This window comes from Andrographis paniculata, unplaced genomic scaffold (assembly GCF_009805555.1).
Source record: "Andrographis paniculata isolate CXL003 unplaced genomic scaffold, ASM980555v1 Contig61END, whole genome shotgun sequence".
Taxonomy (NCBI): domain Eukaryota; kingdom Viridiplantae; phylum Streptophyta; class Magnoliopsida; order Lamiales; family Acanthaceae; genus Andrographis; species Andrographis paniculata.
The window spans coordinates 684,300-828,478 of record NW_026137597.1 but is presented as its reverse complement, the minus strand read 5'-3'; the positions used below and the strand labels follow the sequence as shown (position 1 = coordinate 828,478).

At 34.0% G+C, this 144,179-nt stretch overlaps 13 protein-coding genes, 1 long non-coding RNA gene and 1 other non-coding gene across 23 annotated transcripts in view; 6 read left to right on the top strand and 9 right to left on the bottom strand.

Moving 5' to 3' along the window:
• Positions 1-15,929: 15,929 nt before the first annotated feature.
• LOC127260279 (prohibitin-3, mitochondrial-like) lies at positions 15,930-18,193 on the top strand. The gene is made up of 3 exons (XM_051287992.1): positions 15,930-16,275; positions 16,677-17,267; positions 17,914-18,193. The coding sequence occupies exons 1-2, from the start codon at positions 16,020-16,022 to the stop codon at positions 17,258-17,260; spliced, it is 840 nt and encodes a 279-aa protein (XP_051143949.1). The 5' UTR covers positions 15,930-16,019; the 3' UTR covers positions 17,261-17,267; positions 17,914-18,193.
• A 176-nt stretch (positions 18,194-18,369) lies between these two features.
• On the bottom strand, positions 18,370-21,930 carry LOC127260278 (glucose-6-phosphate 1-dehydrogenase, cytoplasmic isoform). The gene is made up of 16 exons (XM_051287991.1): positions 21,698-21,930; positions 21,176-21,382; positions 20,989-21,074; positions 20,826-20,883; positions 20,550-20,736; positions 20,295-20,452; positions 20,150-20,218; positions 19,994-20,052; positions 19,874-19,910; positions 19,674-19,745; positions 19,458-19,605; positions 19,282-19,377; positions 19,125-19,195; positions 18,934-19,049; positions 18,797-18,842; positions 18,370-18,716 (listed from the first exon to the last, which is right to left on the bottom strand). Exons 2-16 carry the CDS (start codon positions 21,344-21,346, stop codon positions 18,546-18,548), a joined length of 1,545 nt encoding a protein of 514 aa, XP_051143948.1. The 5' UTR covers positions 21,347-21,382; positions 21,698-21,930; the 3' UTR covers positions 18,370-18,545.
• A 23,031-nt stretch (positions 21,931-44,961) lies between these two features.
• LOC127260284 (serine/threonine protein phosphatase 2A 57 kDa regulatory subunit B' theta isoform-like) lies at positions 44,962-48,928 on the top strand. The gene is made up of 3 exons (XM_051287997.1): positions 44,962-45,548; positions 45,794-47,190; positions 47,905-48,928. The coding sequence occupies exons 2-3, from the start codon at positions 45,991-45,993 to the stop codon at positions 48,265-48,267; spliced, it is 1,563 nt and encodes a 520-aa protein (XP_051143954.1). The 5' UTR covers positions 44,962-45,548; positions 45,794-45,990; the 3' UTR covers positions 48,268-48,928.
• A 2,249-nt stretch (positions 48,929-51,177) lies between these two features.
• On the bottom strand, positions 51,178-52,021 carry LOC127260285 (uncharacterized). The gene has a single exon (XM_051287998.1). The coding sequence runs from the start codon at positions 51,937-51,939 to the stop codon at positions 51,325-51,327; it is 615 nt and encodes a 204-aa protein (XP_051143955.1). The 5' UTR covers positions 51,940-52,021; the 3' UTR covers positions 51,178-51,324.
• A 10,112-nt stretch (positions 52,022-62,133) lies between these two features.
• On the bottom strand, positions 62,134-65,293 carry LOC127260243 (uncharacterized). Of its 3 annotated transcripts, none has more exons than XM_051287943.1 (6): positions 64,668-65,293; positions 64,450-64,599; positions 64,200-64,355; positions 63,757-63,966; positions 63,064-63,656; positions 62,134-62,985 (listed from the first exon to the last, which is right to left on the bottom strand). In XM_051287943.1, exons 1-6 carry the CDS (start codon positions 65,227-65,229, stop codon positions 62,374-62,376), a joined length of 2,283 nt encoding a protein of 760 aa, XP_051143900.1. In that variant the 5' UTR covers positions 65,230-65,293; the 3' UTR covers positions 62,134-62,373. The 3 variants fall into 3 exon arrangements, with proteins under 3 accessions (XP_051143900.1, XP_051143901.1, XP_051143902.1); XM_051287944.1 differs by having other exon boundaries at positions 63,757-63,963; XM_051287945.1 differs by having other exon boundaries at positions 64,450-64,584.
• Positions 65,294-80,529: 15,236 nt separating this feature from the next.
• LOC127260282 (succinate dehydrogenase [ubiquinone] iron-sulfur subunit 2, mitochondrial-like) lies at positions 80,530-82,728 on the bottom strand. Its single transcript, XM_051287994.1, has 2 exons — positions 81,943-82,728; positions 80,530-80,973 (listed from the first exon to the last, which is right to left on the bottom strand). Exons 1-2 carry the CDS (start codon positions 82,605-82,607, stop codon positions 80,790-80,792), a joined length of 849 nt encoding a protein of 282 aa, XP_051143951.1. The 5' UTR covers positions 82,608-82,728; the 3' UTR covers positions 80,530-80,789.
• Positions 82,729-82,795: 67 nt separating this feature from the next.
• LOC127260283 (protein NOI4-like) lies at positions 82,796-83,811 on the top strand. Of its 2 annotated transcripts, none has more exons than XM_051287996.1 (3): positions 82,796-83,253; positions 83,337-83,543; positions 83,639-83,811. In XM_051287996.1, the coding sequence occupies exons 1-3, from the start codon at positions 83,245-83,247 to the stop codon at positions 83,660-83,662; spliced, it is 240 nt and encodes a 79-aa protein (XP_051143953.1). In that variant the 5' UTR covers positions 82,796-83,244; the 3' UTR covers positions 83,663-83,811. The 2 variants fall into 2 exon arrangements, with proteins under 2 accessions (XP_051143953.1, XP_051143952.1); XM_051287995.1 differs by having other exon boundaries at positions 82,992-83,253; positions 83,331-83,543.
• A 12-nt stretch (positions 83,812-83,823) lies between these two features.
• Positions 83,824-87,723, bottom strand: LOC127260280 (uncharacterized membrane protein At3g27390-like). The gene is made up of 10 exons (XM_051287993.1): positions 87,222-87,723; positions 86,627-86,735; positions 86,338-86,530; positions 86,121-86,248; positions 85,500-85,788; positions 85,268-85,374; positions 85,009-85,144; positions 84,657-84,855; positions 84,329-84,572; positions 83,824-84,229 (listed from the first exon to the last, which is right to left on the bottom strand). The coding sequence occupies exons 1-10, from the start codon at positions 87,313-87,315 to the stop codon at positions 84,013-84,015; spliced, it is 1,716 nt and encodes a 571-aa protein (XP_051143950.1). The 5' UTR covers positions 87,316-87,723; the 3' UTR covers positions 83,824-84,012.
• Positions 87,724-88,875: 1,152 nt separating this feature from the next.
• Positions 88,876-92,065, top strand: LOC127260241 (uncharacterized). Of its 6 annotated transcripts, none has more exons than XR_007840667.1 (5): positions 88,876-89,532; positions 89,750-90,040; positions 90,202-90,644; positions 91,013-91,162; positions 91,694-92,065. It is a non-coding gene; the product is annotated as an uncharacterized LOC127260241 (long non-coding RNA). The 6 variants fall into 6 exon arrangements; XR_007840668.1 differs by having other exon boundaries at positions 88,876-89,820; positions 89,975-90,040; XR_007840666.1 differs by having other exon boundaries at positions 88,876-90,040; positions 90,202-90,481; positions 90,569-90,644.
• Positions 92,066-93,757: 1,692 nt separating this feature from the next.
• LOC127260263 (classical arabinogalactan protein 4-like) lies at positions 93,758-94,201 on the bottom strand. Its single transcript, XM_051287973.1, has one exon. It carries the CDS (start codon positions 94,199-94,201, stop codon positions 93,758-93,760), a length of 444 nt encoding a protein of 147 aa, XP_051143930.1.
• Positions 94,202-109,188: 14,987 nt separating this feature from the next.
• Positions 109,189-112,379, top strand: LOC127260365 (uncharacterized). Its single transcript, XM_051288090.1, has 7 exons — positions 109,189-109,402; positions 109,527-109,601; positions 110,222-110,279; positions 110,533-110,588; positions 110,827-110,889; positions 110,985-111,065; positions 111,929-112,379. The coding sequence occupies exons 1-7, from the start codon at positions 109,343-109,345 to the stop codon at positions 112,181-112,183; spliced, it is 648 nt and encodes a 215-aa protein (XP_051144047.1). The 5' UTR covers positions 109,189-109,342; the 3' UTR covers positions 112,184-112,379.
• A 7,972-nt stretch (positions 112,380-120,351) lies between these two features.
• On the bottom strand, positions 120,352-120,963 carry LOC127260262 (secreted RxLR effector protein 161-like). Its single transcript, XM_051287972.1, has one exon. The coding sequence runs from the start codon at positions 120,961-120,963 to the stop codon at positions 120,352-120,354; it is 612 nt and encodes a 203-aa protein (XP_051143929.1).
• Positions 120,964-131,693: 10,730 nt separating this feature from the next.
• Positions 131,694-131,765, bottom strand: TRNAT-UGU (transfer RNA threonine (anticodon UGU)). Its single transcript has one exon. It is a non-coding gene; the product is annotated as a tRNA-Thr (tRNA).
• Positions 131,766-131,887: 122 nt separating this feature from the next.
• Positions 131,888-139,401, bottom strand: LOC127260363 (pentatricopeptide repeat-containing protein At4g35850, mitochondrial). Its single transcript, XM_051288089.1, has 13 exons — positions 139,224-139,401; positions 139,002-139,137; positions 138,624-138,786; positions 135,196-135,261; positions 135,004-135,101; positions 134,750-134,867; positions 134,343-134,552; positions 133,948-134,024; positions 132,905-132,998; positions 132,639-132,704; positions 132,444-132,521; positions 132,258-132,359; positions 131,888-132,142 (listed from the first exon to the last, which is right to left on the bottom strand). Exons 1-13 carry the CDS (start codon positions 139,243-139,245, stop codon positions 132,047-132,049), a joined length of 1,326 nt encoding a protein of 441 aa, XP_051144046.1. The 5' UTR covers positions 139,246-139,401; the 3' UTR covers positions 131,888-132,046.
• Positions 139,402-143,396: 3,995 nt separating this feature from the next.
• The window catches only part of LOC127260289 (GDSL esterase/lipase At5g14450-like), a 1,486-nt gene continuing 703 nt past the window's right edge, over positions 143,397-144,179 (top strand). Inside the window, exons 1-3 of the mRNA XM_051288009.1 lie at positions 143,397-143,631; positions 143,712-143,921; positions 143,995-144,158. Coding sequence (XP_051143966.1) covers positions 143,397-143,631; positions 143,712-143,921; positions 143,995-144,158 — 609 coding nt within the window. The remainder of the gene's footprint in view (positions 143,632-143,711; positions 143,922-143,994; positions 144,159-144,179) is intronic.

Genomic DNA, 144,179 nt, shown 5'->3' with positions numbered 1-144,179 from the left:
CTCGAAAAAAAAATGAACAAATGAAAGGGTTGAGGATTTGAATGTTAATCAAAATCCTCAAGAAACAGGTGATAAGATGGATCAGATTCATGAAGAAATTGATCCTGATAAACTTGCTGAGGAAGTTAATCCTTATAGAATTTCTCCTGAAGAGAATGAAATTATTGAAAATTCAATGAATTATGTTGCTATTGGAAAGCATTGAAACTGAAATGATACAATTATGGATAATATTTTTGCATATAATGTAGCACATTATACAATGGAAAATGATGAGGATCCAGAACTTAGATCAGTTGAATAATGTCGGAAAGAAGATTGGTCAAAATGTAAAGATGCGATCTAGTCTGAATTGAATTCACTGGCAAAATGAAAGTTTTCAAACCCATTGTACAAACACCTAAAGATGTTAAGCTTGTTAGATATAAATAGGTATTTGTTAGAAAACGAAATGAAAATAATGAAATTGTCAGATACAAAGCGAGGCTTGTTGCCCAAGGTTCTTCACAAAGACCTAGAATTGATTTTAATAAAACATATTCTCCAGTAATAGATGGAATAATATTTCGATATCTTGTCAGCTTGGAAGTACATAAAATTTGTATGAAATTATTTTTCATTTCAGCAATACATGGAAAAATCACTCGGGAACAAACTTATGATTTTGCCAACTCCAAGAAAGGACCTCATGATAGTCAATATGGGAGAACTTAGATATGCGTCTAATGAACGTCGTATTTGTCTTACATGGCTTATTAGATACTGATATCTATATGAGAATCCCTGAAGGATTTAGTAGGCCTGAAACATACATATCAAATCCAAAAATAATGTTATTCTATTAAATTGCAAAAGTCTTTGTATGGGCTCAAGTAATCTGGTCGCATGTAGTATAATCGTGTCAGCGAATCATTATTGAAATAAGGATATGCCAATTATTTTGTTTGCCTATATGTTTTTATAAAGAAAAATGAGAGAAAATTTGTGATAATAGTTGTTTATGTGGATAACTTGAATTTAATTGGAACTCCCAAAGAGCTCCAAGAAACTATTGAATACTTAAAAGAAATTTGAAATAAAAAATTTCGGAAAAAAAAAATTTGTCTTGGTCTACAAATTGAACATTTGAAAATGGAATTTTAATACAACAATCTGCATATACCTAGAAGGTATTGCAACGATTTGCAATTGATGGAACACATTCATTAAGTAATCCAATAATCGTTAGAACTCTTAATCCTATCAAGGATCCTTTTAGACCAAAAGAGGAAAGTGAGGAAGCACTTGGTCATGAAGTATCATATTTAAATGCTATTGGCGCACTAATGTATCTGGCTAACAGTACAAGACCAGATATAGCATTTGTTGTATATTTATTAGTAAGATTTTGACGCAGCCTAAGTAACTAAACTATACTAACCGAAACTTAAAACTAAATTCAAATAAAAACCTAAGTAAAAAAAAAAAAAAAAAAGATATTACCGGTGTCTGATTCATCAATCGATCGGATGTGAACCCAAGCGTTGCCTAGACCCAACACCTCTAAACCAATGGAGACTCGAATGATTTGGCTAGAAACTCCGGTCGGTTTCGGAAGCCACGAACCCAAGGACCCGATTTGAGAATAATACGCGTATGCAAGGGTAACCCTCGCTCACACACTAATTTCATATAATGGAATAGAGAGAAAAACTTTAATTGATATAAGTTTCAAGGTGTTTAACAAGTGAAGCCAAGTGCCTTATTTATAGGGGAGGCTAGCTTGGCAAAAGATTTTACAACCAATGTGGGACAAAAATATATATTATTTATATCCCACTAATTAAGTAAATAAGAGATGTCCAATTAATTAGATTGAAGGGGCCCACCTTATTAAATAAAATAAAACACCTCTTATCCTACATGGGTAATGATGTGAGTAGAAACTCTCATGGGTGTTATAAATTGTGGTTTTCAATGGTGGATGCACTCCAATGTTGACAACGCTCTTCCCATTGGCCTCCATGCTTCAACTTTATGCATGTTCTTCTTTTCCAAGTGTAGAACTAATGCCATAATATTAGTTTGAAACTTCTTGGCACGGTTTTGAGTAATCGGACCTGGTGGTAGTGCAGGTTCATCGTCGCTTTTTACGACCTCGTCATCCCTCCCTTCTTGAAAAATTGAGTCCCCCATTTTCATAACCTGTTCATCTTCTACATCAAAAGAACTTAAGTCAGCAACATTGAATGTGCTATGAACTTGGTACTCACCATGTAGCTCAATACGATAGGCATTGTCATTGATGCATTCCACAACTTGGAATGGCCTGTCTCCTCTTGGGCTCAGCTTAGACTTCTGTTTCTCAAGAATCTACTTTTTCTCAAGTGCAACCACACCCAATCGTCTGGTTGAAACACTACATGCTTACGACCTTTGTTAGCACTTTTAGCATACTGAGTGTTTGACTTTGCAATGTTATCCCGAACCTTTGAATGCATCTCCTTCATAAATTCAGCCCGTTTCCTACCATCACTATTAAAATACTCATTGCTAGGCAATGGTAACATATCCAAAGGTGTTAGAGAATTAAAGCCATAAACAACCTCAAAATGAGACATATGTGTCGATGAATGCAATGTACGATTATATGCAAATTCAGCATGCGGTAAACATTCTTTCCAACTTTTGCAATTTTTTTTTATCAAGACACGAAGTAGGTTCCCTAAGGTTCTATTTACTGTTTCAGTTTGATCATCCGTTTGGGGATGATGAGATGTAGAAAATAGCAACTTAATTCCCAATTTAGCCCAAAGTGTCTTCCAAAAGTAACTAAGAAACTTTGTATCCCTGTCCAACACAATTGTCTTAGGGACACCATGCAATTTCAAAACATTATGAAAGAATAGATCTGAAACATGAGATGCATCATTGGTTTTCTTACATGCAATGAAGTATGCCATTTTTTAAAATCTATCAACCACGACAAAAATCAAATCATTTCCTCTCCTACACCTAGGCAATCCCATAACAAAATCCATTGAAATATCAGTCCATGGTGCTTTTGGAATAGGTAAGGGTGTGTATAGACCGTGTGGTTGTATATGTGACTTTGCAATCTTACAAACAACACATTTATTCACATAAAATTCCACATCATGCTTCATTTTAGGCCAATAATAGTGTTCATGCAATGCACCCAATGTCTTATCACGCCCAAAATGACCCATTAAACCTCCCTCATGTGCCTCAACCACCAACACATCATGAAGTGAACACTTAGGTACACACAAACGATTCACACGAAACAAATATCCATCGTGCAAATAATAATCACCAAAGTCATGCGTAGCACATTTTGCAATGATATCAGAAAAATCAACATCATTCACATATATATCTTTTATGAATGCACATCTCATAAGCTTAGATTCTAACAAGGTTAGCAACTCGTACCTCCTTGATAGCGCATCAGCTACAATATTTTCCTTTCCTTTCTTATACTGAATCGAGTAAGGAAATGTGTCCACGAATGCTACCCATCTTGCATGCCGCTTGCTAAGCTTTTGTTGACTCTTTAAATGCTTTAATGATTCATGGTCAGTGTGAACAATGAATTCTTGTGATCGCAAATAGTGCTGCCATGTTTGAAGTGCACGAACCAACGAGTACAATTCTCGGTCATACGTCGAATAGTTGAGGGCAGCCCCACTCAACTTCTCACTGAAGTACGCAATCGGCTTCTTTTCTTGCATCAAAACAGCTCCAATCCTAATTCCTGATGCATCACATTCCAATTTAAATGGCTTAGTAAAATCCGGTAAAGCTAAAACATGAGCATTAGTAAGTTTTCTCTTAAGAAAATTGAAAGATGCTTGTTTAGAAACTCCCCAATCAAAGTGTTTATCTTTCTATATAAGCTCAGTTAGTGGTGCTGCAATGGAGCTAAAATCTCGCACAAAGGGGCGGTAAAAGCTTGCAAAGTCCAAGGAAACTACGAACTTCCTTGATCGTTTTAGGTGTTGGCCAATCCCAAATAGCTTGTGTTTTAGCTTCATCCACACTTATCCCTTCAGCACCTACAACAAAACCAAGAAAAATACATTTGCCGACACAAAAGTCGCACTTCTTCAGGTTAGCATAAAGCTTTTCAGCTCTTAACACTTCCAAAACACTACGAATATGCTCTACATGTTTTTCCATTGATTTACTATAAATGAGAATATCATTAAAGTAAACCACAACAAACTTCCTATGAAAGTACGTAATACATGATTCATTAACTGCATAAACGTACTTCGAGCATTCGTAAGACCAAAAGGAATGACTAACCACTCATATAAGCCGAATGTAGTTTTAAATGTAGTTTTCCATTCGTCACCTCCCCTCATTCTAATCTGATGATATCCACTTTTTAAATCAATTTTAAAAAAGTATTTTGACCTGTGCAGTTCATCTAGCATATCATCTAAATGAGGGATAGGGTGTCGATACTTTACCATTATGGCATTTACGGCTCGACAATCGATGCACATCCTTCATCCACCATCCTTCTTTAGGACAAGAAGAACCGGTACAGCAAAAGGGCTTAGGTTTTCGCGAATCCAGCCTTTGTCAAGCAACTTATCCACTTGCTTACGTATTTCCTTGACTTCCTTTGAACTTGCCTTGTAAGCTGGACGATTTGGAATTGATGCACTCGAAATAAGATCCATTTGGTGCTCAATGCCCCGAATAGGTGGTAATCCTCCGATTACTTCATCAGGAAACACATCTTGATATTCTTGCAAAAGAGAAACAACATTGGAAGAGAGTTCTATTAGCTCTTGCTTAGACAAATAAACAGGTTTAATCAAAAGTAAATAATAACTTCCTTCGTAAACTTCCAAAAAATTTTCCTCTCTCAAGCTCACAAGTATTTTTCTTTCAAGCTCACTCTTGCGTTGTTCACTCACTTGCTCTATTGTTTCACTCTTATTTTTTTTGCTCTCACTTTTCTCACTCCCATGCTCACTTTTTTCACTCTTTTTCCTTTCTCTCGTTTCTTTGGCTTCTTCCAAAAATTGAATATGCATGTAGAGTTGGCCCTCATGGACATCCATTGGAGACAACGGCTTCAAACATATCTTTCTACCCCCAAAATCAAATGAGTATCTATTCAAATATCCATCATGATGAGCCTTTCTATCAAAATTCCATGGTCTCCCAAGTAATACATGACAAGCTTGCATTGGTAGCACATCACAGACGACTTCATCCTCATAATTTTTTATCTTGATAGGAACCGTCACCTGTTTGTTCACATTCAACTATTCGCAATTGCTAACCCACTGCAATTTGAATGGTTTGGGGTGGGGTGTTGTTATCAAATTCAATTGTCGAACAACAAGTTCACTTACAATATTTGTGCAACTCCCACTATCAATAATGAGGCTACACACTTTGCCTCCAATTATGCAACGAGTTTAAAAGAGATTTTCTCGTTGTTCCTCATCAAAGGTCCTTGACATAGTGCTTAAGGCTCGTAAGGTAACAAAACTCAAACCAACACCAGAATCAGAGTCATCATCCGTGTTATTTTCCTCATGTACTCTTTGATCAACCCCCTCCTTATTTTCAAATTCCGTCTCGTATTCCCCAAACTTATTGAGGATCATCGTTTTCTTGTTTGGGCATTGACTTGCAATGTGGCCTCGACCTTGACACTTGAAGCAAATGATATCTCGATTCCTCGGCTTATCCGGATCAGCTCCAATATGTTTATTCCGTGGCGTGTCATCCTTGATAACACCTTTTCCTTTACCGAACCCTTAGGCCACTTGGGATTTGTCATTTTTCTTGGTATAATTTGGTGTGAAGGGCATCGTACCAAATATTTTCTGTTTGCCCTTATGCTTCAATTGCTTCTCAATTATAATAGCATGTTCCACCAATTCATCAATATCATCAAAACGATACAATCTCACTTTGTCAGCAATGTCTCGATTCAGCCCAGTCAAGATCCTCGCTACCGTGGCTTGTTGACTCTCTCGAACATCAGTCTGCATTAAAGTCACCTCCAAATCCTTGTAGAACTCATCGACTGTCCTATTTCCTTGCTTCATCGATTGCAGCCGGACATGCAATTCTTGCGTATACGAACTCGTCACAAATTTAGCTCGCATGACACGTGTCAACTCCTCCCATGTTTGAACCATCGGTGCTTCACCTCACCTTCGATTGAGGCAAATATTGTTCCACCAACGAATGGCATAATCTTTGAACTCGGAGACCGCAACTCGGACTTTTGTGGACCATCCAAATCTTGACAATCGAAGATCAGCTCAATCTTCCACTCCCAATCAAGATATGTTCTTAATCATATTTCCCGTAGAAAGTTGGGATTTGGAATTTCATAGAGCGAATTGGATCATTGTCATCTCTTCTATGTGCCCCTCGTCGTGCTCGAAGGGGAACATTGCCCTCTACTTCTCCATCACACTCAATCATGTCACGATCATCTTCTAGAAGATCACGAACTCGTTCATGCCTTGGAGCATTCCCGGGATGTCATCGTCCTAAAGGTGGAATGCCATTGTGCGGACGTGAAGGGGCTGCACTCCCTTCTACCCTCGATGTTTCCAATTTATTTATTCGGGCATGAAGTCCTTCAACCTCGTGTCGAAGTACCCTTTGTACTTCCACCATCATATCCTTCACGAACATTTTGGAGTCAAAGCTTGATGCGGATTCCATATCATGTTCCTCGTCACTTTTCTCACCTGCCATAGAAAAATATAGTGGAAATATATATATATATATATATGGTTAGATAAATGATTTCATCACCCTCTCGTGTATACCCATGTAATGTACCTCTCCATCTTACACACGCGCTCAAATTTCACGGTCCTTGGTAAGCCCCTTGAGTTATAGCCAACTAAACTTCACGGAATATATAGCCAATATAAATTGACGAGTGTACCCCAAGAAGCCAAACTCGATAATAGCAATGAACCAACAATAAAAGCACAACCACAAGAAAACCGATATCCATAAATAAACAAGTGGATACAATACTCAAAATCACAATATATTCGAAAGAGGGATTTTTTTTTTTGCAGTATTTTTTTTTATTTTCTGCAGTATTGTTTTTCTTTTTAAAATTTTCTGCAGTATTTTTTTTTTTTTTTTTTTTGCCCAACAATGATAATGCTACCACAAAAATTTAAAAGATTTTAACATAATTTAACAATATGAAATAAAGACTACTAATACTACCGGAATAAGAATTCCGATAAAAACTTGGCTCTGATACCAAATTCATGACGCAACCCAAGTAACTAAATTATACTAACCGAAACTTAAAACTAAATTCAAATAAAAAACTAAGTAAAAAAAAAGATATTACCGGTGTCTAATTCGTCAATCGATCGGATGTGAACTCAAGCGTTGCCTAGACCCAACACTTCTAAACCAGTGAAGACTCGAACGATTTGGCTAGAAACTCCGGTCGGTTTCGGAAGCCACGAACCCAAGGAATCAACCCAAGGACCCGATTTGAGAATGATACGCATAGGCAAGTGTAACCCTCGCTCACACACTAATTCCAATATAATGGAATAAAGAGAAAAACTTTAATTGATATAAGTTTCAAGGTGTTTAACAAGTGAAGCCAAGTGCCTTATTTATAGGGAAGGCTAGCTTGGCAAAAGACTCTACAACCAATGTGGGACAAAAATATATATTATTTATATCACACTAATTAAGTAAATAAGAGATGTCCAATTAATTAGATTGAAGACGTCTACCTTATTAAATAAAATAAAAACACCTTTTATCCCACATGGATAATGATGTGAGTAGAAACTCCCATGGGTGTTATAAATTGTGGTCTTCAAGGGTGGATGCACTCCGATGTTGACAACGTTCTTCCCATTGGCCTCCATACTTCAACTTTATGCATGTTCTCCTCTTCTAAGTGTAGAACTAATGTCACAATATTAGTTTGAAACTTTTTGGCACGGTTTCAAGTAAACGGACCCGGTGGTAGTGCAAGTTCATCGTCGCTTTTGACAACCTCGTCAGATTTAGTGAAATGCCAACAAGACGTCATTGGAAAGGCATTAAACATATTTTTCGTTGTCTCCAAGGAACAATTGATCTTGGTTTATTATATTCAAAGAATTCTCGACATGAATTGATTGGATATACTTGGTATCTCTTTGACCCACATAGAGCCAAGTCTAGACTGGCTATATATTTACATGTGGCGATACAGTAATATATTGAAGATCCACTAAACAAACATTAACTGCAACATCTTCGAATCATGCTGAAATAATAGCAATTCATTATGCTAGTTGAGAATGTGTTTAGTTGAGATCAATGACTCACCACATTTTAAAGAATTGTGATTTGAGATTTGAAAATGATAATCCTCCTATTATTTTATATGAAGATAATGCAACTTGTATAGCGCAACTGAAAAGAAGATATATCAACGGAGATAGAACGAATCATATTTCACAAAAAAAAAAAATTTACACATGATCTTTAGAAAAATGGTGAAATTGATGTGTTGCAGATTCAATCTAATAATAATTTAACAGATTTAGTGACCAAGGCTTTACCGACTGCAATGTTCGAGAAATTGATAAAGAACATTGGGATGTATTCGTTGCGAAATTTCATGTGATGTCCACATCAGGAGAGCGAGATTTCAAGCGATGTCACATCATGGAGAGTATTTTTAATGCAGGAATATCGTACTCTTTTTCTTTCACTAGAATTTTTGTCCCAATGAATTTTTTCATAATAAAATTTTAACGAAGCGTATTCATTTCAATTAATGACACATAAGAAGGAGTGTTATGACTTATATATTTGTATGTGTCATTTAGCTATGTTGTCAACTCATCAATTATGATGACTAATATGAATATAAATTGGCTATATCTATCTATGCCATGAGAAATGAGAGGTTCTACTCCCACCAACTTATATACTCTTTCACTCTCTCTATATAATATTATATATTATATAACATTTTGTTATATTTTGTTATATTACATATTTTATAACATTAAGACGATTTTTAAATTTTCTGTATCTTTCGTTTGTAATAAATATTTCTTCCGTTCCTTTACAATTTATTTATTTTTTTATTTTCGTCCGTTCCATAATAAAGTATCTATTTCTTTTTTTATTAATTATACTATCTACTTAACATTACAAATACCCTTTCAATTTACAATATATTACACAAATACCATTGACTTTATATCATACAATACTAATAAGGGTACTTTAGTATTTTTATATTTTTTTCTACTACATTCCAATATAATACTAATATTTTAAAAACTCCGTGCAAACAAATAAATTGATAGACAGATGTGGGACCGGAGGAAATATATTTTGATTGATTTTTTCAATACAATTTTAAATTTTTTAGATAATTCAGTGATCCGATCCAAAAATTCTAATATTCAAAACAACAATGTGTCTCTTGAGAATTTTCGGATGAGATATGGATTGAATTGTTTATTATTTGAAATCTTTGTATATTAGAAAAATCGCATATGACCTGATAGTATATATCCGAATGAACAACATCATTAACAATGCTAGATAATTTAAATTATCTCTTTCATATTACAATGTTATTGCTAATTAGATCATTTTTATATTTAAATTAAAAAATAAAAGTTAATTACATGTTTGCAAAATTGGACCAGATGCGGTCAACATATTTTGAATTTGGACGAATTCGATTATGGATTCAAATGTAATGAAAGATTGGATCCGGATCCGGATCCGGATCCGGAACTTCACAATCCAGACCAGATCCGACCCGTTGGCATTCCTATACCCGTCTAGTGTGCTGTCTACTGATTTATTTTTATTTTTTATTTCTATTTTATATTTTATTTTATTTTTATATTTTTGTGCTGTCTGCTCCAGAGAAAAAGAATGATTGAGCGGATCCTGGACCAATAGCCAGTAGCCACAGGATGTACGAATATATGACTGACTGCTGTATTGACTGTGACTCTATGAGTGGGTGAAGTAAAATATTACTCGTTTTAAATTAAATATTAGGGTTTTTTTTTAAAAAAAAAAAAAAAAAAAATTGGGTTTAGGTTTGGTTTTTATTTGAATTTTTAAGTTAGTTTGAATTTATATGCTTGTTTTGTGTTTAGGTTTGAAATGTATTGATTTGATTGTAATGAATATAATAATATAAATGTGTATTAATTTATATAATTCGATTATAAATTTATTATATCAACATATATATTTCTAAATTTTTATTTATTTGTATTATAAAAATAAATTATTCTTTACCAAATGATATATATTGTATATATTTTATTAAATTATAATTATAATAAATTTTTTATAAATTTATAATTTTAAAAAACTAAAATAAAAACAATAATTAAAAAAAAAAAAGAAAAAAAGACAGAACTCGGTTAGGCCATGTCTCCCCAAACCAAATATGGAGTAGAGAATTCAATTGAAATATTGTTATTTTTTATTTTCATCCTAAAACAAGATTATTATTTCTTAGTAATTGTATTATCTATTTAATATAATAAATATTTTTTCAATATACACTACATTACACAAACTACCTTGTAACCCGTGCACGAATTATTTTTATACCAGAATATATAATAATTTAATTTTTTAATAAATAATAGTTAGAGTTTTCTTACATATATATATATATATGAAATATATTACTCGAATTAAATCACTCTAAAAAAAATATACATAATAAGTTTTTTTAAAAAATAATTTGTATAAAAATAAAAATAACAAAATAGATAATTAATAAAATTTTATACATTCCAAATTCGATTTTAAATATAATTTATTTTGAAAAGAAGTAAAGAATAATACAAATATTGGAAAAAAAAAACGAGAGAAAGAAAAATATGAGTTCTAAATTCAATTTTAAATTTAAGATGATAAAAAATCATATTATACAAAATTGGATTAAAAAAAAAAGAAAAAAAAAAAAGAAGAAGAAGAAAGAAATATGGGAGAAATAAGAAAAAAAAATAATAAAATTCAATGTTTCCCAAAAAAAAAATATGCAAAATAGTAGTATTAGTGTATTTTATATGTGATTAAAACTAAAAATAAATTTTATTTATAAATTCGAAAAAAAAATTATATATTAATTTCCTACGTGGGACAATCAATGTATAATAAATTTATCTTTAAAATATTAAAAATATATATAAATAAAATCGAATTGAAAAGGTGGTTGGTTATAAAATATTATCCATAAAAATTTCAAATATTTTTAAATTTATAAATTTTAAAATTAAAAAGATATATTTTTATAAAAAAAAATATATGTATCCATAATTAAATAGCATTTTTTTAATCCTTAAAATTAGTTGTGGGACAAAGTGAAAAAAAAAAATATGAATTTTAAATTCAATTTCAAATTTAAGATGATAAAAAATATTTTAATATTAAAAAACTGAAAATTAAAAGAAAAAAATAATCATTATTTTTATATTAAATAATACTAATAAAAATATGTTGGTTTTTTTTATTAGAATCCCATATAAATCTTAATATTTAAAAAAATTTATTACTATTATCATTAAAAAAAGGGAAATTGGAATAATTTTATTACGAGTCAGTCCCTTTATAAAAAATCTTAAACTGCAATCCCTACTTTTTGCTAAATGTTTGGAACCAACTCTTGTCACTCTTATTTGTCTTTTTTTCCCTTTTCTCATCCTCATCATTGTCTTTGGTATTTCAATTAATTTCAGCAGTTTATTTCCAACGTATTTCAAATGCATCTCTCTATCATCGGCGAGATATCATTCTGGTGGAGGCCAAAGAGTTTTTTTTTCTATTCTCTTTTTATTTCCTAGCAGTCATCTTCTTCATATCTTTCATGTAGAAATTTTTTTTTTTCCTTTCCTCCCTGCTTCAACCTTTAGGTAAGAACGGTTTCTTGAATGAAGTATGAGAATATTTTGTATGTAATTGATTTCACTTTATCTTTAAGTAGTTTATTTGATTTCGAATTCACACTTCTTTTTCTTTTTTCCTATGCGCTTCATATGTTCGATAAAATGTCTCGCAACTTTAGATGGATTGAATCTGTCTATTTTCACCAATACGAAGTTAAGTTAAGCATGAATTACTTTGCCGCAATTGTGCTACAATCCTATTAGAATTTATTTATTCTTTTAACTTTTTATAGTCAATTCTAATGATTTTGTTTGATTTTCAAATGATCAGACATTTTTATTTTTATTTTTATATAAATCTGAGTATAGATATGGCACAGAAATTTAAGGATTAAGCTAAGTCATTAGATATTTTGAGAATGTTGGAGAACACAGGTGCATGGTCTGCAGTTGTGTATAGTTGCTCCTACCAACATAATTGCTAATTTGGATTTATCTTCAAGCTCGAAGGTTGATTGGGGACTAACAAACCTTGTTGACATCCAAAGAACCTCCAATAGCCAAAGCATTCCCGACTCCTTTCAATCCATGCTCGAATATATTTGTGCATAGGGAATATGAACATAAGTCTAGTCAATATGATGATTATAATTTTAAGTTCTTTAACATCAAGTTTGCAATTATCTTATTATTTTTATTACATGATTAATTTGATGCTAAATTCTTCTAAACTGTTTGAATTTGGAGATGTTACAAAGAATAATATAATTACAAGGAGTTGACGATGTCTGTCACAATAAAACAACTGTATTCATATACACGTCTTTATTTCTATGGCTTGAGCGAGAGATGTATGTATTGATATACACAATAAATATTATTTTAAGGCTATTTAAGTGATTTTTGTACTCTGTACTAATAATTTTTTTATCATAATATGAACATCTAAGTTTAATGTGTATATGTATAGTATTTTGTGGCATAAGGTATTGACACCCAAATTATGTATAGTATTATGTGGCATAAAGTATATGTATAGTATTCTGTGGCACAATATGTTATGGTTTAATACTTTAATTAGTTTATGAATATGATACAATATATTTCGATAGTTTTTTAAGAATACATGAGTACAAGACATACATAATCTTAATGCAATGAATATATCATACGGACAACTATTTTGTTCTATTGCTGGATATGCATTCCTTTTTTGGAACATATGATACTACAACATGAGTTTATTGCATATTAATTAAGGTATTTACTAAAATTAATAGAGTATGCATCATGTATATAAAAGTATATATTATCAATACCCGGGTATATAAGAATGCAATAGGCCTTATCCTCAAAATATGCAAAATTATTTGGTTTCAACGGCATTCCAATTGGTATATTAACATATAATGTTAATGAAACAAATTTGTTACTATAAAAATTAGACAGAGACAAAAAACCAAATAATTCATACTAAATGAAAATACTAAAAGAACTATGACATTGCAACAATATTATAAAAAAAAATTATAATTTAAATATATAACTATTGAATTGATGATGCAACTTATGCATACTTGTGAAAAAATGTGTGCAAAAGGATTCACCTTCAATTCATCTATGGTTGCCTTTCCATTCAGTTCAAAGAATTTTCATGCCATTTTTCCATAAAGCAGTTTGTAATTACTTTTGGCGTGCTTCATATAATATAATATTGTAGGTAAATATACAATAGTAAGTCTCATTTTGTATATGATAATTCAATGACACAAGTATCAAAAAACGTAACAGAGGCACACAAATTATCTTATGGGGGTATTTAGTTGATTTCTCGAAGCACAATGGCGTGGTATGGTATTACTGTCTTATCAAGGTCAGTGAAGTCTCAAAAAATAATAATCGAAATGGTTAGACCTAAATGCAGTTGAGTGTAATTGGTACACTAAGGCAAACGAGAGAATATACTGACATATATAGACACGAACAACATCTATGCGATAATGCTCATTTACATAAAAAAAAAAAAAAAAAAAAATCGCAGTAGATATACAACTAGTAGAATTTCGTACATGAAGCCAAGTTGAGGGTATAACAAAACCGTTTTGGAGTACTCACCTGGTTAGCTGAGTCAGACCCTATGCTTAGATTTCTCTAACCGAAAGTTGTGTACACTACGGTGTGGATTAATATATAATAGGTCTAAAAATTTTTAATTTGTGGCAGCAATCATGTACACTAACAACCAACCTACTTAGTCACTTATGACCTTTTTAGACATTTACAAGTGGAGATTGGACTATAATAGTATATATATCATACAATTTATATAAGTCATTCCTGACTAGTTTAACCATCCATAACAAATATGTGTTATTTACCTTTTTCTGACAATTCGGAGTGTCACAAGAAGACTACCAAGATAAACGCGCATCCCTGTTTACTGTCAACAAGTGAATATTTTGAATCGAAAACGGTCGTTCTCCAACCACAGGTTATTAGAGCATATATACTATTTACGGAAGCATATGATATCATTATTATAGGTAGTTAAAATCTACCCCAGGGTATGTGGATATTTTTTGCAGTATGTAGAATGTGATCTGGGTACAAACATCGAAATACGGAGGTATAAATAATAGTTTCATAGGTATTATTTGTGTATTACCAGGTATCCTCGAATGTAGTTTATTTTAGTCTTTCCCGCACAGAGAGGTCAATTTGCGTACTCGGTGAGAGCACTTCCTCTCATAGGCTTGATGGACTAAATATTATTGTATGTGTTACAATGTGGATTACTATGTAATATGTGTAAAAAACAATCGATTCGTGGGATGAGTAATGTATAAGTAACAACCGACAAACTTAACCACATCATTTCTAACTTGTTTAGTCATCCATAGTAAAACTTGTGTTTTTTTTTACTTACAATTCAGGAAGTCACGAGAACACAATAATGATGAATTTATCTATCGTAACAAAGATCAATTGAATATTTTGAACCAAACACAACCACTTTTAAACCATAGATTATCAGGATATAGATATATTAGGATATAGATACGCGTTAGTGGAAAATATGACTTCATATTGCAAGTACGCAAAAACTACACTAGGGTATGTCTTTAATGCACGTATGTAGCAATATAATCAGGGTACAACACCGAAAGTCAATGTATGATTGGAGTTACTTAAATATTATATGTATAGTTGCAAGTATTCTTTAAGTGATTGATATCAATTAAGACTGGAAAGACTACCTCTATCAGTGAGAGTATGTTTGAATAAATTTATTTTTTGTCTTTATTTTAGGTATGACATTATAATTAAAATTACTAAATAGTAAAAGAATTTGATTGTATTATTTTAGGTATGACATTATATATGTACATTGCAATGTTTTCTTCATTTCGTCGGTAATTGAGAAAAATGACAAGATATATAATTTTTTCTAAGATATGAGAAATGTATAGTAGTTTTATACCTTACCCTACAATAAAATTTGACTATAATTATTATTTTTATTTGAAAATATACAAATTAAAGTACATAGAAAGTATATAGGGGTATATAGTTGAACAATTTAGATATAGTGGGACGTTATATAGATATAGCTAAATGTGTGGTAAGTATATAAAAAAGGATTAAAAATATTTAAATATATTTTAGGATTATATCATATTTATATTATACTATTTAATAAAAAATTAAGAAATACAAATTAAAATTAAATTAATATTAAAAAAGAGGGAGTGCATAAAAACTTTTTAGTAACAGACACTGAATTTAAATTTAACATTACTTAGTAGTGCAGCTCAATTCTCCCTTAAAAAAATTATCCATATTTTTATTAATTTTATATTCCAAACCCCAAAACAAACCCGAACAAGGCCCATTTGTAGGGTTTATATTAGGGTTTTTATAATCAAGAAATATGACCAACCTCCACCTGACACCTATACACACACTCTCTCTCTCTCTAAAGCACATATATATATACATATATATTTCTTGTACAAAAATCCACCCTACGCTACGATACGCCCCTTCTTGTAGTTTCTTCTTCTTCCTCTTCCGCTCTCTCTCTCTCTCTCTCGCCAGCCACTCTTAGCCATGGGAAGCAACCAAGCCGCTGTATCATTTCTCACTAACATCGCCAGAGCCGCTTTTGGCCTTGGCCTCGGCGCCTCTATCCTCAACGCCTCTCTCTACACCGTCGATGGCGGCGAGCGCGCCGTTCTCTTCGACCGTTTCCGCGGCGTAATCGATCAGACCGTCGGTGAAGGCACTCACTTCTTAGTCCCATGGCTTCAGAAACCCTTCGTCTTCGACATCCGTACGCGCCCTCACACTTTCTCCTCTATATCAGGTATGCTTCCTATACACATTGCGTTTGCATCACGGCAACGGATCATCCTCTGTCTGCAACCCTTTCGCCTTTTAACGCCCGAAACTACGATGGAATTAGCATATAAGAGGCTTAATTTTCGAAATTATCAGTAGATTGTGCTAGTCGTTTCGATTTCGTGGAGCTAATGACTATATAGACGCGAACCTTTTATTCTAAAGTGAAGGAATTGAATTTGATATTTCGAGGTGCTTTGTGCTTTGTTGGATACACAGATGTTGTTCCTCTGTTAGAAAAATGTATTTGGAATTATCACATTCGTGTTATGTTTTTCGTGCAATACTGCAATTCGTAACTGCTGCGTCTCATCGAGCTTGTTTTACTGGAGAAGTAAAAATGTCTAACTTCGTTTATTGAATCAGGCACAAAGGATCTGCAGATGGTTAATCTCACCCTCCGTGTGCTCTCACGCCCTGACGTCGGTCGCTTGCCAGACATCTTCAAAACCCTTGGCCTTGAATATGATGAAAAGGTCCTCCCGTCAATTGGAAATGAAGTTCTCAAAGCCGTTGTAGCGCAATTCAATGCGGATCAATTGCTAACTGAACGCCCTCATGTTTCTGCCCTCGTGCGAGAGAGTTTGATAAGGAGGGCTAAGGATTTTAACATTGAGCTGGACGATGTGGCAATCACTCATTTGTCTTATGGTGCTGAGTTCTCGAGGGCTGTGGAGCAGAAGCAGGTGGCCCAGCAGGAAGCTGAGCGGTCTAGATTTGTGGTTATGAAGGCAGATCAGGAGAGGAGGGCTGCCATTGTCAGGGCTGAAGGAGAAAGTGAATCTGCCAAGCTGATTTCTGAGGCTACTGCAGCAGCAGGAATGGGTTTGATTGAGCTGAGGAAGATTGAAGCTGCCAAGGATAACGTAGGGACCATGTCCAAGAACGGGAGTTTGATCTATTTGCCCAACAATAACAACATGCTTCTTGGTCTCAACCCTGGCCGTTGATTATGAGGTAAGGTTAATAACTGTAGATTTTATCAGAGTAGTAGATCGAGAGATTGCCTCCAATAAACTTTCTCTGCTTAACACCTACTTGATATTTTCTGCTGTGATCTGTGATCTATAGTATAGTGTGCCAAATCTTAAAGTAACTGTCTTGAATTACAGTTCAATTTGCATTAGGGTATGCCAGATCTATGGTAGATAAAAGTTTTTTTTATTAATGTTGCTAAAGTTAATCTGAAGTATAGAAATGTGGTCATCGTGGTAATACGGTTTTATTTTTGATTGATTGAATTTGCTGAGTGGATCATTTATCATTTTGTGTATAGAGAAAATCACATTTTGTTGAGAAAGAAGTAAGTAGTGATTCTTGGATATACCAATTTTAGGCAGGGCATATGTTTATACAGTTGCACGATGATTCATGATTGGGAATGAAAATTTGGTAGTTTGTTCGTGGCATTAGAGTGGTTTTGAGATCTTCAAGCCTACTAATTATGTAGTTGTAGCTCTCATTAAATTATGATTACATTATACTCAGACTCTAAATGAGCTTCTATGTCGTAACAAATTGTTTGCACTTTCACCAGTCAACATTGTAGTTGTGGTTTGTTCAATTCTTGTGAATGAGAAATCTGTGCTTTGCAATATTACAGGACAGGGGAGGCGACGGCATTGCAGGCAGGTTTCCTGTGGATGTCTTGGCGTCGACTATTCTTTATCAAGATAGGGAGGGGACTTGCATATATCCTAGACTACCTACCATCTATATACTCTTCTTTGTAGGACACGATGAATGAGGTCTGTACGTCTTACCTGTGACCCCCACCCCACCCCACCCCACCCTTTATATGATGGTTTGGTCTCGAAGGCTCTAAACTTACCTTTACTATAATAATTCCTAAGCTTCCTCTTCCCCCTTCCCCTCTCCTACAATCTTAGCAGTTTTCTCCACTGATTTAGTTTATACAGCTTTAACATGGTGATCTTTCTTTCTTATATGTGATGGTGAATCAATTTGGTAGTGTGATGGTGAATATAGAATCACAGAACATCCCAAGAAATAGTTTTCTGAATATATACTAAATTTGAATACTTTGTGTTACCAAATATAAGCAACTTCTTTTTATTTAAACAAGAAAAAGGAAAAAAGATACACTCGGTTCAGTCAAACAAAAGCTTTCTTCACTTTCCTGTTTCCAAACATAACTTATTATTGCTGAAATCAAATACGGGTTTTTTAAGAGTATGCAAAACCGTGATTTGTCGATTATCACGAGTTCTTCCTTCATGATAAGGTTGGAGGTATCCATATGTAACCATGTGTCTGCACATAGCCAGCATGCTCCAGCAGTTGATCGGCTTCTTCGGGGCCTCTGCTGCCGGGCTTGTAAGGAACCGACTTCAGCTCTCCATCGTCTATACGGTGCAGGAGCGGCGTGAATATCTCCCACGCAGCCTAAACAAGAAAGGGATCAAAAGTCACCGTAAGAACATGTAAGATCCGCAGTACATATTCCATTTGGTTCATCGTAATACCTTCAGCTCGTCTCTGCGCACAAAATGCTGCTGATCCCCTTTGATCCTGTTCACAAATCATATATAATGCATCCTGATTATTACAGTTTAGCTGTTTGTAAAGGCAGGCGTAAAAGAATTTTGCCATCAGTCCGTACGTGTCGAGAATTAGGCGTTCGTAAGCCTCAGGAATGACGACCCCCTGATATCGCTGCCTATAGGACAGGTCCAGTTCGCTCTGCGCAGTTGACATTTCCAACCCCGGCTGCTTGACCTGTATCGAAGAGATGAAAAAATATGTACAAATGGGAGTCATCGTAATCGTAAATAACACTAGAGTTGCACGAACCGTTAGCTTCATGTATATAGCCTCCGAGGGTTGCAGGCGAATGACGAGCTCGTTCCTTCCTTGCTTTTGGCCTACACATCATAAAAAAACCAACTTAAACTAATTTGCTACGACGAATTATCGAAACACAGATTTGATCGTAAAAAATTGTACTTACATTTAAAGATGTCGCCGGGAACATCCTTGAATTGAACTCGTATCTCTGCTTTTCGGGAGTTCAAAGCTTTCCCGGCCTTTAGTATAAAGGGAACACCTGCAGCAGCAAGCAATTGATGATAGTTTTAGAATCCCATCGACCGGATCGGCTATATTTTATTTCTAAATCTTGGCTACCTTCCCATCTTTCGTTGTGTATACGTAAAATAACAGTTGCAAAAGTAGGCGTGTTCGAGTTGTCAGGAACAGTTGGATCATCTCTGTAGCCATCGTACTGTCCGAGCACTACCTCTTCTTCATTAATTGGAACAACTGATTGGAGAACCTGAGTTCCATCGTTTAATTAGTACGAAACATTTGCCAACCGAGAAACATTCGATAGACTCTACTTGCCTTGACTTTCTCGTCTCGAATATGCTCAGGCTTCAGAGATATAGGCTTCTCCATTGCAACAAGGCAAAAGACCTGCAAGTTTTGAGATCATATGAATGATATTGATGATCCAAATGTAGCAAAAATAAGCAGCATGCTCTGCAGATGAGCAAGAAGAAAACATGTTTCGATTAGGAACTGGTGATCGGTAATCGACTCACCTGCAACAGGTGATTCTGGATGATGTCACGAACAATTCTGCAAAATGACCGAAATGAAAGTTATCATTCTGCAAGTCGAAGATCATCATCACAACCGAAATGCTATGCAGCAAACTATACCCGTATTGATCAAAATATCCTCCACGTCCCTCGGTTCCAAAATCCTCTCTAAACACAATCTGTCGCGACAAGGCCAAATAAACATCATCACCGAACATGAATCCAATGCGAACGAACGTCGCCATAATTTTTCTTGAAATAAGGATGACAACCAACCTGTACATTAGCAATGTGGTCGCGGTTCCAAAGTGGCAAAAAGAAGCGATTTGCAAATCGAAGTATCAGCTGCAAATTTTTACAAGAGCTAAATACGTCTATCCAAACCATTCCAAGTATCAACATTCCAAGTTTCGATACCTACCAAGTTCTGCACCAATTCCTTTCCCAAATAGTGATCTATTCGATATATCTGTGGCTCCTCAAATAATTCACCTATCTGCGAGCTTAGTTCCTCAGCTGAAGCCAAATCCTTACCAAAAGGCTTCTCAACAACGATACGAGTCCATCCTCCAAGATCCGCTGAAACATATCACACTAACAAGTCAACAAATCTCTTAACATTTAGAAAGTCGGGATCGCCTATAGGATAAAATGACTTGTGAAATTCGAAATGTACATTTATTGAGACAGTGAAACTTGATCATTTTGCAGACTTGTGGATAAACTGACGGTGGAAGCGCAAGGTAGAAAAGCCGGCGGGACGATCCTTCCATACTGTTTTTTGATATTTCATGCTCGTATATTGCCTTATCTAATGCTTGGAATCCCTCCGGAGCATCATACAAGCCACTTATATATTTAATCTACATTATCAAATAGATAGCCGAAAACTTGTAGACTTGCAAATACAAACAACCTTTTATAACGACAAAAACGAGCAGCAATGACTAACCAACTGCAGAAACTCGGTAACCTCTTCGGCGCCGCCCTCTTTCGACTGCGGAAGATACCTAAAACAATTCAATTCAATAAAAGGTTAGTGAAGCAATAAAAGTACCAATTAATCTTCAGATTGATAGAATCGAATCAAATGGACAAAAGTGAAGAATCTGTACCCTCTGATCTGATCTCTCAACTTCTCATCAGAAATCTTGCTCCTTGCATACCCAAAAATGTGAACCTCGTTTGACTGCAAGAATCCCTGGACAAGATAAACCACAGGAGATCAGATTAGTACCTTAAATTTTTGAATTGTGTCTGAAAACGATATGCAGAAGTTCTTGGCAAGTACTGAAATGAAACCTGTCGGTAGAGGTTGAACAGTGCAGGGAAAGTCTTTTTCTTTGCAAGATCGCCGGAGGCGCCGAGAACAATTATAGAGAGGCAGCCAGTTTCCGGCACGTTCTCATCGTCTTTTACGAAGGACTCGTTCTTCGAGTAGCTTCTCTTTTCACAACGCCACTCCGCAGCCATTATCGAAGATCGAGGGAACTGAAATCAATGCTTGATCTGCAAAGCAAATAGTGAATTCAAGAACTAAACAAAGCCCTAAATCGAAAGCAATTGCCAGAGAGAGATTCCTTCGTGGTCATCCCTCCAACGATCCGATCCAAAATTCAATGAAATAAATCTCTTACTTATTAGTTTGGTAGAAGAAAAAATCAATCAGTAACTCCAAAATTGAAACACACAAACAGCTTGTCTAATCCCAGAAAAAAGCAACAGATCCGAGAAAGGATTATCGATCGAGAACTCAGAAACATGCAATTGCAGTTACGGATGGAGAAGTAGACGATGATGATGAGTCGAAAAGCAGCAACCCACCTTAGGAATAAGAGCAGCTGTAGCTGTGTAGATGTATCTTCTTCTTCTTCTTGTTCTGGCAATAAGCAAATTAAGGAAAGCGAATGAGCAACTTTTGTGTATTGATGCGATATTTTGGCAGATTTCACACGCGAGGAAGAGATCCTCCCTTCCCCGTTGGCCTATGGTTGGTTGGTTTGTATTGCTATTGACTTTGCCCAAGTTTCTAGTATCAGTCAAGCCACGCTGGTCGATGCGCGAAACAGTTTTGACTCGACTTTCGTTATTGACATTTTTTTATAGCAATTTTCCATGAATGTTTGTATTTTTCCGGAAAATATGTCGAATCTTGTATTAGGCGAAACGTGCACCCGGCAGACAAAATTTGACCTATTTGAAATTTGAATATATGATCTTACAATTAGAGTCGGCCAAAATTTAATTTGATCAAATAATTCGACCTGAAACGAGTTTGAGATTTTTTTTGGCAAAATTAATAATCGAGTCAAAACCATTTAATTCAAGTTTAGGTTTAGATAAAACTCGGTTAATCTGTTTAATTAATATTAATTTAAATTTAAATATATTATTTAAATTTTACTAATACTCAAATATTTTAGACAGTTTAAGTTAAAATTCTACAAAATTAAGATTAAAAAAAAAAAGTTACACACTCAAAATTAATTGGACTGGCCAATATAGCCCAAATCCTCGAGGTTCGCAGTCTAACAAAAGGTCCTGGTCAACGAGCGAGTGAGCCTGCGGACCTAATTAGCCCAAGGACCCAGCCGGTATAGTGCATTTGAAGCAGTCAACAATAACGGATGAAAGAAGGTAGAAGTGAAGGTAGTTGGAGTTATCGAGAATATTTAGGGATAATCCAAATATGATTCAAAATAAACAAATAAATAGAGCATATCAGAATAGAAAACGGATGCCAGAAGCCATTCACCATGTGCTCTTCTTTTTTCTTTATTATTTTCTTTACAATTTTTCCATCCTTGCAATTTTTTCAAATTTTTACAGTTTTTTTCAATTAATTTCAATTTAATTTTTAGCTTTTGTTCCTGTTTTACCTTCTTATTTCTTCGTCAATTTTTTCGGTTATCGCGAGATAGCTCAGATCCTTTCTTGAGAAGGCCGAGGAACCCTACGATTAAATCAATTCCGACAGGCTTTTCCGATTAAGCCGTCGGTGGCGATTTTTTTACGACAACAGATTGGCACGTCCAGTGAGACACCGATGTCTCGCGACTTTTACATGCAACTTCGGAAGAAAATTGATGCCCTGCGCAACATGCAGAGATGTTTAAAAACAAACAAATCGTCGGCGATTCGTCATCGTGCCCTTCGCAACATGCTGCCCCACGTGACGAGGCTTCCACGATTGCTGGAAGGCCGGACCAGATCATTAATCTTCTAGCCAACGTCTTTCAGGAGCAAATTTGTGAGAAAATTCGGTCATCCATTCACGGATCCACCCTGGATCTATCTCGGTACATTACCGATGTTTTGAAACACGCCATTCAAAACGAGTTTGCGATGTTTTTGGAGAAAGAAACTCAAAAAAGCAAGACCTGGAAGGCCAATTTCAGCCAGCCAGAGATTTGGCCTCCCGCAGGCCTTACAACCAGCTTCGCAGCAGATCCGACCTCCCAGACACTTAAATATGGACATGTTACTTTGTTAGGTAGGGGTTCCGGATCTGGAGTACCTACGATCACCATCCAGAAGTTCGGAGAATCTCATGCGTTGGCCGGGCAAGTCTCCTTTGGGCCACCTTCAACCGACGGATTTGGGATGACCTTCGGGACAGTCCCATCAACACCACATGGAAAAAATAATTCCCTATTTGCTGGAACTACTTTCAGCACCCTAATCCCTACTCTAGGCCGTCAAAGAAACCCAATGGCCGGACAAGAGACTTCCAATGCATGAGGCCAAGGCGGACAACGATTCCAACACCTTCCTTGGTCCCAAACCCTTCTGGAATGACTTGGGAACCAGGGGGACCAGTCCCAACACCATCCCGATACACTAGGGGCAGAGAGCTGCTGGAGAAGGTTGATTTGCTACTGGTTACGGGGTATAACATCATTACGAATTTTCTGCCCAAACTGACCTCGCAAATCCACTACTCCAGCAGGTTGCAGTCTTCAGAGAGGCTGCGGAAGGCTCCCAAGTTTGTTTCCCACAACGGGGACCTGTTTATCAAGCCTTCTCGCAGCCTACAGTGCGCAATCTGCCGCCCGTTCAGGCATCTCCCGAATAGCCTGGGGGGCAGGCAGAAGTTCTGCCACCGCCTCCAATTATAAATCCTCAAGCGATCGATGAGGCAATTCGGTGAATTTATGGTGATCTCATCCGCTTACCGGTAAAGCCACACTACCAAAGACCTTTTCCAGAGTATATTCCCTTGGATCATCTGTTGCCCCGTAACGCTAGGATGCCCAAATTCATGCTATTTTCAGGGGAAGATTCCCGCTCCACCATCGATCATGTCAGTTGATTTATGGCTCAATGTGGAGTAGAGTACGGAAACAATAATTGGTATAAATTGCAGCTTTTTTCATTATCTTCGACAGGTTTAGCTTTTTCGTGGTACACTTCGCTACCTCCAAATTCCGTCCACACGTGGGCAGACATGGAGAGGGTCTTTCACGAAAGCTTTTACAATCCTCTTTCAGAGGTGACCGTCTCAGATTTGACCAATTTACGTCAACGCAATGACGAATCTGTGGAGCAATTCTTGGAACGCTTCAGGAGGTCGGAAAGTAGGTGCGAAGATCGTATACTAGAGAACCAAGTGGTGAACATAGCAATTGACAACATGACACATCAGTTGCGTGAGAAATTGTCCCTCCAAAAGTACCATCACTTTCGGAAGCTAACGTCCAAAGCTGCGAAAGCCGAACAGCTCATAAAAGAGGCACAAGCAGCCCGAAATCATAATTTTTAGAGCGAGAACCACTCTGCTCATTCCCAATAAGAAGCTTCCGAAGCCAAGGATAAACTGAATGAGACTTTTCTGGCTGAATCCCAGAGGGAAATCATCAAGGAAGGCCACCACCGGCTGGCTGAGAAGGCTAAAATGAAGATTGATACTGAACTATTTCCCGCAGCAATAAACACCATCGGAATACGTCCAACAGGGCCTGGAAGGTCAGAATCAGGATCTGGAAAAAATAATAGAATGACGGAACCTCGAAAACCATTGTTTGAAAGGCTCGGAAGGTCGATCAAACCTCTGAGAAAGAGTTCGGTGTGGAATAAAATTTCCCTCACTAATACGGTTTCTGAAGTGAGTTTCGAAAAGGGTGGCAAGGTTTGGCGAGTAACCTTTGTGGATCAGGTGATGATTACACCACATCAGACCCACCTTCCCGAGAAGACTCCCGACAATGGAAGCTGGACCAAAAACCAAAAAGAGCAAGTGGTGCAACCTCCTACTAAGATCCAAAAGAGGAGAATGCAACGACAACGCTTGGCCGCTCACCTTTCCCATGAGGATCAGGCTGAGGGGCAGCAGTCTTACGACCACGAAGGTCAGACTGAGGGGCAGCAGACCAAGGATCAGGAAGAAGCTGCTGAAAGGTCGAAATTAAATAGGGAGGACTTGCGCCATCAGCTTTGGGCCCGGAAAGAGTGGAGGCTGAAGCCTATTTTAATTAACGATTATTGTCTTGTTAATTCGCAGGGTCAGACTGGGGGGCATCATGTCGAGACTCAAGAAAGAGTTGTCGCTATAATGTCGAAGTTAAAAAAGATGGACTTGCGCCACCAACTTCGGGCCCGGAAAGAGTGGAGGCCAAAGTGTGTTTTAACTAACAATGATTGTATTGTTAATTTTCAGGGCCGCACAGTACTTGGATGAACGAAACCCTAGGGGGATGAGCCGATGATCAAAGCACTCGATTGCGATGAGCTATCGGAACCCACTTTAGACGTAATTGCCACCGATCAAGACCTAGAACGAGCTTTACATTTCGAAGGCGACCTCAAGGTCAAGGTGATTAGATTTTGTCTCAAAACCGAGGCCGACATACGCCCGTAAACTCATTCATTCGTCATGAATGACGACCTGATCTTGCATGATGTGAAGGCAAGAGTAGGCAAATCCGGATTCCCATTCTTACAAGCCGAAAATCATGCCGCTTACCTTCCTGGAAGGCAGGCAGGGCTCCTTCCCAGCCGCCTCTTTTGGATCAAGGCGAAGGTGAAATTTACTATTCGATCCGAGGAGCTGCTCCATCTTTCAAAATGCAAGATCCATTGGAGGAGGTCAACTTAGGGGACGAAATAGCCCCTCGGATGACGCGGATCAGCGCCCTGCTGGATGTTAAGGAAAAGAAGCATGCCTTGCCCCAAGAGCTTGATGCCCTGCCCGAAGAGAGGTTGCAAGCCCTCGAATTCATTCGATATCAAAAGAGGAAAACTAAATCAACCTTTCGGAAACATGTACGGCCTCAGACCTTCCAAGAAGGTGACATGGTATAGAAGGCCGTCCTCCCGGAAGGTTCCAAAGATCCGAAGCTCTGGAAAAAATCCCTTACATAGAAAGGACCATTTATCGTATCGGCTAAGTCATCTAGTGGCGCATATAGGTTGATGGAGCCCGATTAAGAAGAGTTGAAGACATTTATCAATAGAAAACATCTTAAAAGGGTCTATCATTCTCTTTGGGAGCTGGAAGGAGGACAAGATCGGGCTATAGTTAACGATGACCTTCCAAAAGTAGAAAAAAATGGTCAGGCCGAGGAAACATGGAAACATTAAGATATTAGAAAAAATCATCAGGACCACGAGTTGATTCTTGTCCAGATGATTTTGTGGGCGGCATTTCTACATACTCAAAATTAATTGGACCGGTTCAACAAAAGTGCAGCCCAAATCCTCGAGGTTTACAGCCCAACAGAAAATCCAAATCAGCGAATCAGTCTGCGGACCTAACTAGCCCAAGGAGCCAGTCGGGCTGGTGCATTGAAAGCATTCAACGGATGAAAGAATGTGGAAGTGAAGATGGTTGGAGTTATTGAGAATAATTAGGGTTAATATCTTATCCAAACATAATTCAAAATAAACAAATAAATAGAGCATATCAGAACAGAAAAGGGACGCAAGACGCCATTCACCATGTGATATTCTTCTTCTTCATTATTTTCTCTGCAATTTTTCCAGATTTTTACAGTTTTCTTCCATTAATTCCAATTTAATTTTTAACTTTCGTTCCTATTTTGCCTTCTTTCTTCATCAATTTTTTCGGTTATCGCGCGATAACCCGTATCCTTTCTTGAGGAGACCGAGGAACCCTACGATTAAATCAATTCCGGCAGGCTTTTCCGATTAAACCGCTGGTGGCGATTTTTTTACGACAACAAAAGCTTTGAACTTTTTTTTCAATAGATTGAAAAGCAAAATTCATCCTATGTTTGGGTTGTGTATTATTGTGTAGTGTTTGTTATTTCGATTATTGAATATAGATGTTATAATATGAATAAATAATTTTGCTTTAATATATATATTATGCATTTGAAATTTTTATTAGTAAAACTTGTGATTTTAAATTAAAATTTAAAATTTTTAAATTTAAACATGTTATACAAGTCAGATTTAGATTGACCTATTAATAAAAATTTATGTTAAAGTTGCAAATATCAAACTCATTTGATTAAATGAATCAAATATTTTAAGGCAAAAATTTTATAACATATAATTGATCCAAACATAAACCTAATCAACTTGATTCATTTGTGAGACCTGTTTACCGAAGTTTATTACTATCCGACTAAACCATCTCTTTCTTACATATATCATTTCTAAGTTCAATTATCATTTTTATGATTCAAGCAATTTTTTATTTTTTATTTTTTGAAAATTTAAAGATAAAATTAGGGTGTGTTTGATTTTAATTTGAAATTGAAATATTAACTCAAATTTTTATATAATATTTTGATTGAATATTTTATAAAAAAATATAATATTTTTATGAAAAACTCAATAAATAATGTTATTTTTTTATTTGAAATAAAAAAAATACATTCTTAATAATTCACACATATTCAAATATTAGTTTATTATAATAATTTATTTAATTATATTTTAAATTTTTATATTATTTATTTATTTATAATAATATACATTTTTTTTTATAAAAAATACTAACATTGAGCCTGTGATGCGTAATTCTATTACCGAAGACATGAAATTTTTGAAGGAATTATAATTAATAAATATGGATAAAATTTTAATTTTATAATTACTAAAAATAAATAAATAATAATAATAATAAAAAAGCGCTTCTAAATGGGCAGATTTCGCCCAAGACAGAATATTTATTAATTATGTATTAATATAGTAAAAAATTATTATACTCATACTACTTTATTTATCTCTACTTATCAAATATAATCGTTACACTTTTATTTTTTATGATGATAATTTTTACTTTTCATTGAAAATATAAAAAGTATTTTCACATTAAATATAACTGTTATATTTTTCTTAAATAATGTATTTTATACTTTTTAATAGTAACTAACAAGTAATTCTGTAGTTTTATTTGTTCTATTTAAACTAGCACTCCCTTTTCATTTTTAACATATCAATATGAATATCAATATAGCAAATGTTGTTTTTGGAACCTAAAATTCAGAGCTCTAAGACCGTTTGTCAATTCCGTCGGTGTGAGTTTCGGAAGTACTTCAAAAAGCATTTCCGTTGTCGAATTTGGGGGCGACTCCGACGGTGGAGCCTGCGCAGCTTCGAGCCTAAACGACCACATTTAAAATAAAATCTACTAAAACTCGTATAAATCTAATGAAAAGCAGATAAAAACATGTTGAAAAGTAAAAAATTAATAAAAGACAACATAAATTAGAACATAATTGGATAATCTCCTAAAATCTATAGATAAACTAGAAAATAAAATGATAAAAGACAAGGATAAGATGTGTAATTTTTGTCGTCTGTGTGTGTTCTTTTCACTATATTCATCCTAATATCAAATAACTATCTCTTTTACTAAAAAGGTAGTTTTCAGTTATTCCTTCCACTATCTCCAACTGTCTGGTAACCTCCTTCCAGCTCCCAACCACCTGGTAATCTCCTTCTATCAGCTCATAACTGCTTTTGTTGCCTCTGGATCGGGTTCCACTTGCCCTGAACTTCTTCCATTGCATCTGGATCGGATCTGCCACTTACCCCGACTTGCTTTCATCGTACTCCTAACCGGTCTACAGGAGTGTGTCCCTAACAGCCTCAAGTCACGTTAAAACTTCGATTTTCCTCTTGTTATCTTGTTCCATGGAACTTTCTGAATTAAATATGAAAGTGCATAGGTCTTCCGCTAATGTTCAATACGAAATTATTAACCCAGGGCCAATGGAGGTGGTTATCTCATGATCTGTAGAAGCTGTTACTTTCTGTTTTGTAGAGGAAACCTTCATTTACTTTGTGGAAGCACCGTAGTCCAATGGAGGCAGTTGTTTTCAACCCAATGGAGGCAACAATTTTTGACCTTATGGAAGCATTGTTCTGGGATTGAGGCGTCATAGTCTAAGGAGTTGCTGCCCCAGGGTCTGTAGAGGATGTTGTTTTCGGTCCTGTAGAGGTAGCAATCATTTGCTTTGTGGAGGCATCACAGTCCAATGGAGGTTGTTGCTTTCGACTATGTGGAGACAACAGTCTTTAGCTCCGTGACATGAAGTTTTATTGTTGTTGGACGGCTCCGTGGCCTGGGAGCTCCGGCTCCGCTTATGTCTGTGAGTCTCCTTCATATTTGGATGCTTTTGGATCCATGTCCAACAGTTGTATACGATTTATTTAGTAGTGATTTAGAAAAAAATTATCAATATGAAGATTTTCAAGCGGATGACATCGTGAATGAAGATATTCAAACGCAAGCTCTTGTAGACCTAAATCCCGAACTTGATGTTGAGTCGGTTAGTAATTTTATTGATTTTTTTTTTCAAGATAAATCCATTTTTTTGAAAAAAATTTTTCTCACACATATACTTTTTTCTTCTTATTTATTTTTTATGCAGTACTTCTTTTTTAATTTTATGCTGATTTTATATATGTTTAGTAATTTGAATTTATTGTTTATAGTATAGTTGTCTATATATTATCTAATGAATTTATAACATTTGAAAATATATTTTATGTTAAAAATAAAGATATTATTTTTTAGATAAATGTGAAAATTAATTATTTAATGTTACTAATATTTAGATTATTAGATATTAGAAAAAAATAGTTAGAAATTGTTTTGGAAGATTGTTAGTGAAAATGTGTAGAAAAAGAAATATGAATAAGATTAGAAATATGTGAAAAATATTATTGATAGTTAGATATATTTTTTTATTATATTTTGATGATTATATCAATTCAAGATTCACGCCAAGGAATTCATGAAACAATATGAAATGACAATTGACAAGAAAATTCAAAAGGAATTTACGGCATACATTGATTCAAAGACAAAGAAAACTTTTTGCGATGGAGAGGAGACCTCGAAATGATTTCTTTGTGAAGTAATTCACTTATAAAGTTGAATATCGTTCAGATGGACAATATTTTGACTGTGAATGCAAGAGTTTTGAGTTTAAGGGAATAGTTTGTTCTTATATATTTAAAATAATAACACTGAAGGACATACAATTTATTAATGGAAGATACATTTTAAATAGATGGAAAAAAGATGTGTAAATGAGACATTTTTCGATATTTCTTAAAGGAGGATACCCACATGTGACGGAAGAATTCAAAAAAATTCAGCAAATTGAAAAATATTTTCAAGAATGTGCTGATATGGCTATGGACAATCCTCAGAAGATGAATTTTTCTCGAGGAAAAATTGATTGAATTGAAAGAAGAATTTGTGAATTGGGAGCCTACAACAATAGATGAAAATAATTTTTTTGCACCAACAATCTAAAGTCTTGACGTTGAAGATGCTCATTTATATAATCCTCGTGTTACTCCATCACGGGGAAGACCGAGGCGTAATCGTAAAATGTCGGCTTATGAAGTTGCTCAGAGAACTAGAGCCAGAAGACAGACATGGGGAAGGGAAAGTACCGGCACGAGAGGAAATAGAAACAGAGGAAGGAGTAGAGGTCGGGTTCAAAATAATAGAGAAAGGACCATCAATAATCAAAATATCAATAATTTTAATTTGAATGATCCTCCAACATTTGGTGAAGATTTGGAAACATCATTTGGAACAGGACAAAGATCTAACTAAAAGAAATTATTTTATTCACAATTTGGTAAGTATTTTTTATATTTATTTCAAAGAATATATATTTTTATTTCAATGCTAAATATCAATATTACTTTAATGCAAAATTTCAAAAAATATCATATAATGTTGATCGTCAAAAAGCTTAATTTTCAGATTTTATAATATTTGTATAAGTATTTTTATATTATATCTTTTTCATATTATTTATTATATATACATCTCACTTTGTATTTATTTTTATTTTCTTTAATTTAGAATTATACCTTCATCCCTGTAGCAAATACACAGAGACTTGGGGGCAATTGCACCCAAGCCTATTTCTCCAATTTAGAATTATACATTCATCCGTATAGCAAGTACATGGAGACTTAGGCGCAATTGCACCTAAGCCTCTCAATTTTACTTTTTTTTTTAAAGTTTAAAATAAATAAAATTTACCTACATTTACTATTTTGCCCCCTCCCCCAAATATTTAAATTTATTATTTTTCCCTGTTCAAAATTTAAGTTTATTATATATTTTGTAATTCTTTTTTTATTTTAGTTTATATTAATACTATCTTCGTCCCATAAAAATGGCAATATTTGTCTTTTGCATTGTACTTAACGTTGAAAATATCCTTATATTTGTATAATTTATTCCACAAATATCATTGTATTTGTATTATAAGAGACTAATAGAGATATTTTTCTCATTTTCTTTTGATTTAGGCTACGCATTGATATGATATCAACATGCAAAAAGGTAATGGTACTCTTCTTGTGGAACGGAGATAGTATAATAATTTTAATTATATTTTATTTAAATAAAAAATATTAATTTTTTATATTAAATATTATTAAAGTTTCTCCTTGCATTATATCGAAGAAAATAAAATTAAAGTGGTACATAATAAACATGATTGATATGTTTTTATAAATTTTTAGAATTTTCATTAAAATAAATAAATTTCTTAACGATTCATGGTTTGAAATATGTTAAAATCAAAATCGAGCCATTAAAATTGAAAATCTACTAGACAACTTTGCCCCTAACTTCGGAAACTAGTTCCGTCCCTACATGTAGCCGTAATTGTAATTGCTCTTATTGTTCTGGCATAATAAAAAAAGATTTAATATTTATTTATTTGTTTTTATATTAAATATTTTAAACAATTTCATTATTATTTTATATAACGATAACATTTATCTTTTAAAAAAAAATTAAAATGATTTGTTAAATCAAAATATATTATGACGAAACTTAACCATATATATATTTGTTTTAGTATTAAGTATTTTAATAAAATCAATTAAGTGTTCTATATAATAAAATTTGTTATATCTAAAATATTTTAAAACAGTCTTTTAAATCAAAATTTATCCATTAATTGAAAAAATAATATCAAAATTTTATATATTAAATAGAATTGTTTAATTCTCCTTTATTATCTAAAGATTTTATAAATTTTAAGGTTCATGTGTTTGTTTATGTATTTTTTTTAACTTAAATATTTCAACACATTTTTAATATTTCATATATATATATATATTTAATATTAAACATTTTCACACATTCAATTAAATATTTTATATAATAGAATTTGTCCTATCTAAAATATATAAAATATTTTGTTAAATAAAAAATTTATTCATTAATTGAAAAAATAATATCAAAATTAAAAATTAAATACAACTGTTTAATTTTCTCATAATATACAATATTTTATAGACAATAATTTATTAAGAAATATAAAATAGTTGACATAGAATTTAGGTGTGAATATAAAAGGTTTATATTTATTTTAAATCCAAAAATAAAATTTTAAATGTATTTAAATTCATTCTTTTATTAACAACAATAATCTATCTTATTTTCTAAAACGATGACCGGTACTCCAAGCAAACGATTCATCTTTCAAAAAGAATGGACAGTGCCTCCATCTTTAAAAAAATTTAGAAACCATGTATGAGCGTTCGAGTATTCAACATTGTGGTTTAAAAAAAGATGTTTTAGAGTTATTGAATCGGTTCATTTCATATTGTGGGAACTGTCAAATTCTTCTGGAAGAAGAACCACTGATGAACGCTTATGATTTATATCTAGAGGTTGTCGAAGAGAATAGAAAAAGGGACATTTATGTTATTGTTCACTCTGATTCTACCAGTATTACTCTAAAGTTTTTACCAACACGATAATATTCGATGAAGAGTTGTTGGAAGAGTTTTCTAGTTTATTTTTTATTGTTTTTGTTTTCTGATATATCGGAAGAGTTTCTTAGTTTAATTTATATTGTTCTTGTTTTCTAATATATTTTTTTCCTATCATCATGAATAAAATTTGTTGTTGCTAAATGTTCTGTTTTTTTTTTCAATTTTTATATGAATAATGTGGGCAAGAACAAATAAAATTATACATTTTGAAAAAAATTTTCAAATACACGATGAATAAAATTAATTATAAATAAAACTCTGAAGCAATTCGCCTCACTTTTATCAAAATTAAAATTGAAACATCTTCACTTCTATTAAAAACTGAAATTGATTCGTGAATAGAAACTAATGCTTAGTCATTAGATCTAGAACTTTGTAAAACTCTGAGCGCATAAAAAACAATATTGTTTTCACTGAAATTGGTGATGGAGAGTATTCATTCGTCGACAGTTCTAGTTCCAACCAGAACGGTAATTTAGGCTAAACCGATCTTTTTTCTCTTACCGGAAACCGCCGGTTCGGTTTGAACAGGGATATATTGTATTTTTATTTTTTATTTTGAAAAAAATATATGTATTAACCTGGTGTGTGGTTGGGACGGTGGGTGAAGATGAGGAGGAAAAAAAAGCAGGGGAGATAGAAAAAAAAAAGAGAAAAGATTAGGGGAAAAAAAAGGAGATAGAGGAATAACTTGGGTGCGGGCGGCTGCCGCCGCAGCTTGGATGTGTAATGAATTAAGGTAAAATATTCATTATAATATTAATTTTTTATAAAATTAAATAATATTAATATAAGTAAAAATAAATATTTGTAGCAATGCATATTATAAATTTTATTATATAATTATATTTAATTTAAATTATATATTATTATTTAATATAATTGTTAAGCACAAAAAATAATAATAATAGTAAGTGGCAGTAGGATTCTGGGTAGGGTCTGAATGAAAGCCAAAAGGTCTGGAGGTCGGGCAGAATAAAGGTCGGGAAAAGGAAGAAAGGTAAGATCTCAAGAATTGATCCAAATCCAGACTCAGGTACTACCAAGAGATGGTTGTCCGTGATCAGCAGTTCGGGCTGTATTCAGGTCGGGCGGAGTCTAAAAAAAAGGTGTACCCAAGTCGGGTAAACCGTAGATCGGATGGAAGGCGAAGTCGGGCAGACGCGGAGGTCTGTCAAGAGGAAGGTCGGGCAAGGAAGAGGTACGGACAGACGCGGAGATCTTCAATCAACTTCAACAAAGCAAAGTCAGATTTGGGGATCACCACTTTAAATTTCAGTCTTTTATTTTCCAGTTTATTTTCTGTACCATACAGTGTTTAGAGATTCCTAATCTCAGGCACTAATTAATCAAGTTTAAGGATATTTTCTATATCTTTGAATTTTACTTTATTTTTGTTGAAAAATTACATCAACAAATTGGCGACCACAGTGGGAGAAAGGCAAGATTGCTGATCCTACATCAATACAAAATGTCATACAACTGAGGTTTGGCCGAATCATCAGAAAAATCAATATGGCAGGCACACAACTTCAATCATCATCAGCACCAGTGGGAGAGAATATTTCACCACCAGTCATGCCAAATCCAAGGGAGATTTCCCCACCACCTACCGATTGGTTGTCTTATGTTCAACAAATGAACAATCAGCAAACTGTGTTTATGCAGAACATGTTGCGTGAACAACAAAATCTAATGCAAAACATGTTGGATCAGGCATTCTCCAGATTCACCCTGTATCCAAACATGCTTCCAGCCGTGTCACCTTCTCGTTTTCAGGCGACTTTCTCAGGATCAACGTTTGCAGAACCATCATATGTTGATAGTACATTTCCAAGTGCCACAACTGTCAACCGAACAGATAGGGGGAAGACTCCTCTAATGTTCCCTGATAATGTTCCTTTGGGACCAATGGTTGAAAATGTGCAGCCGAATATCGTAAGGGAAGATAGGGTGGGGGGACAGACTCATAATCCCATCCCAGCCGAACCAGCCTTCTCCAGAGAAGAAAGATTGGGAGGTCAGACTCACGATCACATTCCAGTGTTCGACCATATTCCACCCAGAGTAGATCCGAAGGATATTGCTCAAGTTCTGCGGGTGCATTTCGGAATGAATCCGCAAACGGTGAACAAGCCGGTTTACCAGAGGCCATTTCCAGAAAGGATCATTAACGATCATCCTCTCCCGAGAAATTATAGGCCACCAGACTTCTATTCTTTTTCGGGGGAAGACGGAGCCTCTACCATTGAGCATGTGGGTCGCTTCACGGCTCAATTGGGAGAAGTAGGCAACAATCTGTTTCACAAGTTACAATTGTTTGGGTTGTCGCTCACAAGAACAGCTTTTTCTTGGTATGTCAGTCTGCCGCCTGGACAGTTGCAAACTTGGGAAGATTTAGAGGCAGATTTTCATGGAAGGTTCTTTAATCCTCTGCCGACAGTCTCACTGATAGACCTTCTGGAGATCACGCAGATGCCGGAAGAGACCGGCTACCAATTCATAGAGAGGATGCGATTGATGAAGGGACGATGTCCTACGATGATCAATGAAAGCGAAATGACCAATTTGGTGGTCAGGAACATGCATACCAGACTTCGCGAGGCCCTGACAGCCCACGACTTTCAAGATCTGGCCAGTTTAGCATCCACGGCAAGAAGGTTAGAATCCTTTTTTACAGAAAATAATCATGACTTCCGTCAGGGGGGAGATGCTGAAGCAATGTTAGTGCAAGATCGACCAACGTCCAGGCCAGCACCATTCCGCGATAAATGGAGGTCGGGTCCAACGTAGCCTCGAAGGATGGAGGTCGGATCTGAGGCTGACGTAGCCTCGGATGCCGGCCTGCAAACTCCTAAAACATCACTGGAAGTGATGTTTAGGAGTCTTGAGGAGGAGGCTTATTGTTAAGCACAAAAAATAATAATAATAGTAAGTGGCAGTAGGATTCTGGGTAGGGTCTGAATGAAAGCCAAAAGGTCTGGAGGTCGGGCAGAATAAAGGTCGGGAAAAGGAAGAAATGTAAGATCTCAAGAATTGATCCAAATCCAGACTCAGGTACTACCAAGAGATGGTTGTCCGTGATCAGCAGTTCGGGCTGTATTCAGGTCGGGCGGAGTCTAAAAAAAAGGTGTACCCAAGTCGGGTAAACCGTAGATCGGATGGAAGGCGAAGTCGGGCAGACGCGGAGGTCTGTCAAGAGGAAGGTCGGGCAAGGAAGAGGTACGGACAGATGCGGAGATCTTCAATCAACTTCAACAAAGCAAAGTCAGATTTGGGGATCACCACTTTAAATTTCAGTCTTTTATTTTCCATTTTATTTTCTGTACCATACAATGTTTAGAGATTCCTAATCTCAGGCACTAATTAATCAAGTTTAAGGATATTTTCTATATCTTTGAATTTTACTTTATTTTTGTTGAAAAATTACATCAACAAATTGGCGACCACAGTGGGAGAAAGGCAAGATTGCTGATCCTACATCAATACAAAATGTCATACAACTGAGGTCTGGCCGAATCATCAGAAAGATCAATATGGCAGGCACACAACCTCAATCATCATCAGCACCAGTGGGAGAGAATATTTCACCACCAGTCATGCCAAATCCAAGGGAGATTTCCCCACCACCTACCGATTGGTTGTCTTATGTTCAACAAATGAACAATCAGCAAACTGTGTTTATGCAGAACATGTTGCGTGAACAACAAAATCTAATGCAAAACATGTTGGATCAGGCATTCTCCAGATTCACCCTGTATCCAAACATGCTTCCAGCCGTGTCACCTTCTCGTTTTCAGGCGACTTTCTCAGGATCAACGTTTGCAGAACCATCATATGTTGATAGTACATTTCCAAGTGCCACAACTGTCAACCGAACAGATAGGGGGAAGACTCCTCTAATGTTCCCTGATAATGTTCCTTTGGGACCAATGGTTGAAAATGTGCAGCCGAATATCGTAAGGGAAGATAGGGTGGGGGGACAGACTCATAATCCCATCCCAGCCGAACCAGCCTTCTCCAGAGAAGAAAGATTGAGAGGTCAGACTCACGATCACATTCCAGTGTTCGACCATATTCCACCCAGAGTAGATCCGAAGGATATTGCTCAAGTTCTGCGGGTGCATTTCGGAATGAATCCGCAAACGGTGAACAGGCCGGTTTACCAGAGGCCATTTCCAGAAAGGATCATTAACGATCATCCTCTCCCGAGAAATTATAGGCCACCAGACTTCTATTCTTTTTCGGGAGAAGACGGAGCCTCTACCATTGAGCATGTGGGTCGCTTCACGGCTCAATTAGGAGAAGTAGGCAACAATCCGTTTCACAAGTTACAATTATTTGGGTTGTCGCTCACAAGAACAGCTTTTTCTTGGTATGTCAGTCTGCCGCCTGGACAGTTGCAAACTTGGGAAGATTTAGAGGCAGATTTTCATGGAAGGTTCTTTAATCCTCTGCCGACAGTCTCACTGATAGACCTTCTGGAGATCACGCAGATGCCGGAAGAGACCGGCTACCAATTCATAGAGAGGATGCGATTGATGAAGGGACGATGTCCTACGATGATCAATGAAAGCGAAATGACCAATTTGGTGGTCAGGAACATGCATACCAGACTTCGCGAGGCCCTGACAGCCCACGACTTTCAAGATCTGGCCAGTTTAGCATCCACGGCAAGAAGGTTAGAATCCTTTTTTACAGAAAATAATCATGACTTCCGTCAGGGGGGAGATGCTGAAGCAATGTTAGTGCAAGATCGACCAACGTCCAGGCCAGCACCATTCCGCGATAAATGGAGGTCGGGTCCAACGTAGCCTCGAAGGATGGAGGTCGGATCTGAGGCTGACGTAGCCTCGGATGCCGGCCTGCAAACTCCTAAAACATCACTGGAAGTGATGTTTAGGAGTCTTGAGGAGGAGGCTTATTGTTAAGCACAAAAAATAATAATAATAGTAAGTGGCAGTAGGATTCTGGGTAGGGTCTGAATGAAAGCCAAAAGGTCTGGAGGTCGGGCAGAATAAAGGTCGGGAAAAGGAAGAAATGTAAGATCTCAAGAATTGATCCAAATCCAGACTCAGGTACTACCAAGAGATGGTTGTCCGTGATCAGCAGTTCGGGCTGTATTCAGGTCGGGCGGAGTCTAAAAAAAAGGTGTACCCAAGTCGGGTAAACCGTAGATCGGATGGAAGGCTAAGTCGGGCAGACGCGGATGTCTGTCAAGAGGAAGGTCGGGCAAGGAAGAGGTACGGACAGACGCGGAGGTCTTCGGTCAAAGACGGAGGGCGGCTGATGCGGAGGTCGACCCAAGTGAGGTCGGGCGAAGAAGCAGGTCGGGCGAAGGACGAAGTCGGGCAAAAGAAATTTGGCAGTGGACAGGCAGGTCGGGTAAGAGGCAGGTCTGAGTTCTGTGACTGGTGGGAACGGTTGAAGGAAGTTGTAATACGTGTCAATAGAGGAGAAATTGGTGGTCGGTTGACAGCGGTTGCTGTAACCGACCAGACGGCGGTTCAAACCGTTTTCTCTGAAAGGCTATTTAAAGGATTCAAATCCGTCAGAAAAGGCATCTTCAATCAACTTCAACAAAGCAAAGTCAGATTTGGGGATCACCACTTTAAATTTCAGTCTTTTATTTTCCAGTTTATTTTCTGTACCATACAGTGTTTAGAGATTCCTAATCTCAGGCACTAATTAATCAAGTTTAAGGATATTTTCTATATCTTTGAATTTTACTTTATTTTTGTTGAAAAATTACATCAACAATAATAATATTTATTTAATTGATATTTATTTTAACTACTTATTAGATTTATTATTTTAATTATTTTTTATACCATAAATCTAATCAATTACGGTTATTTATATAATTTTTACACAATAAATAAATAATATATATTCAAATAAAATTAATATTGAATTAATTGTTTTTTACTAAAATTAAATTTTAGAAAAATCAGAAATTATAAAATAAAATTATTCAAAATAAATAAATATAAATCGACACTTCAAAGCAAAATTGACTGTTTTTAAATCGAAACCGTCGGTTTCAAAACCGTAATCGAAACCAAAATTGTAATCCCTCCGTCCCAAACACCATGCAACATTTTCTTTTTGGTATGTCTCAAACACCCTACAACATTTCTAAATTAGAAAATAATTAATTATATTTAATCTATATCCCCACATTTTATTCCATCACATCACCCTAATAAAAAAATAAAATATACAATTCTCTCTCTATCACATCACCTAATTATTCAATTATCCTACTTAATACTTCTCACCTAAAATACCGTACCCAACTTAAATGTAGCACCTTGTTTGGGACGGAGGAGGTAATTCGAAAGGTTTAGTTTCGATTTGACTTTTCGATAAACTGAAACCGGCGGTTCAAACCGTTTTGAATAAATATATCTTAGGATAAGTAACAAGAAGACTTTTGAAAAGTTTTAAAGTTTCTAATTGCTTATTTCATTTGATACATTTAAAAATAAAAAGTATTGAATATTATTAACATTATTATTTATCTTTCAAAAAAAATAATAATATTATTCACTTGTACCTTTAAGAAATCAAGTAAAATTTTATTTTGGATATCATTTGTGAAAATTTCTCTTTTTAAAAAATAAGATCATCAATAAATATTTATATTCATTTTATTTTAATTTTGTGATTTTATTTTTAAATAGATCGCAATATAATTATCATTATTTATTTAATATTAAACTGCAAAAGTTTAGAAATTTTGAAATAGAAAATAAATCAAATAAATTATTTTTATAAAAATTATTAAATTGAATTTATTAGAATTCAAATTGACAAAAAAATCTAACATATATAAACTTAATACAATATGTTATATGTCAAAAGAAATAATATTAAATCGTGCACACTTTCGAGTAGCGGTTGTGGATTTTCACGTCATTAAAAAAATAATATTAAATAATAAACATATAGATATTAATATACTATATATGCATATGTATACATATGATATGATATTAATAAATTATACAATTAATATACTCCATATTAATAATTAGATCTAGTATTTATAATTAATCATTATTGATAAAAATATATAAATGATTATCTAATCATTTATGATAGTATAAATAAAAATTTTAGGCAGAATATGCCCAACCAGAATTATTTGGAAAAAAAAAAAAGTAAAAACCCCCGCCCCAATTAAAATTTATTCATTTTCACTTTCATAAATACTTAATTAGACACTGTGAGAGCATTTAAAATTATATTAAACTCAAACCTCCCAAAAAAATCTCTTGCATAATTTCTTTAAACTAAAATTAATAAATATCGTCATTTTTCAATTCCCATAAATACACAACCATACGGTACTTTACAAATGAGAGCACTAAAAACCAAAATCAAATCGAAACCTTCAACCAAAAATGAGAAAAAAATTCTTCACAGAAATAAAGCATAACATGTTGAAATTTATGTTGGAAAAAATCAATGATTTCGCACAAAAAAAAAATATAAAAAAAAAATCTTTCAAAGCCATCAAAAAGTTTAACTGCTCTGTAAAGATGGTTGCTAGGCATTGGAAAACTGCACAACAACAATTGTTTGAAGGCGAGGATGTTAGTGTTAAAAAAAAAAAAAAAAGAATATTGTAAGACAAGATAAAATTAAACCTGATTTGGAAGCAATTGAGAGGTTATCAATATTGCAACGTCTTTGATTAGAAAACTAACAAAAGAGATGCAATGCTCAAAATCAACAGTACCTAGATGGATTAAAGCTAAGCAAATTAGAGCTCCTACAAGTGCTACTAAACCTGAACTTACCGAGGTGAATAAACGTGCAATGCTAAGTTTTTTCTTACAAGTACTTGATGTTTTTCGATGCATTTTAAATGCACAATTGCAGAGCATGCAAAACATAGTTCATATTTATGAAAAATGGTTCTGTCTAAAGCCAACCATCAATTTTATTTGATTCCGTTGGAAAAGAATCCATAAAGAACATGCAAAAGCAAAAAAAAAAATTATTTCAAAGATTATGTTAATACGTGTCGTATCCCAACCTATATGGGACAATGATGGAGTATTATTGTTTGATGAAAAAATTAGGATTTTTCCATTCACTGAGAAAGTCAAAGTAATGAGGTTAAACAAAAATCAAGTTGTCGGTATATTATAAACAAAATCAATACAATATGTAATAAAAAAAAGGTTATAATAAACTATTTGATTAATGAGGTTAGCCATAATTTACATCTAACATACATTAAACTTAAGAAAATTTATTCTTGATGTATTCTACTCTATCATTTAAAATAGAAGACTCAATATTTTCTCGTGATTAATGCCGCATCTCATTTGATCAATATTTACAACTTCTAATATAGCAAAAATTATAGTTAATGCTATGGCAGATCATCCCAACAATCAAAGAAAAGTGGCCAATCAATTTTTTAAAAAATATATTCATCCAACAAGACAAAACAAAGCCACACTTAAATTGGGGCGATCCAGATTTTGTACACACAATAATAACTGATTGTTTCAATATTATTCTTACTCAACAACTACCTAATGATCCATATATGAATGTTAATAATTTATGATGGTTTCGAGCAATTAAGAGTTTACAAATGGATAAATGATACAAGAATGTCAATGAACTTGTAAATGCATTTCTAACAAACTATAATCAGTTGACACCATAAACTCCGAACAAGGTATTCTTAAATTTACAAGGTTGTATAATTGAAGTAATGAAATATAAGAGAGATAATACTTACAAACTTCCACATTTGAGAAACAAGAGGTTTATTTAGAGTAGAAAATCTCCCAAATCAACACATTGTTCATATGTGATTAGTTCATGAATGCATTTAAGATCTTATTCAAAAAGGAGAGGTGGAGGGAATTGAAAGAATTATAAGTGACTTAGGTTGTTAGAGATGTAAATATAATTTTGAAAAATATTTTGTGAATGTTTATAATTTTAGTAAACTTGTAAACAAAAAATCTTAAAATGCAAGTTTATAGTGTAAACTTTTTGAATGTTTGTAGTAAACAAATTTTGATATTTTTCTTTTGAAAGGGATTATATGATATGCAACTTTAAATATTAGGTGTATTTATCTGTTCAATAAAATACACTTGAAAGAATGTTATTTTTCCAAATTAGCTCAACATAGATCTTAATAAGTTGAGGTAAAATTTTTTAAACATGTTTACTATGAGTATATGCTCCAAATCAGAAGCAAATTCATACACAACGGTTTATATAGAGATCACCACAACCATGACTACATAAAAAATTTTCAACAGACTACATGAAACATAAGGGGGCATGACTTCATTTCGAGCACAAAATACTGATCAATACGCCAAATCTAGAAATAACATAGCAAATTTTTAAGCGCTTACCGAAACACAAAAAATCTCCAGTAGAAAATTTTACAAATACTTCAATGTCGTAAAAGAAACACATATACGCTCAAGCAATAAAAGAAAATTTTTTGGGACTTAAGATTTCTGACACTTCGGATGATTTTTTCTTGTCTCAGGCCAAGTCTGTGTCCGATCTTATCTCACGTGCTGGCCTGACTGATCACCTCCACACCTCTTGAGGCAAACAGTCGCTTCACCTCTTATGATGGATCTCTACTTAATGATTCAACTCTTTATCATCAGCTAGCTGAATTTTTTATTTTTCATAGTATCTTGCTCTGACATAGCCCAACATATTGTTAGTCAATTTATAGTTGCTTCCCGGACTGTACATTATTCCGTGGTGCTCATGGCTACACTTTTCAGCTCATACGTCCTTAGTTCTTGCGGGCTATTTTGATTCAGATTGGGCAGATAATCTCACCGATTATCGATCTACTATTAATTTATGTTTTTTTTTGTGACTCTTAGATTTCTTGGAGTAGTAAGGAACATACAATCGTCTTTTAAGTCTAGTCTTGAGTCCGAGTATTGTGCTCTCGTTGATTCTATATTTAAACTTTTGTGACTTCGTTGGTTACTATATAATCTTAGTGACTCTAGTCCTCTTCTAATACTCTTCAGTATGATAATCAGAGTGCCATACAATAACACACAATGATATCTTCCACGAACACATGAAATATATTGAGATCAATTGTCATTTTGTGACACAACACATGATTGCCAAGACTATTCTGTTGATCTTCACCGAAGATAGATCGGAGAATCTCTTCACCAAATCTTTTATTCTAGATCGTTTTCATATTCTCTTACACAAACTCAACTTGATGTCTATAATACCATCTTGAGTTTGAAGGAATGTTCATATATATATATATTATATTTGTGTATATATTGATATTTACCTTATTGACCCTACTTGTATATACACTCGTGTTAATCTTTATAATAAAATAGTCAATTCTTCCAAAAAATTACATTATAATATATTATATAAACGATGTTAAATATTAGGATATCATATCCATCCAAATAAATGACCATTTAATCACAATAATCCCGTAAAATAAGTTTTTTATTATTTTGTAATAATATTTATATGGTTAGTATTGAATGGTAGTAGGGGAGACAAGCCATCAATAAGATCATACTTTTATATTATTTCGTTGTTGTTATCTTGCAGTTTCTTTATAGTTTAGTTAGATTTTAGTCGCTTCTACTAGTTATTTAAAACAATAAATCTTTGGAAGTAATTTCGATGATTTAAGGCACCTTTCAAATGGATTAAATAATATTTATCCACTCTCCATGTTATTTGAAAAAGATTCGGGATTATTAATAACTTTTTGCGAAGGATCATATCTATCCATTTCTTCATGAATAGGCCGATTTGAAATGTAAAAAATTATTTGGAATACCCTCAGAACGTGATATCGACGAGATATTCCTTCATCTATTGCTTGATTTTGAGCACACACTACTCGCAAAAAGAAATATTGGAAAATAGACAAAAACCGCTCAAACTAATAAAAATTTACATTATTAAATAAAAATGTGCAATTAGAATAGTTAATGACCATGTGTGACAGTATTTAATATAGGGAACGATTAAAGTGCTGAATTGAAAAAATTATTACCGTGAGCAATACCCGTAATATATATAAACAACACACTTCAAACCTTGACGTCTCCAGGGCTACGTGACACAGTTCGTTTAGTATGATTTGTCTTATCGAGCTTAGTTTACAAAATATTAGGTTCGATCGGGTGTTTACCTAATACGTATTTTCGGTACTAAATTTTAAAATTCTCTAACAGTCGTCTTTAATATATATGCATACAAATTTTATTAAAGTGAAGGTGTAGTGCAAGTTCGAAGTTTGACCAATAGTTTTCCGAAAATAAAATCAATTATACATTTATACTGGTGAATAACATTATTACTATTATTATTAATTTATTATTATTATTTGTAGAAATCGATAGTAAATCCATGGCTATGTTCTAGAATGATTCGCAAGTCGCAACGCAAGTCCACCAAATCTTGATAATAGAATCAGATAAATAATTGAATAATTGTTAGTGTCGGATCTTGACTTGTGAGAGTTGATCAAGACTCAAATGTTGGTTATAACTTTCAATAATCAATCAAACCCATTGATAAACGAAATGGCTATTTCACCAGCAAACAGCAGAATTCATCTCCAACTATACACAGCACTTAATTACTTGGATCTTAAATCGCAGAGAATTATGGGTAAGGGGCAGATTTGAAATGGAGAGAATAATCTTAAGTAATGATGAAAGTTGAGCAAAGATCAGAAATATTTATTACGGCCAAATGCTTGAAAAAGAAAAAGAAAAATGGTGGAGGTCAGTCAGTGGAGTGGACATCACAAACAACACCAAGATAAGCCTCAAAGAGAGAGAGAGAGAGAGAGAGGAAGAGAGAGAAAGATGGGTCTTTTTCTTTTTTCGAAAGACACACAAACAAATGCAATTCTTGATTGAGCAAAACCGAAACGCGACTCCTGGCTGCTCCACATCAGTCGTCATCATCATCATCACAATCACCATCATCACATCGAGATCCAGAACAATAACCTAGCGATTACTCTTCTTGCCGGGCCTGCCAAAAACCCTCTCTCGCTCTCCATCTCAAATCCCTGCCCGCATCTTGCCGTCGATTCATTGGAAACGCTTCTTTTCTTTACTGGGCTTTTGTTTCTTTCATGAATGCCCCCGAGGGTTTCCGCCATTAAATGCGCTAGCTAAATTTTAAGGTTTTCTACTTTAGATGGGCGCCGATACTCGCGCCGTGCTATGCTTAGTGGTGTTGGGCTCTGAGTATTATTTTGGATACTACAATTTTCTGCACACGATTCTAATCGAGAATGCCAGCTGATACTTCCAGATCGCGACCAGATCTCGGAACTTCCTGATCCGGATGAATTCATGGGTTTCTTTCTCGAGCTGGGGCAGAATGAATGCGGAGCACCGCTGAGGAGGTTTCTCTTTCTTTCTTCTGGTTTTTGTATTTCTTGAAGACCTTTTTTGTTTTCTTGGCTATCTCAAATATTTGCATCTGTGAATTTTCTCTAACTGATCTCAATTTTTTCTGAAGTAATTTTGGTCTGTTTTGTTATTCTTAATCCGTAATTGACTGAACAAAATCTTGCTGGTGCTGTCCTTTTGTGTGGGCTTTTCGTAGTGCTGATCAAGGTTATTATGTTTACCCTATTTTGTTCGTCAGATGAGAGCTCGAGCAGTGGTCATGAGCATTTACTTCTGGTGTTGAAGAATATAGCTTCTTGAAAGGGAATCAGCTCCTCCATGGATTGCGCATTCTGCTTGTTATAGGTTTTACTTGCCGAATTTCTGGTTGTTTCTTTGTTGAATTTGGTGTGACTGATTGGCAGCAAACTTGAATTTAGTTGAAGTGTTGTAGTGATGATAAAAAATTTTCTCAATCGGCTTCCGAAGAAACATTCCAAGTTGGCTGACAGTCGGGATGGAGGATCCTCTACTAACCCTTCAAATGCTTCGGCTGCTTCAAGAACCGCATACGCTGGCAATTCGAACACTGCTGTTGTTCCTGGGAGTAATTCAGCCTCCAATGCCGATGCCGGTTATGGATATAACACTCATGATCCAATGAATACAACGATAAATGGAAATGCAGGAATTTGGCCTTTCGAGGCCCTTCCTAGCTTCAGAGATGTGCCGAATCATGAAAAGCAGCATTTGTTGATCAGAAAGTTGAATTTGTGTTGTGTAGTGTTTGACTTCACTGACACCATGAAGAATCTGAAAGAAAAAGAAATCAAGCGGCAGACATTGGTGGAGCTTGTTGAGTATGTGGCTTCAGCGAACGGGAAATTCACGGAATCTGTTATGCAGGAGATTGTAAGAATGGTATCTATAAATTTGTTCCGTACGCTATCTACCCAACCACGTGAGAATAAAGTTTTGGAAGCTTTTGATTTGGAGGAAGAGGAGCCTTTAATGGATCCTGCGTGGCTGCATCTGCAAGTTGTTTATGAGTTACTTCTCAGGTTTGTTGCGTCACCTGAGACAGATGCGAAGTTGGCGAAGCGTTACATTGACCACTCTTTTGTCCTGAAGCTGTTGGATCTTTTCGATTCGGAAGATCCGCGAGAACGAGATTATTTAAAGACTGTCTTGCACCGTATTTATGGAAAATTCATGGTTCATCGGCCGTACATTAGGAAAGCGATAAATAATATATTTTACCGCTTTATATTCGAGACGGAGAAACACAATGGGATTACAGAGTTGTTAGAAATTTTGGGTAGCATTATTAATGGATTTGCAGTGCCGCTAAAAGAAGAGCACAAACTTTTTCTTGTTAGGGCACTCATACCGCTTCACAAACCGAAATGCATTGCTGTATACCATCAGCAGCTGTCCTACTGCATAACACAATTTGTCGAGAAAGATCGTAAACTTGCAGATACCATCATTCGAGGCTTACTCAAGTATTGGCCAATCACAAATAGTTCCAAGGAGGTAATGTTTTTGGGTGAGCTGGAGGAAGTGTTGGAGGCAACTCAGCTTCCGGAATTCCAACGATGTATGGTTCCTTTGTTTCACCAGATTGCTCGTTGCATGAGCAGTTCGCATTTTCAGGTAAGCTTTGCCTTTCCATTTATTTTCGTTACACACATTTTACTTGTAAGGTGCCGTTATTTGCTAGATTGTTTGTTTCGGCATATCCTTCTCGATTATTGTTTATTTCCAAAGTAAATGATGAGCATTTGTTAATTCACCAGTGATCAATATCTGATTTGAAGTGCCCCGACAAACTCCTAAACTAAATGTGTCTTCGCAACTTGCTTGGTCTGTTTTAGTATATTCATCCGTCGTATATTTCTCTCAGAATGCTTCTATTTGCATGGTGACGATTTGAGGACAAGTGCTACATTTTGCTCGATTAATTTTCTTAAAACTCAGCATGTCTGTGAAATTCGTCTTTCGTGTGTCTGAACTAAACTTCTTCATTCTGTTATACCTAGTGTCAAATTTATTATTTCATCCAATCTGAATTTTTCGAACCATTCCTTTGCAAGAAGTTACATAAAGAGGCAATATTCTTTATAGGGTCGGTAAAAAATTTTATTATTCGATTTGCTCATCCACCTTTGATTCATTCCTGAAAGAGTAAAACTTGTTTGTACCATTTGGCAAATAATCACTTGGTTTTGGCAGCTGATTTGGCTTTATTCACATTGTTTGACAATTTTCATTAGGCTTATTTTATGATAGTTTATCTTTCTTCGGCAAGATTTTTGAAGGCAGATTCCCTTGGTGATCTGGTTGAAATCGGATGTGTTTTTTATACAGGTGGCGGAAAGGGCACTGTTTTTATGGAACAACGATCACATTGAGAGCCTGATCAAGCAAAATCGCAAAGTTATACTCCCAATAATCTTTGCTTCATTGGAGAGGAATGGCAAAAGCCACTGGAATCAGGCAGTACAGACGTTGACACTGAACGTCCGCAAAATATTCTCAGACACAGACCCTGAGCTCTTCGAGGAATGCCTGCTCAAGTACCAAGAAGACGAAGCACAGGAAGAGGGAGTAAAGTTAAAACGGGAAGCAGCATGGAAACGGCTGGAGGAAATCGCAGCAATGAAAGCTAGTAGTAACGAGCCAGTGCTCGTCCCCTTAAAGACCAGCGCTAACACCGCCCCTACCGGCTAGAAGATCTATGGTGGTGTAAGCTCATATTGCACAATGCTATTATGTGACGTATGCAGATGCGCGCCAATGTTGATGGTGATGTTCTCTCTCTCTCTCTCTCTCCATATATATATATATATATCTATATCTGGGGCAGGTAGAGGGGGCATTGCTATAAAAATAGATAGTGTACATATCGAAAGAATTGGGTTGGGTCGGAGGAGGTTTTTAGTATGCAGTGAGATGGGAAATTAGGCCCCCTATCCTATACTATACTATACTATATATCCTATCCTATAATGTGTTGTTGTTTTTGTTCATTGTTATACTCTTGTTGTTAGAATGATGTGGAAATTTTTGTTGGGATTTTTTGGTGGTGCTGGCTTGGCTTTGAATATGTGTGTGCAATATCTGCTTGGCTTAGCATGGCAGGAATAATCTTGATTTTTATGGTACTGAGGTTTAGTTGATTCGTTTTTTACTGTATGATCTCATCTTGATTTTTTATCCTCTCTGTCTGTGGTTTGTCTTCTCTGAGCTGTTTACCAGTTGGTTTTTGGTGATGTTTTTCAACCGGCTGTGTTATGACATGCTCCTACGAGTGCTCCACCCTCTTGTATCTTGATTACTCTCTTCATTCTAGACAAATTATTGTGCTGCTGATATACATACTTTTAATTAATAGTGCATATTGCGGCAGATTATATGTTGTATTTATATTATATTAATATAAATAATACTTTTCGTCCGTCCGGCGGTAAGGATCTCGTTTATTTTTTGCACGTTAGATATTTAAATATTAATTATTATATGAAAAAATAATACAAATTTATAAAATTTTTATTAATATCTTATAATACGGTTATAATAATATTTGTGCAAAATAATAATGTAAATGTAGATGAGACTATTAGAGCCGGATGGAGGGAGTGTATTGGTTGGTGTTATATTATACCTTATTATTATTATCAGTAATTGCTGTTTTTTGAGTAAGGTTGTTAGTGAGATCCTAAAAATAAATATGATACTCCCTCCGATAGGTTTAGGTTGTAGTTATTGAAAGTGTACAATTGTCTTATATGATTTAGGTATAAATTAATTATATGGGTAATAATATATTTTTAAATTATGTAAAAGATTAAAAATTATTTTAATATTAATATATAATTATTTTTAACATAAAAAAATAGATAATTGTTAATGAACCTGAAAAAAATTGATAAAAAAAAAAAAAATTCATTGGGAAGAGGGAGTATGATATATATAACCTATGTACATATATTTACATAAAATTTTTTATCCAATAAGTTAGTAATCATATTCCAGATTTTTATCCAACTATAATGTTCTTATTGTTCTTTAAAGGAAAATAAAAATTCATACATACTATATATCCATATCCACGTATAGATATTTATACACAAATGCAAATTCATATATACATACTATATAAATATCCATTCATATATACATACTATATAAATATCCAGACATATATATAGAAATGATACTGATAAAATCACAAATTTCATTTAGCAAGTACAAAATGATGACCGAGAAGATCATAGATTTTACTTACCAAGTGTGGAATGATGACCAACAAGACCACCACTACTTTCCACATGTAATATGATGCTTTAGTGGACAAAATATTTTCGAAATCTACAAATTAGTACATGTTTTTTTTGCTTCAAGACCCCTGTCTCCACCTATATAAGAAGCTAACTTCATCATAGAATAGATTGTATAAGTAGAGATGGTACAAGTGCGAGTTAGAGAGTGACTCTTTCTTTCCTTAAGTTCAGAAGCATTGAAGCGTCCAACATCCCAGTGAAGTTTGAATAACTAGGTATGAAATAGTAGTAATATTTCATCGTAGTTTTTTATAGTATTCCAAAACTATTACCTTCAACCTTTAAGGTCCGTGTCTATTTAGTATATGTTCTATCATATGCATGAACCATAAGTCTGTCCAAATATGTTCAATCTAAGTTTGTTTATTAAAAGCATGTTTGAGAAATTTAATTTAAAATAACGTGGAAGATGAAAAACTAATAAACTTATCTATTAAATAAAAGAATTAATTATTTAAAAATTTAAAATACATAATTCAATAATATGGAGGAAAGATTTTTTTTTTTTAAATAAATTATTTTGAGATTAATTGCTCTTATAATATGATAGGAAAGAATATGATGGGGAAGAAAGAAAACAGATGGGAGAAACTCTTATTGAGTTTTATTGATGTATATGGTCTAAAATATTAATTTTATATTATCAATACAATTTTTATTTTTTATTTTAAATTGAATAGTCATTTGATGTGATATAAATAGAAGTTGACAGTGATGTTTTGAATGTAAAATAAATTTGTAGTATAATATAAAAAAATAATTGTTTGATATTATATTTTTTTATAAAAAAAAAAAAATTAAATAGTAAAAATCTATGTTAAAATCCACGAACGAAGACAACGTTATTTTCTCTCTATTTATGAATGATTCAAAAGTAAAATTATTGTCTATTGCTTAAAAGAAGTATGTGTTCTACTATTAATGCCAATATTATTGTCTATTTCTTAAAAGAAGTTCTAGGATTAAAGTCAACGGGGAGAAATATTGAGAAGTTTATGAGCTTTTCTGAAGGGTTTTTTTCATTTACCCAGACTTTTTTACTCATGTTAAAAAAAATTAATTGTCACAGTAATTCATTTCTAGATGCCACAACACACATTCTTTGATATTATTTATTTTTTAAAAAATATCACAATCAAATATATATTTTTTTTACAAAACATCAAATCAAATATTAATTTTTTACATTTTCTAAATTTTTAAATTTTTAAAAACCTCCAAAAAACTCTTACCTAAACAATAAATTTGGACACATAATGAACTTGTACACATGAATTGATGATGTACATGCTCTAAGTTCAAAATCCAATGATCAATCAGATTATATTTATACTTAAATAGGAGGCCAGACATTGATCAGCAGCAGTAAGCAGCAACATTACATCAATTATAAATCCCCAAATCAAGAAAACCAATTAACCAAGCAATAGTTAAAAAAATTTAATTAAGAGGATAATCCCATTTGTTCCACCAAGCACCAGCTGCTTTCATCATCTTCATCATCAATTATGTTTATGTCCCACTCCCAGTCCCCCTCATCACCATCTGCCTCCAATTCAATCTCTACATGATCAGTGCCACCATGGGATATTACTGATGATGGACCCTCGTGAGCCTCATCTTCATCGTCCATTATTATCTGGGGACGATGATAATCATCATCATCATCATCATCGCGCCGACCCAAATAGTCCAAAACCCCAGAGGCCGAGAGCCCAGAAAACCTGAATCCAGGCGCGGAATCCACAACCCTCCAGGCGATCAATCTGTAGCTGGACATAGTGTCGGAGGAGGACCTGCTCTTCTGGGCTCCCTTGGCTTTGTCCTTGGACTTGCACGCCGGAATATGGTCGTGGCAGTCGCGGCACTGAGGGCGGCCGCACTTTCCGGTGAACTTGGAGTGGGCGGTGGGCCTGGTGGGGACCCTGGCGAACACCCCCGCAGTAGGGGGCGAGCTGAGCTGGTTGACGACCCGGCGGGCCCTGGGACGAGGGTGCGACGGCACTGACAGGATGGGATTGGTTCGGACCATACCGTGCTGACGACCCTCCCTCTTCATTTTGATTCGCACCCTCAGCTTGATTCGATATTTGGAAGGGCGAAATTGAGAATTATAAATAGATGGATAGGTAGAAGGAAGTAGGAAGTGATGGTGCTGATGAATTGAGTTGAGTGGGGAGCAAGTTCATCGAAGCTATGGATTGGAGTTGACTAGTCTAAGTCAATTGGATACAAAACTTCTCGTGCGTGCTCCGCAAGTAGGGATGGCAACTGGCGGATTCGGGTCAGCCCAACCCAACCGCCCCGGAAATCCCATTTTATTTTTATAAAATATACGTATGTATACATTTATTTTTAGAAATTAGGGTCTTTTGTTAAATAAAATTTTATTATTCACACTTTGTGTTTTTTAAAAAAATATATATTTTTTTTATTTTATAAAATATTTAATTAAATATTATTTTTATATCAAATTCAAACCAAATAAACATACCTCTCGAATAAATTTTTTGAATATTACATATTAAGTATTTAAAATTTCAGAGATTTCAATCACCTAGGAGCTAATATATTTTCAATGGTAGTGACGGTGATTTGAAAAAATGATAACTATAGCTGAAAAATAGTAGAACATTAAAAAATAAAAAGTACTTTCTCTACTATTTAAATTTATGTTTATTTTTCTTTTTAAATTATCATTTACAAATATTTTTATTGCTTTAAGCAAAAAGAAATACACTATTTTTGTTTTTAATTTGTTTTACAATAAAAGACAAAAGAAATAACAATTACTATCAATTTTTATTAAATTTTATGTCCAAATATTTGCATTTGAGCACATAATTAATTGATATCGGAAGTAATAAAGACAATTAAAAAAAATACAAATTTATAAATTTAGACCATATAAATAATATAAATATATAATATTAATTTTTTATCATTATTAATTTAAACGGATTCGACACGAGACTGAATTCAGGAAGATTTTTTTTTGTTTTTTTTATTTATTTATCAAACTTGTAACTATCCCAGATTCAATGGGATTTAAAATTTTAAAACTCATAACCTAGACTAGGATTTGTCTGAATTATCATTCATATTCACAAAGACTTAACGATGTCGCTTCCAAATCGCTGTTACTTTGAAATGATTGTCAAACTGTTGTTTTAAAATCTTGTTTTATTTCCAACGTCTAGGATTTCATTTCTGTTGATTTCATTTCCCATTTAAGAATATTTTTTTCTGTAAGGCTAATATGTTACGACACATTAATAACACGTCGATATATGATGTGGATGCTTTTACAATCACTCGTTTGACCACCTCCATCGTCTATATATATGAGTTGGTATACATAAAAAAAAAAAAAAAAAAGGATATACTCCATTCCTCTTGCTCTCTAATCTCTCTCTCTTGGCTACTCTCTTAAGTTAGCATTTACTGTGTGCACACACACATATATATATATAGATATGTACCCATACATACTAAAAAATACATACATATATTTACATATAAATTACCTGCCGTATACATATATATATTTATATATTATATTAATTATTATATAATACGTTACTAGGGCTCTTACCTATTTTATTTTGGTTAAATGGATGCCGACCAAAATGATGTAAATATGTGTTTCATTGACAGTGCAACAACACATACTATAATGAAACACGAAAAGTATTTCTCCTATTTGAGAAGGGAAAAGATGAATGACAATATAATAAGTGGCACTGTAAAATTAATTGAAAACTCTGGATAGACTATTATATTTCTCCCCGCGGAGACGAAAATTGTGATACAGTATGCACCGTTGGCCATTAAAGCTCGAAAAATTTATTGAGCTTTCATGAAAATCAAAAAATTATTATCACATTGAAACTATGAGTGATATCGATGGTGAATTTTTATTGATCACCAATATCATTGATAAAAAAATTGCATCATTGAGAGATTACACTCGCTCTCTACTGGTTTATATTATGCCAAATTAAATGTTGTTGAAACACACCCCACAGTAGATCAAAAGACTATCGACTTTCAAATATGACATGATCACCTTGGGCATCCTGACAGTATAATGATGATGCAAATAATTGAAAATTAGCATGACCATTCATTAAAATGTCAAAAAATGTTAAACTCAAATGAGTTAACTTGTGTTGCCTGCACTCAGAAAAAATTGATAACCAGACCATCGCTAGCTAAAGTAGGTATTGAATCACATACATTTTGCAAATAATATACTGGGATATATGTGGATCAATTGACCCACTATGTGGGCCATTTAAATAATTATGGTGCTTATTGATGCGTCTACCAAATGATCACATGTCTGTTTATTATCTACTCGCAATATGACATTTACGAGATTGCTTGCACAAATTATCAATTACGGGAACAATTCTTTGATAATCCAATTAAGACTATACGTCTGGATAATGCTGATGAATATTCATCGAATGCATTTGATGATTATTGCATGTAGATTGGAATAAATGTAGAACACCCAATTGCTTATGTTCATACACAAAATGGTTTGACAGAATCACTTATTAAAATATTGCAATTGATTTCTAAACCATTACGGATAAGGTCTATGCTGCTTGTTTCAACTTGGGAGCATGCAATCTTACATGCATGAACACTCATAAGAATGATGCCGACAAACTATCATAGCAATTCTCCGATGCAATTAGTATTTGGTCACGAACCAAATATATATCATCTATGTATATTTTGGTGTGATGTTTATATTCCTATTCAACCCCCCAAATGTTCAAAAATGGGTCATCAACGTAGATTGAACATATATGTCGGATATGAATCACCATCAATTATAAAATATATTGAACTTATGGCGGGTGATTTATTCACTGTAAGATTTTCAAATTCTCATTTTGACAAATCATATTTTCCGACATTAGGGGGAGACAAAAATGAATCGAAAAGGGATATTAATTGGAAAATCCCATTGAATTTTTGCGATTCTCGTACAAAATAGTGTGAACTAGAAGCTAAACGCATTATACATTTTCAAAATATTGAAAATCAATTGGCGGACACTTTCAATGACTCGAGCAAAGTCACTCGATCATATATCCAAACTGCTAATTCTCCGGCTAAAATAATTGTCATTGATAGACAAATTACAAGTGCTAAAAATCAGCAACACGTTTAAAGCGTGGTAGACCACTTGGTTCCAAAGTCAAATATCCTTAAAAGAAAATATGAATGAATGATGATAATCATGAAAATATCAGGAATGACATTGATAAACCTCAATCTAATGAGGAAGTCAACCCTGAAATAATTGCTCAAGAAGAGCACGATCTTGAAGAATATAATGAGATTATTTAAAACTCAATTAACTATGTTATTTCAAGAAAATGTTGTAACCTTAAAGAGACATTTATTAATAATGTCTTCCCATATAATTTAGCACTTGATATAATGGAAGAAAATGAGAATTTAAAGCAAAAATCGGTTCGTGAATGTCGGCAAAGAAATGACTGGCCAAAATGGAAAAATACGATTCAATCAGAGCTTAACTCATTAAACAAAAGAGAGATCTTCAAACCAATTATTCAAACACTATATGGTATAAAACCAGTGGGATATAAATGGTTGTTTGTACGAAAAAGAAATGAGCTTAATGAAATTGTGAGATATAAAACCCGTCTTGTAGCTCAGGGATTCTCACAAAGACCTGGAGTAAATATTGATGAAACATACTCTCAAGTTGTCGATGGAATAACATTTAGATACCTTGTGAAGCCTAGCAATGCGAGAAAAGCTAGATATGCGTTTTTTAGACGTAGTTACTGCATATATTTATGGTTCATTGTATAATGATATTTATATGAAAATTCCTTAGGGATTCAATATACCCGAAGTATACAAATTAAACCCAATTGAATCATATTCCATCAAATTGAAAAAGTCATTCTATAGATTTAAACAATTAGGGTGAATGTGGTATAACCGTCTCAGTGAATAAATAATAAAAAAAATGTTATACTAATTATCCAATATGCCCATGCGTTTTTATATAGAAAAATGAATCAAAATTTGTCATTATTGCAATATATGTGAATGATCTCAATTTAATTGGAACTCCTGAAGAGATTCAAATTGCAGTTGAATATCTAAAGAAAGAATTTGAGATCAAATATTTTGAAAAGACAAAATATTGTAGGGGATTACAAGTGGATCATTTCAATAATGAAATATTTATCCATCAATCCACATATATCCAAAATGTATTAAAACAATTTTATATGGATAAATTCTACTCTCTGAGTACACCAATGGTGATTAGATCCATTGATCCCAATAAAGATCCATTTAGGCCAAGAGAAAAAAAATAAAGAACTACTTGGCTCAGAAGTACTATATCTCAGCGCTATTGGCGCATTAATGTACGTTTTACCAGCCCAAATATATTTTTTTTCAATAAATCTACTGGCCAGGTTTATCGCATCCGCCACAAAGCGCTATTGGAATGAAATCAAATAAATTTTTCGTTACCTTCAGGGGACTCATGACCTCGGTCTATTTTATTCGAGTGAATATCAAAATGAATTAATTGGTTACGCTGATGTTAATTATTTGTCTGATCCACACACACACAAAAAATCTCAAACTAACTATTTATTTACTTGTGGTGGAACCATAATCTCTTGGAGATTCGTTAAACATACGATAATAGCTACTTCCCCAAATCATGCTGAGGTTTTAGCAATTCACGAAGCTAGTCGTGAATGCGTTTGATTAAGCTCGATGACTCAACATATTCAGAAAAATTGTGGCTTGATTTATGATGATGTATTACCTCATACAATACTATTTGAAGATAATGTAGCTTGTATAACTCAATTAAAATGATGATATATTAAAAGTGATCGAACAAAACATATATCCCCAAAAAAAATTTTCACTCATGATCTTCAAAAGAGTGGTGAAATTAATGTACACAAATCCGATCATCTAAAAATTTTGCAGATTTATTCACGAAGGTGCTACCGACTGCAACATTCAACAAATTGATATAAGAAATTGAAATGCGTCAGTTTAAAGACATCAAATAAAGTTCAAAACCGGGGGAGCGTATTAATACAAGAATATTGTATTGTTTTTCGTTCACTATAATTTTTTTCCACATTGTAGTAAGATTTTAACGAGATATATTTTCTGTATAAAAAGCATCCAAGGGGGAGTGTTATGACTTATCAACAATACGTCGATAGGATGTAGATGTTTTTACAATCACTTATTTGACCGCCTCCATTGTCTATATATACGTATGAGTTGGTATATATAAAGGAGACAAAAGACATACTCCATCCTTCCCACTCTCAAATATCTCTCTTAACTTCTCTCTTAAGTTAACATTTACTGCATATATATATATATATATATATTGATACATACTCAAACATACATAGATACATTTACATATAAATTACATGTCATATACATATATATACTTATATATTATATTGATTATTATATAATATTTTATGAATTTTTATTTTTGATTTTTAATATTTTGAAGCCCACAAAAATAAAATTTTGTCTCGGCCCAAATTAGGTGACATCATTATCCACAAGACAAGACAAAGTCTATATATATATACTTAAGTATGTTAGGAGTTTGTTTCGAGTCTTGTGTATCATGGAGATAAGTGATAGTGAACAAACTACTTAATTGATATGCCAAAGTTATTATAATCTAATTTGGTCAATAAATACTTTATGTCATTTATTGTTTTGTATATATTCCAATTCATTATTTTGACACTAAATTATTATTAATGTAAGGTTTCCACGCATAGTTAGCCCGATCGGCCGAGTTCGGTCCAACTCAGTCGATCTAGAATAGTATCGTTCCAGCTCAAACAAAAAATCGGATATTTTTATAAAAATTATCCAATCCACATAAATCTTATCTAAAGAAGCGTATACATAGTGGAAAATATTACAATCTTTTCGTTTTTATTTGTTTTCGCTCAAGTATGTTCGTCGTTTTGTTTGCTTGCAAGAAAATTGTCGAAGAATTGTGAGTGTTGGGAAATGAGGGTTTTGGGGAAGAAAGGTTGGTAAAGAAACGGTTGTTTGTCACTTTGTTCGCTTGCGAGAAAGTTGAAGAAGAATCATGAGTGTTGGAGAAGAAAATAGTGTTGTTGGTGTTGAGTAGGAAGGTAGGTTTTGAGGAATCGTCGGTGTTGGGGAAAGATTTGGGTAAAAAAGGTCGGTGAAGAAACAATTGGGAATAATTAAATTGAGGTAATTAAGTAATGACCCAAATTAATTATATTATTAGCTCAATTTATTCAAACTTTTATAAATATAGTATAAAATTAAGTAATTTATTTAAATTTTAATTTGGAATTAATATTGAATTATTTTGATTTATTTTTTATTTAATTAATAGATTTAATTATTTTGGATTGTATTTAAATTTTATTTAATGTATAGAATTATTTATTTTTTTTATATAAAAACTAATATTTTAAAATAACTTATAACTCGGTGTAAATTTTTTATTTAAAATTAATTTTTTAAGACAAAATTTGTAATAATTGTAAATTTATTGTTATTATTATTTTTTTATATAACAAATTTTATAGTGGTTGTGAAATTATCAATACATAAAACTTGAATTGAACTTTATTTATATATATATAATTTTAATAAATATATATTCTAAGTATTAATAAATAAAATATATTAAAATCTGAACTTTACATATTAACTTTATTATAATTATTCGGATATTAGTTTTAAAATTTAAAATTATAAATTTAAGCATAATTGTTTTAAGCTTAGGATTTATAATTATAAAATAATTAATATATGTTAAATCATATCATTTAAGATTTTTTTTTATATAAGGAATTAGTTATTTAGTTATATTTTTGTATAAGTTTGATTTATTAATAAACTAATATGTATAATTTGTCCTAATGTATTACTATTTATAAATATTTTAATTAGTATATTATTCAATTGTAGAGTTTGTGTAAAATGACACCACATAAAAATTTTGGTTGGAATCATGCTACTCCTATAAGCAACAATAGAAAAATAGCAAAATGCAATTATTGTGGAAAAATTATTCACGGTAAAATTCCTAAAATGAAATAACATATAACACATATTACATGTCAAGTTGAAGCATGTACGATGGCTCCCAAGGAAAAAATATGCGAGCAATACATAAGAAAAAAAAATAGAAGCATTGTACAATTTCATTTGTTTGAAAGATGATTCAGATGAGGAAGAAAATGATGTTTTTTTGAAATAAATAAAAATGAGATGAATACTCTTGAAAGAGTACACTTAAAAAAGTAATGACTGAAAGGAGAAATATAGAATTTGTGGAACAACAACGTAGGTATTCTGTATCGGGATATCTACCAAGATTGAATTTTAAATATGGTATATTTATTGAATTGTCTAGAATATATTTAAATATGATCATATTTCTTATCTTGTAGGAGGAAACAATTCAAATACAAAAATAGGTAAAAAAAAATTTTTCGAAAACTCTACGAAAAAGACAAAAGGTTTGCATAATTTTATTTTTTTTGATTCATATATGTTTCAATGGAAGAACAATTTTTTGAAAAGTATGTTTTAAAAAGATAATGCAAAAAATGGTGAGTAGAGCAATTTTGAATTTTCTTTTCATTTAATATAATACTATTTCATGCTATCGATAGTGATCCTTACTGTCAAATAATGATTGACACAATTGCATCCGTTGGAGTTGGATTTAAAGGATCTACTGGTAAGAAAATTAAGGGTGAATATTTAAACGAGAAAATGCAAGAAGTTGTGCAATATATCGATTCTCTAAAGCAAAAATATAAAATATATAGATGTACAATCATGTGTGATGGTTGGAGTACTCACACAAAATATTCAATCATAATTTTTCTGATGTATTGTGATAGCGATATGATATATCACGGTTCGATTGGTTGTAAAAATAAGGCGAAGACTGCAGACTTTGTTTACACCATAATGGATAAGGTTGTGGAATTAGTTGGAGTTGATAATATTGTATAAATTGTAACTGATAGTGAAACTAGTACAAAGGCTACTAGGAAAAAAATGATGAAGAAGAAAAGGAAACATATTTTTTTAACTGTTAATTGGTGGAATATGTATGGTGATGATGTCCCTAATTAAGGAAAATTGCATTAAAAATTTTGAGTCAAACTTACACATCATCTGGTTGTAAGCGCAATTGGAGTACGTGGTCTTGGATTCATACTAAATTTGAGAGTAGATTAGCTATTTAGAATCTGTATAAACTAGTATATGTCCATCCACTAAAACATGCGTCTTTGGTTGAAAAATCTTATGCAAAGGACAGACACTAACAATTTTTGTGACCCAATTGTTTTCAACCATATTTTTTATGAAAATGATATTTTGGATGTATGAGTCAGAGAAAATGGATCTCCACTTATTCACGATGGCGATATAAATTGGTTGGATGAGGCTATTGATGAAAGTGAAGATGAAAGTCAAAGTCAACATAGTGATAATGTTAGCTATATGCTTTTATCTCAGTTTATAGATGATGAAAAAAAGATCAAAGAAAAAAAAATCATAAAACAAAAATGTGTAAGAAAAAAACGTATTGGAATCTTCATCTTTATCAACTAAAGATAAGAATAATAGAAACAAATACGTAAGAAATAGTCTGTTGATGTAAGGGTGAACTCGTGAATATATTTTATTATATTTCAAAATTTTTGAAACTAAATTATATATTATTTTATTTAAAACAAAAGGTTTGAAAAATTTCAAACCTAATTTAAATATTTTTTTATTATATTAAATAGTTTCAAAATTTACGAATATATTTTATTATATTAAATAGTCTCCAAATTTTTTAAAGTTATAAAATAATTCAAATTAAATCAAATACCTGCGGTGCTACTCTCCCCTTAATAATTCAATTTTTCTTAATTTTAAATAATTAAAATATCTAAAATTATTTTTAAAAAATTTAAACAAACTCTAATAAATCACACCACAGCGGCCGCCACCTTTCCTTTCTTTCTTCATTTGTTCTTCTTCTCCGCAGCCGCCAGCACTTTACTCCTATTTCTTTCTTTTCTCCGGCAGCGGTGGCAACCGCTGCAGCAGCAGTTGACCTCCTCCTTCTTCTTCTCCGACGGCAACGGCAGCGGCAGCGAATCTCCTCCTCCTTTTCTTCTCCGACGGCAGCGGAGCCTCCTCCATCTCCTTCTTCTCCGGCGGTGGCAGCGGACCTCCTCCTCCTCCTTCTTCCTCCGGCGGCGGCAGTGGCAGAAGCAGCGGAACCTCCTCCACCTCCTTCTTCTTCCTCTTCTCCGGTGGCGGCGGCAACTTCTTTTTCTCCGGCAGTGACAGGGGCAAAAGAGGCGGGGCGGTGGCAGCAACAATGGTCTTTGCGGTGAAGATTATACATTTATTTTAAGAAACATAATAATAATTTTAATAATTGTTTCGAAAATTTGGAGGCCAAAAAAATAAATTTAAGCTATCTGTGTGATGTTTACATTATTTGATTTGGTCTCGAAAATTTTGAAGCTATTAATAATAGCTTCAGAATTTCCTAGACTACTAAAATGCAACGAGCTTTATTCCTCGGGCACCATTCCGAGTCAAATTCCTTGGCCTTACAAAATTAGCCTTGGATCTATTTTAAAATTTGAACCAAATTTTTAGAAGCTAATTACTATATTTTTTATAGTATAAAATAAGTATTGTGTGTGATGCATGAGACTATAGCATGTATTGTTATGTATTATTTGTATTAATATTTGTATTATATTAGATATACAATGTGTTGTATGTAATAATAATATTGTGACATCATATGATGCGTTTTTCCGAAAAATGCTCAATTAAAAATTCTTGTTGCCGCAAAAAAGAAAAATTATATAGGTTAATATTTGTTCGATATGCCGCGTTAATACGTCACTGACGTATTTGTAACAATAAAGATCGATCCGTCTGCAATGGCGAATCATGTTAGCACGCGATAATTCATTATATTGTTCATAACACCGCTGCACACACGCAGTCGGGTAGAACTGGTCTCTTATTCAAGGTTGGAGGGGATTTCGGACAGGTTATTTCCAACATAAAGTGACATCAAACGGATCGAACATAACATAAAAAATAAATAAATAAATAAAAATAAAATAACATCAAAATTCAAACAATCTGTCGGCTCCAAAAAAATGATTAACATGCACAACAGTAACAAACTTAAAAGCACAGACTGGTTGTTCGTTAGACAATCGAATTGCGAATGAACATATTGATGATGACGAAGAACAATTGAAACACCAAATGATAACCGGCTAATCCAAAAGAAACAACACAAGGATGCATCGAATATGTCGTCTCTTTTATTACAACAAATCCAAAGAAACGAACAACTCTCGAAGTTTGAACATCTTCGATGATCTTCCTAGTGATGGTAAGCTTTGTAGCTGCGCAGGGGCACGTCGACGAAGTTCCCCCTCAGCAGATCGAAGTAGAGCGGCAGCTGCGCGAGCACGAACAGCGTCACCGGCACGCACGCGATCGTGTATATCGGCACCGCTGCTAGTTTCAGCTCCTTCTTCAAAATAAACGTGTGTCCGGCGCAGAACGACACCAGCATTGCCGCGATCGACGTGAAAAGAGCCGTTAGTCCCATCAGGAGCTTCTTCGGCAGGTTAGACTTGAAATCGCGCTGCTGGCACCGCGACGTGATGATTGCGAGGAAGAACACGAGGGCCGTCACAGATAGGCATAGCGCCACGAGGGAGCTTACGGAGAAGATACTGAACGCCGGGCGTGTTAGCTTCAGAGGATTCCCGTCATTCTCATTAAGGCCGCCAGGGACGGTGGCTGACGTGGCGAAAGCCACGGTGGCTACAAGCGCCGCAACGAGGGAGCACGATTCGGAGGTTTTCGTGAGCCATTTGGCGCCCTTATCCATAAGGATCGAGTGAGAGCTCTCGAAGACTTGCCGCGCCGTTTTGCCTTGGCCATTGACGTGCGCGTAACATAGCCGTGGAATGTTCTTCTTCACATACTGCGTGTTGAATTAAACGATTGATGATCGATCGATGCATTCATGCCATAGTCGGAACAAAAATGATCAAATACCTACCTTGTACCACTTGATCTCCCATTGCATTTGCAAGGCGTCGCCGGGGATGCGCCATGGATGGAGGTCGGCTCCGAGCGTGGAGGAAAGATGGAGGATAGTGTTGCCGTCGATGTCGATTTGAAAGAACAAGTACTCGGGGAAATTCGATTTCAGAAAATAATTGAAGACTTGGGTGTGTCGATACTCGGCTGCCAAGAGCAAGACGTTCTTCTTGTCCGAGTCGAGGTCTTGAATGGCTATCGGGAATGTGTCGAGGATCCTCTTCACCATTTCAATGGCTCCCATCTTGGCTGCCATCAACACAGGGGTGTCCTTTTTACCAACCATTTTCGCCACTTCTTTACTTTCGGGTGGTCTTTCGACCCGAGGTTTGTCTTCCTCGGAAAGTTGTTTGCCATCGTCCTCGTAGTCAGGTGGCGGGAAGGAAGGAATATCGCCGAGTCCTTCGAACTGAGGTTTTTCTTTCTCCAAAGGTTTTTGGCCATCGTCGCTGTACTCGTAGTTATTTTGGTGCTTGATCAGACTATCCATGATTCGAACCGCATGAATGTGTCGATGTTTTTTGTCTCGAATCTTCTGTATCCTTTCGAACCCTGAATGGAAACAGAGAACGCCAGCTACATGAGACACTCTTAAAACTTTTAGTTTGATCGACAAACAAAATGTATGTCGAGGAGAGCATAGCTAGCATACCGACTCCAAGAACAATTAGAATGAGCTTGCATCCGAACTTGATAAGCTGAACGCAAGTCGTGTAGTTCAAAGGATAGTAATGAGCTTCGCCTTCGCCTTCGTCTTCGTCTTCATTTTCTAAAGATGCGCCCGTAGAGACCGGTCTTATAACGTTCCTTTTGCCATAGATCGGGTTTTCTTCGTCGCTCGATCTCTCTCCAAATCCACCTGCTAATCGAGAAAGACATCGGACGACGACGTTACTTCAAGAAAAAAAAAATTACTACCTCCATCTCATCTCAATGTATTATTTCTATATTTTAGTCTGTTCACTCAAAAGTATTTATTTTCTATTATACTAAAAGTAATTGATATATAAATACCAAAATACTTCTTAACTTTTTGTATTGATTAATAAAATATTATTATTTCTCAATCTACTACATATATCGAAGAGTTTTCACCTTCGAAAATCTCGATGATTGGCCTTGTGAGAAACTTAAAAAAGTCGACACAAGTTTGGTAGTTTTCGGGGTATCGATGGCCTGCTCGACTGGACTTATTATCAGCTTTCCCTTTGTCCACACATTCGAGCTTCTTCATTTCTTCCACAAACACACCTTATATGCCGAAAACTCGTAATTTAGTCATCGAAATCGAATGATTAACGATGAACATGTATAAAAGGAAAGGGTAACGGATAATAATCGATACAGTTGTAGATGAAAGAGTCAAAAAGTCCGAGATGGGAGCTGCTCTTGAACACATTCGGCTTCGACGCAAGAAGGTAGAGAGGGCTTTCTCCGACGACATTGACACGATTAATCAGGTCTTTGTAGTACGCCACAACTTGATACGCCAATTCTGCACATATGCATATTTATATATATAAAGAAAGCATCGATATAACTACAAAAAATGCTCAAACATACTGAAGTTTTCTTGATTAATCGCAGCGTGTAGAATGGTGCATCCGTCGTCCTTCCAGCACGGCGAGTAGTACTTCTTCGGATCTTCGCCGTTCTTTCCTTTGTGTATCTTGTGGAGGTAGAGGAAAATGTCGGTATTGCCGTACTGCACGGACAAGAACAACGGCGTCTCCTTGTGGTTATTGCGAACCTCGATGAGGTGCGGAGTTCTCAAAGCTATCAACACGCACATGTCGCCCCATCCTACCGTTGCGGCGAGATGGAGCACCGTGTTGCCATTTATGGTCGTGTGGCCGCTCAACTCGTCATCGCTCATGAGGTTGATCATTCGCTCGATGTTGGTGTCGTCGATGGTGTCGGGATGGTCTTTACGGTAGCTAGAGATGGCCACGTCGAGGGCGGTTTCTTCGGCGTTGGTGAGCTTCGCTGTGCGAGCCCCCGGCGACAGCTCGTAGATGTCGGCAACTTCTTTCCAATTTTGTGCCATTGTGAGACGAAAGAGTCTTTTTTGGGCGATTTCTCCATCTTCTTGTTGTGAAGCTTTTGATGAGGAAGAAGCTGCCATTGTTGTTTTTGTATTATCGCTCACTTGAGGTGTATGAAAATTATGTACACGATGAAGGGTGTCTCTCTCTCTCTATATATATTCATGTGTATATACATGTGTATAGATCATATATGTATATATATATATGTTAATGGCTTGGGTAGAAATCTTGGAGAAAAATTCGAATTGTAAGTGTTACAAAATGTTGGGCATTATAAAATGGAAGTCAAGTATATATTCAAAAAGGGGTGATGATTCTCATCGTACAAACTTTGTCGTATTTGTGCAATTTTACTACTGATTTTAGTATTCCTAACTTTCTTTTCCCTCCAAAAATATCAAATCACATATTTAATTTTTATTTATTTTATTACACTAAAATTTAATTTTAGATTAAAAACATCACATCAACACATATTTATATCACATCAAATAATTATTTCAATTCAAAATTTTACTATTAAAATCAAAACTCAAAACTAAAACTTCACAAGTAAACATTTTTTTTAACTCTCCGTCCGTTAATTGTCCACTTTAGCTGGAACATTAAGTTTTAGATACTATGTTATTGGTAAACAATTAAGAAATGTATTAGTAAAATTAATTATAAATTAAGATTAAATGACTAAATAGTTAATTTAAAAAAAATTATGGATATAAAATAATATTTTCTACTTTTTTGTTCATTTCATTAAAGATGACCAATATCTATTTTTAATAAATTTATTTATTTTAAATATATTTAATCAATATAAAATAATTTAATTAAATTTCTAACTTATTACAAGTAGAAGATCGGTTTAAAACCCCTTTATTTCTATCTTTCTTTTCAATAAACAAATATTTTTATTTATATTTTAAACTTCTCATTTTTTATAAACTTAGTTTTAAGTTAATTATTAATAAAATAAATATATTTTGTTATTTATTTGTATTACATAAAATTTTGTTATCTATAAAATATATTCATATTACATATATTTTATTGAAATATATTTTTAAAGATATTTAAAATACCAACAATGCTATTTATATAAAAAAAAAATAATAAAATAATATCGTAACTTATTATTAATAACTTAATAATCTACACTATTCTATAAATACGGTGTTCCTAACCAAAGAGGTCATCCCTGTTAGAATGGAGAGAGTAATATTTTGACAATTATACGAGTGAGTTAATAATAATGTGAGATTTTTTTGTTTTTTTATTTTGGATACTCCCTTCATCCCATTACTATGTTCAATTTGTTTTTTGCACGAGGTTTTAGAAATATTAGTATTATATTGGAATAGAGTAGAAATAAAATAGAAATGACTAAAATAACTTTATTAGTATTGTGTGATATAAATGTAATGATATTTGTGTAATATATTGTAAATTGTACGAGTATTTGTAACGATAGATAGTGCAATTATTAAAAAAGAAATTGATACTTTGTTATGGAACAAACTAAAATAAAAAAATAAATATTTTGTTATGAGCGGAGGAGGGAGTATATTGAATGTGTAAATATTGATGATATATATGTAAATAAATAAAATATTAAAAATATAAATTAAAAAATTTGTACAGATTATTTAGTATAAATAATAATTGCATACTTTTTTGTGGATTAAAAAAAAACATATATTTTTAGTGGACAAGAATCTTGTTTAAAGCAGTTATATCATAACATTTTAATTTTTTATTTTTTTAAGATTTAATACGATGTAGTCTTTTATTATTATTATTATTTCTTTAAAAAAGCAAAATCAACATAGACATGCCATCTTTACAACATTATTTTAATACAATTATTTGAAGTTAAGTATATTCTTATTAGTAGGGTGTGTTTGTTTCAGGGGTGTGTTTGTTTCATGAATTAGATTTTAAATTCACTGTTTATTCTTTTTTTTTTCTTTTTTTTTTCTAAAAATATCAATCAAATAGTTATTTTTTTTTATATATTATATTAAAAATCAATTTTATATTTAAAAGATCACATCAACGCCTATTTATATCGCATTGTACAACTATTCAAATTCAAAATTTTTAATACGTTGCGTGGGTGCTATTGTAATAATAATGTAAATGTGCAGCAACTTCTAACTATTAGATTATATAAATTTATGATAAGCATTTTTAATTTTCGTGGAAATAAGAATAAAATAAAGGTCTAAATCAAGTAAAAGATCGACTACATACAACACAAAATTTTAAAAATAAATTATATTGACGTGTGAAAGAGAAGAAAGAATGAAATAAATAAATAAATAGAAATGGGCAATGCCCCTTTTAATTTCTCCTCCAAAAACCTTCTCTCGTTTCTAGGTTCGGTTCGTTGTGAGATTGTAAATCCCTAATCGATTCGTTTTATCCTGGGAAGCAAATCGGTGGCGGGCCGAATTTGCTTTAAGGAGATCGCGTGCAATGCGAAACTCGAATCTTCTTAATCAGATTTGTTATCTGATTTCGAATTAAAGCATCTCGATTTTCAATATTACATAACTTCTAACAAATTCAACCCCCAATCCAAAACAATTAATCGATAAATCAATACTCACCCAAACTAAAATAACAATCAATATATATGGGATGAACTCGTTGTGTTATGGCAATGGTGGATTTGTAATCGAGAGGTCATAGGTTTAGTGTTTAGAGGTCAAACCCTTCCGTAAAATATATATTAATGAATTATTATATTAAATTATTAAATTTTATATAAAATAATATTGAATTATAATATTATTATATTAATTAGCTATTAAAAGAAAATTGAATTAAAATTTTTTGTATTAATAATAATATTAATAATCATGGTATGTTCCTATTTGACTAGGGATATAATCATTTTATTGGATAAACTTACTAATTATATAATTATTTTTGTAGTGAATTTATTATAATGAGTTTAAAAGTATAAAGAAAAGAAAATAACGAAAGATTAATCAATCTAGATATTCAATTTGAAGACGAAGATTATTGACGATGATTGTGGTTACCTCCAATTAATGTGCTAAGAAGGTTGCGACTCCATATAAAAATTAATTGGTATCAAATAGAGTAGTCATTTACAATTATAAATTATAAAGTTTTTCGATATTTTCCAATGTGATCGATACACTAAATACATATGCAACCGACGGCAATTCCGTTTGCGACAAACAGCCTCTTCAGCAATTCCATTGGTAACATATCCGGCGGCTCTTATTCCGGCAGCAATACGGCGGAGACGTCTCCTCGGACGACTCCGGTCATCTTCTCCGGCAGCATGCCCCAACAACAAATGAGCCGTCCTTTTCACTTATTTCATGTTTGCTTATTTTGTTTCCATATATAACTTTTTGTTGTTACTTTTTAATTTATTTTATTTTTTTAGCAACAAATTGTCAAAATTGGGAGTAATTTTCTTTTCACCAAAATGAATTTTATAGGATAGTGATATTGTAATATTACAAAGGGTGTTAAAATTTCAGGTATTTCAACTATCTTTTATTCATATTTTTTGTTTCGATGTTTTTTATTTTATTTGGATTTTTTTTAAAAATTATAAATGTTTTTTTTTATTCCCTAAAAGTATTTGTTCATTTATTTTTGGGTGGAAATATGCACAATATATTGTAGTAAATTGATATTGATATTGTAGTAATAAAGGATTTGTTCATTTATGTTTGATTTGACTTTACCTGCTTTCGTAGGAGTTTGGTCTCCGTGCGGATGGTTTGATCATTGACGTTGGATTAATGTTTTCTTTAGACATCTAAGACTTTGATATTTGTGGAGGTGGATTTGATACTCCAGTTTGGTTTAGCCGTACTTTGAAGGGCTTTAGTCTCCGTGCAAACGATTTGATGGTCGATTTTGGATTTGAAGACTCATTTTGTTGGATCTGGAGTCTTGATCTTTGTGGAGGTGAATTTGATCTTTGATTTGACTTTTCCAGCTTTCGGAGAGCTTTAGTCTCCGTATGGGCGATTTTGATTATCGTCCTTAGATTTGATGTCTTCTTTAGACGATCGGAAGTTTTGATATTTGAAGAGGTAGATTTGGTGTTCCATAACACTTTTTTGCGGCGTGTTCCTTTGACTTTTGGATTGAATAGGACCAGGTTAATGCTTTTGATGAAGAATGTGACAAACGTCTTAAAGTTTTAAGATGAACTTTGAAGGCTCTTCTTTGGCTTTGGCGGATCCTTCAACGACTTTTAGAGCTTTAATCCTTCCTCCGGCTTGAGCATACGACGAAGCAGTGGCGGAACAAGAATCGGACGAAGAGGGGTGCTAATTTTAAAAATTTTCAAAAAAAATGAATTATTGAAGATTGTTTTTTTCCTTTGTTGGAAATTTTTTTTATATATATTTTTTTACTAAAAAAATTAATTTTATATTGAAAATATTACGTAACACTTATTATATTATACTCTCTCCGCCCCTTAACAATGTATCTATTTTTTATTTTGGTCTATCCCATAACAAAGTATCAATTTCTTTTTTTAAGTAATTGTACTATCTACCTAACATTACAAATATCCATCCAATTTACAATATATTACACAAATGATATTACCTTTATATCATACCATACTAATAGAGTTAATTTAGTCTTTTTACCTTTATTTCTACTTTATCCCAATATAATACTAATATTTTTAAAACTCTGTGCAAAAAGCAAATGGATATATAGATATGTGACGAAGAGAATACAAAAGAATATTCGAATTTAATTTTTTATTATTCAAAACTTAAATTCAAATTTTCAAAATCCAAACAAATACACTATATTTAAAATTTTAATATATTTTTTATCTTATTCTAATTATTTTTTTAATATTATATATATTATATGCATATATATGTTAATATATATATATAAATAAAATAATGAAATGGCAAAGAAGGACTACATTATATTATATATACACATATATGATAATATATATATGTATATATATATAAAAGTAAAGGGGTGGTTGCGTTCGTCCGCCTTGCGCACTAAGAACTTTAATTTCATCAATTCATAAAGTTCTCAGCGCCTCATCAAGCTCCATCATCGCTAGCTCTCTCTTTCGGAACTCCTCCCTTTCTGCATCGATTGAGGCCAGTATTCCTTCGGGCGGCTCGCTTCCCTCGAGCTCGCAGATACGCTGCTCCACCTCGTCAAGCTTGTCGTGGTGATCTCCGACAGTTAGCTCCACCTTAGCCAACCTTCCGTCAAGAGTCCCCATGACTTCAGCAGCCTTATCCTTTGCGTTCTTCCTGATCTGCTTATGAACTTGGTTCTCGACCTCGTACTCAGCATTTGACTTGTCTGTCGCCATAGATCATTTGTTCAAATTAGTGATTTTTCGAAAAAAAAAATGTTTCGAATGACACAAAAATATGAAGAACATTATAGAGGAGGTCCAGAAACTTATTACTTGAATTCTCGATCTAACTTTGGTGTATAAAATAAAATGGCCATTACCCTGTGATACCCGAGGTTCCCACTACTCATTGGCCAATATATATTTTATATTTTAGATGCTGATAAATTATTTATATGTTAAATTATTTATAATTTGGTATATGTTTTACCTGTTTATTAATAAGAAAATATTATCATAACTTATCTGAGATTCTAGTAGGATACAAATAGATTGGGTTAATTATTTAGATATTAAAGGTGTAAGTTAAATATGGATCACTTGAAAATTAATTGTAATAATAAAATAAAAAGTAAAATAAATAAAATGATAATAAAAATAATAATAATAATAATAATAATAATAATAATAATAATAATAATAAAAGTTAAGGCGGTGGGGGCCAGGCAATAAATCCCCCACCACCTCAATCATCAATTCATTACAGAAGATAAGGCAGAAGGAACGCGAACAAGAAAAAGAAGAATAGGAAGAAGAAAAAAAAAAAAAAAAACCTTTTATGCCGAATTCGTTAAAAGCCTAGTTCAGGTATTTCTTTGTGTTCACTAATTATTGCTATTTTTACTAAGTAGAGAAAGTTTTGAGTAGAAATAATTATTTAGTAAATTGGGGTAATATATGTAATTAACTGTTGTTAGATACGATACTAGAATCAGGAAAATGGCTGTAAGAGTTAGGGTTTTTGACCTTTTTGGCAAATTTCAGGTAAGTAGAAACTCATTTGCAACTAAAATGCATAAATATATTATTTTGTGCGTTATTTATGTTTGTTTGATAATATGTGAATATCAGAAAACTGTAATATGTTATTAATATTATATGATTATGTGATTTGAGCCTACGAACTCCGTATATACATTGGTTTCAGCCTGTGAGCTCTGTATGTGATATGGTTGTGCATGTGAACTCTATATTTGATGTTGAAGGAGTCTGTGAGCTCCAAAATTGATGTGGTTTGGACTAGTGAGTTCAATAACATTCGTATATTGAGAAATATGTTGCATTGCATTTTCATTAAACATGCATTGAAATGAAATAAGATGGTTTTACTATGTTAGACTGCTGATTATACACCGAGGGCGGGAGAGGCGACCTGGGAAGAAGCGACCTGGGGAAACCTAGTGTAGGGTACCTGGTGTAGGCCACCGTCTATTGTGACTTTACATACAATGTATAAACAATACATTCGAAAGAGGCGACCTGGGAAGAAGCGACCCGGGGAAACCTTACGAGGAAACCCGGTGTAGGCCACCGTTTGATTTGAATATATGGATATTGAGCTCTTCCGGTGTATAACAGTGTGTCTAGGGGCCCTGGAAAGTATTTCATAAATAAATTGGTGAATTTCAAACGAGAGCACATTCTGCATAGTGAGAATTTTGAGATAAACTTCACATCATGCATAATTTCTACTTACGGAGATTTATAAATCTCACTCAGTTTATGCATTGTAGGTAATCCTGATGATATATGACTTGGTGGACAGACTGGAGTAGCCATGGCGCTCTTACAGGCATTTTGAGTTACCGTGTACATAGATGACGACCTGTGGGCAGAACCGTGGCTTGTTTTGCTTCCGTTGTTCTACGGAGATTTAGAAGTTATATGGTGTTGTTATAAATAGTATGTCGATTACGTAGTTTTGATATAGTTTGAGATCCTTTTGGTGAATGTTAATAGGTAAATGTTGAGTTATGTTATGTTTGCCGAAAACAAAAATATATAGTAGGTTAACAGGTTGTTATATATGAAAGTAATTAAGAGGGATTATAGCATGTTTACCGTTTACAAATATGTTGAATTGGCGTTAGTAGTATAGTGTAAGTGGGGTCGTGTCAGAGTGGTATCAGAGCATGGTTAGCTTCCTGTAGACTGTCTATGTACACGAGCTCAGAACTTGAGAGAGAGCCCGGCTACACCCAGTAAGTGTTTATTTAAATTTTGTTTATATTTGTGTACTATTAATTATATTGACTTTAGAGTTTACTTGATAATGAATTGCTGGTTATTAATTGATTTTATAATGAATGACGATTGGTTTCCGTGTTACGTGCTTTTCTGTGTTTCAAATTAATGAAGATGATATGTGGTAAAATGATTCCCACTACCATACTTCTACATAATGCTACTGTTACTAAAATGCTATTGTTTGATCGCCGCCATTGAGCCGCTGACTGCAGCAGTGTGTACTCGTGAGCATGTGTGATCGTGCATGTGTATTGAGGTACAGTACATGTGTGGTAGTAATGGTACTTGTGAGTTAGGTTTGTGTTTAAAGTTTGAATAGAAGCAGTTTTAATTACCTTATATATGGTATACTGTGAATAATACGAATGTGAAACGTCGGGTACATGTCTAGTAGGCTAGAGTTAAGTTATTTCTTGTTCCTATATTATATGTACTATGAATTATATTGGCCATGTGGTGCAGGACGGGTAGTATTGTTGAATAGATATGGTGAGAGAACAGGGTGAAAGTAGTGGTACGGAAAAAACGCCTGAGCAGACAACACCGATAGCTGGGGTTGATCGGGATGCTATTATAGCTCGGCTGACAGATTTAGTTGAATGCCAGGCGCAACAGATTCAACAGTTTATTGAACAAAGAAATGCGGACAACCAACATACTAATGTGAATCAACCACAACCGCGAACAGAGCCTGTTGAGTTGGTGTGCGAGCGATTCCGTAAATTGAATCCACCAATCTTTGAAGATGCTACCGATCCTTTGGCTGCCGAAGATTGGTTGAGAACTTTAGACAATATGTTCCAATATAGCAGAATTCCAGATACAAAGAAGGTCTTGTGTGCTTCCTTCATGTTACGTGGTAGTGCGGGACACTGGTAGGACACAGTCAAAAGTATCAAAGTTGTTGCTCTAATGACCTGGGGAAGGTTCAAGGAGATTTTCAGAAATAAATATTTCATTGCTCCAGTCAGAATCATGAAGATGAATGAATTCATACAGTTGAAACAGGGAACCATGACTGTTACAGACTACCTTCGTAAATTTAAGCAGTTATCTAGGTTTGCAGAACATATGGTCAGTACTGAAGCATTAAAAGTGGAAAGATTCTTTGAAGGCTTGAGGCCCGAGCTTTATAGAGATGTGAGTATGGCGGGAACTCAAGGAATGACTTATGCACAAGTTGCAGAGAGGGCACAAACTGCTGAACAAGCTGAGATACGAATAAAACATGCACAAGAGATGAGACGTCAGTTTCAACAACGGCAAGCACCGCAGTGGGGTGGAAATAATAGAAAAAGGGCATGGCAACCTTAATCATCATGACCATTCCAACCCCGTCAAGGACAAAGACTTGAACAAGAAGGATCAGATAAACGTTCCAAGGTGGAACAAAGGGGAGTACCACTACCGCTGCCACTACCACCACGACCTTTGTGTCGAAATTGTGGTAAACCACATTTTGGGATCTGTCGTAATGAACTGAAAACTTGTTCTTCTTGCAGACAAAGGGGACATATGACTAGCATGTGTCCGAGAGCACAAAGGGACCAAGGGAGAGTACCAGCACGAGTTTTTACGATGACAAAGGAAGATGCAGAAGAAAATCCAGTTGTCACCGGTAAGCTTTCTATCTTAGGTACTTTGACTTATGTGTTATTTGATTCTGGGGCTACACATTCTTTTGCATCCACTAAGTATGTGAGAAAACTGGGTAGAACACCTAACTTAACTGAGGCTAAATTCGATGTGATGATTCCTTCCGGTGATACAAAACAAACGAATCAGATCCTGCGAGGATGTGTTATTCCTATAGAGGGTAGAGAATTATATGCTGATTTGATCGTGCTGGACATGAATGATTATGATGTGATATTAGGCATGGATTGGTTATCGAAATATGGTGCTACAATTGACTGTCAGAAAAAGAGTATTGTATTTCAGTGTGAGGGTGAAGAACCATTTTTTTTTATCGGGATGAAGAAGCGTTCCAAATTTCCTATGATATCAGCTGTTAAGGCACAAAGATTACTGGAAAGTGGTTGCGAAGGCTATTTGATAAGTGTGATGGGTGTCGAGGGGAAACAGTGTCCTACTCTTGGTGAGGTGCCAGTAGTGCGAGAATATCCTGAGGTATTTCCAGATGATCTTCCAGGCTACCACCAGATCACGAAATTGAATTTGTGATTGAGCTACAACCTGGAGTGTCACCTATTTCTAAATCACCATATCGAATGGCGCCGAATGAATTGAAAGAGCTGAAAGTACAACTGCAAAAACTACTAGACAAAGGTTTCATTCGTCCTAGTTTCTCACCTTGGGGAGCACCAGTCTTGTTTGTTCGAAAGAAAGACAACACGTTGAGGATATGTATCGATTATCGAGAATTGAACAAAATCACGATCAGGAATAAATATCCTTTACCCCGAATCGATGATTTGTTTGATCAGCTACAAGGTGCGACTATCTTTTCGAAGATTGATTTGCGATCTGGATATCATCAATTGAAGATAAAGGCAGAAGGCATTCCAAAAACAGCATTCAGTACGAGATACGGGCACTATGAATTTCTAGTAATGCCATTTGGACTGACAAATGCCCCAGCAGCGTTCATGGATCTGATGAATCGGGTATTCAAAGACTTTCTAGACAAGTTCATTGTTGTATTTATTGACGATATTTTGATTTATTCCAAGACTGAAGAAGAGCATGCGATGCATCTGAGGAATGTGTTAGAAGTTCTAAAAGAGAAACAATTGTATGCAAAGTTCAAGAAATGTGAATTCTTGCTAGACCGAGTTGTATTCTTGGGACATGTGATATCGGGAGCAGGAATTTCAGTTGACCCAAGCAAAGTTGAAGCCATTAATAACTGGCCACAACCTACAAATCCATCAGAAGTGCGTAGTTTTCTCGGACTGGCAGGATATTACCGTAGATTTGTGGAAGGCTTCTCTAAAATTGCTTCTCCTTTAACACAATTGACCAAGAAGAATGTCACATATAAATGGACAGAATCATGTGAACAAAGCTTTCAAGAATTGAAGAGACGATTGACATCAGCTCCTATCTTAGCAATCCCAACCGGGACTGGAGGTTTTAAAGTTTACAGTGATGCTTCGAAGAATGGTCTCGGGTGTGTATTGATGCAGAACGATAAAGTGATCGCTTATGCCTCTTGACAGTTGAAAAAGTATGAAAAGAACTACCCTACACATGATCTGGAGTTAGCAGCCGTGGTATTTGCGCTCAAAATCTGGAGACATTACTTGTATGGTGAACGTTGCGAGATCTATACCGATCACAAGAGTTTGAAATATTTCCTCACGCAGAAAGAAATGAATATGAGACAACGAAGATGGTTAGAACTTGTGAAAGATTATGATTGTGTGATCAACTATCATCCTGGTAAAGCTAATGTTGTGGCAGACGCATTGAGTCGGAAATCAGTAGAAAGAGTGGCAGCTATGACTTTAATTCAGAAACCTGAACTCCTCGACCTACAGAGGATGAACACCGAACTTATTGAACCTGGACTTGTAACGGCAAAACTTGCAGCTTTAACACTTAGACCGACATTGCTAGATCGAATTCACACAGGGCAACAACATGGCGAGTACTCTGCTAAGGTGAAGAAAAATATCATTTTAGGTGAACCCTCTGATTTCCAGTTAACAGAGAATGACGTACTCCTATATAGGAACCGGTTATATGTCCCAAATACTGATAAAATTCGTGAAGATGTGATGGCTGAAGCACATTTGACACCTTATTTTGTACATCCAGGAGCCACTAAAATGTATAGGGACTTGAAATTGAATTATTGGTGGCCAGGTATGAAAAAAAACATTGCTCGATATGTAGAACAATGTTTGACTTGTCAGCAGGTCAAAGCAGAACATCAGAGACCAGCAGGGACTTTACAACCCTTATTTATTCCAGAGTGGAAATGGGAGAGTATTACAACGGATTTTGTTACAGGGTTTCCCAAGACAGTCAAGGGTTATGATGCAGTCTGGGTAATTGTTGATAGATTGACTAAATCAGCTCATTTTCTACCGATTTGCACTACATATTCTATGGACCGTTATGCTCAGATATATATACAAGAAATTGTTAGACTTCACGGTGTACCCCTCACTATCATTTCAGACAGAGACTCCAAATTTTTATCTAATTTCTGGAGGAGTTTGCATAAAGCATTAGGGACTCAGTTATCTTTTAGCACTGCGTACCATCCACAAGCAGATGGACAATCAGAGAGAACGATACAAATTCTGGAAGATATGCTCAGAGCTTGTATGTTAGATTTCCAAGGTCAGTGGAGCAAATTCTTACATTTGATTGAGTTTTCTTACAATAACAGTTATCAGGCTACTATCGGAATGGCACCATGTGAAGCACTGTATGGTAGAAAGTGTCGATCTCCAGTACATTGGGATGAAGTTGGGGAACGAAAACTTTTGGGTCCAAATTTGATTCGAGAAATGAGTGAAACTGTAGTGCAAATTTGGGAAAGAATGAAAACTGCTCAAAGCCGACAAAAGAGTTATGCTGATAAAAGAAGAAGAAAGTTAGAGTTTGAAGTGGGTGATCAGGTATTTTTAAAAGTTTCTCCAATGAAAGGGGTAATGCGATTCGGAAAAAAAGGAAAGCTTAGTCCAAGATACGTAGGTCCATTCTCCATTACTGAAAGAATTGGTGAAGTGGCCTACAGACTTGATTTGCCTACATCCATGTCTCAAATATACAATGTGTTTCATGTATCAGCATTAAGGAAGTACATAGCAGATCCATCACATGTTTTGAAAAGTGAACCTACAGAGCTAAAATCAGATCTGAGTTACGAAGAAGTTCCAGTAGAAATTCTCATGAGAGAAGCGAAACAACTTATAAACAAAGAGATTTCATTAGTCAAAGTACTATGGAGAAATCAGTCAGTAGAAGAACCTACTTGGGAAAGAGAGGATGAAATGAGATCTAAATACCCAGAACTCTTCAGGTAAGTTAAATTTCGAGGACGAAATTTTTATAAGGAAGGGAGGATGTGATACCCGAGGTTCTCACTACTCATTGGCCAATATATATTTTATATTTTAGATGCTGATAAATTACTTATATTTTAAATTTTTTATAATTTGGTATATGTTTTACCTGTTTATTAATAAGAAAATATTATCATAACTTATCTAAGGTTCTAGTAAGATACAAATAGGTTGGGTAAATTATTTAGATATTAAAGGTGTAAGTTAAATATGGATCACTTGAAAATTAATTGTAGTAATAAAATAAAAATTAAAATAAATAAAATAATAATAAAAATAATCATAATATTAATAATAATAATAAATGATAAAAATAATAATAATAAAAATAATGATAATAATAATAATAATAAAAGTTAAGGCGGTTGGGGCAGGCAATAAATCCCCCACCACCTCAATCATCAATTCATTACAGAAGATAAGGCAAAAGGAACGCGAACAAGAAAAAGAAGAATAGGAAGAAGAAAAAAAAAAAAAAAACCTTTTATCCCGAATTCGTTAAAAGCCTAGTTCAGGTATTTCTTTGTGTTCACTAATTATTGCTATTTTTACTAAGTAGAGGAAGTTTTGAGTAGAAATAATTATTTAGTAAATTTGGGTAATATATGTAATTAATTGTTGTTAGATACGATACTGAAATCAGGAAAAGGGTTGTAAGAGTTAGGGTTATTGACGTTTTTGGCAAATTTCAAGTAAGTAGAAACTCATTTGCAACTACAATGCATAAATATATTATTTTGTGAGTTATTTATGTTTGTTTGATAATATGTGAATATCAGAAAACTGTAATATGTGATTAATATTATATGATTATGTGATTTGAGCATGCGAGCTCCGTATATACATTGGTTTCAGCCTGTGAGCTCTGTATGTGATATGGTTGAGCATGTGAACTCTATATTTGATGTTGAAGGAGTCTGTGAGCTCCAAAATTGATGTGGTTTGGACTAGTGAGTTCAATAATATTCGTATATTGTGAAATATGTTGCATTGCATTTTCATTAAACATGCATTGAAATGAAATAAGATGGTTTTACTATGTGAGACCGCTGATTATACACCGAGGGCGGGAGAGGCGACCTGGGGAAACCTAGTGTAGGGTACCTGGTGTAGGCCACCGTCTATTGTGACTTTACATACAATGCATAAACAATACATTCGAAAGAGGCGACCTGGGAAGAAGCGACCCGGGGAAACCTTACGAGGAAACCTGGTGTAGGCCACCGTTTGATTTGAATATATGTATATTAAGCTCTTCCGGTGTATAACAGTGTGTCTAGGGGCCCTGGAAAGTATTTCATAAATAAATTGGTGAATTTCAAACGAGAGCACATTCTGCATAGTGAGAATTTTGAGATAAACTTCACATCATGCATAATTTCTACTTACGGAGATTTATAAATCTCACTCAGTTTATGCATTGTAGGTAATCCTGATGATATATGACTTGGTGGACAGACTGGAGTAGCCATGGCGCTCTTACAGGCATTTTGAGTTACCGTGTACATAGATGACGACCTGTGGGCAGAACCGTGGCTTGTTTTGCTTCCGTTGTTCTACGGAGATTTAGAAGTTATATGGTGTTGTTATAAATAGTATGTCGATTACGTAGTTTTTGATATGGTTTGAGATCCTTTTGATGAATGTTAATAGGTAAATGTTGAGTTATGTTATGTTTGCCGAAAACAAAAATATATAGCAGGTTAACAGGTTGTTATATATGAAAGTAATTAAGAGGAATTATAGCATGTTTACCGTTTACAAATAGATTGAATTGGCGTTAGTAGTATAGTGTAAGTAGGGTCGTGTCATACACCCCTATTTATAGGGAACGGATGACATCGGCTTCCTTTTTTAATAATACCACGTGGCGCGTCCTGATTGACCAACATGAAAATCTATAATATTTTCTTTTAAATCTGATGTTTTTCATTTTTGAATGATTTGATTGTACTTCTTTTTTTCTCGCTTTATATTATTTTCTTTATCGGAAGATATCAATTTAAATATTTCATTTATTGACGAGATTAATTTGTTTTGCTTCCAAATTTATTATGACTTTATTTATACACTTAATATTTGAATGATATATTTCATTTTAAACAGATTTTTTATATTAATAGTTGATATTTATTATAAAAAGATTAACATATATATACATAATTAAATATCATATATTATATCAAAATTTTATTTTTTTTCTAATATATGATATTTAATTTAACTTAGGCCTACATATATACATTAAAAAGAAATTATAGGAAAAACAAAAACAAAAAAGTAAAAGAATTTAAAAAAAAAAAGCAACAGCAGCCACTATCGTCATTCATTCATTTTTTTTATCCCAAACCTTAGGTTACAGACGTTGCCTTAAAAATAATAAAATAAAATAAAACCAAGATTTTGATATATAAATAGAAATTATTTATGCATTGAAAAAAAAAAAAAAAATCCTATTTAATTTCGATGATGTAGATTAAATTAATTTTTAAAAATAATCTTATTTGATTTTATTCAATCTTAGTCGTCAAAGTAAAAATGACATTATATAGAATAAAATAGAGCTCGAAATAGAACATAGCCTAGTGTTTGTTCGGGAATTGAATTTTAAATACATTGTACATCCCATTTTTCTCCCGAAAAAATATCAAACAAAACACCTATTTTTTATTTTTTATATTATACTAAAAATCAATTTTACATTCAAAACATCGCATCAACACCTATTTATATCACATCATACAACTATTCAAATTTAAAATTTTTACTATTCAAATCCCTAACTCAAAAATTCAATCCTCAAACAAACACACCAAATCCTATTGTGGGTGAAAATGACAATTAAAAAATAGGATTTTTAGGGCATAAACATTTACCTATTTCCTGGATCGGCAACGAACATATGAAAGAAAACAATAATATTCCATCAGATGTCAACCAAGTAAGAACTACTTGTGTTGATCCAATCCAGTAAGACAATGGAGTGGAAACCAGGGAGTAATTTCCATGATCGATTTATTTTTATGGAATGGGAACTTTTACCTGAGGTACAATAATAATGATTCTGATATATCGGGAAAGAATTACAAAGTCACTACCTTCTTGTTATTTTGCTGCAACAATACTTAAATACTGCCGGTGAAGACTAGTTTTGTTTGGAGCTCTAAGAAGTCCAAGCCCCTTGTTGCTCCAGCTTCTTGATATTCGATATTTCCTTTCCAGGATTCAGCCCCTTAGGACAAGCCTTGGCGCAATTCAAAATGGTATGGCATCGATACAGCTTGAACTCATCATTCACAGCATCAAGGCGCTCGTTTGTAAATTCATCACGGCTATCCATTATCCATCTGCATTCAGTACATGTCGAGCATACTCAGAGTAAGAAGAAGAAATATGATGTTATCATCTCGCTGTGGCCGAAAAAAAGAAAGGGTTTCATCAATACTCTAGTAGAAAGAGTTTCCACAATGGAAATGCATTCGAATCCCATAATCCTTACTGGAATTCGAAGATTTTTATTGAGGCATATTTTAGAGTAAGAGAATCCAAAGTAGAAATGTATTCACATTCTACTTTCTAGTACACCAAACACTTGTGTAGTATAGTCTGTTATTATAGGAAGCTCTTGGCTTGGATTCCATAAGAATTCTTTTCATATTTCACATCTAATTTAAGAAGATGCATTAAAATATATCCTTAGCCAGTTTTGGAACACGAAGTCCTCGACACACCCAATATTCCACAAAAACAACAGACCTTCAAAAAATAATGCAGGCTTGCAGATATTTAAACTCCATAACAAATGACAATACTTGATACCTTCCCTATATTTGAACTGTATAAGTCTAGAACAATTTTAAGCCAATATTATGAAATTAAGAAGGCAACAAAAACAAATGATAGTTCAATTCCAAATCAATGGCGATCAGGAAGAAGGCAACAAAAACAAATGATAGTTCAATTCCAAATCAATGGCGATCAGGATGAGGTAATAACCCTTACCACCTTCACTTTCCTTGAACATTAATCTACCTTAAAAACCTATGAAGGTTTCTACCTCTAACTCTACCTTCACTGTGAATTTTTGTATGATCAGTTCCAACTATAGCAAGAATACATAGGCAGTTAGACACCCAGGCATATACTGAGTTTAAAATGTCCGTCCAAGAACAATGAGCTAAGCTATGAAACTCCATTGTTATGCATCCAAAGTGCAGTAGTCATGGCATTAGGAAATGATCCAATAAAGTTCCACATTTACACAATTTCACAAGAAGATCAGATTATCTACAGGAAATAAAGGATGGGATAAATACCTATTGGCGTGCAAGAGGGCAGCGGGGCCCAAATAGGACTCAGGGTTCCACCAGTAGCTTGGACAGGAGGTGCTGCAGCAGGCACACAGGATGCACTCGTACATCCCATCGAGCTTCTTCCTATCCTCCTTGCTCTGCAGAATCTCCTTCCCCGGGTTCTCCGGAGGGCTCTTCCTCTTCAGCCATGGCTCAATCGATTTATACTGATTGTAAAAGTTGGTCATGTCCACAACCAAATCCTTAATCACGAACATGTGCGGCAGAGGGTTGATCATCGTCGGCCCTTCCGCGTTTATTTTCGTCAAGCAGGCTAATCCATTCCTGCCGTCGATGTTCATAGCGCAGGAACCACAGATTCCCTCGCGGCACGAGCGGCGGAAGGTCAGAGTGGGGTCGATCTCATTTTTAATCTTGATTAGGGCGTCCAGAATCATCGGCCCGCATTCCTTGAGATTAATCTCGTAGTCCTGGAGCTTCGGCTTGCCCGATGAGTCTGGATTCCATCGGTAAATCTGGAAGGTCTTGGGAGTCGCAACAGGCTGCGCCTTGTTCTGCACCTTCTGCGCCTCCGCCTCCGACGCGTGCGCCCGGCAAACAACCGCTCTAGCGGCCGGTGAAATTGAAGGAACCCTAGATATCGCCCGTCGTACCAATCCGGACGCCATTCGGTAAGGTTTGGAGAGACAAAAAACGTCGAGAAATCGAGGAAGACGACGATGGAGGGAGGCGTGTGTCGTTGTTAATCAATCCCACTGATTCGTGGAGTGAGTGCCAAATGACGAAAAGGGGTTCGCTTAGAAATAGTCAAAAAATCCTATATATGGCGGTGATACACGAGGACTGTGGACCGAGGACGGAAGGGTAGTTTAGGGAAATCACGTCAATGAAAGGTGGAGATTGAAACTGTTTGTGTGTCCAAGGAAACAGAAACGTCGTCGTTCTGAGACGCCAACACCTGTAACCGTGTGCAAGACGTTAGGACTTAGGGGATCCATCCAATCCACGTTCAGGTGTGTTTGTTTGGGAAATTTGAAAATTTTCCAATATTCAATCCAACGAGAAGAGATTACGAACAATACACGATGAGTTGTCTTTCTCTAAATTAGCACTAACCACATATATCCATCTACATACATATACAAGAACAGACAGAATCAAAGACAACCACATATATCCATTTACGTTAGCTGTAATGTTAATGCATTAGCATATATACCTACACTAGATGATCATTTGATCAGTTTCACACGAACTCATATATGTTCATCCAGCCACCCTCAAGATTGAATTGGATCCAGATTGATGTCGCCTGTAAGTATCACCGGATTGAGATTCGATTCGATTCATTTCATATACACAGATCATCATCTTGACTACATAAATGGCAGGAGCAGCAATCAGGCAAGGGGAGAGGAGCGGCAGTTCCGAAATTCGGGGAATGGGATGTTAATGGATCAGATGGAGGCGCAGCCGGATTTACCGTAATATTCTCGCAGGCCAGAGATGAAAGGCAGAAAGCCAAGGCGGCTCCTCCGCCTCCTCCACCACCACCACCACCGCCGGCAATGGATGCCTGGTCGTCTCCCCAATATGCTCGAAAGGTTGCATTTTGCTCTTCTTCTATACTTGCAATTAAATGTATATATATATATATATATTATGATCGATGATATTGTTGTATGTAATAATCTTGCAGAAAAGGTGGCTGTGCTGCTTCTGATCCAATCCAATCCAATCCAATCCAATCCAAGCAAGACCCATTGCATAATTCATATATATACGTGGGTGTGTGTGGAATGGAGGGGAAAAAAAAACCAAGTGTACAATTTTTAAGACAGTCCTAAATTAATCAAATAAATTTCCTGTAAACACTGATTGATGCCAACAAGATATGTTCATTTCAAAACTGAAATGATAATTTTTTTGTTCTATAACTACTACAGCTTACAAGAAAATAACAAATTAAAACATGCATTTAAAAAACAAAAAAGAAAAGGATTACCTAGAACTTCTTTCCATTATTAGTATGATTACCGTTTCTTTCCGGTACAACAACAAATGAAAGCTTATCTACCTGATTTCAACGTCTCTTTCTACGTTGTCTCGATCGTCTCGCCTGCCCTTAAACGATTGCTGGCTGAATAACCGGTCCAGCATACTTTTTGATCTCATCACAGAAGACCCGCCGTTCTTCCGGGAAAGCTCTTCTAGAATGTTCTTATTGATGCTATCAGAGCGGCGCCTGAATGTCGGGTATCTCGATATTGATTTGGTGATCCCATGAAGCCTATGTTCCGAGGCAATAAAAAATGTCAAAAGATGTCTCACTACTCAACTTATAATAAGCAACCGAACAGAGCAACTCAACTCGACTTTCATAACTTACCTTCGAGCATACGCATCAAACTCAGCTCGTTTCAGCTCAGATTCTGGCGCCGGCCCAATATTCGAATCCTTCAACCTCGCGGGGTCGGCGCTCAATAAAACTAACTTGCCAAGATATTCCTCCTCTGCCTCAGTAAGGTTGTCGGCTCGGATCTGCTCTTTAATGACCAAAAGTGGATTGAGGAACCAGTCGAAGAACTTATCTTTTGGCCTATTCGACGCAGTTATTTCGGGACCATTCTCACCTGCGAAGACCAAAATTCATCGTATCAAACTACTTTATACACGTACAAACCCAACGGAGAAGAATCAGATCAAGTCTTGTTTACCTAGCAATATACCGGCAGAGTTGGCTTTCGCTGAGCGTAAAAGCGCCTGAAGAAGGCAGTAAGCCGGCAAACCAATGCCTATTACTGATCCACTATCTCTACCATTCTTAGCATTTTCGATATCTTTTATTGTTATTATCCCTTCTGCAGCCATAGTCTCCCCATAGCGCTGACACTCTTTGAACAAGGCATCAGCAAACTGCAGAAGACCACAGAAAACAGTAGTGCACAATTATTTCACTAACAGAACTGCATCGCGGAGAATTTAGAACAATTAAATCGACGTTTTTGATCAAAATCTAAAGCTGATATTGGTCGTCCAAGCAGGGCGCAGAACCGAAAGCAAACATACCTCCAGGGGCTTCAACTCGAGCATGGGTGAATTCATTGAATTTGTATGGAAGAGCTGATTCTTGAATGAGCTGGGCCGCGAGAAAGAATTGGTCCCAGAGGAAGTTCGAGATATGGTTTTCTTTCTATACATTGGCCTGTACAAATGGGAAAGACAATATTGTATCCCTATGCTGTCGACCGTCAACTAGATTCTTAATAGATAAAAAAGTAATATACGCGCGCAAGTATTATGGTTGCAGAGATGCAACAGGCGGAACCTGGGAATGCAGGAGCCTTCAGGCATGTCAAGAATATCATTACTGTACTCGTCATAAATAGACAGTGAAGCAACAATGTAGCAAAGTCCAAACCAGAAGGAGCTTTCCTGCAATCAATGTTCAATGGGGGATACTTTATTCGAATTGAATACGCCAGTAACGAACAAACGACATAATTTAACTCTAAGACACCTGAGATTTTCTAATTAGGGAAAGGGAAAGGAAATTTAACCTGGTACACTATCACGGCTGCGTAAAGGCCTAAAGGGATGCTTGACACCATGGAGCCCAATACTGCCCCTGCAACGGCCAATGGCCAAAGAAGAATTGCCAGACCTGCAAATGGGACACATATAGTCTCCAAGAATGGGCCTTCGCGTCCAATGCAGTCGTGAAACAAGCGATGCCAACCCTTAAAAAGCATGTACGGGGCCTTACAAATGGCAATGAGAGAGATCACAGGAAAATCAACCATAGCACCCAATATGCTGGCTACCAAAGCTAAGGGAACATACAACAATCTGCAGTATCCAGCACGATAAAAATGGATCACACATAAGAAATTGTGATCGGAATTATTGTGACATATCCAAGCAAGTTAGGAACATTTCTTATTCAATTCAGAGTGAAAACAGGTGAGTGCCAAATAAAATCAGTAAAAGAAAATAATTTTCCAATAAAACGTATATATGCACACACACATATCACTTCAGCAATAATGAACGGATGACAAAAATAAGAACACATAAAAATAGGATCGACAAACCAAATAACTTAAGATCATGTAAACAATACCGATCAATGAGCCTGAAAACTGCAAAAGCAAGTTATGGTGACAGAGAGACAAACGAACCTAATCTCATAATACTTTCCCTCCTGGAGGCGCAGATCAGTCATAATTGAAAGATACGAATGATAAGAAACATCCAAAAAGTCCCTAATGATAGTGAAGCTTCCTTTGACAGAGCTCAAAGTTCCATCCTGCAACCATGGCGAAACAAACACTAGTAAGAAGAACCCAATAAAAGTTGGGGACAAATATATCCTTGGAGTTGGCATGATTTGCATACACATATACAATGATAGAATTTGTCTGTCTTCCCTTCCTCTACTGCCTGGAAAGTGGCGAATATTGGTGCAAGCACGCCATATGCAGCCCCACCAATTACAGCACAGACAATTCCGACTGGCGGCCATGATATTAAGATGACAGGAATAGAAATGCAAAGTATGAGCTTCAGGAAAGGACCAAATTGTTTCGTGCTGCGATTGTGAAACAGATAAGGGCATCAAGTAGAGTCGTGGTTGCACCATGTTCAATAGTGCACACAAGTTGAATACTTAGAACTTAGAACACACCTCAAAATGCAATAATATGTGTAAAAACAGTGAACTGGCCAAAGGCCAAGTATTACGGCAGAGATCCCCACTGTCAAGATGAGAAATATCACCGGGAACATAATTATACCTGCAACAATAAATGGCCAAGAATCATCAAAAACCATCTGCATTTGTTATCTAAAATTTTTTGAAGCAACAGTCCCTTAGCACTACAAATTATTGCACATACATTAGCAGACTTATGATGGCTGAATTTAGAGCAGCCATTGTCCAAACAACTTATATCGAAACAAGAAACTGATTCAACATAAGTAAACCGTCTCTGATATCTGACTTCGAATGTAACCTATGAACATTAGGTCTAACTTTCTACTGAAAACTGAAGTTAGATTTGCTAATACACACAGCATCCATTAAAGGACACACTGTAAGAGCATCAGCAACCCGATTTTACAATTCGCGCCTGAATCTTACCATAACAGACAAGCAAGATCCATCAATTCATTACCAATTATGCAATTAACGAAAAAAAGGTCTAAGCCTACGAAATCCTGAAAGGAAACGATCATAAATTAAAGAGACAGGCTCAACCATGGAAGAACAACACAGTGACCTTTAATGAAGCCCAGAAGAAGAAGGCCAATGAAGAAAGGCAAGAAACGGATGAAGTTCCAAAGAGAAGCCCACACCCCCCTCGGGGGTTCCATTCTTTCCCTCTCCGATTCTCCAAATTAAAAAGAATCACCACAAACTGAAATTCTTCCCACCATCAATCAAATCCACGGAGATTCCACCAACTCCCTAATCCGACGAAAAAACCAGTGGGCTTTTCCTGTCAAACAGCCTCCTACTCCTCCTCATCCTCCTAATTCTTGAATAAAGTTGGATGTTGATGTCCTAGATTTCGAAATGGAAGCAACCGCTGGGAAAGAAAGACACATCCAATGTGGGTTTCCTAACCGGCAGTTGAATAACCGCTTAGATTGACGCAGCAGTTTCCCCACCCCCCGGTGGTTTGCAAGCAAAGAATACTATCGAAAAAGGCTCGAGAGTACAGTGACCACTCTGCTATATCCTCTTTTTGTAGACCATACCGACCATACACACAGATTGGCACACCGAATCACCCACTAAACATCGCAGCTTGCAGCTATTTTCAGTAAGAAAATGTAACAATTACTATAATCTTTCTTTCGTACATCATTAATTGCTATTTTTACTGTTCTAAGCACCCACTTCTTTTTCGGGCCTCGTGCAACCCACGTGAGCGAGAATCATCGGATGCATTGACCACTATTTCATTAGGAAATTGAGATTATGGACAGGAATTACCAAATAGTAATATTAAATTTTGAGACAATAACATGCACAATCAACAACATCGTAATACCTGCACTCAATCATTATAGAAGATGTTTTTATTTGAATACATACAGCCATGTAAATGTAATATGAGGCACTTGGTGAAAATCCATTGATGTTCATACTATACAAGTGCATTCTTTCCTTCCATTGGTGTAATAACGCGAGAAAAGGGCACTGATGGGTGTCATATTCAGTGTAATGCGTTTCCTGTTTATCCTCTTGATGACGAATCAGTATATTTTTATGTCATAAAGAGAAGAAGGAATGAAACACGACACCATTTATCTTACAGTCATGGTGCTTTTCCTTATATATAAAAAGCTTGGTAGGTCCCATTTTTAGAAATAAAAGACAAAAAAAAAGGATTAAATGTGTAGATTTAGACTGACCGGAAGACCATCGACACGAATTCTATATCCTTTTCAAGAAAGTATTGAACTTAACTTCATGAATATATTTTTGAAGTACGCGAAGAGAATGGAACATAAGCAACCAAAAAAATGATAATGGAATGACAATAATAATACATCCGTCCGCTGTAAGATCCCATTTACTTTTTGTATATTGATATTTAAATATTAATTATTATATCAAAACGTATTATAAATTAAGAAAAAATTGTAAAAAAACTTTACGATTTGTAAAAAAAACGTATTCATTAGTGTCTTTTAATGTTAAGTACAAGGACATAAAAAATAAATGTAATCCGTAAAGGCGGACAGAAGGAGTAACATATAAAAGCTACGGAAAAATTGACAAATAAATGCGAAAATTGGTGAAATAATGAGAAATTTGTAAATTAAATAAAGGCGACAATTATTGAGATGAATTTAAAATGCAACACTATGTTTAACGGCACACAATGTGCTAATATTATCCGTATGTCTTTTATCCTCATTTCGCTTTTGAACTAGTGTGGTGTCCACCAAACCACAGGTTCTCCTACGATGCTTTAAGCCCGTTGCCACATCCGACGTACAAAGCTTCATAGGGTTCGACTATGAAGCCAATGACTCTCTTTCCCAGTCACCACGTTTTGAGCAGAAAGAATATATTTACATGTGTCACATATCAGCCGCATTGGTTGCTCGTCAGTTAGGTTGTTGCCAGGGCATTCCATGGATGGTGATTTCCCCAAATGTGATGATAGCGGGAAGGGATGGTAGTTTAGGACAATCATCCATTCAATACTACTTGGAAAATGTAGATGTGTATCTATTGGAAAACACCTATATTCCTTTCAAGGCCCATCATCAAACTGTGAATGCATTCGATGATTAGTGGGCGGCGATGTGGAAAGAAAGAGGGAAATCAGTGGGATGAATGTATAACCTTTCTCTTTTTAGAGGGACAGCTAAGCAATGCTCAAGTTGAGCAGCGACTTGGTGGGACTCAGATGAACATGGAAGAGATTTTGTCAGTACAGGAAGAAGCGGCCTAAGAAAAAAAGAGAAAGGGAGAGGTTTCTACGGCACAAGATGCCACAAAACGGCGAAAGGAAACTCAATTGGTCACCTCTACAAGCAACACTTCTGATCATGTTGGATGGAACACTAAAGGTACTCTTTTAACCAATTCGACTATTCTAATTGCAAACGTCTAGATATCTGGGTAACTTCATTGCAACCCCAAAGTAGGTGCAGATAGTGGCCACAATGATGATTGTGTTGTTCTAGCTTCTCTAATTAAAAATAAAAAGGAAAAGAAGGTATACGTGGCATATGCATCCCCTCCCCCATTGCCCTGATTTTCTTTAACAGTTTTGTTGGTTACTAGAAAAAGACATTGAAAGGAGCCAAATCAACCAATCATTGTTGGGTTTGGATGATGGACAGGCCACAGCAGAGGTAACATTTTTTAGAGTGGGGAACATCATCTATATGTTTTGGGCAGGGCTAAAAGTATAACAAGGCAGACGTTGGGCATGATTGTTCGTTTGACACCCTAAGTTTTAGTCAATGGCACTATTAAGTTGTTATAAATCATTGTTTTGATATTCAGGTAACTAAACCCAATCAAGATTCGGTGGTAGAGGATGTCTTAGAAACTGCCCCTCTTGCTTCAAAGGTATAAGAGCAATGCTTGATATTTATAATCAAATTGGAATGACAAAAAATTATAAGGGATAGTTCTTTCTATTGGAAAAAATATTTCCGCATGGATTTTTGTTGTTTTGAATGTGAGAATTTCACTGCTACTGCACAAGTAAAAAGGTTTTTTTATTGTAGGAGGTGAGAGTTTAAATTGTACCACTCGCAGTGGCTTGTGAGGATTCGGAAAGAACATTGCTGGGATTGCGAAGGCCTTTGTGGAGTCTCAATGCTTGTGTTTGTTTTTACTTTGTAATTTGGGGTCTCGTAAAGGTGTTGCAGGTTAATGCCAGGGTTTATCTTCTCAGGTGAAAGCTCTAACCAATAAAAAAAACGATGCGATTGACTTGGAAACACAGATTGGAAAAAATGGGTTGAAAATAGTTCGTGTTGTTGGGGACGGAAATTGCCTTTTCCAGTTAGTGTTTTGGCAGCATTCTTAAACACTTGAAATTATTTTGACATTTGAAGGCCGGTTTTAGGGAAAAAATTCATTATAATGCAGGGTATTGGCAGACCAACTATAGGGAGACGAAAACAAACATAACAAATATAGGAATATGATTGTTGCATGCTTGAAGGTATACATATTTGAGAATTCATATATGAAATTATCGTGTAAGGATAGCCAAGAGCCTGCGATTGTTTCGGATTCTGTCTGTCTTAAAGTCTCACATTTATACAATTGTTTTGCCCTATAAAGCTTTGCAAATTAGACATATATATGTGAGTTTGTTCAGGGAGATTGATTCATGGAAATGTTTACCAGAAAATATATTTAATGCATCTTCATAAACTCACAGTCGTAATTTGTTTTCCAAGAGAATCAAAGAACTTTAGCACTTTAATATTTGTTGAGCTTCAATAGAAAATGGGTTCTTGAGAATGGTTAAATGAGTTTATCTTCAAGGGTTTTTTTCAAATAATCCTGACACCATTCATTTTCCAGGAAAAACAATAAGCTTTTAAGCCATTCCTTGAAGGTCAAGTATCATATTCCAAATATTGCGACTCTATGGGTAAGTAGGGAACTTGGGGGGGAAACATGGAATTGCAAGCGGTGTCTCTGCTGTCACAATGCAATATTTGCATTCACAGTGTAGGTGGTTTCTTATTTTTTAAGATAGGATGTATGTGGCTATTTTCCGATCCTTTATGGCTTTCCACCTTCGTGGTTATGAAGAAGACTTTTCTGTGACTCATTCATTACACCTACATTTTCTCTTATAAAATGTAGAGACTTACCTACCAACCTTTATAAAAAAGTTACATCTTTCTACTATTTAGGAAAGTGCGAATACATGACTACAATTATCACCTTATATGTGCAGTCTGCATTCCCGTTGTTATACATTCGCAATTTCAATGACAATAAAGTAAACATGCTTCATCTGTAAGTTACTGCACTTAGGACTGCAACCTTGGGTGTATTTTGCCTGTTTTTTCTATTTCTAGGTATAAATAGTAATGGAAAGAGCATTGCACAATAACATTTCTTAAAGTTTACTTGTTAATTACAACTTTGGTTGTGATATGTTTGTATTCCAATAATCGCTCTACCTTCAAAATTCCCTATGTAGCACATGAGAAGCGCAGTTCTCGACCCAAAATTCCTTATTTTGTCTTTCAGGTGAACGGAGAGAACTGTTGCCCGAAATTGATGCTACTGACAACAACACTTTGAAGTAGCCAACTCCCACTGACAATAGCAACACAACCCCGGCAAAGAAAGTCGCACGGCTGCAAGTAAGGGAAGAAAGTAATCCTCACACAGGCAGTATCTTGCTAATGTAAATAGGGATACAGGCCATGCATCTGCCAAGTGGTTTCATTTTGTAATTGCTCTTGAACAGCCCCTTTTGTCATATCATGCGTACAAATAGTTGTTAGTGTGTAGGGCTAAATCAGCTGTTGGACTTGGTAGTAGGGATATGCTACCAAATGAAACAAATGTATGATCTTCCATTCTATACAATGGACTAGTTGTTACTATGTTTACGAATAATATGCCCAAAGTTATTACACGTCTCCATTTACAGTCACACAATAGCTGCAAATGAAAATAAAATATGTATTGTAATCCGCCCAACACCGTCGACAAACACTGAAAAACACCATTTCAAATTCATCCAACTGCCTCCAATGCCTGACTTGCAAATTAAAAAAACAACCCAAAACAGACAAGCATAAGCCAATTTTTCATTCATATTCCTTTTCTCCGGTATATGTTTTCTTGAATCAACAAATTCTGAACACCCACAAGTCAGCTTTGACGTCTCGGCGAGCTGCAAAAGAAACATGAAACGGTCTATCATTTTTTCTAATGGGGCTAAGATGAAGCAAATAAGTACATACACAACAGTTAAAGATACTATAAAATTAAGCATACTAAAGTAACAATCCTCTAATATAAATTCTGAAACATCTAATTTAAATTGGTCAACAAGAAGCATTTGGAAATTGACTACTTAAAAGTGACTACAGCCTTACTGAAATTTTCAGAAAATGACCCACTGCAATACAAGTTCTTAAACAATGTTTGCTACCAATCTCGCTAGAAATTCAACTATTCTTTGGCCTCGTTACTGAGGCGAACGAACCTTCCAATAAACAACTACAATTACTCTTTAGCTCAAGAAGCGCATCCTAATTAACTGATTCAGAAGCATTAGCTTCCAAATCAATATTGATTACAAATAGCACAAAAGAATAATGCACGTTCAAAGATACAATAGATCAAAGATGAAAGCTTGTTCATTGCCTACAACTACCTCCTGGATTTTCCAACGAAATCCTTCGACATTTTCGGCTCCTTATCAAGACATATACAACGAAGAAAACATTCCAATCATCCTAACGACAGAGTCGAACCTAAAGAATCTAAATCAGACATGATACAAAAAGTTCCTGCAGACATGATTGCCTTTACATATATATATATATATATATAACTATGTTTTCCTTTTACCCATAAATAATGAAAATCTATATATATATATATTTTTTTTTTGTTTTTTGTCTATATCAAATATACTGTGACTGCAAGATTAGAAAAATAATAGATGTGTGTACCACTCCAATAAATGGATCTCTTTATAAGATTAAAGAGCGTTTAAACAGTGGCAACCTTGCGCATTTTCTCACCCAAGGCCTCCTATTTAAACGTGATTAACATGCGGTTCACCGATTACGTACAACCATGCCATATGCCTACTATATTATCCACGATTACACATCCCTACTAGAGCCTCTTTCTTTACGAAAAACAACTGGTCACACATATAAATCGACAAATCGGTGAACCGCAGTCGGTTGACCTCGCCATTACTTTCTTGGGATTTCTGCGACAACGTCGGTTATCCGGCGTCGTTTAAACGCACCTTTCAATCTTGAACATAATTTCTTCGGTAATTGTTGGTTACGCATCTGCTTGCAATACATGCCTCTGTACAAATTACATGTGCTCGTTACCACCTACCCTCTGCTTTTTATTGCACCACGTTTCCGTCAGGTCAGCGCCACATGACCGATACATGGATAATTATTATTTTTATATTAAACAATAAAATATAAAATATTATAAATATAAATAAAACTAACATATAAATTACTAAAAACCACGTCTTGCTCGTGCAGCGTAGCGCGTCTACGAGCACTAGTGTATATATATATATCAATTATCACAAGTGATCATTCAGACAAAGAAGGCTCCGACAGCAGCCGCGGCACCGACAGCAGCCGACACCTTCAAAGACACGGCGCCGCTGTCGGCAGCTGCATGATCGTGTTCAGCTGAGCCGGGAGAGTCGGCAGGAGAGTCGCTGACCGGAGCATCAGCGGGGGCTGCCGCCGTCCCGTCCACGGTGGTGGCCGGGGCCGCTGCAGAAGCCTCCGGAGCACTGGTGGCTGGCGACTGAGCGTCAGCGGTAGGCGACTGAGCGGAAGCGGCCGGCACTTGAGCTGAAGTCGCCGGCGAATGAGCAGCAGTGGCCGGCGCCGGAGCTGCGGCGGTGTCGGAATCGGACTCGGAGGAGGATGGAGCACTAGCCGGGGAGGCAGTCGGAGCTGACTGGGCAGACGCGAGGGCGGCCACGACGGCGAAGACAAGTAGGGAAAGAGCAGCGACGTTGCGAGCCATTTGAAAAGGAGAGGGAGGGAATGATTGATTGATTGATTGGTAATTAATTATTTGAAATGCAGCACTCCGATGAGATGGTAATGAATTGGTTTTTTTGGAGAAATGCTGCAGAAAGAGGCGGGTGAGTATTGTATATATATATAATGAGAGTGGGAATCCCGGTGGGGATCCATATGGCGGGGCGCGGCGGAGATGGCGGACAAAGCGTGGACAGGATTCCGCTGCAAATGTTACTTTATGGATCTTCATTCAATTAACCCACGGTAAAGGTAAATGTAAATGTTATTACTTGTGGTGAAACGCTGTAACTAACCCAACTACTCCACAACTAGTATTTTATAACCGCTGATTATAGTTGCTATTATTAGGCTAGTGTAATAATCTTTCCCCAAAAAAATAGAAAAAGAAAAAATTTGTTTTTGACAGTTTTAATATGATATGTATTTTTTTTAATTTTTATAGTAGAAAAATAGTTATTTTTTATAAAAATAAATAAATAAATAACATAATATGTGTTTTTCCTAAAAATGAAACCAACTTGTTTTTATTATATTAAATTAGCAATGTTGTTTTAAAATTATATGAAATCTGATCGTATATTTTAAAAATCTACACGGATTTTTCATAAATTAAAATTTTAATGTGTAATGTATTCCACGAAGACTTTGTAAATTTTGTTGGATTTTTAAAATCTGTACATATTAAATTTAAATTTTTAAAATTTAAAGATATTGAATTCAATATTTTAAAATTCTATGTTAATTAACAATTCATACACTAATAAAATCTCAAAAATGAAAATTTCCTTTTTAAATTTCAAATTCAAATCAATATTATTTAATTTTTTACAACATTTTTTTTAACAAGACATTATTAAAATAATATTTAAATAATAAAAAAATAACTCAAACTCAAATTCAAATCAAAACAAAATAAAGTAATATCATCTATAAGGGATGACCCAAGTTGTGTAGATTGAATGGTCATGAGTTCAAATTTAGTTCAAACAAATCATTTTTGTTGGAATATTTATTATTTATTTATTTTATTATTTCGAATCTCAAGCAGACAATATCTGAACACAACAAATCTTTTGAGCTTGCATTCCATCTGCTGCATCATTCAAGAGTGATCATGATTGGAGTTTAAGGTATAGAAATACATCCAGTTGGACTGTCAGTATCTGTTTTGAACTTGCAGGTTCTTTGTTCTTCGTTATTGTTAATATATGTTGTGTGGGGCTTCTTAGCTCACTGTTTTATTTCTCGTGGCACGTCTCTTCTCCCTTATGGGCAAGAAAAAAGGTTCTAAATAATATCATATGTTGGATCTTCATATTAAAAATGAGGTTTACTCTCCTCAGATGAGCTTACAGAGATGGTAACAATGAGAACTGATAACCACTCGGATGGAGGTTTTGTGGTCTTTAAACGTCTTCCAGTTAATGATGTTCAGAGAGATATCGTAGCAACTGTTCCCCTTCTTTCGAAATTGACATGGGCCGATAAGGTTGCAGAGAATAAAAAATTCTCGGATACTGGATTTGAGCATTCTCTTTTTTCAAAAGATGACAAATGTCTCATCCCTAATAATGATGCAATCGAAGTTGAAACAGATTGGGGGTATGACCTCCTTGGATACTTTTATCCACGTGACCCGTGATTTAAGGCCATCGAAGAAATAGTCAAACAGTGGCCTGCTCATGCTGAAATACTCCTAGGATCCAAAGGATGGATTTTTTTTAATTTCGCCACTAATGAAGATCGTTTATCAGTCCTTCAGGGTTGTCCATATCAGAAATATGGATGCTCTCTAATGTTAAAGACTATGCCACATTGGTTTTCATTGGCGGATGATGAAAATTTTAAATCGGCCCCTATTTGGGCCCGAGTTAGAGGAATCCCTCTGGAATGCTGAACTGCTAGAGGGCTAAGTAGGATTGTTTCTTGGGTTGGTACTCCAATCGTATTTGACATGATATCAGAGCCTAGGTCGCGAGTTCGAGTTCCACCGTCCACATTTTGCATATGCATGTGCAAGTTTCGCATATCCCCACTTGCACCTGAGGAGGCGTATTAGGGACTCCTGTTCGCGGATAAATAAATTAATGATATATTTTCCTAATAGCTTGAGCTTTTAGGTGAGACGATCATTTTGTGCATCCGACACGCATCATTTTGTTAGTCCACGTACGCGCCATTCAGTCTATGCGTGTACGCACCATTTAGTTTGTCCACATACGCACTACTTTGTCTTTCCACGTATGTACTACTTTGTCTATCCATGTATGTACTACTATGTTTGTCCCACTTTTAAACATGTGCGTACCTTATACCCATCAAACTTTAAAAGTCGGACATTTGACATGCACGTGTCAGTCTAAATATATATGCGAATAGCGGCAATATTTATTTTGACTTTTTTTCCAATACTATTATTTTTTATTAATTTGTATGCCTGGGTAGGCTTTAGAGAATTGGTCACTATTAAAATGCCTAGGCACCTAAATTATTTGATGCATCCAGATGATTAATTTAGGTGGTAACAATAATGAAAATAACTATCAAGTGTTATACTTATTCTCTCAATTTAAAAAGTAAATATTTTCATTTTGCACGGAGTTTAATTAATATTTCATCCGTCCAGTTCGAAAGTATACACATGTCTATTTGGGACGTCCAATTACAAAGTAAATATTTCATTAAATACCTCACTTTTTTTCACAAATACTCTTACTTTACATCACATCATTACTTTTGCACCAAAAAGCAAGAGCAAAAATGTCATTTTACTACTTTTAACTACCCATTATAATTAAAATACTTTTATTTCTTAAACACCGTGCCAAAAGTGAATGTTTACTTTGTGTGTGGACGGAGGGAGTATTATATAATAATGATAGTTTGTGATAGTTTTTTAATATGTAAATACGATTTTACCCTTATACTACCTTTGTTTGGCTCAAAGGATCTCATTTATTTTTTGCGTATTGATCTTTGAATATTAATTATTAAATGAAAACATAGTACAAATTTAAGGAAAATGACAAAAATATTTTTATTAGTGTCTTATAATACTATTATAATGATATTTGTGCAAAAAATTATACAAATATAAGAATATTTTTAATATTAAGTACAATGACGCAAAAGGTAAATGAGACCCTTACAGCCGGACGGAGGGAATAATATATAGAGTTAATGTAAGACTATTGATACAAATAAATATAAATATGAAGATAACGGTAATGTGTAATGATATCATTCATATTAAAAAAGAAATTGATACTTTGTGTTTGAACAACAAAAATGATAAAATTTATGCTTACGAAATAGACGAAATGAGTATTTTTTTTGTATTTTTTTGTCAAATGAACACATTCAGTAAACAAAAATTGCAAAGCATAAACAAAGTAAGATATTTCTTAAAAATGATTTATATGTTCTAATATTTTCTATTTAATAAAAGAATTTTATACTTATTTTTTAATTAAATTAGATTAGTTTTAAAATAATGGTATTGTTAACAAATTCCTAAATACATCTCAAACTTCATTTAATTCATGTTTTTTTGAAATTACTCATTTTTTTCTCTATAAAGTTGTCATTTTGTGTTTTTATTTTCATTTTGTTTTTAAAATTTTATTTTAAAAGAATTCAAAAACCAAATATTTAATTCAATTTTTGACATTTTTATTTTGAAAAAATTGAATTTCATATGGGTGGGAAATATATAAATTGAGTGGTAAATTATGATTACTTGAGTCACGCTTTGTTGCAATGTGCCAAACTGAATCCTATTTTATCTTGAGTTTTATTAAATTGAATTGGATTGAATTGAAATTAGGACTTGAATATGAAATCTATTAATTGGACTTTTATAGGTTCACAAATCGGATAGAGATATCCAAAAAAACTATATTCATATTAAATTGATGAGCTTTATCATATTTATAATATCCTAAAATTGTTGTTACTATGATTAAAAATTTCCTTCTTTTATAATTTTAGTTATGGTCGTTATCATAATTACAATCGTTTTCTTATTTTGGATTCTTATTATGGTTGTTTTCTTATTTACGATTATTTCTTTTCTAAGGATGTTTTCCCTTTCTTTTGAGTGGAAAAGTTTATAAATAGGTCTAATCCCTTAGACCTTTGATGTAAGTTTCTCTTTTAATTGAAGTACTCTCTCCTTACTTTTTCTCTCAATTGACAATCTTACTCTCATTCTATTCTTCGTTGCTTTTTATAGCAATGCTATTTCGATCGGCGTTCAAGATACTTTACCTTTAGGAACAAAATGGGCATACTAGAGTACTATTAGTCGTAATTCGTTCTACTGGAAGAGGTCTGCAATGACTTGAAAGAGACCATTTCCTTATGGGGACATTTTGGACTTTCTTTTGATCGGAAATCTCTCCATGTGAAGGTGCAAACATACCCAATCTCTAGATTGAAAAATCACTCTCTTGTGATAGCAGTTGGCTTGATTTGCAGTATATGAGTTGTGTTGCTTTAGTTCCTTTTACACATCTTTGTAGAGTTGTATAATCTTATGTGCTCATTTCTTAAAATCCATATTAGATGGCTCATTGTTAGGCAATGACACTAAGTCAAATGGGGTATATGAATTAAAATCATAAACAATTTCAAAATGAAACATATTAGAAGTAGAATGTATCGTTCTATTATAAGAAAATTTCACATGTGGAAAAAAAATTTCTCATGAAGATAAATTCTTTTTTATACTACATCTAAATAAAATGCCAAGAATCACTTCAATTTTTCCATCAATTTTATGGGAGGTATGATGTTGAAAATATTAACTTAGGGTTTATTTCTTTAACCCTAAACCCTAAGTTTTTACGATTTGGATTTTTCGTTTCTTGAAAAAAATATTTTTTTTTCTCTCACAAAAGATGTCATTATACATTATTTTAATACCAAACCTAAACAAAAAATTTTCAAACGACATCAAAAGAAATATATCCAACTCTCCAAATAAAATTTAAAAGAAATTCAAAAACGTTGTGACCCTATTAGAAACTATGGAGACAGACACTCCATGCAAACTTACAATTTATTGTAAAATAAGTTAGCAATATGTATGTCATCATTAATTTTAGTACAAGTAACAAAGTGGGTCATCTTTGAAAACTGATATGGTACCACAATCATAGAATTTTTATCTTCTTTCGTCCTAGATAATCGTAAGACAAAAATCATAATAATATCAACCTAAGATGTTACGAGTTACTATATTTTGAAATCTCTATAAAATCTTCTCGATTTTACATTTTACAAAAATCTTCTGAATTTATATCTTCTTTCTCCCATTGTGTTATGCAAATCAGTCTTTATAATCTTCATAGTTGAAAAAGATTTTCCGACCGTTGCAATTGTGACGGGCAAAACCAATGCTAATACTATAAGACGATATATCAAATGAAAAGAAGTATTTTCTTTGAGTTCAACCATCTTCTTTGCAAGATCTTCAATATAAAAAATATTACATAAATCTGGTTCTCGTCACATATAATGAATGTAAGATCGAAGTTGTAATCTCAATTCTATTAGATTCTCCTCAGTAAAAATTATGAATTTAATTTAGTCATATGTAATATATGTTCGAGATCAAAGCTAGCAAATGAATTCCTAGATCAATACATGATATGCACATAAAGATCACAATTTAACTAAAAAATTGGTCATTCATTTCTTGAGAAATAATATCAACAACCTATAATAAAAAATAAAAAATAAAAACATTAATTATAAGAAATAATGATTGAATATTTTCTTATACAGGGAACAAAAGTTATTTACTTGTAAAAATATGTCTATACGAAAATGATGGATATAAGTATTTTATTTCCATCAATAATTCTTCTTTGCTCGGCCCGGAGTAGCATCTTCCATATTGTGAACAAAATTCTCATTTCTAAAACAAATCTCGGTAACTTCTTTCAACAACTTATCCCAACCACACTACAAAAATATATAGATATATATACATAATTAGCTAGAATATTTTTAACTACAAAAGATTTTTATAGTTAAAATATGTCATTCAGCAACAAAAATTAATTTTGTCGCAAAAAATAAATTATGTACTACAAAATTAATTTTTTCGCTAAAATTTTTTTACTAGAAAATCTTATTTTCATAGAAAAAGGGTTTTAGCTTCAAATTTATTTTTCATAGCTAAACTATTTGGTTAAAAAAATTATGCATATTTTGTTTCTAAAATTTTTTTGTTATGAATATTATGTTTATAGCAAATAGCTTTAGTTACTAAATAAAATTTCGTAGCGATCTCTTTTTTAACTTTTGTCTAAAAAAAATTATCTTTTGTTATATAGTTAAATTTGTCGCCAAAGACCTTTATCAACATGGTATAGGCGAAAACCTTTTTTCTATGAATTCATTAATTTTTGTAGCTAAATTTCAACTTTTTTTATAGTGCCATTATCCCTAAATTCCTTCAATTCATCTTTTAATGATTGTATCAATCGCACAATAAGGGATATATTTTGATTTTTTTGCTGTAAATTTTATAATAATACATTTTTCTTTCTTAATAAATGCATCATCAAATGACCAATAAAGATAAATTCAAAACTCTCCATCTTATCAAGCAAACTAACAGCAATGGATCGACTCTTCGGATCATCACCATCTTCAAATAATGCTTAAATCATTTATTTCACCACAGTCCACAACTGAAAAAGTCAAAGAATTGTCTTGAAGTGGGAGCCCCAATGAGTATCACCAGCTCGAGCTAAGGCAATTTCTTGATTCTATCTTCTTTTTTTTTTTTTTTTATCAAAACACCACCTTCCTCTATATGTTTGACACGAGTGTCATGTTGTTGTTGTCTTAATTTATCTATTTTCTTACATGAAGCTCCAACAATACTTACAATCATAAAGGTACTAAATTTAACACATACTCATTCTTGCTCATGCTAGAAACAACAATTAACTAAAGTTGGTGAAAAAAACAATGAATATAGTTTGCGTGTCTATTTTCCTTTAAAGTAAGTGCTTTGATTCCATTGAACTCGCCTCACATATTAGACGCTCTATCATAGCCTTGATCTCTTAATCTTGAAAAAAAAAACAATCAATTCTTTACAAAATAAAAAATAAAAAGCTCATAAATGGTATTTTTCAAAGATTGTGAATAAGTATAACTAAGACGTACCAAACCAAGAAACCGTTCAACCATTTCTCCATCACCATTAACAAATCTAAAAATGATTGACATTTTCTCTTTTACTAACTATCTTGTGCCTCATCAATTAAAAGAGAAAAATTTATCTTCAATTGTAGTCAAAATCACATTTTGTACTTCTCTAGCACATGCATTGACAATTTATTTTTTGAATGTCCAGAGAAGTCAATTGATTATTAACATGAGCATTTGAATTCATTACTTTGTTTACTTATTTGCTTCTTTCACAATACCAAGTAATGAGTTCAAGAAAATTACCTCGATGTACGGATTATGATGACTCATCATGTTCCAAAAAGCTAAGTTTTTTCGAAAAGATACCTAATTATATCAACAACAAAAGTCAACCGAGTGCGATAAGCAATCTCTATTTCACTATTTTTTTGCGCAAACACATAATTCGCATTATGCTTTTGATATTTGTATCCAAAATATTTAGTTTTAGCATAATTATGTGAACTATTTCCACCACCTTCGTGCTCATTGAAATTTTTAATAGTTTTTTTTTTCCAATTTCTAAATTCAACTTTGGTGAATGCATCATCTCCGTGTTTATGACCTTCATCAAACAAATAGCACTAAAGGGAAAAATAGACACACTATATTCTAACCAGATAAAATTCTTGAACCATACTTCTTTAAATTTTTTTTACCCTCGTCATATTCACTTAGTGAAAAATTATGACCTAATTGTTGACAAGGTCCATTGGCAAGTATTTTCGCCTTAATGCATCATTAATTTCTACGGGATAACTCTCAATTGATTTTCGAAAACCAGGATCACCAATAACATCATTGTCTACATCCAATTATGTCCAATGTCTTTTTGTAACTTCATTAACATTACTATTAAAATTAAATCCAATAGAACTTGAAATAGCATCTTTAGAAAGAAAATATTTTATTTTTTTTCATTTTGCCATAAACAATACAAGACTAAAACAAATTACAATTTCAATTTTAGAAAAAAAAATAATCTTATGCAAAGTAAATATGTAAATAAATAAACTTTAAAATTATACTTATCACCAAAGTTCCTGCAGTAACAAGAAGCACAATATAGTTAGAAATTAGCAAATATAGTGCATTTTGGTTAAATTAAAAATATTTCATAGATGAACGACCAAGTTGGTTGGTGGTGGCATGACGTTTTCCTTAACTGCATGAAAATTGTGAAAAATTGACCAGAAATAGTAAAAAAAAAAAATTGCAAAAGAATGAATGAATCAGAGCCTCTCAGACTTTCACTTAAATGAAGAAAATAGAATGAAAGAAAAAAAAAAATAAAAAGATTTAAACCGTACTCTATAGTTGGTGGTTGGACTACATATTAATATTTGAGTTTTAAGTCAAAAATTAAAATAATTTTAAAAAATAATAATTTTATTTAATAAAAAAGTAATATTGAACCACACACGCTACACTTTCTCCTCCCCCCCCCCCAATTTTGCTCCAATTTATGCAACTGCAAGTTTTTTTTTTTTTTATTTCTACTTTTCTTCCCCTAATTTTCTTCTCCTCCCAACTTTATTCTCCATTGTCATCTTCTTGATCATTCATTTTTCTTTTTATACTTTTTTTCCTTCTTCTAAATTTCAATATTTCTTCTCGGTTCTTTCACTATTTCATTTCATCGGTACAACATTGGTGTTGTTACTGTCGGAATTCGAAGGTAGGCCAACAAAAGTTTAAAGATGTAATATAAGGTAGTAAAATATTCTAAATTTGTGGTTCAGGGGGGAGGGGAGAGGGGGCGACGGACCCTCCGGGTCCTAAGGTGGCTCCGCCCCTAAACACCATACATCAAATAATGTGCTTCTCAATATCAACGCATATTGTGGGCCAATAGAGATTTTCTACAAAAATATTGAGTTTTGATGACACCGAAATGTCCCGTAAGTCGACCTTCATAGGCTTGAAACTACAACTCTAAACAATCCTCTAAAAATGATTCATATTGTGTAAGACTCAAAGGTTCTCCATAGACCTAGATTTTTTAGAACATAAAAAAGATTCAACAAAGTTTAAATCATGCTTATGTGTAAGTGATTAATAAATATAGATCCTATTAATCATGATATCAAGAGAGTAAGTAGGTACGTAGGCATAGATAAAACATTGACAATTACATTCTCCATCAATTTCTTGAACTTAATGATATATGGAAATGTTCTAATAAATGCAATCCAATGAGTATGCCTCTTGTACAATTTAGATTAACTCGGGTGTGTTTGTTTGGGGGTTTGGATTTTGAGTTGGGATTTGAATAGTCAAACTTTTGAATTTAAATAGTTGTATGATGTGATATAAATAGGTGTTGATGTGATGTTTTGAATGTAAATTTGATTTTTAGTATAATATAAAAAATGAAAAATAGGTGTTTGATTTGATGTTTTTGGGGGGAAAAATGGGATGAATAGTAGAAATTAAATCCAATCCCCCAAACAATGTGCTTAAGGGAGCAATGATCAATGCATATAAAAATTTCCTTATTATGTAAGTAATGTTTCCATACCTATTGGGCTCGAATGAGTGCATAAATGTCCTTGTCGTAAGTTGGAAATTTATGACGACTCTATTTAATTCTTCATTAAAGCAGTCAATAGGCATGCAATTTTGCTTCAAAATAGCTCCTATATGACAATCCCTAATGTAACATATTTAAGTTCAAATGTTAAATCAAACTTAGAAATCTTACCTAATTGCGCTAGGAGCCTAAGTAATAAGTTGTATTTTCGCAGGAACTATATATTTTTCATTACCTTGTCTTTGTGGATGTGAATATAAAAATCTATATCAACTTATTTATCCACCTTATATTTATGGAGTTCTCCCGTCAATTTTGCCATTGTGGCTTGTCATCCTCTAGTACGATATTTTTTATCATAGTCGTTTCCTTAACACTGCAGAAGCCTCGTTTGATTCCTTGTACGCATTGGTCAAGCCCTCGTTCATACCCGGGTGGTCAAAACTTTTTCTAATTGCTTATTTCAATGCTTTCCAAATAGCTAGATGTTTTTCCTTCCAGTTTTCTCTTACAACAGACTAATCCCTCAACTCAAAGTATAATTAGTAAATTCCTATATAATAACTCATACATTTTTTTTTTCGTCATTGTATCCAAAACAATCAAATACATGATCTATCTTGTGCTCCCAATCTAGGAATGTGTCGAAATCAAAACAACTATTGAAATTAGGGATGCACGCAATGGCTCATGTTGTCGGGATCTACATTTGGATGCTTCCCACTTTACATCAAAATAAGGGGACATATATTTAATAAGGGATTCATCTATGAGACTCTAGTGCATATCATGGGCAATGGAACTCTTGTGGTTCAACTTTAGGTCCGGATTGTGAGCCTACAGAAAGATATGCAGTTAGTATAACCAATTTTTGGTGTATTTTGATAAATTTTTTATTGATCGTTTTTGTTAGTGTTGCATTAACGACATCGTAGATGAATTTTGATTTCATGAAAATTTATTATCTTTCTTCTCCTCCTCACATGATTATACATAAAAATATATATATATATACATATAGTATGTTAGAAAAAAAAATAAAAAATTAGGACAACCTTACTTGAGTTTCTCCTCTCGGATAATAATTATTATAGGATGTATCACATTAAAAAAATTCACTTTGTTCTCAATTCGTGTATCATTCAATATGTAGGTATTCTCATTAATATGCTTTTCTGCTCTCAATCTTAAAAACTTTTAGAGAAAATTTTTTGTTTTAGGCTTCAAATACAAAGAAATAGAAAATAAATAAGAATGAATATGAAAATATTAAGAAAAATTAAAAATAATAATATGAAAAATGGGTGAAAATGAATAATAATGAATATAAAAAATATTAGAAAAGAAAATATAGAAAATATAAAGTATGATAAGAATATAGATAGAAATATTATAAAAACAAATAAGTAAGTAAAATATTCTCAAGTCAATCGTCAACTTTTTTATTTCAATTTTTTTATCAACTTTTTTCTTTTATTTTCATTTTATTTGTCGAATTTCATTTTGGATTTTTTCTCCTTTTTCCAGACTCTTTTTTAAACTTTTTAAAAATAATTAATTCAGATTCGTGATGACAATTATAAGATTGTATTAGTTAGTTCTGATACCAAATGATGTGAACGTAATCTAATGACTTGAAAGCTTGCAAACCACGGGAATAAAGATTTATAAGGCTTTGGAATTTGTTGGAAGAATAAATATAAAAATCATATAGATAGAAATATATTCTAACTTCTCGATTCACAATGTTGATCGGATAGGCATCACGTGAGAAACTAAGTAGTACACGATACAAATTTTTTAAATCAAATGAAGTCGACGTGACAAGCAATTTAACACCGATTGAAAGGTGACGAACTATTTCGAATCACTAAAATAATAACTAGATATTGAAAGACTACCCATGATTGAATTTAATAATTTCAAATAAAAAATCACTTTTAAAAGCAATAAAAGTTTATAAAAATAATATTGATAAAGTGTCTTTATAATGATAATCAAAGCCTTTAAAATAGAATTTTTTTAAAAAAAAGGAAAAAAAATTAATAAAAATAAAAATAAAAACTTCTAAATAAGAAAATTAGTTAAGGAAAAACAAATATTACTAGAAAATTCCCAAATAAGGAAATCAAATTATAGGAAACTTAATTTATAAAAAAATAAGAAATATAAAATTTTTGAACTTTTTATAATTATTGATGTTTTTTGTTGGCATTCCCGATATGATTCTTGAGATAGTCTAGGTGTGACTTATTAAGTAGTCTATGAGTCAAGGATAGAGGATATGCAATATTTGATAAATCCGTCTTCAATAATTTCTTCGAAAATTAAGTCCATGAAATATTTGTTATAATCAAGATAGCTTCTTAAACTTTTGGGCTCGACTCCGAATTATTAGTCCCTTAGCAATATTGTTAAATCAATAAACTTCATTACATCAAAACGTCAACATGAGTTGAAGTGTTGAAAATGACAGCAAGTAGCTAAATTAAATTTTTAGTGGCATTATCTAATATTTCCTTAGATGTGAGGATTTTTCATCAACGAACATGATGTCAACTCTCAACGAAAGCATCAAATGTTAGCCCATTTGAGTTGATTAGACTCCACTCAAAATTACAAATAAAACATAAGAAATAAGAAATTTAAGAGAAAAATTGTTCGAATGATTTTACATTCTCAGTTACTTGTATAATACTATATTTGTCCGACTCCAAAGTTTTATTTACTTTTGCATATTGATATTTGAATATTAATTATTATATCAAAATATAGTACAAATTATGAAAAAATTGCAAAAAAATAGAAGGACATTTGTAAAAAAATAATTATACAGAATATTTTTAATGTTAAATACGATGATACAAAAAGGTAAATGTGACATTTAGAGACAGACAGATTTTTTTAACGAAAATAGTGATCAAGCTATTAATCTACTTTATTTTCCAATTCACTCCCAATAATTTAGGAACAAATTGATAAAACTTCCATCATTTATTTTGATTTATTCCAAGGCCACTCCTCCCTCAAACCACTTCTTCAATCTTGATATCGAGAGGATATTCGTCCAATTATTACGGGTCGAGTACCCTAACAAAGCATGGGGTCGGGATCTTGTGTGGGTTTGATGCAAAACAGTTCCTATCAAAATTGTTTAAATTTTAACGGTCCTTTTACTTTATTTTATACTTATTTTTATTGTTTTTTCATTTTTTATTTTAAAATATTAAATCAAATATTTATTATTTTATACTTAAATTTAATTTTATATTCAAAATATGATATTTTTTATTTACAATCAAAAACCAAAATCACTCGTACTAGTATATATAGAATTTCAAATATAAAATAAAGTTGCATAAATATTTTAAATAAAAATAAATAAATATTACACATCATAATTATTATTACTCAATCTATTTTATTTTAATGGACATCATTTTTATTTGTATCTATTAGAGCATTTTACGGTCATTTTTTTCGTTATCTTTATTATTGTCTTTTCAATTTTTATTATAACATAACACATTACTTTTATTAAGAAATACGATTATCAAAATTTATTACTTCTATCAAGAACTAGTTACCTTTAACAAAAATTAAAAAGGAAATTATATACTATCCAATTTTTTTAAAATTTCAAAATTTTTAATTATAAATTTAACATAAATTATCTACAAATATATTTAAAATTTATTAACCAATTCTCACGCTTTATCTGTACTATTCTAAACTTATTTATTGTTTTCTATATTTTCATATTCAATTCAACGAAATGCCTAATAAAAATAATAATAATTTCAATTATTTTTTTAAATCAAATGGTTGGAAATGAAAACTATCCAGGTAAGGGATCAAATCAAACTTCTTTTGATAATCCAAATTTTCAAATACCACTTTTAAATTATATTAATATATTTATTATATATGTTTATATTATACTACGATTTTTTAATGTTATTTTTTATTTATTATACTACGATTTTTTTATGTTATTTTTTATTAATATATTTGTTAATTTATTTCGAATAATTTCAATTATTACAATTTATATAGATTAATATTTAAAATTTAAAATATAATATTATATAAAAATATTATTAGACAATAAAAATATATAGAAATATCTATACATAAATAAATAAATTATTTATATATTGTTTATATATATTACTCCCTTCGTCCCAAAAGATTTGTCTTGTTTTTCCATTTTCGTCCGTCCCAAAACAATTGTCTTGTTTTCTTATTTAGTAGCCGTGATCCCCATTTTATAACAAAATTATTCCTACTTTTTCATACTACTCTTAATTATTACTTTAACATACTCTTTGAAATCCTTCAAAAAACAAGGGTATTTTAGTTATTTATATTCTATTTTATACCCACGGAGGGAGTATTACATAATAAAAATATATAGAAATAAATAAATTGTTGTAAATTTATAAAATAGTAAAGGTAATGAGTTGAAAATGATTTACTATAATGGAGAATAAATAAAATAATCTGAATATTGAAATAAATATGACGTGAATGATAGATAAAAAAAATAAAATAAAGTAAATGTAATGACATGTTCCTATGGACATTTTTCTATTTTAGATAAAATATACTAAATTAAAATATATTTAAGAAACGCATAATATTTAACATCAAGGACCATTTAAAAAAATTATATTTCTATCTTTTAAAAGATAAAATAAAATATGTATCTACATTTAAAATTTCATATTTTTTTATAAAATTAGTTTATATGAACTATAAATATAAATAAACATATTTTTTATTTACTTATATCATAGAAAATGTTATTCTATACCAATTTGCTGTGAAATTTCATTTATCTTTTGTGCTATTGTATTTAACATTAAAAATATTTTTATATAATTTTTTTTACAAGTATTATAAGACACTGATTAGAAGTATTTTTGACATTTTTTTCTTAATTTGTATTACGTTTTTATATAATAATTAATATTTAAATATCAACGCGACAAAATAAATGAGACTGTTAGAACCTGAAGAAAATAATACTTTTTTTTCTATATTATACTATACAAGTTTATTTTACATTTAAAATATCATATCACCTCTACTTATATCTTATTAAACAACTATTAAATTCTAACTTTTTACTATTAAAAAATTTAAAAAAAATAAATAAATCACACAAACAAACACACCCTTTGTGATTATTGTTCATGTACTGCGGAGAAGTAAGGAAACACGTTGGGCCGAAGGAATGCTTATTAACAGCAGACAACGCCCATTGTATTGTGCAGAGTGCATAGGGCAGCAGTTGGCAGTTTCCTCTGGGAACGAACGACGGAGTGAGGTTTCTCCTAACAGTAGCACCGGCGGATATATATTGTACTAGATATGGCGGATGATGACTTACCGCCGCCGATAAGGTTGATGAATTTCGTCTCTGAAGATCAGGTTTTTTTTTTTTTTTTTCTTTTTAATTTCATTTTTATTGTTTCTTCTTCCTTCCTGTTGATAGTTTTGGTCAATTATGGGGTGGGTGTGAATACGCCTAAAATTATTGAGGGTTTCGTTTCAGTTGAAAGAAGCTCGGAAGAGTCGCGGAGCTCGAGTCGAGGATGGTACAGCCCAGAGAGATCGATCCCTTTACGAGGTCTGCCTCTGCCTTCCCTTTATATGCCTTCATTTAGACTTGCTTACTTTCTGTGTTGCTTTAATTTATTGACCAAAGTGTGGAATTGGAACTTGCATTGGATTCTTATTCATACGCCCCTTCCGTTTTCTAGGTTATATTCCTATATCAAAATTGTTGCCTCTGCCTATAAAAATTGAGTGGAGTTCTTTCACCCTATTTGAATTAAAGTAGCTCTTCTACAGAACTCGAAAATCTATTTCATATCTCATGGTTGTCTTTTAATTTGTTGTATAATACAATTCTGCTCCCACATTAGTGCTTGCTTTACTTGCTGAAGTTCTTGAGCCTGGTAATAGTTTATCCGACTAAAATTTAGTGAGCTCCTTCTTCTGTAAATTTTTATTCAACATAACTGATCAAGGCCGCTTTATATAAATGCAGTGCAGCCCCTATTAGTTCCACCCTTGTTTTAACCAGTAGATCCTGTTAGATTACATTTACAAAAAAAATGGCTTCGAAATGTTTTTTGGGTCTCCCATTTCTTCCTTGTATTGCAATGTTTACCCCTATGCTTTTGCATTTCTTTGCACAGCTTAGGAGTACACTCTTGAGCTTTACTTTTTGTTATAAAATCACAGATTCTAAAAGAGAATAAGGATAAGAAAGATGCGGAGTTTAACGAACGCTTCAAACACAGTAAGTTCTTTACTTCCTCAAGTTTATTCGGGCCCTAGGATACTTGTAGAATGACGTCTGAATGGTGTCTTCACTACCATAGTACTATTTTAGTAGTTGAACTCTTTCTATGGATGTATTATGTTCACTATGTCAAGCAATTTGCATGCCAAACTTCAAATGTCATTATTGAATGATCCTTTTGGTAGCCATTTACTAGTTGCTTTAGAGAGAGGCTTGCATTGCAATATACATCAAGTTTATTTTCTTGTAGGACCACCAAAAGCTCTGGATGAAGATGAGACGGAGTTTCTTGATCAATTAGAGATGGTGAGGTTGTTTATGCTATTAAATATCAACATTTTTATAGAAATAAATTAGCACTGGAGTTTAGGTTTCACAAATTGTGCTTTTGGAAACCTGAGCTATATAATCGAGATCTTTCATGATTTTGGTGCATGCATCTTTTATTGACTATGGGCTACATGGTGATTGGTTCCTGGTTTTAGTACTTGCTGTGGGGATAGTTCTGCTATGAGAATAATTTGTTTTTAAATTCTCCCGACAGTCAAAGAAAGAATTTGAGCGGCATTTGGCTGATGAAGAGGAGCAGCAGCTGCGTAGTTTTCAGGTTTATATTCTCTAAGTTTCTCACTTAATCATCAGATGTTAGTGTGGAATGCAAACTCGACATCAGGTGATCATCTCCAATTTTTCACTTTTTAGGCAGCAGTGGCATCACAGTCCAATGTTATACAAGAGCTAAAGGAAGCACCTTCAGTTCAGAAAAATCAGGTGGTTGAACAGGTACATTTATTCTCTTTAATTAATATGTAAGAATTCATTCATTCCGCTGGTCCTTCAATAAAGCAATGCATATTTTCTCCCATATGTTCATCCCTCTTCCTCCTTTCCCTCCAATTTCTAGGAGAAACACATGCATGTGTATGGGCTGGAAGTTGGTGTGAAGGAGGATAGTGGAATTTATTTATATTATATAGTTTTAAGGTTTTTTTTTTTTTTTTTTTTTTTTTTTTTTTTTTTTGTAGCATAGGATAACCGTGCTGAATGTTCTTTCCCAAGTTTGTGATGGCATTAGTTATTTGACCTTTATACACATGGAAATGAATTCTCTTGTAAGTTCTATGCACAAGGTGATCACTTTGAGGTTTGAATGTGCTTGTCTGTCTGTAAGTTCGTCCAAGTAGATTGCACAATCAATATGATAGAACTCCATCAGAACTGATCTTGCAGAATAAAATAATGACACCATATTTGTTAGTTCATCCAACAAAATTTTACAATGTTCTTTGCATTATTTAACTCATTATAACTTGTTCTGCGGTTGTAATCTTCTTATGGTACGGTGTTGTTGGCAGGAAGAATGTTTCAATGTAAGCTTGTAATTGTTCCTAACTAAGATATCATGCGTTGAATAGCCCACTAAAATTTCTGCTTTTACTTTTTGTTCTTCAAGTTTATGGATGAGCCAATTTTGTTTATTTATTTATTAATCTTGATTTTCCATGTGTTTGATTTTAGGTAAATCACACACACACACACACACATATATATTTGTATTTATGGAACCACCAGACCAGATTACTGGAAGCTAGCTCAAAAAATTTATGTTTGGTTATGAGAATGTGCCTTCTCTTTTTGTTGCACAGGACAAAAATTCCTTAGCGGGAAGGAAGAATCCTCCAAGCCGCCATCCTTCTGCGATGGTAATCAAAGTAAAGAAAGCAAAAGTGGAAAGTCCAGAATCACAGGAAACAGCAAGGGTGGAAAAATCAAGTGTCGGGGGCAAGATGGATGAACAAGGGAGAAGTGGGGATCTAGACAAAGGAAATGTTGAGTTGCCTTCAAGGCCTGTAGTTAGTGGGCTGGTTGCATATAGCGATGAAAGTGAGGATGATGAGTGATGTTCAATGTTAAACATTCACTAGGTGTTTTAGGCAATTTTGTGTTTCTGTATCCTCATCATCGAATATAAGGGCCAGCTTTGACCTGTTTTGGGTTGGTTGGTTGGCTGGCTGGCTGGTGCATGATTTGGGATTTGATTGTTGTTATATATTCTTTATAGAAGGCGAAGTTCTTGGCAAATGAACATTAAAACAATTGACTATTATATTTGAGTTTAATGTGTTTCTGTTGTGTTTTTGAAGTGTTCGTGTGAATGAACTAAAGGAAACAGAACGTGGATGTGTATCAGGTCAGGTTGCAGCAGGAGCCATCCTCGATGCTGATTAGAAAGTGATGGTTCAGGGTGCAAGCAAGCATGTCCTGAACCTCCCTTTTGGATCCTGCAACCAGTTAGTATCATGGAGCTTTTGATCATAAATTGAGCAATTGCAATGTTTTAGACTTCATTTTCTCATCCCATTCAATGGACTTAGAAACTTCTTGATCATAAAAAAATCCAACTACTTTCAAGGAAAATTATTTTTGGACGTGTAAAGTGCATTTCTGAATCTTTTTTGCATTTGGCATTCACATTTAGCAGATCTTGTGAGCAGAAGTCGGAAAATAAATTAAAGCTTAAATACATCTAAGAGGAATAGTTTGAAACATCGGACAGAGTGTGTGTGTGTTTGTGTGTTGGTTTTTTGGAAGAAAATAATTGCTAGATATAATGTTCTGTACGAATATTTAGTATAACTTACGTCATATAGTAAATAAATTCTGGCTTTGATAATGGTATGGATATTTAGTATAACTTACGTCATATAGTAAATAAATTCTGGCTTTGATAATGGTATGGCGGGTTTGTGACTGGTTTGTTGGCTTTAAGGTTTAGTGCAATGGAGATATAGCTTCTGTTCTGTTTTATTGTCTTGGTCGAGGCTATCGGTAGTTGGGTTGTTTATTTCATTTGGTTTTGTAGTTGGGTTGTTTATTTCATTTGGTTTTGTTAAGGTTGTTCAGGTGCTTCCGTTGTGCATTGGCCTTTTGGTGTGGAGATTCTATTTCTATTAAATTGGCCAATATTTCGATGTTCTCCACTTGTCTCTTTTCTTCTTTTTTTTTTTATTTTTTATTTTATGACGTAAGAATCTGCAGCCGCTATACTCCACTTGTCTTCGTTGATTATATAGGTTGAAGGTCTTGCGTGCAGGGTGACGTATGCCATTTGTAGATTTATTCGATATCTGAAAGGATATATGAAGAAATCAATATATAGAGCTACGCTCCAAGAAGGAATCATTCTGAGTTGCATCTTCTGGGACCTCCAAAGGTATATACAATATTATGATTTTGTGTAGTGGGAATATTATTCTTCTCGCCGTGAGATCATAGTCTGATATGATTTTGTTTATATAATTATATATACATGTGCATAGGTATGATAGTTGGCAGTGACTATAGTGCTCTTGGTTATGAAATGGAATTTCCATAAACAATTTGAATATAGGTGACAGCCCAATATATGGGTTCCGGAGAACAGCTATAGGAATGAGCTGAGACCATCTCCAATCCACTCTAAAAAAATAGCAATTGCTCCAAGCCACCTTTCATATTTGCAATCATCACAGCTAAGCTGGGACCGCGAGGTCATGGGTTCAAACCTCGACGCCTCAGGTCACCTGCCACGCATAGTTAGCTTAGTGTACTAGGGTTTAGTTTGCAAGGTATTAGGTTCGGTTGAGGGTTTATTAAATATCCACTTTCGAGTAGCAGCTGTGAGTTTTCATGTCATAAAAAAAAAAAAAAAATTATCATAGATGACCTTTTCTTTTCTTTTTTTAAATTAAAAATTATATTTTTACTTGTTTATTTTATTTTTGTGATTTTTATTTTATTATTTATAAAATATTTTTTTATATTTATATTTTAATTTTATAATTAATATTAATATTATATTTAAACAAATGATATTATATAGTATTTTTATTCATGTTTTGTATAAATATTACTAATAATATTAAAATTTTAATTTATTTAATTGTAAAAAAAATTATTATTTGTATAATCAAAGAAAAAAAATATTAAATTAATTTATTAATATCTTATTTAAAATATTTTTATAAATTAAATATATAAAAATAATAAAATATTTAGTATTATTTATAAATTTTAAAAATTATAAAAAATAATATATAAAATAAAATATTTTTTAACCTCCAAAAATAAAGAGGGATTGGAGATGAGTCAGTCTAATATGCAAAGGAGATGTATGAAAATCTCATGCAAAAATAAAAAAAAATGTATTATAGGTCTTGAAAAATAGAGTTATGGTTGAAGATAGTCTAAACTTGGTGGTGTTAGAAAAGTTTAGAGCAAATACACTAGTCCAATTGTAGAGGCACTTTTTAATATTTTAGAGGTGATTTTTTCTTCTTCATTCACCCTCTCAAATCCATTGTTTTTTTGTCCAAAGTTCTCTTTTGTTGTTTCGATATGCACTTTTTGTCGAAGTGTAGGTTTCTTTAGTGATAGTTAGCTCTAATGGACTTATTCATTTTGGCCAAATTATGCTTAATCATAATTTAGTCTATAACTACTATTTCCTACGATTGTAATGTGTGTGCCTTTTTATATTTCAGTCAATAAGAGAGATATTTGGTTGCTCATTTGGACATAGGTCGATAGCTCTTATTAGCTTAACTATGTAATCCTTTTGTGTTCTATTTTTCTCGTTTGTGTTAGTGTGTGCAATCAGAATCTTATCAAGTGATATCAGAACAAGGTTATTTACACACAAGATTTTTTTTCAAAAACCGGCCAGATCCGTCAGAATAGTATTGCGTCAAATCTCATCAGAACCCTTCAGAACATGTCAGACCCGACAAAACGCGTCTGTCCGTAAAAAATGTGTCAGCTTGTCAGAATCGCGTCAGCGTTGATCCATTGGCAGCCCTGATCGCCGACAACATGCTGCAAATTCAACCTGACGCACCCCGCAAATGGGACAAAATTTCAGTTGGTGAAATATGCAAATCGAGGAGTTGCTTTGCTAGAAGGATTTAGATTTTCCCTTGATCGGAAGAAAACCTGAGAGGAAGGGTGAAGATGAATGGGCAATCATTGACAAGAAAGTCCTGTCTGTTTTCAGATTTACACTAGCTAAAGAAGTTGGATTCAATTCTTGAGGAGATTACCGCATATGGTTTAAGGCATACGTTGTCAAACATGTATAAGAAGGTCGAGCAAGGTATTTTTGATAAGACAGCTGGTGAATACCAGAATGAAAGAAGATACTTATGTTACTTCGCATATATATGACTTCAATACTATAATATCCCGGTTGTTGTAGGTGGATATTAAGTTTGCCGATAAGTTCAAGCTCTACTTTTGTTATCCTTATTACCTAAAAGTTGGTCAGGAAGTCACAACCGTTAGTAATTCAATTGGAACCTCTAACTTCACCCTTGAAGTCATTCGTGACTTAATAATATGTGATGATATACGGAGACGGAATTCTGGTGAAATTTCAAGCAAGAAAGGGGGAGTGACAAAGACGATCAAATTCCAGAAAAAGGAGTCAGTCAAAGCCAATGAAGAACATTCAATGTTGGAATTACAAAGAGTACGTGCACTTTAGAAATAAGTGCTTAAAACCACTAGAGAAAAAGAAAATGAATGCCACTACCGATAGCTTAGACGATGCCTTCATTTGTTGTGTTGAGAATTCAACTGAGTTGTAGATCATGGATTCTGGTGCATCATTCTATGTTACATTTAGCACGAAGACGATAAAAAATTTATGAGTAGGTAGCTTTGGTAAAGTTTGTTTGGTTAATAACGACTCTTTTGATATCATAGAGATGGGTGACATAGATATAAAGACCTCTTGGGGCACTATCTGGATGTTGAAGAATGTTAGAATAATCCAGTCTTAAGAAAATGCTTATCTCCATTAGGGAGCTAGATGATTAGGGATATAACATCACGTTTGGAGAAGGGCAATGGAGAGTCGTCAATGGCAATCTCGTAATTGCCAAAAGTAAGAAAATGGGTACTCTATACATGGCCGATGTCTCTAAAAATGAAACGAATGCAGTAACCAGCAAACAAAATCGTTTGTTTTGTTGCACCAACGACTTGTCCACAGGACCATAAAGAAAATAAAGATATTTCTCGCCAAAGAAAAACTTCCAGATCTTAAGATGGTGGATTTCAAGTTTTGTGAGCCCTGCGTGCTTGGCAAGAAGAAGGTCTTTTTTACAAAGACGAGCCAGACGTTGAAAGCTCAGAAGTTGGAATTGGTTCACTCTGATGTCTATGGATCAACACCAGTTTCTTCCCTTGGTGGATCGAATTACTACGTAACATTCATTGATGATTCAACACGTAAGGTATAGGTCTATTTTCTTTAAAAAAAAGTATGAAATATTTAATCTTTATAAGAAATGGAAGATTGTTGTTAAATTAGAAACTAACCTGAAGATAAAGTGTTTGAAATCAGATAATACAGGTGAATACATCAGCACATAGTTCACTGAGTATTATACTTAACACAGGATCCGGATTATCAAGATTGTCCCAGGCACTCCTCAGCGAAACAGAGTGGCAGAAATGATGAACATGACGCTGAATAAGAAAGCTAGAAGCATGAGATTAAATGGCGAACTTCCAAAGGCATTTTGGGCCGATGCAGTTAACACTATTGTTTATCTTATCAACCGAGGACCATCATTACCATTGGGTTTTTAAGATACATGAAGAAGAGATGGAAATGAGAAATAGTAAAGTATGAGCACTTTAAAGTGTTCAGATGCAATGCTTATGATTTGACGAAAGATAGTGACAAGTTAGATGCTAAAGCCAAAAAATACACCTTCATTGGATACGGATGAGACAACATGGGCTACTAGCTTTGGAACTTTGAAAGCAAAAAGGTTGTCAGAAGAAACCACGCTAAATACTCTTTACAATTCCAACATTAAATGTCCTTCCTTGGTTTTGATTGACTTTTCCTTCTCAAATTTGATTGACCTCTCCAGTTTTCCTTTTCTTTCTTGCTGCCTCACCTTTCATTGTTCAACAAAGCGCTTGAAGTTTCACTATAATTTTGTCTTCGTATATTCTCTCTTATGATTAAGTCATGAATGCTTTCAAAGTTGAGTTTAAAAGTTCCAATTGAACTACTAACGGTTGTGATTGTTCTTAACCAACTTTCAAGTAATGAGGAGAATAGGAATAGAGCCTAAACTTCATCGTCAAACTTAATATCCACCGAAAACAACCGGAATATTATAGTATTAAATTCATTTATATGAGAAGTAATTGGAAGTTGTTTTGGGGCCCTGATACGGCCTTATTTCATTATAGTATTCACCAACTGTCTTATCATAAATACTTTGTTGGAAGCAGACAACTTCTCGTACATATTTGACAATGTCTTTATCAACCCATATGTAGTATTCTCCTTCTGAATGTTGAACCCGACATTTTTTTCTAGTGTAAATCTGATAACAGACATGGCTTTCTTGTCAAGGATTGCCCATTCATCGTCGCTCAACATTTCGGATTTTCTTTCAGTCAAGGGCAAATCCAGATCCTTTTGGCAAAGCAAATCCTCGATTCGCATCTTCCACCAACCGAAATCTTGTCTGTCAAACTTATCAATTTTGGACTTTCCATCCTAAAAAATGAGTTAATCATACAACATGAATTCAATCATTTTTGGGATACATCGGGGTCGAATCTGCAGCATGCTATCAGCGATCAGGGCTACCAATGAATCATGATAGACTGTATGAATCTGTTTTGATGTTGTTTTAACATATTTGACACTGATGGATCTGACATATCTAACGGGTCTGATGCTGACGGGTCTGACGCATTCTGACAATCTGTTCTGACGGAGCTGGTCTGATCAGGTTGACGCATTCTGCTCTGACGCTGTCTGTTCTGACTGTGGCGGCTGATCTTGAACAAACAGGTATATATGACTCATGTGAATAACCTTGCTTTGATACCACTTGTTAGGATTAAATTATATACACAAACAAGAAAACATAACACAAAGGATTACGTAGATAAATCAATAAGAGTTATGAACCTACGTTCAAGGGGCAACTAAGAATCTCTTTTATTACTGCAATATGAGGAGACACAGACTTTTACAAGCTCTGGAGATAGTATTTGTAGACTAGACTACAATTAATCAAAATTTATACTACTTTCAGATTTTCGTTCAACGCATCAAAATGTGAATATGAATATAGAACATGAAATGGGAAGGTCTAAGGCTATTGCAAATGACAAAAAAATAAAGGGTAGATAACATTATGATGTTTAGAATTTTTTATAAAGAAAAAAAGAGAAGAGGACGATATTTTTTGTGAATGCAAGAGTTGTAAGAAAATATATAAAAGTGGAGGAAGAAAATATGGATCTTCTACATTGAGGCATCATATGAAAATATGCAAAAAGTTGAAATACCATGATATTGGTTAAATGAAGATTGATGTTGATGAGAAGCTGAAAAGTAAAAAGACTAATCCAAATATTGTGCGTGTGTTTATAGCTATTGTAGTTGTCAAGCATAATATGCCTTTTTCTTTTGTCAAATATGATGGTATCAAAAATCTTTTAAAGTATGCATTTCTCACTCTTCCTGTTATATCTAGAAGCACTGTTGTTTCTTATATTAATAAGTTGTATTTAAAAGAAAATGCTAAACTTAAAAGAAGTTTTAGCAACCATTCAACATTGCATTTGTTTAACTTTTGATGTGTGGACTGCATGTACGGGAAACAGTTATATTTGTTTGACTGCTCATTTTGTTGATGAAAAATTGGAAGTTGAATAGTAAGATATTAATTTTTGATCACTTTCCCCTCCACACACTGGACTTGAATAAGCTGCAAAAGTATTCGAATTTTTTAAAGAATAGGGAATTGAAGAAAAAATATTTTTTTTGACATTGGATAATGCATGAAGCAATGATACTACTATGCAGAGTATTTTGAGATATCAGCTCTCTGTGAATGACAATTTATTGTGTGGAGGTGAATTTTTTCACATTCGTTGTTTGGCTCACATATTGAATCTTATTATGCAAGATGATTTAAAAGTTGGTGCAGTAGCTTTGAGTAAAAGAATCTGTGAAATATGTTTAAGGTTCAGAAGGTCGGATGAAAGTATTTCAGGAGTGTGTGAGGGAAATTAAAGAAATTAATACTAATATTGGTTTGAGGAATGATGTATGCACTCGATAAAATTCAACGTACTTGATGTTGGATAATGCTATAAAGTACAAAAAGGCTTTTATTTCCCTCAAATTGAAAGACAGTTGATACAAATTAAGTCCTTCAAATGAGGAATGAAAAAAAGGTAAGAAGTTATGCAATTTTGTTGAGCCGTTACCAAGTTGATTTCTGGTTCATCTTATCCAACATTAAACTTGTACTTTATGCAAGTGTGGAAAATTAAATGTTTGTTAAAAAATAACTTGTCAAGTGATGATGCAATTATAAGTGGGATGTGTAAAATTATGATTGCACAATTTGACAAGTATTTGGATGATTATAATATTGTGCTTGCATTTGGAGCTGTTCTCGACCCAACCTTGGATAAAATTGCAATCGTTAGATTCTTTTTATTCAAAGGTTGAAAATGATTTTGTGAAATGTCAAGAAAATGTAAGACTTGTGAAAAATAAATTATATAAACTTTTTAAAGGTTATAATAATGTTATCAACTCAAGTTCATCACAACCTCAGTTGTCATCTTCTTTGCATACATCTCACATTAGAGAAGTCAGGGGAAAAAATAAAATGTTCTTTAGTGGAAGTACTCTATTATTATTATTATTATTTTCTTGCAGAATTTTTTTTTTTTTTTATGTACATATTTATTTGTTTAGTTTTGTACTTAATTTTGTAAATCAGACCACAATAAGTGCTGAAAAAAATTAATTGTGTTGGAATTAACGGAATAATATTATTTCTCAACTAAAATTAGGGTTACATCGTCGTGTATATACATATTGATATATCATCATAAATATAGACATATATATTACAATATATATCAACATCCCTCCTCAAACTCAAGGTGAGAGTGTGGAAACCAGCTTGAGTTTTCTCAAGAACGACTGAAAGCGGCCGGGTAAATGAGGCCTGGTGAAGCCCTCAACAGTCTAATCAGCAGAAGAAGTGGAGGACAAGGAGACGTTGCCGTTAGCAACGTGATGACAGACAAGGTGACAGTCGATCCCAATATATTTCGTACGCTCGTGAAAAACATCATTCGTCGAAATCTTCATGGCATTCAGACTGTCACAATGAATAGTGGTAGCAGAGGGCTGAGACACACCGAGAGCAGCCAATAGCCATTGAAGCCATAGAAGCTCGGTAGTGGTATCCGCAAGAGCTCGATACGCGGACTCCGCACTGGACCGAGAGACGACTATCTGTTTCTTGCTACGCCAAGAAATAAGTGAATCATCGATAAAGAAACAAAATCCAGTAGTCGAGCGACGATCGGTGGGATCTCCTGCCCAATCAGCATTAGAGTACCCAGTTAAAACCAAGGACGAGCGAGCTGAATAATGGAGACCATGAAGGAGAGTGTCTTTGACGTACTGAAGAATCCACAGAACAGCAGAGTAATGAGTCGTCCGAGGAGCGGACATGAACTGACTAACGATATGAACAGCATAGGCAATGTCAGGTCGAGTAACAATCAGATATATCAGGCTTCCCACCAGCTGACGATATAAGGTAGGATCGTCAAGAGGGACACCATCCATCGGAGTAAGGCGACAGTCAGACTCAAGAGGCGTAGGCGTGGTCTTAGAGTCAGTGAGACCTGCTCTAGATAGAAGGTCGGAGGCATACTTAGCTTGAGAAAGACAATACCCGTTGGAGATCTCAAGACCGAGAAAGTACCAAAGAGCCCCAAACTCTTCATTTCAAAGTTGCTGTGGAGATGATCCTGTAGTTCAGAGATGCCGGACTGATCATCTCCTGTGATGATCATGTCATCCACATAAAGTAACATAATAGTAACACCAGCAGACCCGCGTCAAGTGAATAAAGCAGAATCATGATAGCTGGAACTAAATCCAAGCTGGAGCATAGCAGAGCTAAATTTCGAAAACTAAGCTCGGGGTGCTTGTTTCAAACCGTATAGAGCACGATGAAGTTTACATACCTTGGACGACGTGGGAAAACTAGGAGGAAAAGACATGTAAATGTCCTCAGATAGATCACCATGCAGGAATGCATTCTTGACATCGAGCTGATGTAGAGGCCACCGCGAGTGGCAGCGATAGCTATAAGACAACGGATAGAGGTGAGACAAGCAACGGGGGCAAAGGTCTCCTCATAGTCGATACTATACTCCCGGGTGTAGCCTTTAGCTACCAAACGAGCCTTGTAGGCTCTATGGATCCATCATAATGTGTTTTGATACGGAATACCCACTTACAGCCGATAGGTTTCTTGCCTCGAGGAAAGATCAACCATATCCCACATGTGGGTTTTCTCCAAAGCTTGTAACTCCTCAGACATAGTCTGCAGCCACAACGGGTCCGTATATGCCTCACGAAAGGACCTGGGCTCATGGTGGGACAATGTGGCAGAGAAGCAGTGATAATCGAGTAAGTGAGTAGGGAGATGACTAACCCAAGTGGAATAGCGAGGGCCAGGATCAGGGTCCGAGGTCGAAGTAGTGTCAGGATCTGGTGGTGGTGACGGATCAGAGTCGGGAGTAGTGGTGGGCTCGGGGATCAGCGTCGGCTCAGGAGGCACAATCGGGACAGCGTCAGGAGCAGAGGACGGAGCCTTATCGTCGGAAGAAAATAGAGGTGGAGAGGACAAGGTAAAGAACGGAGACGAACGATCAAAGGGAACTCGAAATTTGGACAAGGTAGAGAACTTGGTATTTTCCAAATATATGAAATGACGAGAAATACATAACCTATTGGAAATAGGATCCCAACAACGATAACCCTTATGCTTTACCCAGTATCCCAAGAAGCAACACAAATGCGCGCGAGGTTCTAACTTGGTGTGCTCATGAGGAAGGAGGACGACGAAGCTGACACAACCAAAGGGGCGGAGAAGACTATAATCAGGGGCTCAATTAAATAGTCTTTCAAATGGACTGACATTACCCATGATAGAGGAAGGGAAAAAATTTATAGTGTAGACAGCAGTAAGTGCGGCTTCCCCCAAAAACTGAAGACTGACATCGTTTACAGTGGAGTTGACGACTCTGAGTAGGTGGTCGGGCGTTGACCGCAAGAACAGAATCAAGCGGAGGAGCCTTGGCGAGGTGAAGACGTGTTTCCTCAAAAATAATATCCTGAATAGCTGCATCCAATGTAGGAAGTGGGTGCCGATGTAACTAGGAGGCACGAACTGCCTCATACTCTGGACGCAAAGCCATCAAGATCTGAATGAGGCGAAGATGATCTGGACTTATCTCAATCTGGTCCAACCGATGCCAAAAAAGGTTGCACTTGCGCAAAAAAGTCGTTGACAGATTGTCCTGGTTCCTGTTTCATATTATGAAGTGTACTTCATAGTTGATAATAGTACGCCAAATCAGTAGCATGAAAGTGGACTGCCAAGAAATCTTACGCTGCCTTAGCAGTTTCAAATTAAGCAAGTTGCACATGTACCGTCGGAGTGGAAGTGTTGCACAACCAGGTAGGAATCTGATGGTTCTTACTGTCCCAATCCTCCAATTTTTCAATATATGATTCAACAGCTTTAGCGGTAGGCGCAACTTCTCCTATAGTGACCGGAGCAATATGAGCAACTATATCCCCTGTAATAACCCGCCATAACTTCCTACCTATCAAAAAACTTTTCATTGATTGTGTCCATAAATTATAATTATCCCCAGATAAAGTAATATTAATCAGAACATGGACATCCATCTTTTTCATATGAAAAGAGAAAGAAGCAACCACAAATAATATCTAACGGCGAAATTGCAAGATCAAAAGTAGCCGAAAAAAGCACGGACAGAGGATCGAGTCGGATCCAAAACCCAAAAGAACAGACGATCAAAAAATAGTGCTCAAATAGGAAAACAAATTATACCATGAGAGACAAAATCAAATTCCGAGAAAGACGCCGGAAAAAGCTCCGGCAGCCGCCGCCGCACGCGCCGTCACGTGCCGCCTAGGCGTCCGACGGTGAAACTTCGTCATGCACATGAGATCGCTATGCGCCGCCGTTCGCCGTGAAATTTCGGGTGCCGGACTGTCTCGCGGTGACGCATCTGGTGGTGGGGGCGGTGTCGATTGAGGATCGCCGGAAAGATGGATAACGGAAGGGGCAATGTGATTTGGTTATACGGGGAGAAATCGGGGCTTTGATACCATATTGGAATTAACGGAATAATATTATTTCTCAACTAAAATTAGGGTTACATCGTCATATATATATTGATATATTATCATAAATATAGATATATATTACAATATATATCAACAAATTGGATATCTATTAAGAAGAATGAACATTGGAGTATGATCAATATGAAGATATGAATGTGTTGGAATATTAGTAAGGTCAAAGTCATCGACATCCTGAGCTTGAATGACATGTGATATACTATCTATTCTCATTACAATAGTTGCATCTGAATCAACTTTCTCTATTGGTGGTCATATTTTCACAAAGTACAGAAGTTCTATGGTTCTTCGAAGAATTCAAACTTTGATTTGCACATGTAATTGGTAACATGGATTTTCTATTGGTAAGTTATATTATATTATAAATATTTAAATTAAATTGTTTTTGTTATATTTTTCTATATTACTCTGATTTATTTTATTCGTAGATGATATTGATGATGATGATGATGGAGGTGGTGATGACGATGATGATGATGATGATGATGATGATTGCATAAGGAATAAGACACCCATGTCAGACGTATGGTCTAATATATTGCATATTAGCGAAGATGAACACAAAGAAAATGAAGAGCATTTTAATAATGATATGATTGATTAATTTTAATTTTGAAAATATTATGTTTGCGCATTTGGATGTTGAAAATTGAAATTTTGCTATGAACTAATATATTATTTGTTTTGAAATATTTATTATTTGAATTCTATAATACAATTATTTTTTACTTAATTTTTAGATATTTAATTATAAAAATTAATAATTTTAATATTTGTAAAAGGTCTGGAGGTTGGCTCGCCACCCGTAATTGAGTTGGGTTGAGTTCATTAAATTTTAGACCGCCCCGGGTTGGCCCGCAAATAATCTGCTTATTTGCGGATTATAGTGGGTTATAGGTTAATCCGTCCCGTTAACCCATTTTGATAATTCTAAGCATAGACTGATTTTAATTTTTTGAAGGTAATTTTGTCATATATGGTTTGAATTCTTTCATTTTTTGTGTATGAATTTCTAGATATGATCTGGAGTGAATTTTTTATACTTGGGTTTCTTTTGTGATTCATATGTTCTTTGATTTTGGTAATTTGAAGTGATTTTAATGGTGAGTGTTTATCTTGAATTAAATTTTATTTTGTTACATTTTAGTTTTTTTCTTGAATAGGTTTTGAATTTCAGGTTATCTGGTAGTTTTGATTGCTATAAATATGGTGTTAGGATGCGTAGTATTTTTTGGGATTTGTATAATGAAGGTGTGGGAAGTGTCATCTCCGAAAGTGTGGGTGATAGAGATGAATGCGGTGCTAGACGCCAACATGAAAATGATGCAGTGATAGGGGTTTAAGTCACCCTCGTTGAAAATTGATGGTGTTTCTACACCAATGGCAGATTGATTGATTCATTGTTGGTGAGTAAATATATATATATATATATGTTTGAATTGTTTGTTTTGATTGATTAATTTGTTTAAGGAAAGGGGAAGGAAATAATTAACTTAATAGTAGTTATGAATTTGTAGGATGTGAATTGTTGTTATGCTGCTGCGTGCTATGATTTGATCTGCTTTGCTCATTCATTAATAATAATTTTATTTTAGCTCTCTTAGTTTTCAATATGATCATTTTGGTTTTGATTGAAAAAAATAAAAATAAAAATAGTCACATTGGTTTTTCGCAAGATCAAACTTCACTGAAGTCAATCTACGGTTCTCGGCTGATTGATGCAAGAGATCTACACCATAAGCAATTGCCAATCAGCGTAAACTCAAACTAGCATGTTGGCCCCCAAATACAATTGTTCCTAATTGATTCATGCCTTATTATGTCATGATAAGGCGATATCTTGATGAAACAAATTGTAGCTACGATATAATTCCAGCACATGAGAGGGACATTCACAAAGAAAAAGAAATATTAGTATGATTAACAAACACAAAACAACATGCATGATAAATGAAGTTGTTGAAAGAGTAAAAAAATTGCCGGTTGGTTTGTGCAGATGTGGTGTCGGGGTGTGGATAGCGAGATTGGAGATTGGGTAAGGTGTGAGAGAGAGGGTTGAGGAGACGGTGGAACGGATGATCGAATTCGAATGCATAGACAGAGAGGATAAATAAATGTGGGTAGAGGGGATTCAACATATGTTGCATTTGCAAATCGTTTGATAAAAATGTACATTGTGATAATCTATGTATGTATAAGTTATATTTCATGCCAAGATTGGTGTTTCCTTTGTATTATTTACATTATTATTTTACCAAATAAAAATAAATAAAAGAAGAAATTGGAATATTGATATCTTATGTAAAAAAAGTTTCATAAGTCATTGTTTATAAAAAAATTGCAAAGCCCGAACAACCTATTTTACAGCCTGAACACTTATTTGTTGAGGCTTTTTTTTTTCTCTACAAACCATTGTGATTGGTTAAAAGAATAAAAATCTTGCTGGTAAAAAGAAGAAAGAAGAGATGTAAGAAGAGAGCGGTATTTCTAATCCAATTTTATTTGCCCCATTTTTAATAATTTTTAAGCTCAATTAATTATTATTTCGGTTTGTTATATTTCTATATTTGTAGATTAATAAATTTTGAAAAAATAATTAATTCAATTAAAATTTTAACTGATTAATTAATATAAAACAAATTTTGCATGATATCATAGTGATACTGACAGTCTTCACAATGCAAATAAATGATAAAATTAGAAAGAAAACTCAGGCAAAACAACCAATTTGGTGAGTGGAGAGATAAATGTAAAAATTGATAAAATTATTGTTCTAATTTTTTGTGTTTTGGATTGATCTAAGTCTCATATAAATTTCGTCATTCACTCTTATTTTATCTAAAACCAGCACCTATCTCTCTATATCCCCAATTTATGATTGGATTGTTGACAAAATTTGAAAGTTCAGTTAATTTTATTGTTTGCGTTGTGCACCGCATCGATGCGGGCTACTAACTAGCATCCTCTTCACAAGGTATCATCTTATTTATTTAATTTTTACTATTTCTTATTGTATAATAATGTAATTTTCAGAATTTTTATTTATCATATATTTGAATTTTTGTTGGTATATATATATTTCTAATATTTGTGATATTGAATATTCTTGTTGTTATATTTATGTATATGCCATTTTGCTTAATGTATGGATTTGTTACCATTGTCTCTTAGCTTAGAATATTTCAAGCATGCATCATGATATTTAAACTCTACTTTAGAAGATCATTAGAAGAGTAATGAGTTTCAAATTGATAATGATAGTTCTGAAGAAAAAGTAGAGTGTTGAGGACGTGGACTTATGTGATTGATTATTATGGGTAGCATATTTATAAATTCATATGGCAGTAGAGTCAGGTTGATTCACTTGTCATATTTGCAAAAAACTTAAGTGTTATGTCCCAATGATAATCTTTCTAAAATGTATAGTTGGGGAAGCATTGTGTCCTAACGATACATCATCTGGAATACACGTATGATCAGACATCAACGTAATTAGTTGCCTACATTCTAAATGTGGTTTATATGATACAGTTATGCTCCACCACATCATATAGGTCATCTCCGCAATTAGGAATACCCTTGGGCCAAGAACCGATATTCTCTAATCCTCATAAAAGAAAAGAAGTCGAGTTTGTTCACAAGGTTGGGTCGTGATATATAGTTTGTGTGCCGGTAAACATAACTATTTTTTTCCATGCTCCAACCATAACTATTTTTTTCCATAATGCTTACATTTTACTCTGAAAATCATACTATTGTTCTTTGTCACAATATATTCCCTACCAACCACATGAACTAAATAATTTTTAACAGTCATTTGCATATGTTTTTTTATCTTTGAATACCATCCCAAAAATAAGAGCACCGCTACTTTTTGTGTAAACATCTCCATCTACGATTGAGAGTGCCATATATATCTTGTTGAAACTTCTCCTCACACAACTTGTGAAATTATTCAATCGAATGATATTCATTTTGACTACCTAAATGTGGTATTGTACATATTTGAGGATATCCCGATGGCCCCGACTCTTGCCATAATACAGTAGCATCCACACTCCATTTTTCACGGTTCTCATATATCTCCATTTCATCATTTGAGCATGATATTGATTATAATTCACTAGATTTATCTTCTTTCAACTTCTTTACAATCTGTATCTAGTATGTGTGTATCATCGTCTGTTTGCTCAAGCCTTGTGCTGGGATCCACATATGTAGTCTCTACAACCGTGCTTCTTTCATAAGTTGAAATTCAACAAACAACTTCAAACATTGATAACTATATTTTAGATTTAAAAAGTGTTGCATATTGATATCATTCACTGTAATAAACCTCATTCTCTAGTTATTTTATTCATTCGTCCAACTACATGGCATTTTAAAAATCAGATAATATTGCACCTTCTAGGTCAAATTATAAATCAAACTTTGTAAATAGTCTGTCATATATTTTGAATCACAATTATAATTTATTTTATCCGACTTTCGTATAATATTACCATCCAAATACAATAGAATATCAATATTGCTTTGGTCACTGTGCTTCATCTATAAAAAAAATATATGTATTAAATAAAATACTAATAAGAATAATAATATATTATAAAAATGAGCAATATATAAAAAATTATTACACACAAGAAATGCACATAAATATATACATAGACATAATATACAATAAATATAAACCTTACAAATAATACCACTATATTTGTAATCAAACAACAAATATACAATATATAAAAAAAAATGTATAAAAACTCTAAAATAATTTAGTTAAAAATAATACCCGGAAGTTGGACCTTTCGAATAGAAATTTTGCTTTAGAAACAAACACACAATACACAAAATTTGGAAGACAACAAAATCGTTTAAGATGGTTTAAATTAAAATTAAAAGTATAAAAATTTTCAAAATTCCTACAATTAAAATATAAAGATTCTTAGAACTACTTCATATGAAAAAAATTTCGAAAAAATAAGAATTTTAAAAAGTCCTATATTTAATGTTTTCAATGTTTATAATTTATAGATATAGAAGTTTTTATTATTTTGTATCTAAAAATTTTGAAAACTTCTATAATTTATAGATATAGAAGCTCTCAAAACTTATTCAGAGGCTACATTTTAAAACCATACTTTGACTTAGGACATTTTAAAAAATATATCCAAATTGGAAGGGGTCTTTTAAGTGAATCAAGTATAACATTTATATCAATAATGTGCTTTTTTTTTTTTTTTTCAATAAGTTCATGCGAATTTTTTTTTAAATAATATATTTGCAATAGAATAATTTTTTAATAAATTATTTCAAAATGCACGTGATTGAGAACAATAACGCACTGCAACTCAAATAGTAACTCGTGTTGATCTAAAAGATCAAACTGAAAGAGAGAGAGAGTGACAAAGGGACATCGGGACTAGCCTATGCAATGCAATTAATATTTAGACCTAGCCAGCCACTTCACTTCCTCACCACAGACATTTCTTTCAAAGTTATCTCCTCCCGACAAGGCCCTCATCTATGAACCCCTAAGGCAACTATAGCAGAATCAGACCTGCATTCCTTCGTTCGTCGGACATCCCACCAGATCCCAAAACGGAGTTTTATCGAGCTGATCCTACCCGACTTCTTAAGTATTTTTACGACCTAGCCAAGCTTTCTACTATCATAACAGCCTAATTATGAACATATAATCACAAGGGGGGTGGGGGGGGAGGGGGAGAGATGGGATCCAATTAAGCAAGCTCAGTTAAGCTCAACAAACCTGACCCTAGTTATGTATAGATTCTTGGGTGCCATGCCATGAAATGCAGGTTCCAGCTGATTGGGTACCTGGTTTGCCATCCATCTCCGCCACACTAGTCAGGACCATCCCTGCACCTATCCAAAGCATGCACGTTTATATGGCTCTAAAACGATCATCATTCCCACTGAAAAGAGCACACACTACTATACAAATTAATAAGAACATAAAACTTGCAATTAATGTAACTAGAACAAGGATATGCCATTCTAATATAAAAATGTGAGACTTAGTATGATGATGAAGATAGGTTGTATTTTAAATATGCATTCAAGCTGCATCTGTAGTCAGCTTTAGGAAAAGGATGGGACAAGAAGATGATAAAATACTTGTAAGAGTCATATTGTATATCCGACAAGGGATTTGCACAAGGCTATTGAACCCAATTCCAACCTCATCTTTCATCCCACGGAACACCTAAAAATTTAAACAGGAAAATAGTTCAAGAAATCCTAACCATCCTTGTTACATCCAATGATCTACAAGACATGACTTGAAGCCCAATCCAAAATATCCCAAACCAGGTCACTGAGAATCCACAAGCTCGCAGAATCTTTACCCTCTTCAGGATTCTGTAATTCTAAAATAAGATTGCACGCTGAGTCTGTGCTCAGGCCCCCAGGAGTTTCGTATCATGTCCTTGGAGAACAAGGGCATAATCTAGCTGATCACTACAGTATTGCTCTAATGAAGAACAAGATCAAGTTTTGATGATTCCCAAAACAGTATACATAGCTAATATAGCAAAGCTAACTCATTTTCTTTAACAGTTACACGATGATAATACCAGGACAACTGATATCAAAGATGCACTACATCTTGATCCCTAGCAAAATGACCCAAAGTAGACCATTGATGTATGATTACAATTACACTTCTTTCATCAAACAAAAACATACAAGCAAGATTATATAAACAAAATCTAGGCAATTTTGCAAACCTGTCTCCACGAAATTCTACCTATATATAGTGTCGATTACATAGGTAGTAGGTACCAAGACCATGCTTATTGATTGAGATTCCATAATAATCATGCTAGACATACTTTTATTTTAGGATTGTGTAATAATTGTATTATATATAATTCCAGTAACTAAACATGCCATAATGGTTCCCACCTCAGCAACCTACCCACTGCTTACCGACTTTTGCCCGTGAAATCCATTCCAGCCAAGCAATCTCCATACTCCATACTAATACTCCAAGTTCTATTTAAGAATTGAAACAACAAAGTACAGAAACCTTGAATGCAGTTAGCAAGGCTTTACAGAAAATTATCACCCAGCACTCTGAAAATAACTAAGAAATCCTTAAGCACATTGGTACTATGCTCCTCAGTTCTGCAACAAATATAAAAAATCCACCGAAATCTATTCCCAAATAAGCTGTAGTACAATCAGCTGTAGAGAATCAATTCGTAAAATAGAAGGAGCAATGGCAATACAATGCTGGCAATAAAAGGAGCAAATAATGAACTATCCGTAATGTGATTCATCCCCTCTGTCAGCAATGGTAAAATGATACTTGCATCATAAAATTTATGAATTATTGCTACGATGCTGAATAGGAACAAAACACCTTTAGGCGGGGAATTCTATAGCAAAAAAAAATCAAATGTCAAAATTAGAAGAAATAACAATCCATCAACTACGTTCTCTTCCTGAGACGCTTCCTCAGCTTCTTCAGCTTATGCTTGTTCATCTTCTTTTTTCTCTTCTTCTTCACACTATCGGCTTTAATAACACGAGAATCATCCACCACCGATTCGTCGTCAAGTTCAGACCGAACTAACGGGGACGGAGAATTCGGGTTCAGAAAAAGCCCCCAAGAAAAACTCGGGTAGAAGTGCCCACCGAAGGAACTATCTTGTTTCAGAAAATCTGATTTGGAGGGATTCGGAAACGACAAAATATTATTAGAATCAGAGACCTGGGAAAGCGCAGGCCGCAGCAATGTAGGGAGTGGCAGACGGCGAAACTGGGAAAAGGTTTTAGCGGCTGTTTGCGATTGGGCTCTGAGGAGGAGTAGTTTCTGTAGCGTTGGAGGCACCATCTTTCTTGCAGTAGAGGAAACACAAGAAATAAACCATGAATCACACTCTATTCAATCAGATAAGCTGCGGAACTACGATCTACGTAATGCGAAATACCCCAATTTCTATTGGAGGTGAAAAATTAGGGTTTTGAGACACAGGGAGGAGGACCGCACTTTGAACCTCAAAGGTCTGTAAAAACAAACACGATTTTATACCGGACTGAACACGTTTTTAGTTTAAAATTTTAGGAAAAACATAAATTATTGCCCCCATGCAGGATCGAACTACAGACCTTCAGTTTACAAGACTGACGCTCTACCACTGAGCTATAGGGGCTAATTTTGAGTGAAACTGGTTCAGTATATTACTTATCTAAATTATTATAGTAAATTTACTGTACATCTTCTATATTTTATTGACAAAAAATGTCCATGCGAAATTGCCAGGTAGCTATCATCTGAAACAGATTTTTGAAGCAATTAAATTAAGTGGCCAAAGGCATTCTCGTGAACCAACATTCTAGGAAGTATAAGAAAAGAAAGAAGAAATATATAGCCAGCCAGGCAGCCTAACACAAAAATGAGGAAAAGCATGTTTTCTTTCAACCAAATCTTGTTTTATCTCCCACTTCCGGGTCCGAATCTAAGGCGAATATTGTTGAGCGTTCGCGAAACCAACATCAGCCGTGGATCGTCTTCAGGTATATCCCTCTCCTGCAGGTAGAAAGTAACAGATCAATTCATAAACAAAACAGGAAATAGTAGCCCAAGATCTGTGTTTGAATCATGCAACAAGTGATCGATATCATCCTAAGTTAAAGTAACTCGCCTTCAAACCATTGTAATATGCTTCCACAGCAGGGAGCGATGGAGTCAAATTACGAGCTTGCATCATGTCCCATATGAAGTTGGCAGTCGTAAAACCACCAGTCTGCACAGAATGTAACGACAGCTGTGTCATTCTCCCTCGATTAGATAAAATTTGATAGATAGTGTAAAACAAGTCGGTAAATACCTTTTCACCGGAGGCAATAAGGAGGAGATCATTGCCCATTTTAAAATTCAAGAAGAACCCCCTAGAATTCATTTGAACCTGAAGGGCAAAATATAACAACATATAATCGCCCCAACAGACTACCTACCTCAACTACAAGGAAACTGTCAACAAATTACATCACAGCCAAAACAGTTACATATATCCGAAGCATACCAGTGTATCTTGAGCTAGTTGCATGCCCCTCGGAGTATAACCAACCATTGCACCCTCAGCCAATGTCTGAAGAAAGATAAAAAGGCACATCAGTTACCTGATATATACGGTCTTATGCAAAAAAAGAAACCAAATAGATTGTCATCGCAATGAAAACATTAATATGTTAGTAAAGGATTAATAAGTTACAGATATTCTAGCAAGGTAACTATGTGGCAATAGTTTAATAACAGATGCTAAATTTGAAGGTTAACTTCAAAACTCACCACATAGAGTTCAATCATAGGTAGTCTGTTAGAATTCATGTAGTCCTCAAAAACTTTCACCCCACGGTCAATGTCCCCAGCATGAAGATAACACCTACATAAGTTATGCGCACAGTATCAACTTCTGCAGAATAAAGAAGCAAATGTAGTTCTTTCATAGCATATTGATATAGGAAAATGCGTCCGAATCATGCCATTGATATCCAAATTCCATGAATTCTATGGAGGAAATGACATGGCAGTAAAGCAATACATCAGAGTTTCATTTCCTTGCCATTTCTTCTCTAATCATAAATATGGTCAAAATCAAGAATGAATGTATGAAATAGATATTAAAATTACAGTATCATTTGATTTTATGTATAAACTTGGCTATCCCAAAGCTTTCATTTCCGAATGGAGCCTTCATATATTATTGTTGGAATTAACTTAGCTTTTCAACCCAAAACTTAATTAGGACAGGTGGAAAGCCACTTCAATATAATGGCCAAATTTAAATGTTTGGTTGGTAAGAGATAGTTGTCCATGTTGACAAAGGGACCAGAAATATCTCAAACAATAGAATTTATGAATATTAGAAGCAACTTCCACTATATATGAGTAAAGTGCAGATATAAGCCAATTCAAGAGATTGTAGTGAAAGGGTATCTTGCCTGATTTTACTATTCTAGAATGTCTTTTCCCATTGCACTTGCTCTATTGAAATACAATGTTCATAACATCAAATTGTAGCTTTATAGCAATGAAATTTATATTATACCAAAGCATGAACATCTACTAGACATATAGTGTACAATGTTAATAACATCAATGGAGCAAGTGTACAATGTTAATAACATCAAATTGTAGCTTTAAAGCAATGAAATTTATATTGTACCAAAGCATCAAAATCTACTAGACATATAGTACGAGGAAACAAATTATAACAACAATTATCCAAAACACTCAACAGGTAGTATATCCTGTATAATAAAATGGAAGAGCTGAAACACACAGGAAAAATGTGCATGTCATAAGTAGGTGAGCGGTCAAACAAAGACTACCTCATAATTTGCATCAATATAAAAACATCAGGAGATTTTCCATTGTTCTCAAGAATCTCCAAGAGTTTATCAGTAGCCTGCAAGAATTCAAACAATTAAATAAATGATTGAAGGCTGAGTTACTTTCCAAATATCAGACTTGAGCAAGCACTGCAGAGTGGAAAACACATATATGCCACAAGTGCGCTTGTTCTTTCAACATGAAAAAGATTGGTAGTTGTCATACAAAGTATGTGGTTCTTCAACCACTATATCAGGCACTTATGTTTAAATGAAAACAGGATCCCCATATTGATAACTGAAGTCATAACATGAGCCAATGCAACCAATATTATAAAAGCAGGAGAAGTAAAATCAAGAGAAAAATGGAAACAAACAAACTCTAAACTTGTTACCTTGACATCCCTGAGATCAGCAAAAGCATGAAATGCAACGTGATACACAGTCAGTTGTCTGGCTATGAATCCACCACGGCGATGAACATATTCAGCAGTAGGAAGATTATACAACTCTTCTTCAGAAATACCCATCATAACATTTTCAGCAGTGTCTCTTGTTTGATCAATTGAGGACCATCCTTTGGACTGCTCAACAAGCTCCAAAATCTTTTCCAGAAAGGACATAATAAATCTTATTATCAGATGTACAAAAGAAATTGCACCGAAAAATGAAATTCTTAAGGTACATGATCATTATACTTTGGATCTTGCATCATCTAAAAGAGCTGATTTATTATTTTCCGCATTCATAAAGGAATTGCAAGCACCCAAAATTAAATTTTACAGGTGTACATGACCATTACTTTGGAACCTGTGTCATCAGAAAGACTTGACTTGTTCTTGTGTGCAACTATAATTCCAGCATAGCAGAATTTGTTCAAACCAAGACCAGCAGCAGTCATATCTCGAACTATTGCATATCTGCAAAATCAGAGAATAATTTTAAGAAGAGCCCCGCATGTGGCAAATCTTTATTAAATAAATAACACCAATCAGGAAAGAAAAACCTCAAATGCTGCAAATCATATACTACAATTATCCCAAGAACTAAGCTTACACTCTATCTAATCTCCCGGATGCTGCACATGCATGAAGCAGGCATATGTATGTTTGTGCATTGGGCTTCACTCCATATATCTTCATTTCATCAAGAAGCTTCAATTCAAAGGCAACAAAATCAATAACGAAGTCTCATTAACTCTTAACACACTTAATTAAACACTTGAAAGTCAAAACATAGTAGAAATACCCGAACTGCCTGATCTGAATTCTTGCACTTTCCACATGTAGATATCAAATAGTTGTATAAATCAACCTGAGGAAAGAAAATATTTTTTATCAATGTATGTAGCTCTCAGCAACAAGGTCAGCATATATATTCAGAACAACAGATGCCAGCCCTGATCCTGGACTATATGGGATATTGAATTTGTTTTGATGACTTTACATGTCCTCATTTTTTCAGCTAGTGGCTACTACAAGGCACAATCATGGAGACAGAGAAAACGTTGAGAGTGTTATTGGCATTGTATAAGAAGTCGGAGATAAAATGGATGATCATGAAGAAACAAATGGATAGTCTGTGCCACTGTCCACACATATAACATGGACGAGTTACCTATCTGAATTAATTAGAGAAGACAGAATTAGCTCAGGTTTACTGTAGCTGAATGGTGCCAAATATTTTTCATGAAGATGGTGATTTTGGAGGTATATCTAAAAAAACATGATAAAATAAATATTCAAATTAAAATCACTTAATGGAGAATTCTCTGGCCAACCATAATAACTGTTTCTAAGGTATTTGGAGGCTACAAATCTTTGTATGGTGTTAACATAGATCCATCTTTGTACAGCTGGTGTGGGATGTAGCATACAAGAAAGAAGAATGATTGTGAAGGACAGTGATTGAAAGAGAGTGATGAAAAAACCTAAATAAAAAAGGGGGGAAAATCACAAGAATGGTGTGTAATAACTAACCCTTTTTCCTTGCAATCACCATGCAGCAATCACTTCAAGTAATTCAACAACACTAGGTCTATTCAGTTATATTTATGTTTTGGTGACTTACAAAACCATTACATAGATAATTAGAGAATAGTTTCAGTTGGTAGTACCTAAATCAACAATTGGGAAACAAATTGATAACCATGGTGCACAGAATATGAGATCACAGGTTGAGGGATTATGTCACATCCAGTCTATTACTAAATCATTACACTAACATCCATCAGAGGTCAGTAAAAGTTTTAGAAAAACAGAAATGACGAGGCTCAAAGCCTTGGAATTGGGCCATAACACACTGATGAAGTTGGTGTGATTGCAATATAAATAGCAGGAGACTGTTATGGAGTTGGGTAAAGTCAAGATCTATATTAGAAGAGGGAGAAGCACCAGACTCACTTACGATCATTATTATTTTATTCCTTATTATTTATCTTATTATTTTATTTACTATTTAATTGTTGATTATGAGTCTTGGACTTGGCCCATAAGTCCGCCTATATATAAGGCGCATCTAGGTCATGTTAGGTTAGGCTGTCATTATTTTAGTTTTGGTTACAGAGCGAATTAGTTTTCCTCTTTAGTACTCTATTTTCATTTTTACCATTGATTCGAATAAATTCTCTCTTCGATAACCCTAAGTCATAACAATTGGTCCGATTTTTCGGATCCTCTACTGACGGAATCATGTCCATCTTCAATCAACAACGATTCAAGCTATTGGAAGCAACTGTTGGAAAAATACAGGAGGAGGTAGACCAGATCCGCCGGGATCTTTCCGCTAAGCTCGAGACTTTGGAAAAACAGAACACGAATAAGATGGTTTCGTTGCAGCAAGAGTTGCTCACAACGATCAAGGCAAAGCTTAGCGGCGGGGCTAACGCCGCCGCGTCAGCGGGTCAGCCACCGACTTATTTCCCGGCACCTTTAGCTTCGCCGATCATGCCGCAGCATCCATTGGCGCCGGATTCTCAACAGTTAGGAGGGGTGACTCTCCGCCACGGTAGCTTCACCACCCCACCCCTCTCAGAAGTCAGACTACCACCATTTGACGGGACAGAGCCTATTGGTTAGGTTGCTCGCGCTGAGCAACAGTTTGAACTCCACCGGGTGCGAATAGAACTCAATGTAGCATTAGCGCGCATCGCCATAGAGGGTACAACGTTCCACTGGTCTCGATGGCAACACTTTCGCCACCCAACCGCCACTTGGGCGGAGTTTTCCCAAGCCCTAGTACTTTGTTTTGATGATCGTTATATAGGGAGTCCTTTCAAGCGCCTTGCCACACTTCGGCAAAAAAGGGGAGTTGATCAACATATCAACGAGTTCATCCAACTTGCAATACAGGTGTCAAGTCTAACGGATGAGCATTACCTCGGATACTTCATGGAGGGATTGCAGCAGAACATCCGCAATCGTCTGAGAACACTAGACCGTAAAGATTTGGACTCAACTATCCAGATGAGCCGTAGCATTGAGTGGGAATTCAATGTTGGTTCTGCAACAATGTTTCAACAGCCTGGACAACCGCCTGGTCAATTTGCGAGTTCGTGCCTTAGCGGTGGAACGCAAATTGGACCTCCGGTAGGTCCCTTTAGTCTTGGGAATGGCATCAGGAGCAATAGACCAGGCACGAACAGCAGCTCCACTAGCGGATGCCCGGGGGCTTCGGACCAATCCTCTGTGCGAGTTCCCTTCCAGAAACTAAGTCGTGAAGAGTATCGCTAGTGTCAATCTAAGCAACTTTGTTATCGTTGTAAGAAGCCTTATACACCATTGCATAAGTGTACAAGCAAGTCCCTTCGAACTTGTGTGGTGGACCCAGACACGAATTGGGTGGCCGAGCTCAAAGAGATGGACGAGGTCGAAGTGTGGACAGAAGATGAGGTCAGATCCACAGAGCTCGAACAAATGGCGGTAAAGGTGACAAGCTCATTCCTCAAGTTTTGATACATTGGCGTGGACTAAAGTACAAGGATTCGACTTTGGTTGATGAAGAGGAATTGCGCTTCCAGTTTCCTGTCTTCCACCTTGAGGACAAGGCGGTTTTTAAGAGGAATGGAGTTGTTATGGAGTTGGGTAAAGTCAAGATTTATATTAGAAGATGAAGAAACACCGCGATAATTATTATTTTATTCTTTATTATTTCTCTTATTATTTTATTTACGGTTTAATTGTTGATTATGAGTCTTGGGCTTGGCCCATAAATCTGCCCATATATAGGGCACATCTAGATCATATTAGGTTAGGCGGTCATTATTTTAGTTTCTTGTTACGGAACAAATTATGGTACTCTATTTCCATTGTTTCCATTGATTCGAATAAATTCTCTCTTCGATAACCCTAACTCATAACAGAGACTAGCACCTTGGTTATGAGTTAAGAGGTGTGCTATCTTGAGATGATCATAATGTACTCCCTAAATAATCAAGTAATGTTTATGTCTTCTCGATGTAGGTATTTATCGAACTAGGAAAGCATAATGTTTTTTGTATATTTTCAATACAGCATAATCTGGAAAACCTACTCTAGATTAACATAAACATATACACATAATTAACACATTAGCAAACGCAACAAATAAGTATGCAGCCACTAACATAGACATCCAAATTATCACAGGCACAAGATCTGAAATATCTAAATGAACAGAAAGAATAGGAAGTAACATACACCGGGAACTAAGCCCATGGCTTTCATTTCATCTCGGAAAAAGAAGGCATCTTGCATTCGAGAGCCTTTCATGGTTCCCACAATGAGAGAGTGGAAGGTATCCCTCTCTGGCTTGACTCCATCCAGCATCATATCATCGTAGACATCCCTCAACAAATAATGCCTACCAATTTTTTCCCCCACATCAGTCAAACATTCATCAGTCATCACACACATCATATACACTAGTGTAATCACTGTATTTGAAATTAATCTTCTTCCTTCAAAGGGGAATTGAAGCTCTAAAACATTTACGTTCCCAATCCCAGGCTCGCGTTGCATATCATCAGAAGAAGAATAAATAAAAGTAGGACATTTCTAAACAAGGAGAGAAGAAACCTTCTCTGTGAAGTGAGAGAACTGATGACGGTATTGTATTCAGCCTCATTGTTAGCATAATTTCGCTTCAAATATTCCTCAGAAGGTGCCGTGAAACTCCGATGTCCTAGTGCTCGAACTAATGCCCGTTGATTTCCTGAGGACACAACACAGCAAGGAATTTTGAAAAACAAATTAAGGGTCCGCTCTGTTCCAATCAGTAAAGACATGGAGGAATCAAACCTGAGAATGCACGGCGGAGCATCGTGAACTGACGGAAAAGGTCTTTGGGGGATTGGGATTGGGATTGAGATTTGGGGATGAAGTAAAATACTCCTCCCTATATAGAAACACGAAAAGAAAGAAAGAAGGAAACAGCGCAGCCAACGCAAGGCATAAACCCTTCGGGGCTTTGGACTTTGGGATCAATTATGTTTAACCTTAATTCTAACAAATACTTTTGGGTGTGTCTCCAGTAGAATTTTTTTTTTTTTTTCTTTTTTTAATTTTTGGAATAAATGGCTAATGTTTAGTGGAGTTTTTTTTTTTTTTTTTTAAATATTTTATCCAAGTGACTATTTGGATAAAATGTCAAAACCAAAATAAAAGTTTTCTAATAAATGTACTTTTATATAAAGTATGAAATATTTTGCATTCAATTATAAATTTTCTATGATTGAATTAAATATTTTATATATATAATATATATATTTTAGTGTTGTGGCACAAAAAGTTAATAAAAAATGGGATGGATTCTCGGGTTTCTCAAAAAAATTGAAAAATATATTAAAAAAGTTTTGACAAAATAAATGAAAGAAAATTTTTAAAAATGAAAAAAAAAATTAGTCAGTAAATTAAACAAAGCAAAAAAAAAGGAAAAAAGGAAAAAATAAAAAACAAGAATACAAGTAAATGAAATAAAAAGAAATAAAATTAAAAGAAAACTAATGAGAAAATCTAAAGTCCTGGACTTGTCTTTTTCAAAATAAACTGCATAGCATATCAAATATCATATTAATACATAATAAGTGTGTGTATATATATATTTTAGTATATATATATTTTACAAAGACATTTCATTTTTACACTCATAATTTTTTTGAAATTATTTTATTTTTTAAAATAATTTTACTTTTTTTTTGGATTATTTTAGAATTTTATTTTATTTTTAAAATAATTTCATTTTTTTTTTAACTTTCTAAAATTTATAAAACAACTAAAAATATGATCATAAAAAAAAAAATTCACATATGCTCTAGAGAATAATAATAAACATAACAAATAAAATATCATATCATATATCATATATATATTTGATAAAACATTATAATTCTTGTGTTCTCATAATTTTAGAAAAATTTGGATTAAAAAAATAATTTTAAAATTTATATAAATTATTTTAATTTTTTAAATAGATTTGGACAATTTATAAATTTTTGTTAACAAAAATATTTTGGATAGAATTTTAATTTGTTGGTATAAAAAATAATCCGATAATATAGTCATAATTACGGTTTTGTTTGCATGTTCTCTGTATATATAAAGACGTTATAACATTTGTTTGCATGTTCTCTGTATATAAAGACGTTATAACACCGCAATCAGTTTTAGTTTGATTTTTAAATTTTAATTTAAATGATTGTGCAAAATTATCTATCGTGTTCTTTTTATTTTTTTTTTACTAATCGATTCATTCTTATTTATTGTGCAGAAAATAAAAAGAATGAAAGACGCTGAAAGAAGTAAAAGAAAATACAATGTATGTGTATTTTTAAAATTTTGAATTGATTTGATTTGATTTTGAGTATTAGATATGCAACAGTTTTTATCGTCGAATTAATTTTGAATATTACTAATATTACTATTCTAATATTTTTTTTTTATTTCAACTTTGTAGATCTTTTTCATACGGTAAAACATTTTAGAAAAATCACATAAAAAATTACAGTAAATTTAAGAAAAAAAAAATTTAATTTTGTTCTAATACTTTTTTTTATTTATTTAGATATTTTTGCATCATTTTTTCTATCAATACTATTTTATAAGTTTTATATTAATTTTTTTAGTTTATTACTTATCATATTCAAATGAAATTAATTTTATGAGACGATCAAAGATGAAGAGATTGACAACATGAAATTTTTACAGATTTATTTTAATATTATTAGCAATTAAATAATATTATTAGCATTATGTATTTGTTTGTTTGAAAAAAAGTATGCTATTTTGCTTTTTTTTTTTTTAATTGTATTGTAAATATAAATTCTTTATTGTTTATTTGTTATTAATATTTTACATATTATTTATTTATTTATTGATATAGAGAGTGGATTTTTTTTTATTTAAAAAAAGATACATGTACTGAACATCATTGTTCCTATATGAGATTAAAAAATGGAAAGTGTTCATAAAAGATTTTTTTTGTTTTTTTATATATTTTTTATATATACTACGTAGCTAAATTTTTTATGGTATTATATATCAATAAATACGAATTTACTTTTAAATTTATTAGAATGTTTTATTTAATTTATGATTTACCTATTTAATATTATTTGTTTGTTTTTGTTACTCTATATATATTATTTAGTATACTGTTTGAACATTATTTTTAACGGCAAGTTAACAATAGTATATAAACCACAACAAAATATTAATAAATTTTTTCTTTCTCATTGATAGGTACAATTTTTTAAAAAATTTATTTTGATTTTTAATTTAAGAATCATTATGAATAATTATAGTTATCTATATTATGTTTGAATTTAAATTAGAATATATATTTTTATAAAACTTTGATTTAATTATTTAATAATTTTATTTGGTTTAGTTACAGTATTTTATATTTTTTATTTATGATTTTTTTATATAAATTAATTTTGATTCTCTTTATACAATATTTTATTGTCAAATAAAAATTATTATTTAAATATTAAAATTAAATTAAATATCACGTTAAGTTTATCTGCAAATTGAAAACGAAATTAGCCGGATCACCGTGTATAAGACGGGTTATAAACTACTTAGAATATCTGCAAATTGAAAACGAAATTAGCCGGATCACCCGTGTATAAGACGAGTTATAAACTACTTAGAATATAATGCTTAATGTCGAAATAACAAAATTAAAAACTAAAAGATCAAATCATTACATGAACAAAGAAAATAATTCAAAATCAAATCTCATTTTTAATTAATTTTAAAACCATAAAATTTCAAATCTAACATTCATTTTTTTTTATATTAAATTAAAATAATTAAAATTTTAAACATTGCATGTATATCTATTTATATCATCTTAAATATATATTTATTATTCAAAATTCTAGTCCAACTTTTAAATTTACAACTAAACAAATAATAGAACTAAAAATATGTATAGAAATTAATAAAATATGATTAAGTTTTTTAACTATAAATATTAGTTATTAATTATTACTATAGTGGAAAAATGGACTAATTTCGTGGACGGCTTAAAAAAAGAAAAAGTGAACTAATTTGATGAAAGTGAATTCTCTACATAGTTTCCTATATACCATAAATTTTATACACATAACATATATTTTATAATATTATGTAATTTTATTTTATTATACCCATTAATAAAATTTTCATAATAATTCATTTTATATTTTATTGTCCAACTTTGATATTGTTAACATATATTAGATATTCGATTTTAAATTTAGTACATTTATATTTAAATTTGATCATAAATTACTTAGATTTGACGATCAATGAATTCGTTTTGTAATCTAACGATCAGTGAATTCGAATTCGTTTCGTATAGTCTATATATAAACTCGATAAATAAGACAATCTTATTAGTTTTTTCTCAAAATTTATAACAATAAACTTCAATTCTTAATTTTTTGTGCCCACCTAAAATTACATAACTTGTTCAAATGAATAAATACGGGAAAAAATCAAAGCTAGTCCCATTATGAATACAATTGATCAAGGGATTAAAATTGATGAATTTTTTTATAATGAGACCATTGATTAATTTTATTCACAGTGAGACTAATTTTAATTTTTTTTTCCCGAATAAATATATATTTTTAAAACCAAAATGGTGGTGGCACGATGATATGGGGTTTTACTGGAGATACTCACCATCACAGCTGCCCCAATCAGCTGCCTAGCTCCAATTTTGCTTTTGGGCTTGACTGATTTCGTCAAAAGTTAATCCAACCTGTCCTGAACTTAAATTAGAATCATTACAGATAAGATCTGATCTTAAAACAGGAAGAAAATCGTGCAAGAACAATGCTTAAAACCTGGAAAATCATTACCAAAATACATCACATTTTTTCTGTGAACAAGCTCGATTGCTTACTTTATCAAAGCATATTCAAAATGCATACTCACAGTTTCAGTTTCTTGTTCATGGGCTCGTCTAGAGAGAGAGCAACCATGGTAGAAGATGCAACAAAAGTCCTGATCCTTACTGTTTTGCTAGTTTCACCAGCTTTGGATGCAGCAGTACCTCAGTGCAGTTTCCCAGCAATATACAACTTCGGAGACTCGAATTCGGACACAGGTGGAAGCTCTGCGGCATTCGACCTGGTTCCCCCACCCAATGGTGAAAGCTTCTTTGGGAGACCTGCAGGAAGAGAATGTGATGGTCGCCTAATCATAGACTTCATAGGTACCGAAAAGATTTACGATCAATGGCGACTATTTTTGACAATAGAATATTGCTAAAATAAGTTTTGGATCATTGATCAGCTGAGCATTTGGGGCTGCCTTATTTAAATCCATACCTTGATTGGTTGAGCACAAGTTACCGGCAGGGTGTGAATTTCGCTGCTGGCAGATCAACCATACGTGGACAGAACAAAACCATGGTTGAGCTCGGGACAAGTCCCTTCTCGCTGGATGTCCAAATCGCGCAGTTCGATCAATTTAAAGCTAAAGCAAGCAAACTACAACAGAGAGGTTAACTGCTACTGTTCATACATGGATAAACCTTTTGGTTTTTCCTTCTAACTGTTTTCTTCTGATGTTGCAGAATCCAACGGTTGTAAGCTTTCGAAGCCTCAAGAGTTCTCAAGGGCTTTGTACACATTCGACATTGGCGAGAATGACCTTATTGCTGGTTTAAGAATGCTAACTGAAGCCCAACTTCTTGCTGCAATCCCAAACATCATTGATCAGCTTGCTGCAGCAGTCACAGTGAGTTCCTTTTGCAATTCT

Coding starts and splice junctions, on each gene's coding strand:
- LOC127260279 (XM_051287992.1), top strand. CDS start 16,020: ATGGGAAGCAACCAAGCCGCTGTATCATTTCTCACTAACATCGCCAGA. Junction 16,276..16,676: donor CACTTTCTCCTCTATATCAG/GTATGCTTCCTA, acceptor TTATTGAATCAG/GCACAAAGGATCTGCAGATG.
- LOC127260278 (XM_051287991.1), bottom strand. CDS start 21,346: ATGGCTGCGGAGTGGCGTTGTGAAAAGAGAAGCTACTCGAAGAACGAG. Junction 21,075..21,175: donor TGTTCAACCTCTACCGACAG/GTTTCATTTCAG, acceptor TATCTTGTCCAG/GGATTCTTGCAGTCAAACGA. Junction 19,606..19,673: donor TTCGAGACGAGAAAGTCAAG/GCAAGTAGAGTC, acceptor GATGGAACTCAG/GTTCTCCAATCAGTTGTTCC.
- LOC127260284 (XM_051287997.1), top strand. CDS start 45,991: ATGATAAAAAATTTTCTCAATCGGCTTCCGAAGAAACATTCCAAGTTG. Junction 47,191..47,904: donor TGAGCAGTTCGCATTTTCAG/GTAAGCTTTGCC, acceptor TTTTTTATACAG/GTGGCGGAAAGGGCACTGTT.
- LOC127260285 (XM_051287998.1), bottom strand. CDS start 51,939: ATGAAGAGGGAGGGTCGTCAGCACGGTATGGTCCGAACCAATCCCATC.
- LOC127260243 (XM_051287943.1), bottom strand. CDS start 65,229: ATGGCAGCTTCTTCCTCATCAAAAGCTTCACAACAAGAAGATGGAGAA. Junction 64,356..64,449: donor TGACTCTTTCATCTACAACT/GTATCGATTATT, acceptor TCGGCATATAAG/GTGTGTTTGTGGAAGAAATG. Junction 63,967..64,199: donor AATCATCGAGATTTTCGAAG/GTGAAAACTCTT, acceptor TTTCTCGATTAG/CAGGTGGATTTGGAGAGAGA.
- LOC127260282 (XM_051287994.1), bottom strand. CDS start 82,607: ATGGCGTCCGGATTGGTACGACGGGCGATATCTAGGGTTCCTTCAATT. Junction 80,974..81,942: donor GCCCTCTTGCACGCCAATAG/GTATTTATCCCA, acceptor TACTGAATGCAG/ATGGATAATGGATAGCCGTG.
- LOC127260283 (XM_051287995.1), top strand. Junction 83,544..83,638: donor CTCCCCAATATGCTCGAAAG/GTTGCATTTTGC, acceptor ATAATCTTGCAG/AAAAGGTGGCTGTGCTGCTT.
- LOC127260280 (XM_051287993.1), bottom strand. CDS start 87,315: ATGGAACCCCCGAGGGGGGTGTGGGCTTCTCTTTGGAACTTCATCCGT. Junction 85,375..85,499: donor CAGCCGTGATAGTGTACCAG/GTTAAATTTCCT, acceptor CATTGATTGCAG/GAAAGCTCCTTCTGGTTTGG. Junction 84,573..84,656: donor CTCTGCCGGTATATTGCTAG/GTAAACAAGACT, acceptor TGGTCTTCGCAG/GTGAGAATGGTCCCGAAATA.
- LOC127260263 (XM_051287973.1), bottom strand. CDS start 94,201: ATGGCTCGCAACGTCGCTGCTCTTTCCCTACTTGTCTTCGCCGTCGTG.
- LOC127260365 (XM_051288090.1), top strand. CDS start 109,343: ATGGCGGATGATGACTTACCGCCGCCGATAAGGTTGATGAATTTCGTC. Junction 109,602..110,221: donor GAGATCGATCCCTTTACGAG/GTCTGCCTCTGC, acceptor ATAAAATCACAG/ATTCTAAAAGAGAATAAGGA. Junction 110,589..110,826: donor TTCTTGATCAATTAGAGATG/GTGAGGTTGTTT, acceptor TTCTCCCGACAG/TCAAAGAAAGAATTTGAGCG.
- LOC127260262 (XM_051287972.1), bottom strand. CDS start 120,963: ATGGATGGTGTCCCTCTTGACGATCCTACCTTATATCGTCAGCTGGTG.
- LOC127260363 (XM_051288089.1), bottom strand. CDS start 139,245: ATGCTCCGCCGTGCATTCTCAG. Junction 134,025..134,342: donor CTGATCTCAGGGATGTCAAG/GTAACAAGTTTA, acceptor GAATTCTTGCAG/GCTACTGATAAACTCTTGGA. Junction 132,999..133,947: donor ATATTGATGCAAATTATGAG/GTAGTCTTTGTT, acceptor TAACTTATGTAG/GTGTTATCTTCATGCTGGGG.